This window comes from Gambusia affinis, linkage group LG14, assembly GCF_019740435.1.
Source record: "Gambusia affinis linkage group LG14, SWU_Gaff_1.0, whole genome shotgun sequence".
Lineage (NCBI taxonomy): Eukaryota > Metazoa > Chordata > Actinopteri > Cyprinodontiformes > Poeciliidae > Gambusia > Gambusia affinis.
The window spans coordinates 17,154,439-17,298,617 of NC_057881.1; the positions used below are offsets into that span (position 1 = coordinate 17,154,439).

The 144,179-nt window shown below is 39.5% G+C and overlaps 2 protein-coding genes across 4 annotated transcripts; both read right to left on the reverse strand.

Moving 5' to 3' along the window:
* Window positions 1-16,597: 16,597 nt before the first annotated feature.
* On the reverse strand, window positions 16,598-42,579 carry ptp4a2b (protein tyrosine phosphatase 4A2b). Of its 2 annotated transcripts, XM_044138738.1 has the most exons (7): window positions 42,432-42,579; window positions 22,074-22,380; window positions 21,605-21,713; window positions 21,428-21,520; window positions 21,213-21,343; window positions 19,268-19,342; window positions 16,598-17,957 (listed from the first exon to the last, which is right to left on the reverse strand). In XM_044138738.1, exons 2-7 carry the CDS (start codon window positions 22,076-22,078, stop codon window positions 17,849-17,851), a joined length of 522 nt encoding a protein of 173 aa, XP_043994673.1. In that variant the 5' UTR covers window positions 22,079-22,380; window positions 42,432-42,579; the 3' UTR covers window positions 16,598-17,848. The 2 variants fall into 2 exon arrangements, with proteins under 2 accessions (XP_043994673.1, XP_043994672.1); XM_044138737.1 differs by lacking the exons at window positions 22,074-22,380; window positions 42,432-42,579 and having other exon boundaries at window positions 21,605-22,001.
* A 3,603-nt stretch (window positions 42,580-46,182) lies between these two features.
* col8a2 (collagen, type VIII, alpha 2) lies at window positions 46,183-93,318 on the reverse strand. 2 transcript variants are annotated; one of them, XM_044138733.1, is made up of 3 exons: window positions 92,515-93,318; window positions 54,132-54,320; window positions 46,183-52,315 (listed from the first exon to the last, which is right to left on the reverse strand). In XM_044138733.1, the coding sequence occupies exons 2-3, from the start codon at window positions 54,292-54,294 to the stop codon at window positions 50,421-50,423; spliced, it is 2,058 nt and encodes a 685-aa protein (XP_043994668.1). In that variant the 5' UTR covers window positions 54,295-54,320; window positions 92,515-93,318; the 3' UTR covers window positions 46,183-50,420. The 2 variants fall into 2 exon arrangements, with proteins under 2 accessions (XP_043994668.1, XP_043994667.1); XM_044138732.1 differs by having other exon boundaries at window positions 92,510-93,318.
* Window positions 93,319-144,179: the final 50,861 nt, after the last annotated feature.

Genomic DNA, 144,179 nt, shown 5'->3' on the forward strand with positions numbered 1-144,179 from the left:
CGCAATGAAATATAGAAGAAACCATGCAAACTGGTTGGCTGTGTTGCAACTGAGCTTTGTGTATGTATGTGTGGCTGTGTAGTGGAGACAATGTGAAGGCTGGGATCAGATAGCAGGGAATGCATCCCAGACTGGATTTAGAGTGTCACCGATAAATGGATGGAAAGGGAAGATGGCCTTAGATATTTATTGACTGTAATGCTTTTGCAAGCTTGGATGGTGCTGAAAGAAGCAAAGGAAGCATATGTGCTATTTGTCTTATGCAGTTGTGCTAGACTGGACTTCTTGCTCAACACAGTTTGATGAAATTAAGATAATACAAATGGGATGGCCGGCAATAGGTTTCTTCAACGGAGCGGACCCTAAAGTGAAGGATTTACAACTTTTAATCAGATTAGGCAACTTTTTAAAAAAAATTTTACCGCTTTGCTCTAAGTGATATGAAAGATAGAAATAAATGTAGCATTTATTTAGCAGTCATAGAGCACATTCGTCATCTATCACTCTCATCAGGAGTATACAAAGAAATTTACTGTTGCCTTCCTGTCTTGACTGAGTCCTATGTACCCAGGCCTGCTTGTCAAAGAGTAACAAAATTGTTTATTTCAAGGAGTTTATGTTCCTAGAAAGTATTTGTCTGTAGTAAGACTGAATCATTCTGGGAGAGAATCTGATTAGCTACAAGGGGGCAAGCCCTGAAGAGACCTTTCCCAAGACCTTCTCCTGTCTTCCTTCTCTCACTGCTGAAAGCAGGACAAGGGAGTCTTATGCTGTTGTTTTGAATGTGGAAATCAGCATAAGCATCAGCACTACAAGGTTGGGAAAAACACACGACTTTTTAATATATTATTATAAGTAAAATTTTCCAAGTTTTTCTACCAATTTTTGAGTACAGAGTAACATAAGACTGCTAAAATATTAAAATATTAGTCAGGAGGGATGGAACAGTTTTGTCCTGGGCTGCTGTGAAATCATCATGGTTTATACAGGTAGCGAGTTCAAACAGGTGCAGTTAATACAGGTAATGAGTGGAGAACAGGAGGGCTTCTTAAAGAAGAACTAACATGTCTGTGAGAGCCAAAATTCTTACTGGTTGGTAGATGATCAAATACTTATTCCACACAATAAAATGGAAATTAATTATTTAAAAATCATACATTGTATTTTTCTGGATTTTTGTTTTAGATTCCATCACTCACAGTTGAAGAGTACCTATGATAAAAATTACAGTCTTCTTCAAGCTTTGCAAGTGGGAAAACCTGAAAAATCAACAGTGTATCAAATACTTGTTCTCCCCACTGTAAGTATTTGGGCACTAAAGTGTTGTTTTTCTAAGTCAAGGACAGTTTGGGTTTTTTAATAATTTACCAGGCTTAAAGACATGGGAGGTGTGTTTAGAAGGTTTTAGAAACCATTTAAAAAATGTAATGCTTGCATTTTATTTTTGAAAGTATTTCTAACGATTCGAGAAGCACAAGGAAAGTTCACAAGAAAAAAATTTCGATTATTAGGGTTTGAGGTTATAAGAAAACACTGCTTAGATTCTACACTTTAATAATGGATTTGTAGTCTTCGGTAAATCTTAGACTAGTGAAACTACCACAAATGCACTTTATCCAGTGTAAGAGCATTTATGAAAACAGTAAAGCACTATTAAAGGAAGAACCTTTCTGAGACTTTGGCCTCTGTTATCATGTTCTATTTTCATAAACATATTTGATCCCACATTGTCATGTAGCACAGAAATGTTCTGATGCAAACATTTGTTCTGTAACAAACAGTTAAACTCTTAAAGCAACAAACAAAAGGATCTCAGTCAAATCCTCGTCTTGTGGCTCCTTCCCACTTAACCCTGTAGATCTTGGCTAAATCCTTTGACCAGGCTCTGAAACATTTGACAGATTATCTAAAACTCTCGTTAGACAGCAGGAGGAATTCTTAGCAGGAAGCGCTAACTGCTAGAGCACGCTTATATATAAAACTCACAAGGCAGTGGACTGCAAAAACATTCAGGGAAGCACACAAACTCTAATGGACTTGTGCATTTGCATGAAGATAAGTTCATCCCTTCCTCAACCTCTTGTCAGCTGCTGATTTCCCCCACAGCTACTCCTATTACTGCCCCAACCAGGAAACCTGTTATACATCTTGACATCCTGGGCGTCTGCAGCTATGCCGTGCAGTAAGTGGACGGAATACTAAACAGGCTTATACAAAGCCTCTATATAAGCTGCGGCTCAGAAACAGAGTTGAGTTATACATGCATTTAGAGATCACTGCGAATGTTTGTGGTGGGAGATTCACTGTTTAGACTCGGCTATCATTCACGCCTCCTCTTCACCCCCCACATCCTCCTTCCCTCTCTCTGTATCTGGTTCCCAATGTCAACTGCACTTGTTCAGGTTTGGATGTATTATTATTTGCTCCCTCCCTTTGCCGTCTTCGCACAGTCATCCTGATTGCAATCGGAAGTTTCAGCCTTCCGGCATTAAGTATGCAAGCCTTACTGCATGCAGTGCTTTGACTATAGGCAATCAACAAATGCCACCGACTCGTACCTTCCTCCTACACACACAAAAAAAGGTTTAAGAGAAAAACAAAAGGACTAAAACTGCCTGACCAAAACAAAACAAAAAGTCAGAACAACTTGATAAATATTAGTTTAATCAACCTGCGGCTCTGGAGCTGTGAGTGGCTCTCTGGACCTTCCATAATGGTTCTCAGTAACTAAAATGAACCAGTTTATGTTTTTAAATATGTTTCTAATAAGAAGCTCTGGTTTTTAACCATTTTTGAATTTTTTCCGATATTTAAAATAAACTGCCCCAAAGAAGTACCAGCAATATGCCTTTAAAGATGTTTTCCATGTCACTGTGTTGGAATCCATATGGTTTTTAAATAAAATATCCATCATCTTTTATGTTTATCTTTATTTTAAATCCTAAAAATAGAAATAAATTACTGGCTTTTTAAAAATGATAAAAAATTTCCTGAGATTTTTATTTTTTTTTTACAAGGTTGTCTCTCTTATTTTATTTTATTTTTTTCAAAATGTCATGTAACATTTGTAGCTCTAAATGAGTTGTCCTGTCCTGAGAGCAAAAGGGCCCTTTATGTTTGTAAAGGTTGCAGACCTCTGGCTTAAATATATCTAACTGGATGCCCTTTTAGAGTGTTTAGGGAAGATTGTACTAAATATTTATTTTTTTTGTATGCATGTGTGTGTGTGCGTGGCCGTGCGTGTGGATGTGTTTGCAGAGTTGTGGTTTGAAATAGTTAGTCATTTTCACTGAAATCCAGAAAGGCATAAAAAAATAAATAAATAAATTCAAGAAACAACAAACACAAGGCAACAAGCACATGGCAGACAGGATAGACAAACGACGTTAAAGAGTGATGTTGGGTTTGTAATGCCAACACCAAAGACAAAGAAGTGCAACATTGCTACCTTTTAAGTTCGTAAAGAGAAGATTTAAATTCAGATGTTGACAGGAAATAGTTGGAAGTTGGAGACTTAACAAACCGGTACTCCAAGACAGTATTTACAAGCCCTTTGACACAAGATTAGCCTGCCTGTTATTTAGCATGATGGCAAATGTCAGCTTGTAATCTGAAACGCAAAACATTTGGACAGAAAAATGCTCCAGTACTGACCAGCCTTGCTAGTCTGATGTGCTCATTTTCTGGAAGCTTAGAGGGGAGTTTAGTTTGCACTCGCCAGCTTCTAAATGAGGTAAATGTTTTAAATGAGTTGCACTGATTAATTATTGACGTTTAAAAAGTTTTCAGACATTTTGTAAACACAGAAGACATATTTGTGGAGATTTAAGTTGCTTCAAATAACATACAGATGAATTGATACGATTTGTGCGGTAATCACTCCTTCATTTAACACACATTAATAGAGGTTCTGTCTGCTCAATGACTATCATTAAGTGTGTTTTATTAGAAAGCAGGATACATAAAAAATGATATTCTGGATGTGACATAAAACACATATATCTTGTATATCTGAAGTTGCACAGCAATTTGTTAACATGGTGTACACAACATATTCAAGAAGGATTACCTTTTTTTGTTGCATCTGCATTCTATAATAATACATATGACCTAATTTTTTTAAGGTGTTGCTGTCAAAACTCTGTAGTAACTTACAGAAATGTTTGCACCTGTGCACACTTTTCTGCAGGCAAAAAAAGGAACCTTGTCGCAAACCTCTGGTGTCAGGCCGTGATGAAGTGGGCACATCTAGTGTTTCATAGTTTAGTAATACATTTTGTAACAATATAATCCCTCAGAAACATGACTTTTCTTGCACATATATGCCCACCTTTCACTCTGACAAGACTTTGCAGAAAGCCTCCATAGTGAGACTGAACTAAACCAACACTTTACTCCTCAGAATTTGTCCCTGGGCATTACAACCCTGCAGTGTTTATGACCCCGAAGCCCGTATAAAAACACTTTATTTAGACGGATGTCAATAAATTTCAAATAGGCCTCTTAAAAGTCAATCATCTTATTCGGCTAGTTCAGAGCCCACTACGCTTTTGAAAAGTGCTCTAATTAAATCACGACCAATTAAACTTTGAATTGGGAGTTGTTGAGGGAACTCTATAAAACTTTTTTTTATTTTTTTCTTCTTTTTAAGATGATAAGGCAAGGTCTTGAATCATTTGATAAAAGTCTGAATTTGGATGGAAAGTATTGGCTTTAAAAGTCCCAAATTCTTAGCTAAAAAAAGAAGAAGTTTGGGCTTAAAAATATTAGCAGTTACTTATAATTTTAATCTTTAACTAAGCAAAGATTATGCAGAGAATTGTACAGAATGGTAAAGAATAGGTGCAACTTAAAACCCTAATGAGACCCGATGAAACCTATGAAATGCAGCGATTCTTACCAGAGTTCTTTAAATGACACATTCCAGCTAACAAAATAACATCAGACTGGTTTAAGCTTGCCTCAACTTTGCAGAGAAGATTTGTCCATCCACCATCTTTTCCTAATCAGAAATCAAGTTGCAGATATTATTGATCTAGGCCCTTCAGTAAACAGTGTCTGCTTCCAGCTCTAGTGTTAGTGGGATGCACCAGGAACCACCTGAAAGAAAGGAGCAACTTGTGAGCGATTCGTTAAAGATAAACCCAGCCACCTGATGGAGGAAGCTTGTTTAAACTCAATTTAAATAGCGTCAGGAATCTCATGTTTTTCGGACATGGAAAGTGTCGGAACACATATGGACAAGTAAATTAGGAGATTTTCAGTTTTGGTTTTTGCACTCGTTTTTTTTTTTTCTCCATTTTGATAGGACTGAAACACCACCGCCATTACAGCTTACCAGACCCAATCTGTCTATCCAATTCTCAGTACAGCCTACTACCATTTGTAAAAATTGACACCAAGACTCTTAAAACACTTATGCAATTAATGTGTGAACATCCACTTGAGGAAGAAAGTGGAAAGGGTTTTGCTTCCAGGGGCATCAAATTTAAGGTTTTACAGATAATTGTCTTTAATAAAATGATCACCTCAGAACTGACCACCATCAGTCATACTAAACTGAATTGTTTTTATATCACAGAGACAAATGACCCCCTCAGTGTAGCATTTGGTTGTTTTAAGCATGCAGATTTTATTACGAGTAAAAAAAGAATAATAATTAAATACACAACTGCAAGTAATTTTTTTTCTAATTTGGGTATTAGCATTGACCTATCTTTAAACTATTAGATTACAAATTTGCACTTCTTTGAACTTGAGAAATAATTTCACTTCTAATTCTCAACACTGGATTAAGCAGAGACAATAATGCCCACATCTCCTTAACTCCATGCACACAACAAAGAAAATAATTATATGGCAGCCCTTTACTCTTCACTCAAAATGTCAAACCCTCTTCTATAAAAATAGAAAAAGGTTTGTGTATGTTGCTGGACCTCCGCTGTAATAACATGGCTCTAAATTGCTTGGGGCCTGATTAGCCCTTTTAAACTTCAGTCTGACGATTTGGGCCTGCCACCTTTCATCTGTTAATGGATATCATTTCATTTTGCATTTGAGCATCCTTTCTACAGCAACATGGTATGCACACATCCAGCAGCCCGGCTAAAGTACTCCTTTGATCTGCCTACAATAGAGGATTAGCTTAGGGATAATAGTCTGATCACCTCTCCCCCCCCTCATCCGCTCCCTGTAATATCAATGGCAATAGTCAATGAGCAAAGCATCATATCCGGAGTAATGGTGGGGAAGGGCAGCTCTGAAACAGAAACCCTTTCCGGGGCAATGACTTCACCATTATTGCGTGTTAGCATTACTGGATCTAATGTATGTGGCTCAACGCTGGGTGTAAACAAATAAGCATCCCAGAGATGCCGGGATTCAGTGTTGTAGGTCGGTTTATGCTACGAGAGAATAGCTGATGCCTTTGTTCTGATAAGCAGCCAGACCGCAGAGATGGACCCGGCCCGGTTATTGTCAGTGGGAGACAACAGAGGAGTGTTGCCATTCAAGCCTGATTCCTTGGCAGTGTTTGTATTCTGCAGAGATCAACTGTCTGCCAAGGCAGATTACACCAGGGAGGATAACACTGTTGGAGTTTTAACAGTCCATCTCCAAAAGGTGGTCTATTGTGGATACTCACAGAGGAGGATATTTGCTACATATTTGTTTTATTGGTGCCTTTTTTTTTGGAGTGTCAATGCAAAACGGAGCATAGAGCTCAGACACCCATCAAAATAATGAGCTACGACATTTGATTTCTCTTTGGGATAAAGTATTTTAAAATTTGAATTTCAATTGAAGAATAAACTGTTTTCTTTCATAGAGCCTCTAGCAACTTTAATTGCATTCCTTACATAACAATCAAACGAGAACCGTTTTATGTGAATACAAAAATGCTTCAACTTGGGTTCCCGTGAAAAAGTATGTTTTAGAAACACCAAAATTATGTTGCTTTTTTCAGATACATACTGGTATTTTTTGTACCTTAATGAATGTGAAGACATTTTGTGACAAAGTCTACCATATTCTATAGACAATATGATTCAGCATTTCAATCAACTTTTTTAGCATGCCGGTTTACAACGCATCATCTCGAGACACTTTACAAAAACAAGACAATTCAATCATGCATACAGTTTACCCTAACCCCAACAATGCCCTGATGATTATATTGGAAACTCTAGTGCAAGCAGCAATAGCAAAGTTTATTCCAAAGTGAATGCGCTGAAAAGACTGCAATACAGAGAGTCCAGTTTGGGTTGAATTTGACAGCATGCTGAACAGAATCTTCACAACAGTAAACAAAGTAGATGGGTCTTACTGTTCCGGTTAATGGTGAAGATCAGAGATGGACGCAACTGTATCCACAAGGGTTCAGTTTGGCTGGGAGGGGCAGTGAGCAATCCTGTTGACGAGCCACCCTGGATGGAGGTGAGCATTGGAGAGTGGACAGGCAAGCAAGGATTCAATGGAGGATCCAGGCAAACAGCTAGGTGTGGCATAAGAAACATATCTGGAGGTTGAGGAGTGGGTATTAAATAGGGCAGTGGCTCCAAAAGAACAGAAAATGGAGAAGAGTTAAGTACCAGAGGCTATAAGCAAAATCTTAATGAACAGAGCAACTAGTTGACCGGTTACCAAAGAATGTAGGTTAACGGTCTAGCTGAGAAATCACTCTTCAGAATACCGTACCCTTGATTGCAGCTGATGAGCACAAGCTGGAGGCTTTACCTGTCGGTCACATCCTGAGGAAGAGGAAAGTAGGAAAAACAAACACTCACACAACCACCATCCATCGCACAACCCGGTGGATACAACAAACAATGCAGTGAAGTCCAGTTTATAAACCCATATAGCAACAGTAGAGAGGGAAACTCTTTTTTTAACAGGAAGAAATCTCCTGCAGGACCTGGCTCAGTGTGAACAGTCATCTGCCATGACCGACTGGTGGTTTGAGAATACAGAGCCTATATAGGCCTACGCGAAAAAAAGAAAAACAGAAGCCCTCATCCAGGACTATTTTCTATGTTAGAGGAAAAATAAGTTAATGGCAATGGCAGCTCTTTCAGTGGCTTCATCTAGGAGAGAAACACATCTTAGCAGATCCCTTCTGAGTGGGTCTTAAAGGCTGTAAAGTGAAAGAGAGCACATTCAGTTAGTAGCAGCAAAAGCTCAGCCAATAACTTTGCCTAGAAGAGAGACACATAATGTTGGTCTCTGTGTTGTGATGGACAGGGAACCTGACCAGGACCCACTTCCCAACTAATGAGTGCCGGCGTAGGCTTCCACCCTCCCGTGAATCTGGTGAAGACAGCTTTTGCTGCAATTAAAGGTTCAGGTTTTTTGCGGTACAACTCATCCAGCATTGCAGTGCTGAGTGTTCAAAGATTTTGGCTGAAGCAAGGTGAACTAAATGCAGGTGTGTAGCAGAAATGTCACTTTGTTAGATGCTCATTGTAACATTTATGACAAAATGTGAAGCGGAGGGACGTTACCTATTAATATGATTATGAAGCTCTTGATCTTCCTTTGTATTTTTAACACATTAGGTAATTTTAAAATTATTTAACACATTAATATAGTAACTGATGGTTGTATGATTGTGAGTGCATGCATAATTCAAGAGGTCAGAACTAATTTGCCTACATCTTACATCTTCAAAGGTGGGCGAGGACTGAAGAATTGTTGCTAATTAGGTAGCACACGTTGTGTATTTGTGTGTGTGGAGGCACAACACTTTTCTCCGCACATTGGCTTCCATGGCAAATCGGATCCGTGCTAAAGTGGAGGATATGCTCAAATGACTCACGGAGTGGGTTGAAGTAAAATTTATGTAAGAAAAAAAAAGGTCAGGGCGAAAGAAACAGCAAAAAATCAAAATCAAGGAAATTGTCATACCTGTGTGATGGAATGGTTTGGCACCAACTTGCTAATGAATGGAAAACTCAAACACAGCCAATTAGACGCAGTGCTTGTTAAAGCAGCCAAGTAACACTAGCTGTGTTGGGATGGATTGGCCTTTCATGGCAGTTTTGGGCCCACTGATATGGCTGCTGACAAGTGTGTTAAAAAATAGGGAAAAATGCTTCCGGCCAAACTAGTCTGCTCTGTTTGCTGTGGCATTCTCATCATAGTGGGCAAAGAAATGAGGGCCAGCTGGCTAAATGGCACCACAAATAAAAACAAGCAAATAAAACACATCTGCTGGCTGCCTGCCGGGCTTCACAACAATATTCAAGCTCCTTTAACTTTATCACGTTTTGGGAACTCATAACAGCTACGTATTTAAAAAAAAAACATATATACTTAATGTGACAGACCAAAATAAAGTTATGTATAATAAAGCATGGAAGGAAAATTATACTTTTTTTTCATTTTTTTTTTTTTCTTTAGCCTTTTTTACAGTTTTAAGTTGGTATATTTGCACATGAACAGTAAACCTTTTCACTTTTCCATTTCTAACACACACAACATCCCCTACAGTCACCAAAAGTGTGATGTATGTAGACAACCTCCGGTTTTTCATTAGAAAAAAAAAAGTCCAAACTGTCTATTTAGAAACAAACCTGGTCTTCAACAACAAAACTCAATGGCAGGAAACAGAGGCAACATTTTTGTCATTTAGTGTCAGATTTCTCCACAACGGGAAAATGCGAGGGGGAAGGTATTTAAAAACAGAGATTTTTGGCCAGGTCAGTGGTTAGACTGTTCCTTTTGGTGTTCGTCAAGTAGCATTTTCCAGGAAATAAAATGTAATCGAGACAAAGGCATGAACTAATTTTTCAGAATCTTGTGGGTACACGAGTCCCCACAAGATTTTAGCAATATTTTTTAGATGGTAGTATGACATCACTCAAAATAAGTATGACATGAACGTTTGTTCATGTCATACTTATTTTGAGTGATTTTGAGTTTTTATTTACACAAAAAGCCACTTTGTTGGGGGGTTTTTTTTAATCAGTTTTATTAGTTAGTTTTATATTTACGTCTGTAAATATAAAACTACATTTCAAGTCGTAGGCCTTGAAATGCAAAGTTGCATTTCAAGGCCTACGACAACCTTTGCAAAAAACTGTATGTGCTGCTTCATTTTATTTTTCTCCTTTGCTAGCTTCATGAGAAAGGGAATCGAGGGAATAGGGGAGTCTAGATTAAAACAGTGATGCACTGCCGGGCTGCAAATTCCCCCCACACCCCACAGAAAAGGGGGAGGTGGGGAGTGGTGGCTGACGGTGAAGATGAAAGCAGGGCCGATAAGCAAACAGGTGTATAAAGACAGAGAGAAGGAGTTCAAAAATAGAACATTGTAGAGCTAAGCCAGCAGGGATGAATAATGGAGACGGAAGGAAAATGCAAACGTATAGTAAGGAGGGGAGGAGTGGTGTGACTCCACATGGGACGATGACACATGTCTTCTTCTCCTTGGAGGGTAAAAGTAGAATTGGGGGCGGGGCTGATTGACTGGCACCATCTTCGCCTGTCATTCAACATCTACTCATCCTCATCAAAGCTGGCCGGGCGCCCTGCGATGAAGCCAAGGGCAGAAAACGAGCAAGGCACAATAAGATTCATCAATCTGAAGCTGTTCCCTTCCAAACAAGCTCACCACATAAAAGGTTTTTTTTTTCCTTTCTCTCTCTACAGATATCAGTGAAGCCTCACCTTTTATTTCCCTATTATTCTGGCAAGCCATCAAAGACTCGTGTCAACTGTTTCTGGTTGAAAACAAGCAGCGTTAAAGTCAACATCATCTCTTTGAAGGAGTATTAAAGAAAATTATAAAGAAAAAAAAAGAAGCCAAACATAATTTGCTGTCAGCCGCTGCTGCTGCTGCAGTCAGAAAAATATTTTTCCTCCCATCGGTCTCTGCTCTCTGAGTCAGGTAGGTTGAGTCACAGAGAAGTCAAACATGCTCCTTTTCTCGCACCCCCACCCCTCTCTCTTTCACTGTGCTTGTTTTACCAACACCAATATGTGGTTATTAATTACTGCGTGGCCTCAGCTGCTGAGTCCAAACATCCTGAATACAGTGGCAGAATGACTCACCAGACTGGAGCTGTCCGAGGAGGCTGCCAGCGACGAAATACATCACACACATCAACACTGCGGTCCACCACTGGTACCTGAGAAGACGGTGTCTTAGCACTGCACCCTGCTGTTTAGCGCTGGTACTGCAACACTACAAAGCTAGATCTTCACCACCATCTGGTGGTGAGGGAAGAGAATGCATTTATTCGAAATTTAATTTTATGTTGCTATGTAGCAAAGAATTTAAGCGTCGCCCACACGGTAAGGGGACAAAATTATGTCAGAGAATGAGCCATACACTGATTTTGATTGAGAGGAGACACATTTTCCTTCGTGAATATCACTGTAGCATCTTGTAATCATACTGGCATTCTTTTAATAATTGTCCCTCCCCAAACAACCTGCTCCTAAGTGGCTATAATTGTACATCATTTAGGGAGAACTTGGGTCATTCAAACGTTTAGATGTTTTTGTCTTGAAATTAGTTGCTATGGTTTCATATTATTTACGTCCTAGAAATCTGATATTATATGAAAGATATCCAAAGTATGAATTAGACTCATAGCAGCAAGATAACTTCATAAAAATACACATTACAATTTTTTCTCTCACTGCTTGACATTAAATCTAACAAAAGTGTTCCTGTTTTTAGTCAGCAAAGATTACCACAGCTTTTTCTAGATGGTAGGTAACAGAATATTAAGAATATTAATTGTACACCATGAATCTAGAGGTGTTTAAGCATGTCTGTATGTATTTCACTGAGCTGCCTGGAGAGTTCTTTTAATAAAGTGAAGGCAAACTCTCAATCGCTAACACACTGCAGCTAATTCTTCTCCGTTGGGATTCGGCGTCCTCTTCAGTCTGACTTAAACGTGGCTGGGAATCAAAACTAGGAATCAAAACTGAAAAATGTAAACAAATCCAGGAGAATTAAAAAGTTAGTTCTAGTAGAAAATGTTTGGGATCCACTAAGGTAAGGGAACTAAGCTTCGACTATCTTAAAAGAACAAAATTTGAATTATCTGTCTTATACTTCAAGAGGCTCCGACTGAAGAGACTTAAATGTTGATTAAATCTTTAGATGGATGGATGGGTGGATGAATGGATGTATTGATGGATCGGGACCTTAGTGTAATCATCAAAGTGTGCAGCTAAACACTAAGATGTGCAAAAGTAATTTCACCTAAATTATTTGTAAACTGTCCCATTTATAGCTCCATCTCATTTTAGAGATAAAGTTGTACCTCACTGTTCTCAACAACAACTAAGACCTGCATGGCAAACACAATCATCCTTCAGAGCCTACAAAGTCAAATCAGTAGCCTAGCTGAAACTTCAATGCTAGGCTTCCTTTTTCCTTATTTATTACAGTATTCAAAATGCAAACACTGTAATGTGACACTCATTTCATAAATCAGCCCCACTGCTGAGTGAGCACATAATTTCTTTGAGTTTTTACAAACATACATAAAACAAAAAGCCCAGCTAAATCTTTGAAAATTAAATGGTTCTTTTGTTCCGAAGCAACAGGGAAAGATTTGCCGCAGCATCGCCTGTGGGGAGTAACTGAGCGGAAACACACGCTCCACGTTTTGACAGAGACAATTGATCAAAACAGACTAATTAATGTATGTGTTTTACATATATTCATTTCCGTATCAAATATTAATGGAAATAAACGTATTTGTTTTTCAAATGAGTGCGAGGCCTATCAAATATTTCAGACACGCCTCATTAAAGATACAGAGCCGAGAGCGAGCATGCATTTTTAAAGGGCCACAATTCACAATGGAATCTCGCAGAGTCGGCTGCTTACTGGTGCTGGCCTAGATCGGCTCTGCAGAAAGTGGGAGAGCTGCCAAAGATCAAGCTCTTCTTGTAGGGGAGTCAAAACCCCTTTGGCCTTCATCTCCTGTAGTATATGTAAAGCAAATAGAAAAGTAAAAAAACAAAAGTGCCCTTGGGCTCTCTAGATCCACCCACGCACAAATATTTCAAGTAGAGTTTTTAGATATTTTATTCTAACAGTATGCTGCCGTGTTCAAAATAAAATCAAACTGATATCACTGGCCAGACCGAACAATGTTTTCTACATGTATCGTATTGTGGAGGAGTAGAAAGCAACCGGCCTAACAGGCATGGCTTGCTGCTGTTTTTGTGCAACCGAATGATTAATTGAAAATGGAGTGTGTTCAAAATAATAGCAACATCGAGTTTGATCAATGAGGTGATTCGTTCGGTGTCAAATCAATCATCGTTCAGGGGAACTGTCTACTTTGATTCGAAACCCGACTGGATGAAGGAAAACACATGAAGGACCGCAGGAATAGATGTCCTGGTCTGCTGAAATGTTCTAGAATGTTAGGAACCAAAGCTAGAAAGCTGTGGAAGAAAGCTGACAACTAAGCTGACAACCAAAAAGGGCAAAGACTTAGCTAATGATCAGCTGCACGGTGTTCAAATTACCAGCTATTTGAACTACCTGCAGAAAGCTTTGGCAAAGTGCCACTCCTTCCCTCGTAATGTAGCATCAGTTTCTAGGTACAACCACGGATCATAGATCAGTTTGACAGCATCAAAATACCTGACGAGCTCATGTTGCCTTATGCTGTAGATGAAATGCCCTTGAAGCCAAAACAATGACACCAAAACACACCCAGCAAGAACATTCATCTTGTTAGCTCCTGACCAAGAAGATTAATGCTACGAAATGGCAAGCTCAATTCACAAACCTTAGTCATTTAATCTCAACAATTTTTCCTCGTGTTTTTGGTTTGGAATTGAAGTTGCAGCATTCCCAATGCGTTGGCATAAAGGCACAGACCTATGCTATTTAGAAGACTGTATCAGAGTATGGTAATGTCTCAACAGTTGAAGAACCCATCATCTCTTCCAAAAGTCCCTTTTTGCTTGACTAGGGTTCTGCTGGGTACTCATTGCTTTGGCACAAAGAGCTCAAAGTGAGCCATTGCTTTGATAAATTCACTGAACTATTCCGCTCTATGGCTTTGTACTGTAGTGCCTTAGAAAACACTAACAATCATAAACGATACATCCAGGTTTAGGGGGCACCAAGTCGTGCTGTATCTCAGCTTCACAGTGCCAAACTAGATTTACTGCATATTAGATGGCTTTATAATAATGTGATCTGGCCTGTAGTCCAGAGCTGCCACCTCCAGAATTGTTGCGTAAGAGAGAATGCGACCAAGAGCAACAATTTCTTCCACTGTACAGCATTTCAGTGAGCTGTTTGAAATGTACTTTATAAATAAAGCTGAGAACAAACTGTACAATTTGAAGCAGGCATGATTAACCATAACGGTATATACGCTGTCATTTTTATTTTATTTTTTTAAATGAGCATCCGAGTTCATCTGGCGAAAAAACACGATTTCAAGAGGTAATTAAAAGAAAACTTTTAAAATGAGAAATAAGTGCTATTGACATGTCTTTTTTCAAATTCTTTAAGATGAGAATTCAATGTCTCCCTTGCTCTCCTTGCCTCACTCTGCGGTTAATTGAATCTTAAAAATTTAGATATCATTCAAAGCCAATGTCACAGACAGGATGAGAATAATCAGGAAATGTAATTGTGCTTTAGGCATTTAAAGAGGTGATCCTACACTTAGATTACCATCACTGAAGTTTCTCTCTTTTATTTATTTTTTTCTCATCCATCCATCCATCCATTTTCTATACACCATTTGCCCCTAATGGGGTCAGGAGGGTTGCTGGTGCCTATCCCCAGCTAAAGTTCCGGGCGAGAGGCGGGGTTCACCCTGGACAGGTCGCCAGTCTGTCGCAGGGCAACACAGAGACATACAGGACACACAACCATTCACACACACACTCACACCTAAGGAGAATTTAGAGAGACCAATTAACTTGACAGTCATGCTTTTGGACTGTGGGAGGAAGCCGGAGAACCCAGAGAGAACCCACGCATGCACAGGGAGAACATGCAAACTCCATGCAGAAAGACGCCCGGCCGGGAATTGAACCCAGGACTTTCTTGCTGCAAGGCAACAGCTCTACCAACTGCGCCACTGTGCAGCCTTATTTTTTTCTCATTTATTTTCATATTTTCGTTGCCTGGGCCTGAACAATAAATTGATGACCGACCTAAAAACACTGGAGGTGTCCAGTGCCTTGCAAATGTTTTCATGCCTCTTGACTTGTGACCTGAAAATTGATAGAAGCAATCTCCACTGCACATGTGCTTCAGTTGAATTTTCAGTCTTTATATATGTACGTATATTAGACACCTACCTGAGAAGGTAAAATACACTGAGGTTTGTGGTGGTAATGTGATAAAGAGGTATGAAGACTTTTGGCAGCAGCTGTGGCGATGAGTTTGAATCAGAAGTAACTGTTGATTTTACACCGAGCTGTTAAATCTCTGGAAAAAGATTGTTTGCAGCGGTCAAACAGCAAAATGAGCCCAAACGTGACCCTGATTCACGTGGCACATCGGACACTGTAAAGAGAAAAGAAAACACACAATGTTGACCTGTTGAGAAACACAAAGCCACCCTGACGTCGCTGCAACAGGTTTGGGGCTTTGATCTTTATCTTTGCAAGCATGACTCAGTATGAGATCATGCTGACTCACAGCTACTGCAATACAAAGATCTTTTTAGCTCTTTGTGACACCCACAGATGGAAAACACAAAGCCCATTGGAAAAAAAACAACAAACTATCTTAATCAACCTGTGAAGAGGTTCTCTCTCCTCATTTACCTCTGACACTAATTGTATTCAGTACTTAGAAATATGCCTTCTGTACAACTCAAGTGCATCAAAGTGGAGTATTTATTTATTTTTTGCCTTGTAGAAGGTCACCGAGGACAAGACAAACTCCTTCCTGACCCCTTCTACCATCAGTTCTATTCCTATTGGACTGTAACGTAATCTGCTACTCAACAAAGGCGCCACACATCAACGGGAGAGATGAGTAACAAACTGCATGCAAATTTTGTTTCACTTGGCAAAGATTTCATTGTAGATGGCATTCACTGTATTCAAAGCAGGCTCTGCAACAAATGCCTTGCTGAAAGCACAGACCGTGACTGAGGTGCTGTCAGTGCTCTCACAGTCGACACATTCCCACTTCACTGATCATTCTCATATCAAGCAGGTCATTAAATTGTGCATAATTAAAGCTAACGTCGTTACACTTGTAACAGCAGTCAGGGCAAAAAACACGAGTTTTGGGGGGTTTCTGAGTGCAATTACCCGACTTCAACAACAGAGGGGGCGCTTTGATCGGGCTCCTGCGTTGCAAGGAGTCGTGATCCATTTGAGATCTAGTGAGTCATTTCTCAGTACCACGGTGTCCTGTGCCTTCCACGTGGTGGTGAGTCACCCTCCAGTGGGGAAAGAACATGTAGGACAGCTTCTGACTTGACTTACTTGATGAGCAGATATCATTTAAGAAATACTTGGCTATAAAGAGCAGAGCAATTTAAAAAAATGTTGCTGCTAATTTTGATCTCACAAAACAAGCTCATAAATCACAGCCTTCTGGTATGTACTGCAATAGAAAGAATGAGACCCACCAGAATGCTTTTTATTTCAATTTATTTATCTTTAAAGAACCAATACGAATCAAGGGGGAGGGGGTGTCTTCAAAATGGGTACAATGATAAAAAAAAAACAAAAAAAAAAACTGACCATTTTCCATTCTCCTCCACCCCGTCTGTCAGACCAGATCCTGGGCTCAGTGTGTGAGCTGAAATCTGCATATCTGTTTGGGAAATCCTGCAGCCCCCCCACCTCATCACAACCCTCTCCTCCCCATTTGGTAAAATGAATGACAGCTGGAGGAGTACCAGCTGGAGCAGCTCTGATTTCCTGTCTGAAATGTCTGCGTACATGTAAAATGTGTGTGAGGAATGCTCAGCAGGGTCTGATGGGCTTATCTGAGGTGGACTGATTATTGCACTCCAAGAAGACTTACAAGAAAAAAATAAAAAATAAAAAAGTCATGGCTCTTACATATTTACTTAAAAAAAAAAAAAAGAAAAATTGGATAACAAAGTGTCCTTGCCCCTGCCAAACTCAACACTGCCACAATTCTCTTGCGAATAAATATGATATATTCAGACTCAGTGAGGCCCTAAACTGAAAGTGACTTGAAGCAAGTGAGGAGCAACAAAAAAATAAAAATAAAATAAAATCTAAAAATCCAAATTCACAAAAAAAAAATAACAAACAGAACATTACTGCATTTTCAGGGTGAACCTTTTGAGTTTTGTGCAAAAACAAAAAACACAATCGAAATGTGTTCAAGGTTTAAAAATTTTCTTTTTTTCTTTCTTTCTTGAAATAGAGGCCAAATAGCAATGGAAGGAAATAAGAACAGAATCAAAACATCATCACCATGTATGTGTAAAAATAAAAATTCACATAATGAAAGGTAAAATATCCCATGATTACAACTTAAAGTGAGAAGAAGAAAAAAAAAAAAGAAAAAAAGGATAAGTACAGGATGGACTCGAGTGGAGAGAAAAAAAAATAGAGTAAAATAAAATAGAATAAAATTCTGGCCCGTGGTTTGGTTGAGCTGTAGAACCGGGAGGCGGGCCCATCTGTGTGCTTTGACCTTCCATTCATTGGTTCGGCTGGTGGACTTCCCCAGATTTTGTTTGATCATTCGATTTCTCTCAGATCAATTAACCATGACTCAGTGTTTACAAATCATCACAACAATTACTGATAGCATTCTTTTTTTTTCTTTTTTTTTTGTCATCTTCTCTGTGTTGGAAGATTCCGAACTAGATGTGCATTGAAAGCGGATGCACAGACGGACGGCCTACTGCACGCAGCAGTTGTGGCCGTTATCTTTGAACCGCAGACGCATTTTGGGTCTGTATTTCTCGAGGTAAAGAAGCTGTTTGGAGTTGAAGGCTCCACGTCTCTTCCTACAGGAAACAAACAAACAAAAACAAAAAAAAAAACCAGGAAAGAAGTTTTAGTTCTAAACTGGGAAAGCACACACTCAAACTCAGAGGAATTATTAACCTTTTAGAGTAATCGTCTTCTTTGCTTATTGACCATTTCTCACTGACTACAAGCACAGAGGAGCAAAACCAACAATGTGCCTACAACTCATTAACTCATCTCTACCAGTTCAACCACATGAAAAAAGGTTCATATTGCAACCACGCAGGGTTCTTTAAAGAGACAGTGGAGAATTTCTGGAATTAGGTTATTTAAAATAAGCCAGTTTTGTCTTATCTGCAACAGATAACGTGGCATCTTTAAAAGAATGAATTTCAACTGGTTAAACTTGGCTAGACTGAAAGAAGCCTATCGTGCAGCATGTTTAAATTGTCAAAAATCAAAAACGTCAAAGCAGTTTATGCCAATGCTATTGTATAACTTGAAACCACTGTCATGTTTGCGTCAGATAGTAATTTACATGTAAGCTAAACATTGTTTTTACACAGAAAATGGATCCAGGAGGCTGTGCTCTCCCAATAAATTGTCCCATGAAACAAAGTGTAAAAAGCAACAAAATGTTAACTTAAAATGCTACAAAAAATATTTAACAGATTTTTGTGGATGATTTGACTCTTTGGCTACACTTGGAGCATATAAGTGTCATACATGTCATTAAAAAAAATATATGCTGAAATCCGTGTTTACAAGAATGTTGTGGAAGAGACAGTGAAAGAGCAGGTAGGATACCAAAACAAGATGGCTTACGCTTTAGCAGAAGAATGCTTTTGCAGGTTTGAAGAGAAACTTGAGAACTTTGGGTTAATGCCTTTTGCCATTTTACATTATTAAATTCTAAATATTTAGCAAGCATTTAATACTCTTTAAACTCACTTTACATGGACATTGATTGGAAAATGATATAGTTTGTGTCCAAGAACACATTTCATGTAGGGAGATTGCTGGTGGCACACCACCTGCCTTGATTTCCTGTGTACATAATCAGTGGTTTCTTTGAAAAAATAGCCTACTGATGTCGTAAAAAAAAAAAAATAGTGTTGGTGTAAACTGCTATGAAGTTCTTAAGGATTCAGTCATTTTACAACTACAGAAGTCTTCTTTATTTCCAAAAACTGTTACACAAGCCATTAGCTTTAGCCTCCTCAACCAGGGCAGCTGGATTTATATTAATAAAGATGTAAATATACTCATCCACTGCTTATTACCTAATCTCAGTCCATAACGAAATAATCATGTTGTGAGTCTGTAAAGCTCTAAGACTAGTACTCACTGCCTTATGAACTGCACGGCATCTTCATACTTCATTCCTCCCTCAAGGAGGGCTAAGGCCACCAAGACTGGAGCTCTGAAAGGTAAAGGAATCCATTAGACTGGTTAAAGCAAGAACGGGGAGAACAGGAGATGAAATGCCAAGGTTCACAGGGCTCCTTGGTAATAAAACAGGGGGAGGAAGGTAAACCTGGGAAACAGGCCTGGGAAATCTACAGGGGTGTACAAGTTCACAGGCGCCCTACTGAGCCGCTGTACTAGTACTTTGTGATAAGTTACAGTAAAACGGCCAACTCCTCGCTCACCAGAGAGAAGACGGGATGAGAAAAAGTAAATAAATATAGCAGTTCCTTGGACGAGGTCAGATTTCAGCTCTAGCGGAGCATTTCCTTCAGCTCATTGAGCTACCTCAGAAATTCTGAGGGGCAGCGAATCAGAAAATTGAAAAGAAAAATGAAAATATCTCTCTCAACACGTTCTCTGTGCCAAACTCACGCAGATGAGTTCAGCAAGTAAACTTCTACGAAAAAGACTCGTGGTGGTTTCAGAAAATACCAGTCTAACCAATACTTGGAAAAACGAAACCTCTGGAATGTCACAGCAATGCAAAAGAAAGAAGAAGGAAAAAAGGCATAGAAGCTAGAGGAGCTGCTGGCTGTGCTGAGTACTTGTGGTCTGAGAAGACACTTTCGCACCAGTTCGCCCACATCATGTGCTTCTGCCTGCATCGTTTTCACACTTGCGCTATTCGACACGACTAACTGTAATTCCCCATCACACTAAGGTGCGATTACAACGCGGCATAACTTCACATTACCCGTGCGACCTCGCTTTATGGCAAGGGAAAAATCGGATTGCCGAATTTTGCAGTCACAGACAGAAAGTGTTGTAACTAATGACGGATTATCTCATCTGTTGACTTTATTTACAGAGCCCTCAGGGAACAGGAGGAGAACACGACAGTTCAAGTTACAAAGATGAAACTCAGGACTGGGACAAAAGACAATCGGCTCAAGCTGTGTCATGTCTAGGGAAGAAGGAACAGGTGGTGAAGGGAAGAACAGAGGGTGAGAGGATGGCAAAGAAAGATTAGAAAAAATAAAAATAAAGAGTTGACTTCTCAGACACTTAACAATTCAGTGTGTGAACTCTGTGACCTCATCTAGCAGTCAGTGTGTTACAGGGGGATGAAACGGAGCCTTGTCTGACCAATAAAAGCCCCACGACTGGACAACAAACCCTAACAGTGCAGGCAGGGCAACATCCAACAGGATCACATTAAATTATACCTCTGCATCAGAATGGCCCAGTCGAAGCACAATTCTAAAATCAATTGGAATTCTAAGGCAGGATATAAAAACTAATGATCACAGATACACTTTTCCAATAACATTCAAGCACTTTCATTGTGAAGTTTCAAACTTTTTCAGCATCACACTTTGGACATAAAAGATTTAATTTCAACACTGCTGCTTAACATGCAGAATATAAGACAACCTTTATTTCTAATATTATGCATAAAAAAAAATCTCTAAAAAAAACTATTTTTGCCAAGTTTTCTGGCATTTAGCAAATAGAAGTTTTTTTTCCTAATTTAATTAATAATTTCAAATATAGGATTATAATCTACAGAAGAGGATTAGGGCCACTGAAAAAAAAAATTCTGACTTTGAAGTCAGAATCCTGACTTTTTTTTTTTCGGTGGCCCTAATCCTCTTCCATAATAATCAGACGTCACATTGCACCTTGATTTTCAAACTGCACAGTTTTGTTATCAATTCTTTCAAAGACTTTATCCAGGAATCAAGGAAATCCCAAGCCTTGAAAACACCTAACTGAAATTGTGTGAATTGAATGTGTAGCAAAGAGCAATTTCTGCAGGATTTAGTTGAAGTTTTTGTTTGGAAAAAAAAAACAAAAAAAACGACAAACTGAGACATTCGTACCTGCCCAGCCCTGCCACACAGTGCACAGCGACGCAGCAGCCGGGTTGCTCTCGAAACTTGGTGTTAAGCAGCTTCAGCCAGTCGTCCACAATCTGCGTGGGAGGAGGGGCACCATCATCGAAGGGCCAGTCCTGGAGTCGGAAAGAGCAAATTGAAAACTAATCAGCACAAATGACTTCGGAAGGCAGACACAAACCCGGAAAAGCGGTGCTCACCAAGACTTTTATGCCCTCCTTCTCCACTGGAGCCTTATCGTAGGTGGCATCACAAACTCTCACCAACGTGTCTACCTCGAACTTTTTCAGCTCCTGACAGACGACAAATAACAAGCTTTTAGTCGGAGACATTCATAACAAATATGAATGCACTCGATGACCAATAAAGCCTCTCACCTCGGTAAACTTGTTGAGTGTAGCGTTGGTGGGATTGTGGGTGATAAGGAACCTCATGGCCTCATGTTTAATCTCGACTGCAGCAGGGCGGTTCATGTTGGCGAGACGGCTTGAAAAAACAATTACAATACTCATAAAATAAAAAGCGACTTTTGGCTCAGATGTACAGATTGCTATGAGGTGTGTGTGATCGGGGAAGGGTGGAATAAATAAAAATGAATACGTCAATAAGAATGGGTCAGGAGAACGACAGGTCTTCACTGAGGGATGATGCACACAGAGAGAGAAAAAAAAAAAAAAAACCCAAACAAAACTAGTCCACAATTTTCTGGGATGAGAAAAATGTAAATTGAAAGGAAATTGAAACAAAAATATAGGAGGGGAGGAGAGGAGAAAAAAAAAAAAAGAAAAAAAGAAAAAAAAAAAAAAAAAAGGATGAGACTATCCAAAAGTCATCCAATGAGTTTACCCCATTCAGGAGAGCTGGTTGTGATTGGCTGTTCAAGGAGAAAGCGGAAAGCAAATATTTTTTTGTATTGGTTGGGATAGGGCAGGGCAGTCGGGCCAAGGACTACGCGATATCCCAGAGAGGAAGGGAGGCCTTTTGGAAAAAATGTCAGCAGTTCCTAATGTGCTGGCAGTCAGGGAGGTTTCTGGGTAGCGTAGTCCCTCGGGGGGCGGCCGATTCACTTCTCCACTGAGGTGAGGTGCTGTGCCTGGCAGAATTCTCCGGTCACACACGCCATATAGGTACGGCTGAAGTCGACACAGAAAGCCTGTGAGAAGAGGGGAAAGAGGATTCGTAAATTAAAAATAATAATAATAATATCACACTTTTAAAACAGATCAATTTAAATTAAAAGGCAAGTGCACATTTCTCATACTACAAAATATTAAAAGTTGTTCTGCAGAGGATGTCCACACGATCATCTGGTTGAAACCCGCAAATGCAGAAATGCTATTCTCAGAATGTAATTACTGCTTGCTTATTAGTCTGTGCGACCCGCCGTTGATATTTCACTTGTGACTCTGATGAAGACACAGATTGTGTCGAAATGTTTGCACAATAAAGCTAAAAACGGATCATTGGGCTTCAATCCTGTCCGCAAGTTTTGTGCTGCGCAGCAGCATCGCTGTCCGTCAGAAGACGTGCAGAGTGTCAATCTTTTAATCAATATTTCCTGTGCTCAAAATATGAGAGGTAAACAGGCATTCATGTCCTCCAAACTGAGTCAGAACCTTATCTCTGTCAATAAAAGTCTAAAAATGATCTACTCCGGTTTACTAAACACAAACAGACTCAGAACAAAAACAACTCAATGTTTCTTACCTTTCATGCCTCAGACTATGTCCTTAAGCAAATAATTTGTAATACAAATACAAAAAAAAACAACCAGAAAATAAAAATCCCCAAGCACTGGTTTCCATTTTTCACCCTTTCTGATACATAAAGCTTGCTTTAGATCTTAGAGTGCTCATGTCATCTTTAAACTCGGTATACATCCAAAAACCAAACTAAGTGATTTCTTTCCCTCGGCCAGCAGTAAATGCTTAAGGTCCCGCAAAGTGCCTTAAATTAGAACAAGTCCATGAGCTGAAATAAAATATTCTGTAAGCTGTATTCAGATGAACAAATATTGTCTAAAGTTTTGGATGGGCATGACTGGGCCAAATACTTTGCGCATTTCAGGGACTTTTTTTTATTTTTTTTTTTAGCTCTCCATAGAAAATGGCTTTCCATTCAGCAGTGTAATAAAGGGCTATTAAAATTAATACAGAAGTCTTGACTGGACTATGCAAGCAGCAGTTGAGATTTATTCAAATTTCTTTTAAATCACACAAGCATCCCATCCTAATCAAATTCAATAATAATGGATTCAATTTTAAAAGTAATTTAAAAGTTTCGAATTATTATTTTTCAATTGGTGTGTGTTTGTAGCTCTAAAGCTCAAATATTACAGTTCGAGAAATATGGAAATTTAGAGGTCAACGATGAACAATGTGTGCATCCTTCATCATAAGCAATATAGTCAAGTCCTAATATCTCATATTATTCCATTAGCTCCACAATAAATAGTAACATTCAAGGACAACGCAATGGCGATGTGGCCAAAAGTCTCCACTGTCACTGTCCGCACTAAAATACAATAATGATAGCACTTCTAGAGCACATCCATCCGTTTCTAATCATCGTAAATATAAACTTGAGTGACTAAAACCCTCAATAAAAAAAAAAAAGGACACACCTAGCTAAATGCAGTGCACGCGGCGTCTCATTGTTTGAAGGACACCACACACCCATCATATCAGAGATGTCTAAACATGCAACAAGTCACTTCCTCTTCAGTGACTAAGACTGATCTAATTACATGATGTTTAATCAACAAAAACCTAGAACAAAAGGTACACCGGGTATCTGTGGGTTTCAGGAAGTCAAATTTAATTTCTAATATCACTGTGAGTTGCATTCAAAGCCAAAAAGACTACAAATATAATATAAGGCGTACTTCAGGCATATCTGCAGTCTTGAAGACCAGAACATTTGGGGTTGGCAGCACAAGTGGTGGAAACAATCTTCCAGGGAGCAAGAGATGCAAGTAACATATTCAGGCTGACTTAAATTTTTATCCCATTGAATTTAAGACATTTTAAGGCCATAATCTTACATTTTAAAAAAAGTGTAAGACATTTAAGAATGTGTAAACAACCTGTTATACGCAGAAGAATAATCAGATTTTCTGGCCTTGGAATAAAGACCAGAAAGTTGTATTGTAGGTTCATTTTGATTAAAAAAATAATAATAATCCTGCAACCTGCAGCACATTTTTGAGTCTGTAACACTGCTTTATTTAGCTGTGAAATTACAACACCTTTGGATTACAACACTTTGTAAATTCACCACCTGTCACCCAAATGGAAACTAATAATATGCACAGCAGGGCTGGCGCACACACAGGCTTCAGAAGGCTCCGTCCCAGAACAGGTAATGTCTGGTCTGTAACTAGCTAGGGAGTTGCCACTCAAACCGCTGCCAAATCCTCGACAGCCTAAAGCCAGCTGCCACAAACTGGCTGGAACCGTCTCAGAGCGACATCACACAGAGATGTGTGTGTGTGTGTGTGAGGGTCTGCGCGGAAGGACGTGTTGCGGGGAGCTGGCTATCACGACTAAGTACACACACGAGTGGGTGGTAGAAGGCTCAGACTTTATCGCTGCACAGGCCATAGTCACAAGGTGAGGATTAAAGGGTGGGCAAAGATTCAACAAGAGCCAGAACTTCAGTCCCACGCTCCCTTTTTAGCTCTTCAAAAATGACCAGACTTTGTTCTGAATCACCGTTTCTCTCGCTTGCGAGAGCAAAAGCAAATTTCAATGCGTCTCAACTGAATCTGCTTCCCTGGCAGTAGGTTTTATAAAGAAAACTAGCTCAAGGGATCCAGGAATATGATGCCATTCTTAGAAACCACAACAACTTTCTCATCTTTCCTCAACTCCCACCAATCTAGACTGCTGCCGCTTATCTGCAGTAAACTACCAACCAGAGTCAAAGGTACGAATCTACCCACTGTAAATTCTACTATTCTGTTCTTCTCTCCCTCTTCTGTACTTGGCAACAGCTATAAGGGCACTCTCAAAAACAGACTCGACTTTTTTCTTTCCCCCACTCCTTTCATTCTGTGACGGCCGAGATCCTCCGTGACGCCTTTAATTACCACCCTCAAGCTGCCAAAAACAGAACAGGAGGGTTGCATGCAGACAGCTGAAGAATGGGGACTTGAAGGACTTGACGAACTTTTGATTCTTGGAAAGGAGTGTCAAAGAAAGGTGGCTGCTGGTTGTTTTTGACATTAGCAATGACTCACAAAGATACGAGGAGATGAATAAACAGAAACAGAGTAAAACATTAACAGAAGGACCAGACAGGACTTCCACAATGACAGGTTAGGTCAAAAGATTTAGGGAGGGTTGACCAGATGCAAAGATGTCATATTGTTTGGTTTGAAGACTCAGCAAACAGCAGGGTTTAAAGAGGCAGAAAGACAACAAATTGTCATTTGAATTGAACTATTTGAATGTCACCATGTGTATAAATAAATAAAAAGGAAAGTAGGGCTTTATTTTGGGGCGGGATTTGCATTATGCCTAATGAGGTCTGAGCAGGCCTAAGCATCTGCACTTCCCTTTTAGCTTGCCATCCACTTAACATGATGATAAGCAAACAAAATTCATGGCGTTGACGAAAAATTTGCAACGATTCCGAAAACTGTTTATGCAACAACTTCTTAAAAAACACATAAATAAATAAAAAAGTAACCAACACTATTTATAGACATTGGTTGCTCCAACATTTTCATGTTTATTTCCTTGATAAATATGGACAAAGGATCAAGATATACACTTTGAGTTAACCACCATGCCTTTATTTGCGTTCTACAAAGTTTCTTTAGATTGCATTTAATCCTGAAACGATACCACCCACTGAATTTTTCAAGTTTGTTTACGTTACAAATTTTTGGATTTTCACCTGACTTGTTCTAGAAGAGTGAATAAACGCAGAAGAGGATAGGGAAAAAAAAATAGAAGTAAAACAAGGAAGTTATTGGGCCCCTCAAAGTAGATAAACAAATTGGGGTGGCGGTAATTTCAAAAAGGAAGTAGGTAAAACTTGGCAACATCAGACCAAAGCAGCTGCCTGTAGGGCTGTCATCACTATATTGTCGGGAAGGCATGCAAACTACAGTTGAAATTTGCAAACTTGTTCTGCGATCATGAACCGCTTCAATGTAGTGAGAACGAGACACACTTGGTTTGTAGATGATAGAACATGTTTAACCACACAGGAAACAAGCCGTGATGCATAAATTAGCAGTCAGAGCTGCTAAGTGACAAGTCAGCCATCTTTGGTTGAGTTTATAGTGAATGAGTGGTAGAGTTATTTTATGTTCATCAGTTTAAACCTGTTTTTTTTTGTTTTTGTTTTTAATCAATACCTCAGAAAGTGCCTTGTAATATTTGTCTTTGTTACAGAAAATCAGCATGTTTCTACATTATCCTGCACATAGACAGAGGTCGTTGAATTCCACTATCTCCAAAAGCCATGAAAAAACTGAAACTTGCTTTTACTTTTTTACGCAATCGACTCCTGATAAATCCCAGAGAAAAAAAAAAGAAAAAAGAAAGTCTTGGAATTTAAGGGAGTGCAAAAAATTTTAAATAAATAAAAAGAAATCTACTTGTGGGAAATCTGAATTGATTCAAAATGAAAAAAAAAAAAACAATTTAAAGAAGTCTTCAACTTGAACGTTTTTGCGAGTATACTGCAAGTCGCATTATGCGTCCACTCGGCTACCGTAGACTGCCATCTTTGCACACCTTATGCATTTTAAATAATTCTCTGACACATTTTTATTTAAGAAAAATCCAGACAGCTCAGCTAAACTGATGCTGGTAATTTAAGTTACATAATTTTATGCACACACCTACTTTTCTTTTTTAAATAAACTGATGGAATTTGATGCACTATAGAACCTTAGACTGTTTTAAATTAATGTTCTGTTTGTTTACACTGCATTTTCCTCTTCTCAGTCATAATTTAGACAGAATCTCTGTGTTTTTACTAGAAGAATTTGTTTCTGAATTTAATCACTAAATACTGAAAGATCCACATCTCTATTGGAATTCATCCCCTTGTTACAGTGCATGTATAAAAAATAAAAAAAAAGTGTTCAGCTCAAAAGTCTTTGCATTGTAACTCCCTGCCATGCACACACACAGCTATATAAAAAAAGAAAATACACAGCAGTTGCTATTTTGTGCATGCCTGGCTGTGTACAAATATATATTCTAAATTGGGTAAAAGGTCACTATGTACATGCAGAGGCCCACAGTGGGCTACTTTGTGCCCCATTCCCACATCAGATATGCTGTGGATGAAGCACTGCTAAAACTGAAAAGGAAAGGAAAGAGAAAAGCCAACAGTATATAGTGTGGAGTTTAAAAAAAAAAGCTAACTACTTGCACACGTCTTCTTAAGTGACAAAGGAGAAAGAACAGAAGGAGGTGGAATAAAATGGTATTGAGCAGGGAGCTGCGGTACCACCTGATAAGAACAGCCGTATCTAAGGACAGAGAGGGACATGCAAACCAAAACATGCGATAAAAGAAGCAGAATAATGGGAATCAGGGCATGGGTATCAAACAGGTGCTGACTCATTGCTTTAGAGGGCCTCAGCTGTAGAGAAATCTGAAAACAAAAAGTAGCATCTCACCAGGGTTAAAAATGCATGTTATCCTTTATGATGGACATCGTTACAGCGTTAATGTTTCAACAAATTCGAGGGCTTGGAGACAGAATTGATAGCAGCTGATTTAATTCAAAACCTTTCACTTTGTTAAGCACTTCAATGCAACATGACTCTGTAACTAACAAGGACAACGGGAGCTTCTGTTGACACTCGATAGCACTCAGGTGGTCAATCGCCATGATTCTTGAAAGCACAACATATACAGAAGTAAGTAGTGTAAACACACAGAAGCCGGCTCGGGGAATACGTTTGCTACATGGACGAAAGGGTGTTTTACTAAAATTAGATCGCACAAACACACACGTGAGGTTACGTGTCTGGTTAGACATACACAGAAACTAGTAGGACCGTGATGGCAAAACAGACTTTTAGTAAACAGGAATGTCTGAGGGCATTTCTTCCCCAGCCGTCTTGTGAGAGATGTTATATGCATCTCCGTCTGGTGGTTTGAGGTTGTGTGCCTCCTCGCTGATATTTTGTCTGGAGTCAGACCGGGCACGGCCAGATTATGCCGCCTTGAAGCAGCCGGCGGCCTAATTTTCCGTGTCCGATCCTTGTCCATTGGCAGGAGGGGAGCTGAGCGACATACATCACAGACGTGACATTTGGTGGCTCCCATAAACATGAAAGTATCAGGATATCTTCTGCGCCCAATTAATTTTTATTCTTAACTTTCGTAAAAAAAAACAACAAAAAACAAAGTACCAATATCAATTGTGATGAAACAAAAAAATTTTAAAATAAAAAAATTGGAGAAAACAGAGATGGGTGGTGGCTGACAGTTTTAACACTAAGCAGACACCATCTGCAGGAGTAAAAAGAGGAACAAAGTGTCACAGACATAAACATCCCTTTGACCTCTCCAAGTACTAAATAAAACACCTGATATCTCTGGAAATGACAAGGAGTTCAAGAAAGTACAGTTACAGGAACAAAGCCGATAAATCTTTGACATCCAAGAGAGCAGGGACACAACATTAAGTTTGCAACATTAAACCAGACAAAATGGGGAACAAAAGCAAAATAAAAAAAATTGAAAAACAAAAAAAAAAAAAAACAGTCGACTGGACAGGATGGTTCGGCAGCTCTCTCCTCTAACTGGGGCCAAAAATAAATGTTTTAAACCACACAACCTTAGGTTATGCAGTTTGAATCTTATATATAATGGCTGATTTATAGTTAAAGTTATTCATATACGTAAATATCACTGTTAAACAGTTGATGCACAGCGAGGAACACGTCTGACTGCTGCTCCTAAACTTGCATTCAAGAATATCCAAAATATATTAATGAAGGTAGATATACAATGTTCCCTAGAAGACAAAGAAAACAAACACAAAAAGAACCCAAAGTGTGGATATGCTTAATTTTGATAGTCGATGGTCATCTGTTCTTCCTAAACTTGCCATTACATAAAGACCAGGTATGATATTTTATTTCTTTGATAGTCTTTAGGCAACACTGATCTAGATAAGTCTCAAAATCATTAACTAGCAATAATCAGCCAAGATAGCAGTAACTAATAATGAGAGAAATTTTGTGTACCTTGCTTGTAAATGATGAAACAGACAAGTTTATTGATCACAAAATACCCAAGATTCAAGTTTTCCCCGTCGCTTGTTTCTACGATTTCATATCGACAGCGCATGACTTCTGGGAACTTTCTGAGGTGACACACACATACACACTACATGACAGTTGTTTACTGATAGAGTAATAAAGTATTCTTGAAACACATATTATAAATCTAATTTCTTTAGATCGATGTTCACACTCATGCTATGAACTTTCTCAAGAGGGGTCAAGCTGCAGACCCAGAGGAAAATCTCTGCTGGAGTTTAGAAAGTTTTCCCTCTTCTATTTGTGCAAATAACATACAGCATGGAAATAACCACCTTCTTTTTAATATGTAATGTGCAAGAGCCGACTATGGTTTTATATTTGGTAAGAACTCATGATAGACAGTTTCAGATTTTCAGGAGTCTTCAAAAAGCAAACACTTCACATCTAAGGTCATCCATGTCTAAATGAATGGTGTCTCATTTACTTCTTCTTCTACTTAGGAAATATTATATTTGGGTGGAGCTTATGCGATTAGCACATCGCTCATTACAGTAACCGACTTTGTTCCGTCAAAGTAAAATGCAGAACAATGATGCAGCTCAAAATTTCTTTCCACCGGTCTACAGCTGCTGCTGCTTGTTTTAAACAGCTGAATAAGTAATGTGTTGCAGCTCTCTCTTAAACTCACTGAAAAAACTAACTTTTTAAAAAACACCATTACAAAAAAATGCCTAATGTTCTGTGGACATTTGGTCTTTTGTGAGGATCACACCAGCCTTTTGATACCAGGGGTGCTCAATACGTCGACCGGTTGATCGCGGGAAGGCTTTGAGTCGATCTCGGCAGTAAGGTGACAAACTGAACGCCGCCAGGAAGCTTAGACCAGAACTTCCTCATCTGACAGGCTGATCAAAAATATTCACCAAGATCCAAAACGTTTGTAGCTTCATTAAAGATTTTTTTTTTTAAATCAACAAAATGTGTTAAAATTAATATTCTCAATAATTCTTGTTTCAACAAGGTGTTGCGCAATTCAGTGTATTACAGTTCCATTAACACAAAAAAAGGGCGACTCAAAGACCGACTGACTAGCAGAGCAGGAGTTTATATTAGCTAATCAACCAGCGCTGTGTTCAGGGGAGTGCTTATTAATAATCGAGAAATAGATATCAAGCCTGTAAACCCGATATTGACTGAATGTTATGTTTTTAACGTAATCTTTGCTCGGCTTGCGGGGCTCAGGCGGTTGCCCCGACAACAGGTGTACTTACAAGACCGAGAGAGAGAGTAAAAAGGCACGAGTGGTTATTTTACTTCTGTTTACCTTCGTTGTGGCGCATTACAGCCACTGTAGTTTCTAAACATTCAATAAACGACAAACTTGGACTAATTACCTCGTTCGTTTGTGAGCATACGTCACTCACAACAAACATTAAATATATTTGATAAATTTTTAACAAACAGATGGCTTCTACCGCAATAATTATGTGAAATTAAATTAATTATATTCCAACTTTAAAAGATTTGCCTTTACCTTTACAGAGCTCTTTGGTTCCCTCCTATCAGTCTGTAGCTTCTCATATGGAGGTTATCAAACCAAAGTTCAGATCCACCATAACTGACTGACACCTGCTGGCCTCAGGTTTGCAACCAGCTTGTGACTGAGAAACCAGTAACCTCCTCCCAGTGTCAGAATCTCACTGAGGAAGTAACTGCATTAAGTTTTCTATCATTTTATAATTTCTGCTGTAACTGATGTATGTTCACATATAAAATAAGTCAATAGAGTTTAATTTACAATTTTTATGTCTTCGTGTCATGAGGTAGATCTCAGCCGGCTGGTGAAAGAAAAAGTAGATCTTGGTCTCAAAAAGTTTGGGCTCCCCTCCTCTATACCTTGAAACTAAGTACTTGAGCTCCTTTCAGGAATATTCCTGCTATTCGGCCAGATCTTCTAAGCAGTGACAGCTGGTGTTCAGGAGGGGGATTGCAGTGATAGTACAACATCTCCAGGAAAAGTTGAAATAATATTGTTTTTAGACAAATCTTGGTAAAGTTTTACTCACCATGTGAATAAACAGAATTTAAACTGATTCCCAGGACCACTAGTGTCAGGCTTAAAGACAACTGCAAAGACTATAAGTGTGACATATTTTGAAAAAGTTATGGTTTATAAAAAAAAAAAAAGAAAATACAAATGAAAGAAAATACCCCAAGAATATGGAGTCAAATACTGCATGCGGTTGAAAACCAGTTATGTCGGAATTCAGAAAGTGACAAACACCCTGCTATTCATCATGCTTGAAGGAATACCAAAAGTCAAACGTGAAAACCAAAAAGGAAAAGACAAGAGTACAATAAGCAACTCTAGTTAAACCTCTCCTTTTTTAGCTTCACCAGTTTATCTAGTGTAACAAGCACAACACTCAAATCCCCAGGCATGCCTAGACAGGCCAGCATTGAAAGATTGAGGCGTATATGCAAAATTCAGCTCCGGCAATCCCAGACTGTTGCTGCGCCTCTCACGACCTGTCCTCTCATGGGGATTTGCAAACAGCAGGCTTGGCAGAAAGTGATACGTCAAGGCAGTGGATGCTGCGTGACTACGTGTTTTGTTGACGGAATTCTGCCACTTTTCCAGGAACGGATGTGGGAAGCACTAGAACATGTCCTTTCAGAATGTTTCCAAGAACAGAATCTTTGTTCGCCTTAAAAGATAATTAAAGAGAGAGAGAGAAATTGCACAATGTTCCACTTCAATAGTCCTTTTTGTTGTTGTTTAGAAAAACTTAGCACACCCCTACCGTTTAGATGAGAGTGCTTGAACTGTTTCCTAAAGGATGGTTTTCAGGCAGTGCCATGCCAAGGGTCTAGTCAAACACTCTTCACCCTCTTTCCAAACTTTTGTCGCAGTATGTCATGCTTTATTAATGATGAGTTTCACTACTTAATGAGCTTGCTATTTAATTTGAATGTCGCAATCTAAAGTGCGGTTGAATTGTTTCAACACTCTTTTTTTCAAAGTCACAGAAATGTGTCCCAATCTTCCATTAACCATGATCAAGAAGATCAAGCGAGAAAAAATAAAAATAAATCTTTAACACACAAAAAAAGAAAGGAAACCAGGAGGTAGTCACAACATGCATAAGTGGCGTAGAATAATCCTCAGTGCAACCAGCCGGACAAGAAATATCAAAACTAAAAGAATGAATGTGGTTGTGAAAGTATATAGTTCAAAAACATGACTCACATTGCAATATGACAATAGAGGCCAACAAGAAATGTGAGGAAGAAACTTTCACAATTGACTCTACCAAAAATATGCTTCTTTTACAGTCACTTTGCGGGTGGGTAGTGTTTAATAAAAGTCTAAAATTAGATTGATATGCAGAATGATGCAACACTCCTACAAAAAAGATACAAAACTAGTCACAAATGTTGCTTTCTGTGACAGCAGAATTTTTTTTTTACAATATTTATTCATCAGTGCAACAAGAAATGAAATTCCCTCCAAGAGCAGGTAATAAAGAAAGTCTAAGTAAGTAATTAACCCCAAGCTAACTTGGTATTGTAAATGTAGTTGATTGCTGTACTACAATACAGAAATAGAGGACTATTGTAAGAAAAGATGTTCATATTAAAGGGTTAAGCGTAACATGGGTGAGCCACGGTAGCAATCCTTTCAGAGCTCAAGCAAGGTTTGCTTGGGACTCCCATGGGTCAAGATGTCAAGACCTACAGCCCAATAATTACCCTCTGGCCAAATAAGTTCAGCTCTACTATAAGGAGGCATCACCTCTGGTAAATAATGGAGTTTCCCAATGAACTGAGGCAGGCAGGCAAAGACAAGCTAAAAGAAATTACAGAAATGGCAAGAGTTTCACTCGTCCTGCGACATTCTTGATCTGTTTAGTATCTGGAATCAAAGTGACCAGGTCCGCAAGACCTAAGAAAAATCTAATAGCAATAATAATAAACACCTTCATGATGTTAGTGGCGATACGTTTCTTTTCTCATCAAGATCTCTGTGACCCTTAACATTGTAGGTAATATTTTTGTCCCATGTCTACCTGTCTAATTATTACATAAGCATTTACAATGCAAGTTCATAAGACTTGTAATATATTAGCCAATAATAATTGCACTCGAGTCCTTTGCGATATGGATAATGCACAAACTGATACTGCGCTGGCGATATAGTTGCACCAGATTCAACACAGCAGAATGTGGAAGGTCCAGAAAGAAAGTCTACATAGGCAACCTTTTGGGGAACTAAAAGCAAAATGTCAAATAGTAAAAACTGCAGTTTTGTGAGCAAACTGAGCTTTCTAACCAATAACAGAAGAGGATACGTGCCATTTCAGTAGATGTAATCAAAATGTGGGCAGCCCTATACGGAAAAGATTACACATTCAACCAATGGTTTGCAAAAGCAGTACATTTTGATTAAATTTAAAGTGCTACAGTTTGGCTTTTGAAAATAGTCTGTTCCTGTTTTGCTTGCAGTTTCTACAGACAGACATCAGCATGTCTATTTTCAAATGCACAATATTTAGCAGGATTTTGTTTTCAGCTGTTGTTTATTAGATCCCCTATTTACTGGTAGCTTAGTATAAATTTAGTGGGTGCAAACCTCAAAATTCCATAAAGAAAAATCAACTTAATGTCACATATTCACTTAAATCTAGGTTGTTGGATTTTTTTTTTTTTTTTTATCATTGGCACTTAAAATCTAAGGATTTATACAATATCTTGCAAAGTCAAGTTAGCTGACAAGCTAAATAATTGGGGTTTAAACAAAGACTTTTTGCTGTGTTTATGTTATGATAAACTGGGCATACTGTACTGACTATCCCCTGTTCAGCACAACAGGTTGCCTTGCTATATCCCCAGAGGACAGAAGCTAATCTTCAGTTGGAGTGCTTGTTGTTCTGGCTCTGTGTGTCCCTGTAAGCTAGAAACAGGAGGTGGGGGAATTGTAGGTGGTAGGAGGAATATGGAAATCCCCTCCCTACTCCTATGAAAAGAAACACCCAGCACACATGTACTTTGCATGGTTAGGGCCACTTATCACATCGCTTTACAGCCTCTGAGTGAGCACAGATAAACAATGCAACGATCAAAGCCTTATGATAGTTCGTAGAGGGTGGGCAAGGGCAGAGAAAAGGGCTAAAGAGCTTACAGTAGGGAACAGAAATGTAGTGTCAGAACAAGCAATCAAAGCAGTCCTTTTTGTCTTAGTTTTTTCATTAAATTAAAACATATCTACCTACAGAATTAAATGACCAGTGGGACAAAATAATAAAACTCAAAATTATTTCTAAATACACTAGGAAAATTTAACAAGTAGCACAAAAGTAGGGGTAGTAGCACTGCTGTTCCAGTCAAAAATGTGCTTTGGCAATCTAGCCAAGGCACAAAAAGGGACACTTTTATGAATGATAAATTATTTCAATTTATAAAAAAGAAGCACATTTGTTGCTTTTGCTGCATATGGCTGCCACCATTTTGAATCCATGTTGGAAACTCTTCTGCTGATGCAAGAAAGAAAATAGTTCTCGAGTTGCCCCAGCTGACTAATAAAGACGCCGTTTTCCGCCTGCTTGTCAGCTGGCGGAAAACAACCAAAAAGTCTCCATTTAACTTTTGCAACTTTGTGTGACATCATTTGGGGAACCAGATAGGAAAAAGGCAATTTGCAAGTACAATAAGATAAGGTTGTACGATGTGGTGGACTAAAGCCGAAGCTGGCATCCCGACTCATGGCTTACCATCAGCACTAAACTAAAGGACCATCTTGATTATCTCAATTTATGCAATAAAGTATTTCTCCGATTTATATCTGTTTTTTTTTTTTTTTCCTCCCCTCCAGGAGGTCTTTTATAGGCTCTAGTGTCCCTTATTTGAAAGTAGGCTGACAGGAAAGGAGAGGGGGGAAGACATGCGGTAAATGTCGAGGGGTCCAGGAATTGAACCCACAAAAGCCGGATCGAGAACTCAAGGCCTCCAAACATGGTTCACGCTATCCCCTACGCCACCACAGCACGCCCCCTATATCTGTTTTTATTCAACTAAAAACAAGTGCAAACAGTTTGTTCAGGAATCCTTCAGACCACAAAAGTGTATTTTTAGTTTTGAAACCAAGTATAAAGTTTAATTTTTCTTCAGACACTTATATTGTCAACCACACTGACCCAGAATTATGATCAAGCTAAAAAAAAAAAATACTAATAAAAAAAATAAATTAAAAAAAACAAACATTGTTCCAATTCCATTTTGTGCTTCTAGTTTTAGTGGTGGAAAAGGTTTATGTGCTGCTTTTAGTTCCAGAAGAATATTTACAAAATTAAAATCATTGAAATTTTAGGATGGAATAAAAGCATTAGGCTAAAACTAACAAAATGAGTGACTTTTAGAACAACAACTAGAGTAACCCCTACTAGTTTTACTGCAAAGTGCATTTTAAAAAGTTTCATGTAAACCAGGAAAAAGTTGATTATTTGTTCTTGGTATTTTGTTGGCATATACACCCTCTCCTATTGCTCAAGTGTTACATTGGGTATTTTTCCTCTAGATGTGGACATTTGGAATGGGCAGATATTACATAATGACTTCCACCCAAACTGCAGTGAACAGGTTAGTTGGAGCATCCATAACCAATGCTCAAAGTCCAAACTGCTGCATGAAGTTGTCTGTACAAACCAATAACTTGAGTTTATTGTTTGAGAGTTAAAAAGATGGATGTTTTTCAATTGTCTGGACTGTGGATTAGTCTAAATACTATTGATATGCATGTGATGAAACCAGAGAGATGTACTACAGCAGGATATAAAGGTGAGCCACTAAAATAAAGATCTACTTTACAAAAGAATGCCAACACTGACAGAAACAAGAGAGCGCCTGCACAAATATTTACCAAGAGGTTTGGTCCCACTGCAACATCAATTCTGCTGACATTTGGAAGCAAACGCTGTGTTCGGAGAGCTGCATCAGGACTCGCCTGTTGCTATATCAACAATTATCTCTGTGGTAGCAACAAGTGCGTCTACAGGGAATTCTGATGTTATTTGTGAAGAGATCTGAACAAAGGCAACATCTTTAAACATTCACATATTTGAGACTAGCAAGAGACTGGACATGCAGCGTTGAACTTAAATGTTTGGAAAATGGACAGCAAGGTCCATCTGCTAGAATGGCAACTTTCTTAATAGGAAAAAATACACTTAATTATACAATCACAGCTACTGGGTACAAATCCCTTTTGTTCCGAGATTATGTTCGTGAAGACCATGCAAGTTTAGAGTCATTCGGAGAGAAGCTGTCAGTCAGTGTAAGTGTTTGATAAGCTTCTTAAGAGGGAGAACAAAAAGCAGCTGCAGCATGAGGGAAATTAATGCCTAGGTAATAAGAAAAACACAGCAAGATTGATGTTTGCATGTCCACCAGCACGTTAGACCAAAACAGATTTTGAATCAATGCATCAGCTTCATATAAAAAAAAGAAGAAAAAACCCAAAGCAAGGGTCAAGTCCTACCTGTTGCTATAGTTTCAGCAGGCAACACCACAGCAGCAGCATCTACATGAGGTGTTAGTCTGAGAGACAGTCCCAACGAGTATGTGTCTTTGCTTTCACTGAACGCTGCGGCAACAACTGTAAACGAATACAGTGCCTAACACAGCATGACTCAACTGATACGTTACGCAGGAAAACAAAAAAAAAAAAGCATACACAGAGTGATGCACTATTATATAAAAGTTGGAGCATCCAAATGGTCAAAGAAAGAAAAAAAACAGTGGAGATTGACTCCCTGCTGCTCGCACGGTGAGAAGTGATCACAACTTCAATGCACAAGAATAACCCTTAACGAAGCCAAAGATTGTATTACGTCAGGGCTTCATTTTTTTAAAGAACAAAAATGAAAAGAAAATAAATACAATTTCAGACAACTATGTAAAGCCAGTCAACATTGAGCAGGCCTTCTCCACCCTACCTTTCAACACTCACAGGATCCCCGTGGCTAGATGGGCTTAAAGCCAGCAGGCAACAACACAGGTGGTGTTCTCCCCCAGTAACCCGCTTTGATAAGTTGGCATCGTGTTTCAGTACATGGGGTTCGCCTTTCACAGTTACGGTAACCAAGGCTGAGAACTTCCCCTCCTGCCACAGTGCATTTCTACACGGATAAAACACTACCCTTTTATTCCTGTAACATAGTACGCATGAAACATGACAGTTTTTTTTCTTTGTATAACTTGAGCAGCTTAAAGATTGATTATATAAAAATTGCTCTTAAGTTAAAAGCATGGTTATTTTTTTGTTTGTTTGTTTGAAAGCAAGTCTCCCCTTGGGGCTGGCTGGGCAATAAGATAAGACCACTGCACATTTATTCTTCCCAGGTACCTGAATTAACTTTAGAAGTTCAGGTTAAGCAACCTGGTACTCTGATAAGGGGGGAGGGGGGGGGGGGCAATAAAAATATACTCATACCAATGATTTAGCCTCAGTGGTTAGCTCGGTTAACTTTAGTAAAGTTATGAACTAAGAAGAAATGGAATTTAATCAAACCAAATTATGCTAAATCAGCCTTTCCGTTTGCTTTGGAGACTGTACTGTGGTCAGGAATACAGCCCGTTATTGTAAAGTGATAACATATTTATATCACAGAGGTTACACTCTGAAACATTTAAAATCTCTCTAAAAAGTCAGGAAATGTACAGAGCTTTAGGAGCTTAATCTTGCACTCTGTACCAGATAAATTAACCAAATAAGCATTGCAGTGCGCCTCACTTCTTTCCGCCTAAAGTTGGTTAATAAAACTCAATGCTGAGGAACGGAGTTAGATTTGACATTGGCAGGAGGAGTGCTCACTTAGTCAGCCACTATTTATTAATCCATTTAAATCCAAGCAAAAATAAAACTGTTTTCATTTTGAGTTTTAATATTATGGTTGAAAAACAGCAGTTCTATCTGAATTTCAAGTAAAATATGAGTCTTCAACTGAGGTAAAGTGGGAGATGACAGAAACAAAATGCAAAAAAAATGTTTGACATCCATTCTCAAATAAAGCAAACCTTGACATTTGTGTCGAGGTACATCCACAAAGTCCCAACACCTTACCGGGAAAAATTTATTTGGTCCACGTCCTGCAGTGGAAACAGCGAGGATTTAAAACAGAAAAAAAAGAAAAAGAAAAAAAAAAGTTGCTGCTGTGAAAACACGCAAAGAGGCATCAACGGCTAAGGAAATCTCATCTAAAGGTTTGCAAACTGAGACATTCAAGTTTGACTAGGTCTCAACCTACAACACTTAAAAGAAAAGTTGAAAATTCAAGTTCAGTGTGTGTGTTTGTGTGTGGGGGAGTGACTTGGTTTCTCATGACAAGCCGCATGACATGGGATTCCCTCTAGCTCAAAGTCTCACTCACCACATCCATTTATAAGCATATACCTTGCAGTGTGAGACCATATGACTGCAAGGTGTGATCTCGGAGAGTGAATTCAAGAAATGCTCCGTCTAGACTGGCCAGTGCATCATGCACAAATTAGATTCAAAATGACAGCCAGCTCACCAGCAGGAATGACCTGCGTATGTGTTGAAGCATGAGTCACAGGCCTGTTGCGATAAACAATAAATCAATTAATCGCACGATAAATTAAAATTATCGACTTTATTTTAATTATCAGCTTTATCGTCTCTTCCGGCCTTTTTCTTCTGTTGACGACACTGAATAAAAAAGGCTCAACTCCGGTGCTCTCCACTGACCTCTCGCTTCCTCAGATCCTTAGTGTGATGATCAGCACACACTACACGATCTTAGAGCTGTCAGCCGATTGTCGGCCCATTTTCAAAACTTGAGAGACCACACATTAGCCAACAGAAATCCTAGGTATAACGGTTCGATCGGGTTCCATCGTGCCGTGTGGTGTCCAACAATGGGCACAAAATAATGGCTACAAGTTCAGTTAACCAATTTTAAAACCAGTCATTAATCAATGACTAATTAATGATTAATTAGTCATTAATCAATGACTGGTAGATTTACTACAATCTACCTGCGAAGCATGTGGCTCTAGTGTCAGTCCTGACCGAATGAAAATCATTATAACCTATTTATGTCACGTAAACGAAGAACAGCTGAAAAATTACAGGTTTATCAAATGTAGAGCAATTTCGCTCCAACTCCTTCCCATGTCATTTCTATATTCTCTGCATGAAATGTTGAATAAACATTAATGTTGTTTCCACATATCATCTCCAATGTTCGCTGGACTTCCTTGTCAGCTGTTTGGGATTCCCCTCTGTAATTTCCCCTCAGAAAGAATCTGCGCTTTCTGATTGGACACCTGTCACATTCAACAGGCTGGTTAACGCTCCCAGCTGGGGAAAACCCCTGATTTAGATCAGCGGGCCTCTAGATCTACCGTAACACACCACACACTGCAGGATGATCGGTTACGAAATCGCAAGCGACGATCTTAGAACGGCCAACATCCTAAGATTGTCATAAGGGGAAAATCTGGGCAAGAAATCATGTAGTGTGAACTATTACGATGTGCCCATCGTCTCTATTTAAATCTAATGATTACCGAAGGGCAATAAAATATACAGACAACATAATCTGCACTCTTTTGGTAGAATACAGTATTTCCACTTTGGCTTCATGTTGTTTAGTTCCCCCCGCCCCAGTACATTTTTTGTTAATGGAGACTGAGAATCCATTTTATTTTTGTTTATCAGTTCCAGTGTAAAGTGTTCTTTTGAAAATGAAGTGTATCTATCTTTGGCAGGAAATTACATGCATTATTATGCAATTTCCATTAAATCAGTGTAAAAAGGTCTTCAAACAATATTATCGTTTATTGCAATAATTTCTGAGACAATTAACCGCACCGCAAACTTTGCTATCGTGACAGGCCCAATGAGTCATATAAAAAGAGTTGAGGTGGCATTACTCAGATTGTCAGGTATTCTGGTCCTTCATTAACAGATTAATTAGACACCTACAATTAGACACCATGAGGATAATCTTTGTGTCAACAAAAAAGGGGGGTGGGGAGCTCTTTATATCCCAGGTTTTTATACCTCACCCTCTATTGCCACTGCAAGCTAAGTGGGTCACCTTGCTGTGGCTCACTCATAAGCAGGAATGTATAATTAGCTTACCTGTTACTCATTCACTTATCCACCCATGTTGGCAGGAGCATCAATATCGTATCACCCGCTTGTTGAAAGTTACTACCAGCACCGAAACCGGAATCACTGAGCAGCCATAAATCAAAAACCAGTGAGGCATGGGAATTTGCAGTGGCCTTTAGTGTCACAGCTGCTCAAGTCAACTTCCTCCCTCAACTGCATTTCCTCATTTCACTTCAGCCCACAAAAGCTAAAATGCAGGGGTGTTTTCTGTTTCAAGAAACACCAGAAAGGATAAATTACAGACCCGTCCAACCTCGATTGTAGCAGCAATTTCTGCATCAAAGTAAATTACTGGTGGAACTACTATGGCTGTGTGTAAACTGTTAGACAAGGTGTCAGTTTGGTTGATTTGTGAGAGGAACAGGTATGTTTCTATCAGCGAGTCTGTTTTGTTAAAGTTGTTGGATTTTCCTTTTAGAGGACTCTGCTATCTCTGTCAAACCTGCTTATTTGGTTTTGTGGAATTTTAGCTTCCAAAATCCACATTAATAGAACACGTAAATTTAGAATTCAGTGCATTGTCTATTCCGTTCATGTTGGGATACAGCAAAGTACAGTCAGAACTTTTGGTATGAAAAAAAATCAAAACAAATAAAGTTTGTCCTGAAGTGATCTTTATCCTTAAACTATTGCAGAGAGTGCAAGCAATAGTCATGTATAAGTAAATGCATAGATGATTACTTTATTAAGTTTTACTGAAAAGTACATATAATAAAACCAAGTGTCAATTAAAAATCTATACAGGATCATTTATTAGCTCCTCCCCTCCCAAATATTTGAGTGTGAATTGATAGACATACAATTGACCAGAATTTCTGATTTTCAACTGTTTAAAATATACATTATTTTAATATTATTTGAAAAGTTTAAACTAACAGAGCAAGTTTAAATGGTGGCCTGGATCACGGCTTCGAACAAATAGGTCAACCATACAATTGAGTCAACATTTGTCACTCAGGGTGGAACCGGCTAACTCAGTCGCCTTAAACTATTACCAGTCTTGGCCATCTGGGAGCCAAGACTGTTATACCAAACTACTGACGTTACTCTGTAAAAGAACTAAATCCCAGAACGTAAGATGACCACCACTTGCTACAAATTAAGATGTCATAATAGTACGTCTGCGATCAATGTTACACTTGAAGCAACTGCAAAAAACGTTAACCACTGGTTAAAGGCAAACTAGATCGTACAACACAATCTGCTAAGCTTGAGCTGTTTCGCAAGCTCAATGTACAATTAAAGGTATTATTAACCGCCAATGTGACACAGCTAGTAATATTTAGCTTTGGCAAAAACATATTTGAAACGTTCATGGCGAACTTTCTTGTCGACATTTCAATAAAACCCGTTCGAAATGTTCCGTTTTCCTCTAGGAAATGGCAGTGGTCACAATAGCACGCTAATACCGCTACATTTGCTAGCAGGTTAGCTGAACTCCGCATTTTGCCGTCACCACTAGCAACGTTCAATCTGAGAAAGTCTCAATAACTTAGACTTTTCCCAGATGTATACTCCATAACACTGAGATAATAAACAAACTGGTAACATTTCATTGCCTCAAAATACATCTTACTGTGTAAAAGCGGCGAGAGTCGTGGCTGTCTCAGCTATGAAGCTAGGCTAACATAGCGGTTCGCCTTATCAGGCAAGCCTTCATGCATGTATCGTAGAAACCTTCTTATCATGTAACATCCCACTTCTAATTAGTCATACAAAAAATGGAAAGCCAATGTTCGCAAATTCTTCAGTGAATACTTACAAGGATCAGGCTGAACATTGAAATCCCGTAACTACCCCGGAGAAAGTGGAGGGAGTGAAAACACCGCTGTCAGGTCGCCTTTTTGTTCCTCTTCAATGTAGCACCCTCAATTCTCGTTGGAAGTCGGGCTATGATGGAGGGGAGGAGCCTCCCGATGCCTTTGCGGACAGTCGGAAATTGTATCACGAATGATACGAACTAGAAGGTCCAACAAATCAATTTCAGAGCCATATACACATTCCTACGGGGCACATACGAATTGCGTGAAGCATGGGAAACCATTAAATACTTTTTATTGGATGTTGTTTTGACAGGTATTTGAAATTCATCATTTGTAAACACAAAAAATGGAGAAAATTAAGGGAGAAAAATGTAGAATGTATAGCTTCCTTTAGACGAATTAACACCTTTTAAATTAATAATAACAGAAAAACAGGCACAGAATAATGCAACTATTAAAAAAGTAGTAAGATTTGCCATTTACCATAAAAACGTAGTCAAATGAAAAAAGTACATTCTTAATTTTGTAATGTTGTAAAATATGAAATGTCAAATGATCACTTATTAAGGACACACTGTATTTTTACACACCCAAATTAAGACCCAGTATTAATACTTACCATTTCATTTATGTGCTACAAGAGAAAAAATATCTATTACTATAATCTAATATAAAATATAATAATCTGTTGAACACTGGCATTTATTGAAAATTCAGTCTTTCTTTTCTCTAAATCCGTTCTTCATAATGAAACTTTTTCTCTTGAACTAACTTTAATATTTTATATGTATCTTTAAAATTGATGTGACGGTTTTAAATTTGAACCTGTAACAAAATAGGTAACTAACCGAATACAACTTTTGAAAAATGCTTTTTATCTCCCCCTCTACTGAAACAAAACAAAGATAAAAACCGATTGTTACATCAGTTTACCAGAATCATCCAAACGCAACACGGAGAGTTGCGTCAGTAAGACGTAAGAGGAATCCGGGTGAATAATGACAGCTCACCATGGTGACGACAGTTCCAGAAAGTTAGAACAACAAATCATCCCTATGCTCATGGGCTATATTATATATATACGATGTCCGTAGAATCAAATTCCAAAACAAATGAAGGACCAAATTCTCAGCAAATACAAGCGTGCTTATTTAAGATTATTTAATCCTTCATCTTCCATCTATGAAATTTGAGAATACTGAAAAAATTATCGTCAGTTAATTCTTAAATCATATTCAAATATCTTTTATCTCTCCATATTTACAATGCTATGTCAGACCTTGTATTTATTTGATACTTTTATTATCTAACAGCAAGATACTCTTGGTAAGGTGCTTATTTTTGGATCTACTGTACATTATTGGATCTTAACTGGCTCAAAGGTTTACTGGGACCTGAAGTAATCCCTCACATGAGGCTGGCTGTATCTTTGCTAGAGTTCTGTGGCTCCCTCTAGCGACAATTTAGTTACTTGCAACATCGTCCCACAACCAACTATGCAGCAATTACATACAAAATAAATACTATTCTTTAAATTCTGCTCCGTAACAAGCTGGGCCGGATTTTAGCAGGGGCCTTAAAAAAGCCAGAAGGATGTTTTATATTTTTGTGAATGGATAGTGTCAGAATTTAATCAATGACTACCATGATTTTGACAGCACCGATGAAAAATGTTCCAATTTGTTCTGGCAAACGTCCATCTTGAATGCTTGCTTGTTATTGGTCCACTTTTGACGCATCTTACGCATTGGGGAGGAGGAGCGTCAAGGGAATATTATTTTACAATGGCGGATAACAGGAAATATGACAGCGGAGCGCAGAAAAGAAGGAAGAGAAAAGAAAAAGAGCATCGCGCCAAAGAGGCGACAAACAAAATGCCTAAATTGACAGGCTTTTTTAAACCTGTTAGCGGAGATGGAGCAGAAACATCATTATCCCCGCTCCTCAAACCCTTAGCTATGCTAACACCGGCACTAAGATCCCGCCAGAACCTTTAACCGTGACTGAGTCGGTGGCTGGACTGGCGTCTGTGGAGTCAGAGTTGGTGGAAGCGGATCTTCTTCCGCAGATGGAAAGACGACTGTGGATCCGCAGTACCGATCCGGCGCATTGGGGGGAAATTGACGAGTCCGTGCGAGCTTACTGGGCAGAGCGAGGACCGGAGAGCTGTCAAAATATGAATGTTGGCTTTCAAGCATCAGAAGGGGTGTACAAGCATCAAAAGCGTCACTTCTCCAAATCTCACTTTAAACGCAAGATGTTAAATGGTGAGTACATCGAAGACCGTGGCTGCTCTACTCTCCATCCACGGAGCTGCATTTTGTTTTGCATGCCGCATTTTCAGCAATGCTAATACTCAGTCAAACTTTGAAACTGGTTTCAGTGACTGGAAGCACGCAACTGAACGCAAATGCCTAAACTTTAAAAATCCTTCAGAGGGCAGCACTTTGGACTTACCTGGGTCAGGATATTTTCTGAAAACTACAGTATGCCTGATCTCTTTTTTCCAGAAGATATTGTTATTATCCATGTTCTGTCTGACTGGCAGAGAAGCACTTTTTTGACATTTATTTCCTCCACTATTTACCAAGAACTTTAAAACCAAAGAAAAAGTTTGAGTTTTGATATATTCCACTTGTACTTATATGGACTTGTAAATGCTGGGGATATTTGTATAAATATTGTTTTACTCGCTTTGCTTTGTAAAAGTAGATTTGAGCATTGCATTTCTTGCACTCAATCTGTTTTATAGTTTGTGTTGAAGTCCAGGCAACAATAACTATTCAGTGATTTTATTTTGTGATGCAAGCATCATATTCTAGTTTCAACCCCAACATGTGGTTTAGTCTTTCTAGAAAAGAGTTCAGAGTTGTTTGTAGTTTGTGACAACTGGCTTATTAAAGTTGTAAGTTGTCAAAACTTACTGTTCGGTCATTTTCTGTTCATCCTCTAAAACAAAACAAACACATACAAATATATATATATCTATATATATATATAGATATATATATCTATATATATGTATATATCTATATATATCTATATATATAGATATATATATATTGACTCTAGCCCAGGGGCCCCCATCCTGACTCCAGCCCAGGGGCCCCCATCCTCCTAAATCCGGCCCTGGTAACAAGTATTGTTCATTCACACAAGTTAATCTCAATGTACTAGAATATCACTAAAAAGTTAACTTATTTCAGTAATTCAAATTATAAACTTAAATACTCCTATATTATATAAAATGATTACGCACAAAGAGATGTAGTTCAAGACATGAGACAAAAGTACAAAAGGGTTTTTTTCTCTATTTTTATTGATGTGTTATCAATACAATCAAGTACTGTAGATTTTGTATAAGCAGACAAACATTTTCAATCAAAAGAAGTGCATTTTATACCCATATTCTATTGCAGAGTGCAAGCAATAGTCATGTATAACAACAACAAAAACATATGCTACTACATTGTACGTGACACGTAAGAAAATAAACGTTCACAAATAATCCTTCACAAACAACTCTAGAATGCTAACTACATGTTACAAAGGCTATTAACTAGTCAATGCTATTAAATACCATTTGTATGTTCTAGGCTTCGGTGGTCAGTTTTGGCATCTCTATTAAATTATCAGTAATGTATAAATACATCTCCATTAATTTCATGTGCAAATGGGAACGGCCGTTTGTGTTTACTGAAAATAAAAACAAACAAATATCCCTTCAAGAACCGAAGCAAAACTGTTGGGATTCTTTATTTTTTTCTTTTTCGATTGTCGTTTTTTTTTTTTTTTTTTTCTTTTTTTGTTGTTTAATATAGACAAAAAGGAAACAGTTCAAATATATAGTTTCCGTTTTAGGATCTCACTGACACTTGTTAAACGATTTGCACACAATGCAAACTCAGCAAGCAAGTGACATTGTCTGTAAAAACTTAAGGAAAGAGAGCAATAAGCACGTGTGACTCTCATCAGCGCTTCTTTTGTTCAAAACTAAAAGATGAGTTCGAAAGAACAAAACACACACACACACACACGCACACCCACGCATACACACGAAGAAAAAACATACAGCACAAAACAAGTCTTAGAATGTGTTACAGAACCATACTGAATGATACACAAGCAGTTATTGGTGTGCTCATGCTATGTGAAGGAGAGGGTAAGTGCATTATGTTGGTATAAAATACTGATTAGGCACCATCCTCGCAGTGCTATTCTAGAGCAACTTAAAGGGTTACTGTTTAGTGACAGCATTCTGGATCAATTATGGGGGGAGAAAATCTGTCTAACAGCATACATTCCTTTTAATTGCAGATCTCAATGTTTGGAACAAAGATCATCTCCATTACCTAAAGTGTAAAGTTGTTCTCTTTCAGTGTAACAAGTGTTTGGGCATCGTAAGCAGATTCTGTTGGATTTCAGAGAAATAAAAGAACAGACTTAGGCTTTTCTCTTTAACTCAGTGTTCTGCAAAAGTATCACTTGAACCTTTTCACGTTTCATGCTGGATCCACAAAAATACAATGTATTGAAGGTGGAATTCAATGTGTAAAATCATCAGAGAGTATGCGACAGCTGCAGAGTCGACAACGGCCCACCTAAAGTGACAGGTTGCAAACATAGAGAGGATTAGTCAAAGAAACAGCCAGGAAGTCCATGGTAACTCTGGAGGAGCTGCAGAGATCCACAGATCAGGTGCAAGAATCCTTTTGACAGGACACGTACTGGCCTTGCAGTCCACAAAAAAGGTATTTGAAAAAGAAAGCCATGAGAAGTATTAGTACAGACTGCAACAAGCTGAGCAGGGAGGAGACGGCAGTATAACGCTTTGGAGATGCTTTCTTTAAGACCCATTTTTTGATGTAAAAGCCGAAACAGTTGAAAGTCGACGTTCACAGATACCGAGCTTTAATTTCTTGATGTGCAAAAAGCTGGTAGAGGATCCCTAGAGTGAATGAAATAGTTGCAGTCAAAGGTGGTTTTGCAAAGTATTTCATCTGGAGCGGTGAACATAAATCTCTACTATAAAATACACTGCAGGTTTTGGTGACGGTACCAAATGTGTAAAAGTTCAAGGCGTGAATACTTTTGCAAGTCACTGTAAATATGACAAATTTTGCCCCGGCTGTGCACTGTGTTTTCGCTTGCTAACAGCTACTGAAATCGGCACATTTCAAAAACTGTTTACTTTTCTTGTTTGACTGGCTTCAGCTCAGAGTTACAGCAAGCCACGATTCCTTTTGCATGAGTCAAAACGTAGAAAACCAAATAATTCAGTGTTAATCATGAACACTCCTCGATGTTATCATCAGCATCTCGTTTCAGCTTTGGCTGTTTTCCAGGTCACATGAATCATCTATTTCAGTAGCTATTTCTCTTTCTCTTCTCAGCAGAGGCTCGTGATGTAAAAACTCCTGTGGAATTCCTGCCTAAACCCAGAGGGAGCTGAAGCATTCTGATGTTCCGATTCTCAAGCGTTCTTGAGGAGCATTAACGAAATCATAGCTTTTCCAAAGACTTCGTAAGCTTGTTCAAGTTTATTATTATGTTCGTTGAAATATTCATGTCCTGACTTTGAAGGGGACAGCATGACACAGCCAAAAAAAAAAAACAAAACAACCACACACGTACACCCATGCATTTATTGACAGGGAGATCTTCAATGTTTCATCCAGCAGTAACGAGTAAACACAGAGCTCTTACCTCTGACCTGCTGCCTCTTCTAGAAATAAACTGGGGGTTTGTTAAATGTTACACAACCTGTATTTCACAACTGGTGAACTTCTGTTGGTCCCTTTTCTTATTCGCTTAGAAAATCCTTATTTATTCAAACTTTTGGACATACAGTATCCATCACAAGTTGTTGGCACGGCTGGTAAACGTACATAATAATAAATGCTCCTTTACGGATGAAATAATTTGGAAAAAATCCAACCTCCAACTTGACTGGATTTTGTTCAGAGGGTTAAGAAAAACCCTGTACATAAATAATTGTTTGTAATCTCACCAATGCCAAACTATACAGGGACAATATTGTCATAGTTTGCAATTTTAAGTCGATCAGACTCTGTAGAAGCTTATTTTTTGAGAACTCCACAACTTCCCGTTTACATGTGGTGCAGATTTGATGGGACAAAGGGGGCAGTCATAAAAATTTTAAAGACAACAGAAGAAGCCATTAAATCGAGACAGATGCATCTTAATCTTTATAACATAGGAAATGGAAACAGAATCTCCAAGGTTAGCAAGGCTCCAAAACAGCGGTGTCCAAAGTGCGGCCCGGGGGCCATTTGAAGCCCTTGGAAAAGAGTTGTGCAAATTTAGAAAGGCAGGACAGGTGGTAGATGCAGATGGAGATGTTTCTTTTATTTTCAATCTGGGAAAAATTTTTTCTGACAAATTAAAATCTTGGACTCAATCTTGGAACAATGGAAAACAGTAGGTCTTTTGTTAGCCACAACTTTTGCCTCCTTATTAATTGCCTAGTAAATAGAACTGCATTTATCCAATGACGCTCAAATATGACATTAAATAGCTTATTACACTCGGCTAAGTGTATTTTCAAGAAACGATTGGGACAAATCCAATTCTTATTGTTGATAATAGCCAATTGGGTTCTCCATTTTTTCAGCAAAGCTCAGAAGAATCGACAAATTGGATACCCTTTCTTTTAATTAGTCAACTGTGCCTCAATATGATTCATTTATTGTTGAAGAGATTAAAAAAAATGTACAACATAGTTTTTCTTATTTTAGATTTTAAGGAATTTCTTTACTAAAAGGTGGCCTTTTTCCTTCTAGCAAATAAGCATGATCAATCTAAAGAACAATTTTTTCTTTTCTAAAAATCCCAGTTTACAGTGTTAAGCCTCTGTACATATGTTTACTAGAAGTGCCAAAAATCATGGATGGTATAGTCACAGGCACTTTGTTTGAAATTTATCAGCATCTCCAGTTCTGGAGTCCACTCAAGCTTTTACCATTTTCACATATTTTTTCTCTAATAAGAAGAAAGGGACGTTTCTGCCATTGTGTTTTGAGCTGGTAAGTGATGTAGAATTATTAGTTTATAGGATATCCTTTTGAATCAGATGAAAGATTGCGTATAGGGGAAAACGAAATCTCTGGTCCAATAAGACAGTGCAAATGAAAAAAAAGAAAAAAAAAATCAATCCAAGCTAATCTAACAGTAGACAGTCTTTACTGTCCATTTGTAGATGCTTTTGTTATACATTTTTTACTGCATGTAAATACAGACTCTTTTCACATCCTAATTTGTCTCATACTACAAAAAATAGAGAAACAAAATAGCCCTCAATGGGTTCATATACCAACAAATAATAAAGTATAAATTTCTCTTTAGAAATTTAGAAGTTGGGCAAAATAAAAGTGTTGGAGGACCAAATGCCTTGATTTCTTTTCACAGAACAAACTGTAATCTTGTTTTGAAGTGTTTTTTTTTTTTCTTCAAATAATTATTTAAATTACACACACAGAAGCGACTGCTGCTGGGAAACGTGTCTCCCTCCTGCCCCATGTTTTGGTGACCACATTGTCTGACAGTATGTGCAGTCACACGGGAAGGTCTGTTACTCAGTCATTACGTGTAAGGCACTTACAAGTCTAAATCCAACAGACAAAAGTGATACTGATGACAAGTTTCAAATAATAACAACAAAATATGACAATATAATAATTAAAATAATATAGGCTAAAAACATCACAAAATATAACCCAGAACATACATTTGAAGGACATTAAGAGAACACAGTATAACAATCCTTCCCCTGCCTTTTTACATTTCATATAGAATTCACAATTTATTTTTTCAAACTGAGACTGTTGGAGGTGAGAAAGATAATGTGATTGTAATATTATTTTAACATGTTATGGTTTTTTTTTGTTTCTATAATGGCTGCAGGTGTCTTGGGTATAGGGCTGGTCTGAGTCACAAATATAGGAACTTTTTTGAAGAAGAAGAAAAGGTTATGTGGGACAGAGCAGGAATCCTGAAAAGGAGGAGTGGATGTACTCAGTAGAGTAAAGGCCGTTTGCTTGATCTGAGGGCATTTGAACCCATACCTCATCACCTTCTTTAAGCTCTAGGACTGCACTGCCAGATGCTTGGTCCATGTAGCCTTTCTTGTATTCATCGTAGGTGTAAGTGGCTGGCACATTGTTCTTGTACAAAGCCACCCACAGGCTAGTTCCCTTCACGTGCATGTGGTACGCAAAGTAGTAGACGCCAGATAAAGGAGCGGTGAAGATGCCAGTAGAAGTGCTGTAAGCATTTTGTCCATTATACAGGGTCCTATCAAATTTGATTGGCATGGCGGAAGGTGGGAATGGTGTGGTGAGAATAGCGGTGAATGCTGGTGCTAGTGAGGCAGAGAAAACTTGTGTGTATGCAGGACCCTTCCTGTCCCCAGGTACTTCTTCCCCACCCAGTCCTGCATCAGTGTTCCCTGCAGCAAAAGTTTGGCCATTTCCTGGAGGGCCAGGAGGTCCAGGAGGACCAGGTGGGCCAGGTATACCATTAAGCCCTGAAGGCCCTGGTTTTCCTGGTGGACCTTGTGGACCCATTGCTCCCTTGTCACCCAGTTTGCCTAACCCTGGAGGCCCTGGAAGTCCAGCTTCTCCCCGTTGCCCAGGGGCACCCTGTGGGCCCATAGGACCCATAGGCCCTTGGAGACCGGGAATTCCTGACTGGCCTCTGGGGCCCGGAGTCCCTATAAAGCCTACCTCACCTTTAGGCCCTGGAGAACCTGTCAACCCTGGATTCCCCGGTTGGCCAATTTGCCCTGGCTCACCTTTAGGGCCTGGTTTACCAATAGGACCATTAGGTCCAGAGATGCCCTTTTCCCCAGGGAAACCAGGTCGCCCAGGGATACCATTGGGGCCTTGGTCACCTTTGAGTCCAGGCAGTCCTGGGGGTCCCTTGGGTCCTAGCTCTCCCTTCTGCCCTGGTATTCCATGTTTTCCTGGAAGTCCCATTGGACCTTGAATGCCTTGTGGTCCTGGTTGTCCATCAAGACCTGGCACCCCAATTGGACCAATGATTCCTTGTTCTCCCTTGTCCCCAGGGACACCTGGAAATCCACCATGACCCTTTTCTCCTTTTGGCCCATTTAGACCAGGTTTTCCATAGCCAGGTGCGCCAGGAGTTCCAGGATTTCCTCGAGTCCCTTGTTCACCTTTGGGACCCACAGGACCTGGTGTTCCTGGAAGTCCATCTAGACCAGGCTTCCCCAACCCAGCTGGCCCAGGAAGACCTTGTAGGCCTGGTGGCCCAGGCTGTCCTGGTTCTCCTACTTTTCCTGGCAGTCCTTCATCACCTTTAAGTCCAGGCGGTCCTGGTAAACCTTTCTGTCCTGGTTTGCCAATACCTGGAAAACCAGGGGGTCCTGTACTGCCTTTTAGACCTGGTGGCCCCCTAATACCTGGAATTCCTGGTTTCCCATTACCATTCTCACCCTTAAGTCCACGTTCACCTGGTGGGCCAGAAATGCCTTTTAATCCTGGCTCACCCCGAGTTCCAGGTGGACCTCTGATACCTGGGAGTCCAGGTTTTCCATTCAGTGATAAACCAGCAGGGCCTGGGACACCAGGGGGCCCAGGAAGTCCACGGGGTCCTGGCTCACCACGAGGTCCAACCTCGCCATTTACTCCTGGCATTCCATTTGGCCCAATCTTTCCTGGGAGACCTGGGAGTCCAGGCTTGCCAATTCCTGTAAACCCTGGAGGTCCCTGAAGCCCTGGCTGTCCATTGAGACCTGGTTTTCCCAGTCCAGGCTTTCCTGGTAGTCCTGGTGGCCCAGCAGGGCCTCTTGGTCCAGGTTTCCCTTGAGGACCTGGTTCCCCTTTCATCATAGGTGGCATATCTAGAAAACAAAAATCAAGTAGTTAGAGTAATCATTGTTTTCCCTCTTTTTATTTTGCAAAGAATTAAAGCCATTTAGGTTATTCCACAGTGTAATCGTGTTTGCAGCTCTCTTTTACAGTACTTTTATAATACTAATATTGTTCTTACAATAACTGTTTTAGGTGTCACACATCTGCTGACACCATGTCACCTTGTTAACATTAAATTAAGTATTTTAAACAATCTTTTTATTGTTTTCTTTTTTTATACATATACAAAAACTGACAAGATATAGGTTTGTTAATATAATATGAATAAATTAATTACAAACAAATTATGGAATAATATTTGGGATAAATGAGCACAATTCATAGAAAGAAGCTGGAGCTTTAATTGGAACATTAAAAATACTAATGAATTTCAGATATAATATCAGAGAGGACCTTTATGTTTGAGAATTTGACTTTAGATTGTTGAAGTGCCTTTCAGTCTAACAACCTCTAAAACTTTAGCTCTGATATTCAACAAGTAACTTAGAGCTTTTACTCCCCTCTGCTGGTACTGCATAAGTCTTGCAGCCATTTGTACTTTTGAAATAAGAAACATGAAATCAAACACATTTTACTAGAAAGTATATCAAAAAACATACTGATAGTAAATTACCAAAGGCTGTTAAACAAAAGCTTGGGCCATTCAGAAATTGCTTTCTATATGCACTCAGTGTTTATGGTGACAACGTTTTGTTCAGTCATTCTATTTCTTTATTGACAAATTAAAAATGAAATTCTAATTTGCAATGTTTATTTGACTAATTAATCTATTTTTTAAAATACTTTTAAAAAAATAATTTGCATAATGTCGGACTTTAAGATCCGACCTAATTTCTAAGTCTTACCTTTCGTTGTGTCACATGACACAGAAGATGATTCTTGTTTTTATTTGCTTTCTTTAGAATTTAATGAGCTTTTTTTAAGACACTTTAATTCAAGAAATGTCTTTATCTCTTTCTGCACGTTTATTTCTGTTTTGAAAGTCTGCGTGTTTGTCAGATGATAATGTAGGGATGTAGTGAAGACTCTTGACCACTGAGTGGCAGTAAAATCATACATCCTACTTGAACCATTCATCAAAGAGCAGTGTTTAGTTCTCAGGTCTGAGCTCCCTTTTCACAGAAAAAAGGAATCCCTACGGTCTTTTTAACGCTCCTGACAGATCTTTGAAGTTATAACAGGAGAGTTAGGTGCTAAACGTCACCATCAAACAGTCTCCCCATATCACTCATCTTTTCTTTTTTTTTTTTTTTAAATACCCTTTTATGTAATTACATTTGCTTTGAAATTTGCTTTGAAAACTGGGCTTCTGATTACACTCGCCACCTCTCACATGATCCAGAACTGGTCAGGCACACTTTAAGTCCAATTTGATGATCAAGGGGGCTGATAATATGCATTTGTTATACAGTGATGGTTATCCCCCAGCTCCCCCATCTCTATTCTCCTTCTCCTGAGTGTTTTTTTTAGTAATTTATTTTCTTTCCTGGAAAATATGCGATTACAAACATTGAAGTAAAAGCATCCAGATGGTGTGAGAAACAACTAGCCTCACTAACACACTTCAACTAACATTTGGCAATCGGACCTTTAATAGGCCCCTACTAAGCAATGCCAGATTCCAGAGGAGGGATATTTGTGTACGTTGAACATAGGTTTCAAATATTAGGTCTATTTACAGAAAGAGAATAGACCTATTAGGCTGCAGAATGGCTGTGCGGTCTGTTCCACCGTGTGGTTTGCAGAACGTGAAAACAAATTATAGTGGAAAGAGGGATTACTTACCAACATAATGTCCCTTGCCCTCTCGAAATGGAGGCCCAACAGGTCCTTTCATCATGGGCTGCATGTACTTCACGTGAGGGATGGGGGGGTAACCTCCAGCAAAAGCACGACCCCCAAGCATCAGCAGCACGCAGACAGGAGCCAACAGCATGGTCACCGGCATCCCAAGCTTCTCATACACACGAAGATCTGTAGGTGAGAGAGGAAGACAAGTTGAAAAATCGTTCTGGTATAAAGGCTTTCATCTATGAGCTTCGATGAACCTTTTTCAACTCTCTCGCATTGATAAATATTCAGAATTTTTTTTATTTGTATTTTTCAGTATTACAAATTTCTAAAGTACACCATACTGCCAAAAGTATTTGCTCACTCATTCAAGTCATTGAATTTGTTTGTCCAATCACGTCCATACTCCCCAATGTGAAAAATCAGACTGCTTCTGCAAACATTTATGAAAGAATGATGTGCTCTTGGGAGCTAATGTGAATTACAGTTTGTTTAGGTAACAGGGTGCCACCTGGCAACAAGCCAAGTTCTAACAATGTACAGTTTTACATAGAATCTGAGTCAGAAGAAATATCTAGTGAATTATTGTTTTATGGATAGAAAGGCCTGGTAGATGACATTTTAATGAGGTCTTAGAAGGGTGGGCAGACCTTTAAGATGATAATAAACAACTACTACTAGTCACTATAGTTAAGTTATGCGTGATATTGTTTCTGATCAAGAGTAGAATTCTGACTGGCCCTTCAAAACTGGTCATTTACGCTATGTTTACACAAGACGTCTGTCTGGAATCTTTTCGGATGTTGATTGGTGAAAAGTTCCATGTTTAGACAGCATCACTAAGACATTTAATCTGTTGTTGTTAATGCCTAAGGCACTAAATGGCACTGTGATTTCAGCATCTTGTCGAAGCAAGCATGTGCTTTTGCTACCTTAGCTTCCACCTCACTAACTTCTACCTCATAGAAAACGGTAACCCATCTCCAAAGAACCAAGTGCTCATGCAACACACACAAATGTTATGTTAGACTGAAATGGTTAAGTAGCATATGCAACACAATGCAATCAGCCATTTTTTTACTTGAGTTTGTTCTTGCATACATAGAACTGCAGCCATGTGTTTTGCGCACATGGGCTTTCACATCGGCGGAGTTCTTCACACCTCCGTGGGGGTGTTCCCAAAAACTCCCAATCAGAGTGGGCTTCAGAAAGTGCCCGTGTCAGAGAGTCCAATCACTGGAGATCTGTAAATGAGTGGCTGGATCTCAACAAAAATGTTTTGGTTTCACTGAAAACCAGCTCCGTGTAAACGTGGCTTTGGATACTAGTAATAACATGCCTGGAAACCCAATGCAAAAAAACTGGATAACCAGGTCAATAAGAGGTCAGAAAATAAGAAGGTTTGATAAACTACTACTAAAAACCACTTCAAAAGATCGTAATATAATCTGAGTCATTGGAAAATAGATGCCGTAAAATGAGTGGTGGCTGTGGAGCTTTATATCATAACTGCCATGTTTCTAATTCCCTAAGTTTCAAACTCAAATATATTTACACAGACTTCTTTCCATTCAGTATGTTAACAGCAGCATGCTTTTATGTTTATTTTTCTAACTGAACCGGCAACAGGGACAACTTTTGATCTGAATGATCTTAGGCATCTAGAGAATGCATTTCTGTCAACTCAAATTAACCTCAGGTGAAGACGGCCACATTTCCTTTGGCCAAATATTTTTACAGCCATGGCTATGTTAACAGGAAAACCACCTGAGGACACTTGGCATGTTTTTTGTTCTTAAAAAACATGCAATGTTAAGTGTGTGAAACCTGCAAAACCAAGATGCATTCCCAATCCAACTCTACCCCCAAGCTTTAAAGCCCTATTTGGGCCAAAGAGTTAGGTTTTTAATGATTTGGAATGCAAAAAGTATTTTGAGGCTTTGACTAACTGCTTATAAATGCCAACCGTATCACCACTTTATTAGGCAAGGAAATTCTGTAAATGTGGTTAATTTTTTATTGCACAGCAAACATTTTTACATAGAGGTTTATTGAGGCAATTAGCATGCAGCTGTGCTGTACTTTTACAGCACTGTATAACAAGTTTGCAAAAGACAGGTGATGAATATTTAAGTGGAAAAGACAAAACAAAGCAGAAACACAGAGCGTTATAACGTGTTTTAGTCAAGGTAAGCAACAAATACAATAAACCGATCTAATAATCGCCTTGCATAAAAGGTTCATTAAGTACTGCTGGAAATGACACAAAGAAAAATAATGCTAACAGGAAGTCATCCATCCATCCATCCATCCATTTTCTAAAACCCTTGTCCCTAGTGGGGACAGGAAGGTGCTGGTGCCTATTTCCAGCTAACGTTCCGGGCGAGAGGCGGGGTCACCCTGGACAGCTCACAGGAAGTCGTGACAGACAAAAATTAAAGTTTGAGATCATATTTAAAGATCATATTAGACCAAAATGAAATTCTCCAGTCAATATGCAAAATGCTGTGCGTACAAGAAAACTAACAACGAACATCTCACTCAATGCATCATCCCCAATTTGAAACAGGGAGGTGGCAGCATCATGATCTGAGGAATTCTAAACCTGCTGCCAGTGTTGTAGCTCAACACTCTGTCAGAGCTACAACAAAATGATTTAGATCAAAGTGTACTCACGACTTACAATGACCCAGTCAAAGAGTATCCTTTAAGAGTTTTCTTTGCAAAAATAATGAAGAAAGCATATTTTTAAAGATGATGCTCTACCTTTGTTGTTCTTCTGCATAAAGTCCCAATCAAAACACAGTGAGGTTTACAGCTGTAATGTGACAAAATGTGAAAAAGTTCCACTCATACAAACACATTTTTCACACCACTCTATATTTGTCACCGCATTCCTCTACAGTATACATGTATGTCAGTACGTGTGTGTGCAGTAGCAGCATCAGGTTTCTCTTTCTATGAAATTGGGTAATTTATAGGGGAAAGAAGGATCTTTCTCTCCTCAAGTAATTGTGAGACAGTTACTTCCACAGCGATTGTGGTTGTCACTTATTTGTTTTCCTCTCAGCGCGAGAGAGAAAAGTTAGCGCAATGAAAGTCTGCTCCGAGGCGCAGCATTCGTATGAACATAAGTTGACATCTTCTAATTTGACAATTACATCTCATTACACAAAATGGTTAATTGGCAACAGGATTGGAAGTAATTTGGGAATTCATAGCACACTTTAAATCCCAAGCACCTAGAAAAAGAGACGTGCTCATTGGCACCACATGTGCTGAGATTAGCCTGAAGTCTGCGATTTCTTTTGGGAACTAAAGCTAGATAGCCCAAATTCTTGATTTACGGCCATTTACCAAAGAATTCCTTTAGCTGTTTATTTGAGATTCATCATAAATATCTGTAACTCGTGTTTGTTTATGCATTTTGGAGACTACAGATCTTCACTTGAAAAGAAACACGAGGAATGCAAAGAAAGAGATGTTAAGAAAAATAAATAGGAGAAGGCAGACAGTATTAGTGAGACAGTGTTTGGTGGCTGGCCGACTTTCTGGCTGGCTGGCAAGGAAGCTTGTCTGGTGTGGAGGTCTGTGGTTTCAGCGCAAATGCACAGTAATTTAAGAGGCAGGTCTGAATGCCCGCTGTTTTGCAAGCAAAAGAGTTGAAATCTAGAGGAATACAGCATCCTCAAACCTTATAGACAAAGAAAAATTTCGACACATTAAAATGTTTTTGAAAAAAAAAAAAAACTGTCAAAAAATCATTGTGTCCTTTTTCTGTACCAGACCACTTGTGTTACAATATTGGCATCGTTTTTTTTTTTTTTTTTTTTTTTTGGATAATTCATTGTTTTCATTCATTTTGTTCATCTGAGGCGTAGGGACTTCCTGTTTCCCTGGGTTAGAAATATGACTCTAACTCATGAAAATGCCTTGATAAGAGCCATTGATTTATATTTTTGCCCACTGGCGGTTCTTACATAAACAGTGCAATGGGCGAGACCCACCTTCAGCCAATCTCTAAACAATCAAAATTGCAGGAGGCCATTTCTAATGCTGTTCTGGGCAACTGCCTATATGACCTATAGCCAAAAGCACAACTGGCAATTGACTGCAAACCTTCACCTCAGCCCAAAGTGTATTTTTTAAAATCCTTCCTCCCACCATCCCTGACCAGTAACAGCCTGCTGAAGATAAACATCCCTACAGCATGGTATTAAAACATTTTCTTGTGTTCAGGGTGACGTCCAATGTTGTTCTATGCTGTTTAAAATGTTTCATATATTGGTTGTAGAGATCAGCAGTCTGTTAATAGGTTGTACTGGATTTTGTTCTGTATTAGAGTGAAGGGGACTAAATAGAAATGGTCACCTAACTTTTTTAGCTTACAACTCTGTAGGTTTGTCACATAAAATCCAAATAAAATACATTGGGGCTTGTCACTGTAACATGAGAAAGTATGAATAAGTTCACATATTTACTACAATATGTGAGAAACAAAACTTCCACAGTGAAGTCCAAAACATTGAAGTAGACCATAAAAGGTTGAAGATAAACTTCTACTTGTTCAGTACACCTCACAGACCTATATCTAGAAACCATCTGACATTGATGTGATGCTTGCACTTATCACCTTTCATGAACATGAGTTATATGGCTCTGGTGCAATCTCCTAAAAAGCACAGGAAGGCTGCAACGACTACCAAAGCATGAGCGGCAGCTTCCAAACCATAATTTAGCAGCACCTCAAGAGGCTTGAGCTGACATGCCAGAGAGACACAGACAACCCCGACGACTGAAGCCAAGCTCTCGCTGCGCCGTCAACCCACTAATGAAATGAACAGGGGCGGAGAGGCTTGACCCAATGAGCAGGGCCTACGTTTACCCCCTAAGCTGTACATGTACCGGTCCAGACTGCCAGACGTTTCCCAAACCACGTGCCACAGAGAGATTACAGATAAACCTGAGCGTGAGGACTTGCCGTCACGGTCAGGAAGAGGAGGTGCTTGTTTTGCAGTGAAAATACGAGCCTGCAGGAGCGGAGGGATCGGCACCTCGACGTTGCACATTGCGTGAGGTCAATTTTTACAAAACGACAGAATACAACAATCGGGTCGAGCGGTGTTAGAATAGTTTTGGTTCCAACCACAGACCTAGAACCAAACTTTAATTCTGACAAAACTTTCAGCTGATTCATCCATTTCTGATAAACCTCAGCCACAGCAGAGACCATAATGAATTCTAACTCAACCATGAACCCACACGGCTGGCAGGCGGCTTCTCAACCACAGCCACCTTCTTTCACCAAACTTTCCCTCTCTTTGCAAATATCTAATGCAAACCAAGAGAGGTGGAGGGAGCCATTTTCACACGCATAAAGAGCCCTGGCTCAGTCTAGACATAACAGCATTTACAGGTTCTAAATATTTTCACTAAGAAGGCAAGCACACGTGCACGATGCCAAGAAAAGCCTTTAAACTTAAAAAGGGGCTCAAACGTCTGCACAACTGCTGGCAAGAAAACATGAAATCACCACTTCTGGAGGATGTTTACTCAGCTGTTTTATCTTGTAGAAAAGAAAATCCCAGACATGACACAAACGTTTTTTGTTTTTTTTGTGCTTTTTTTTATCTTGTAGCAGCCGAACCTTCTGTCTTTTAAAAAACATGTCTTAAAAAGATCTTTGAGCTTTAAATTAATTGCTTTTTTTAGGCTCGAGTGTAAAAACTTGAAAAATAACACAACTAGTAATTTGACACATATCTTTTGGCTTTTGTGGCAGCTTAAATGCTATGAGATATGGCCTTTACCATTAAAAAAAAAACAAGCATATTCAATCTGCAGTGTATCATATGAACAGCTCACACAAAAGATACAATAATGTATTAACACCACATAAACATTTTTCATATCTGTAAATTACAACTTCAAAGTATTTCATTGGTATGAAGCAGTACTCTGCAACTTGCAGCTATGAATGAATGAATGAATGAATGAATGAATGAATTAGACCCTGCAAAATGTCTCTTAACACCATAGGCCAAAAGGTAAACATAAAGGTAACAAAAAATACATGAAATAACCTGTTATTAACATTTTTCATGCGATATCTGCATAGCATTTCCACAACAGAATGAAATCAATAGTTTACATCATAACAAAAGTGCACAATTGTGTTAACTATTTTGGCAAATCACGCAATTAGTAAATAGAGTTGATAAATGCAGTTCTTCTGTGAAGATGTAAAATTCCTATGCGGAGACACTGTCCAATCTGACCAGGGCTACGGAAGAACAGGAAAAAATTCAGCCTGTATGTACAAAGCTTGTCGAGACTTAAGCCGAAACACGTTCAGCTGTTCAGCAGTGACAGGTGGTTCTGTTCTGCATACAAATGCAACGTTTTTAGAATTTCATTTGAAAAGGATTTGAAAAGCAAAGTTTGATTTTCCTTCTCTTTCACCAAGATGTTGGACTCGTGTTGGCCGATCACGTCATATCTTAGTAAAATGCATACATTTTTGTGATTGTGACGTGACAAAATGAGAAAGAAGTTAAATACTTGCAAAGCACTGTAAATTTTGCAGAAAAGCATCTTGTTCTAGATCATTTCCATTCTGAATCCCAACCATAAAATTGCAACTGGTTTAAAACCCCCCAGACTGCTTGCTGGCCATACCATCAAGTTGACGTGTCTCAATTACACTTTTGCAACATTATGGTCTGCGGTGGGATGCATTTTTCATTCCTTAAAAAACAAAAAATAACTTTGTCATCACCAAACCTAGTTTTGAATGATGGTTAATTGCATTTTGTAGAAATAATGAATGTCATCTCTCAGTGTTTACTGCTTTTGGACTGAATTTCATTCCCGTCGAACAATCTTTGGAATGAATTGAAATTTGTAATTTAGAACCAATTTTTCTTATTGATCATCTGTCACACATGTGATTTTCATTTCTTCAAAGTAGCTGCTAATTATGAGACAGGTTTATTTTTGCTTTTTATGGAAATCATCCTTCAGTACAATTTTTTTTTCTAACCTGGTTTTCTTTTCCTTTCAACATCCTTCAGGTAGACAGGATGTTGAAGGATGTTCAACATCCACTGAACACATCTGATGTGTTTATGATGTGTTCATGAACACATCAGAGAAGGCCTTTTGTCTACACAAACTGCATCCTTCGCCAATGATTTCAAGAGATCTTCAATTGTGAATACTTTCATGATCTCAACAAATTCGACGCACACGAGAAGTGCTGCGTGAACACCTGTTAGCACTTGAAGAAATATAAATTATCTTACTTTGCAACCCTAGAAATTCAGATGTGAAACACTCAGCCACTTTCAAATACTGATCACCACAACCTGAAATGCGAAACTGTCTTTTCTATTTAATAGAATGATTACATATTCGAAAGCTTTAATATTAAAACTGCTCAATATCAGAGGTCATATTTTGTCTGTAATAATAGTTTGTTGACATTTTTGGTAGCTTCACAGGAGTAATTTATTCTAAACTGTGCAGCATGCATTGCTACTTCTTTCCTGAGATCCATCACCGATTGATCGATGAGCGCTTCATGATAACTCCTCCCCTGAATATAATTTTTTTTAAGTGCCTCGAAATTAGTTTTTGTATCAGGTCATTTGTCTCAGTAATGAAAGATTTTTGATCATTTATGGAAATAAGTAGCCATAGCAACTAAATGTCTGCAATAAGTTAAATGAACAGTGTATGATTTTTGTTTTTCAGATGTTATGTCCTCTCCTCTTTTAATCACTTATATGGGACATGACAGAATATGAGACGAGTCAAACGAAAATATATCTCAGCTACCTAGTGCAAGTCGATATAATTTTTTCTAGTCAATATCACATAAGCACATTTCTTTACATTACGTTATGAGTAGATTAAATATCCATTATATTAAGTCATTAGCTGCAGCACAAAATGTTTATCGTAGTAGGTACAAATTAAAGGTGAATTAATCTTGTGGCAGTCAGTTCTGCTTTTACCTGAAAGACTTAAGTATTTTAAAAAAGCAATAGTATAATAAACAAAAATGAGAAAGGTCTAGAACCTGAAAACTGAGTATTTTGAGGTTTTATTTGGAGTCTGCCTCGTTTCAATGAGGTAATTCTTCCCTCAGCCTGATGAGCACTTGGAGGTGTCAGATGGTGGCATATTATTTGAGCTGTGGTCACAAGTCCCTGTGTCTTTGAATCCACTGCATGTTTCTCCACATTATAAAATAATCACCAGAGAAACAGACTGACCATAATACGACCATGATTGCGTGCAAAAGGTGGCCAAAAATCTGCATGCATAATGAGAAATTAACATCTGTTATTTTAGGTGGCAGTGGTAAATTTCAGGTTTTGTTTGGTTGCTGTTCAGGAAAAATGGTCGTTTTTGTTTTTCTCTGCCAGCAAAAAAAAAAAAGAAAATCTCCTGCCTAAAGCGGTTTTGTTTCCCTTAAATCATTAGTTAAGTAAACTGGAGTAAAAGTAAGGCAAAAGCGAACTGAAGTAGGATATGTCATAGGGAACATTAAAAAGCTCCTTTTTGCTTTTCTCAGACTGTCCTCTGTTCCAAAAACAGTTCCATGGGAGGTTCATTCATTCCAAGATGACTTTAATGACTTGCAATAACATTCAAAGCATATGAAACCGCTTTGTTTTTTGTGCTTTTTTTCCTTACCTTTTTCAATTATTTTTGAAATATTAGGTTTTAATCCCATCCAAGTAGCTTTATTACCTAAATCTAACAAGAAGACATAAGTCTGTTCTCAGTTTGTGGGCGGGTGCAGGGGTGTGCGTGGGTGTCTGTGTGTGTATGCTGGGATGCCACCAAGGCAACCAACCAACCAGAACAATATCCAATGTCTGTTTCAAGATATGCCAAAACTAGCCTTGGATGTCAAATACTCTCAGAGCTCATGTTTATTTGCTCTGGAAGAATGTGTCTGTCAAAATTCATCATCCAATATTTTTTTTTTTTCTTTTACACTCTCGTTTTTAAGTCACATGCCGCGTTTAGTCTGATTGGATGAAGGTCGGTGTTCTGACATCCAGAGGGATCCATCCATCCATCCATCCATCCATTTTCTTACACCCTTCTTCCCTAAGGGGGTCGGGAGGGTTGCTGGTGCCTATCTCCAGCTGCGTTCCGGGCGAGAGGCGGGGTTCACCCTGGACAGGTCGCCAGTCTGTCGCAGGGCAACACAAAGACATACAAGACAAACAACCATGCGCACACACACTCACACCTAGGGAGAATTTAGAGAGACCAATTAACCTGACAGTCATGTTTTTGGACTGTGGGAGGAACCCGGAGAACCCGGAGAGAACCCACGCATGCACAGGGAGAACATGCAAACTCCATGCAGAAAGATCCCGGGCCGGGAATCAATCCCAGGACCTTCTTGCTGCAAGGCAACAGCTCTACCAACTGCGCCACTGTGCAGCCCATCCAGAGGGGTCTTGATAGGAAAATCCAAAGGGAAATAGGACGAGTTCAGAGCAACTCAGATTTGTCTGGGAATGTCAGGTTGTGCCAAAATAAGCACAAATTGCATGGAGGTTTTAACTTTAGCTAATCAGACCTTAAAAAAAAACTTTACTCTCAGGTGTAGAGTAAATGTGCGGTGTGTTAGGCTTTCTTATGCTGAACCTAAACACTACTTTTTGACATTCCTAGATGTCAACAGCAATTTTGACAAAATTGGTAATTTAAACCAAAGTTTTATTTAAGTCTTAAATTTTATATACTATATTTTATTTAAGTTATACATATGAAACTTATAATTGTATGTTTAACAAGATTTCCTTAACTTTTTCACATTCAAACCCATGTTGCCTAAACTCAAGTGTTACAACAGTTTTGCAACAGCAGCCTGCTAATGGCATTCGATTCCATGTACCTGCTTCTGCAACTCACAGTGATTCAGACTATAAACACCTAACACCCAGTAAAAAGAGCAAAACGAGTAGAACCACGTGACTTCAAAGAGATAGCACATGTGGACCATCCTCATGTTTTCCTGTTGTTTAGCAGGTGAGAAATAGACAAAGGTCAAGAGACATTCAAAGACGTATGAGCTCATGTCAATTGACTGAGTAGTAAAACTGTAAGACAATAAGAGGAGTAAAGTGTGTAAAAGGATGAAAGTTTGCAGAAATGAAAAGATGTGAGAAGGTCAAATTCAAGGTTGTTATTTTCTCGATGAGTTCATTAGATGGAACACGCTGTTAATACCACTGGGAGTAAATTTGAGTGCAGAACCAGACACGCTAAAAATTAAATAAGGGCTGATGCACTGTGCAGATGAAAGTGTTTGAGCACAGGATGAAAGGCGAAGCAATCAAAGTAAGGCAAATTACTGACACAATACCGGATTTCTGGGGTCTGACACGTTACATGTTACACAATTACATGTTTCAGGCCAGTAAAAAGGCATCCAGTTCGTGCTCTGTCATTTCATCTTTTCTACAGATTGAGTTTGCACCGCATGCAAAGTTACCCCTGGTCTAGGAGGTGGTGGATTTGCAATATGCACACGAAGAAGGAGGATTGTAACTGAAAAAAAAAAAAAAAAAAAAAGTTAGAGTCTCCAGGTAAACACAGACATCTGCAGATTTCCTCCTGCCCCATCAGTGCACCTCAGCTCTATACAAGCCCCTGATTAGGTAATCGAGAGAAAATAGTAGAAAAAATAATCTTATAAAGGCCTCTGTGCTTCCACCTTTCCAAGGCAATAAATATTCTGCCTTTCATTGACTCAAGACAGGACGCCACAGGCAAACTTCCACAGGCACAAAAACTGACATTAAGTGTTCTTTGTTGTTTTTTCTCGTCAAGTGAAAAATAAGAAGTTGATGCATTGATGCAGATTTATGTCTGGACGACTTTGTTATGAAGGGAGTTGTGTGTTAGAGGGCACTGAGGAGATGACCTCACCTCACCAGTGGGAAAACTTCAAGGGCATCCAGGAATCCGATCTCCTGTAAATCAGAATGATTGCCTTCTCGTCGGTGCCATACAGGTCTCCTCTGGCAAATCCAGGGCCTTTCCACCGCAAGTCCCCTCTCCAATTTCCTCCTCTCTCTTCTTTAAGCGTCCTGCTCTCCACACACAGCCCATTGCTGGTGTGAATGCTCCTATTGTGTGCTGCCAAAAAGGGCAACACTTGGCGATTCTGTTCCTGCAGTTAATTTAGATGTACCAGCAAAAAGGTGGAGAGGGACGAACTTAGAAAAGCAGAAAGGGAAAGAATGTGTGCATCATCTCATTTAAGTTCTTCAAAGTACGACATGGAAGTAAAAGGCAAGATTGTGTTTTCCAAATCAGTGCAGAACAGAGATTTTGCCCACTTATTTTGTAAAAGTATGAACCAATAAGTAACTAAATAACTCTCCTACAACTGGCCATGAAAGATTTTAAAATTTGCTAAATCACTTTGGTGTAGTTCACTTGAAACTCCCTGACATATTATGTCCAGAATTTTCTGGAAACACTTCATGAGCAAACTTTTAGTTCCAAAAATTAAACATTAGGTACAAATGACGTCGCCGAATAGACACGCCCCTATAATCCACACTATGCCCATCCATCAAAAGTAAATGTTAAATGAATCAGCACTGCTCTTACTCAATAAAAACTAAGAAAGTGTGCAATGCAATACTTAACAAACTCCCAACAGTGTTCCAGTCAGGAAAGAGAGGAAAAATATCAAAAAATTATGAGCTCTACTCCATAAAATGATGTAGCTGAATCAGTAAAATGCTGGTGCGTTATCATTTCTAGCATAATCCTGAACAGGCTGGTTGTGGCAGAAATGTAATAAGTCAGAAACACAGTTCTGATTGCTTTTTTCAGCATTTAATGTAAAAAAGGGGCAAAATGCGCACATGTTGCTGTCATGGCAATATAATATTTACCTGGATTCATAGCTCAGGCTATGAATGTCTTATACAGAACTGTTCTTGTTATCAACTGGCAGACAGCACAGACATCATGCTGTCTGATCCTGACCCAAGAAATCGGTTTTCCACAGAACAGACCAGAAAATATAACAAGCCAACATGTGACAGGGGCTCATACAACTTTTTATAGAGCGCACCATTTTAATCTGACTTTACCCAACAGTAGTGAATTCATTTATGAATCATGGACTTTTAGTCATGGTCACTAGTTGCGATGAACACATAAGTTTAAAACAGGCCGTCATGCAAACTGTCTACAGTTTTCACCAAATGGAGATTTGGAAAAACAGTTTTGCATTTTGTCTTAGATATTCAATAACGATGAAATGGTCAAAGTCCATGTGGGAGTTGAGCATGTGGGTGTAATTAAGATTGTCTGTGCAGAAGGTGAGCCATGTTCTAGAGGCCTAAAAAAGAGGGCTAACAATAACATGCTGTCAATTGTTCCACTCGCTCTTTTTTTTTGGTAGGACTGGGAACCAATTTTAAGCTGCACCAGAGCTGGGACAAATATCCAAGTAGGAAAAACAAAGTTAAAATCACTAGTAGTCTGCGTCTGTCCAAGTTTATTCTCCATGAGAACACTGAGCTGGGTGCCTGAAGTTTAAGTCTAAAACATTTAATGATGTTTAAAGGAAGACCTGAGCATTAGATGGAGTAGGGAGAATTATAAAGGAGACATGAAATCATTGCAAGACATTGAACAAACAAAAAAAAAAGAAACAGAGATGGAAAGAGGAGAATGAAAGCTTTAGATCTTCATCTCCTCGTCGACCCACTTAATATGCATCCTCTGTCAATCATTTCCCATGCTCCCTCGACTTGCTGCTGAAACAGCTTTCCACGCAGATGCACACATTGAACACATACAGAGACTGTTGGTTGGCAGCACAACACAGAGGAAGGACTATTTTTCTGTCCAAAATGGAGAAAAAGAGACATAGAAGAGAGATTAAAATTTAATAAGGAGCAGGAAATCTCGGTTAAATCCCCCACGAAAGAGTCGAAATGCCTCTGTGCTAAAGGCTACTGTGCTGCAGCCTGAACGCTTCAACATGGGCTCCTCTGGCACTGACACTACACTGAGTCATTCTGTTATATTACATCTCTAATTGGCAATTTTGAGAAGTCTAGGATGTGTGGTAGCAAAATATTTAATATAACAAAAATTATATAGTGTTACCTCTGGGTTGTCATTTAAGTAAGAAGCTTTAAAAAATGCCACTAAGGGAACAACTGACTTTATTTGACAGAAATGGTACATTAAACTGCCTCTTATTTTCAAAGGCTCACAAACATGATATGGACATATAATGGTAGCTTTTCAAAATACTTTGCTACACAAAAGCATGCAAGGTAGATTTTCTTGGGATTATGACTATGTAAATATTAAAAGAATCCAGCTGCCATGAAAGGCGTCCATAAATCTAGGAGATGAGTCAGAGAACTGGGCCGTATTAGAGACCTCTTAAGGCTATCCCTTGAGTTCTACGGTGCACTTTACAAATATTGCTTTGCATAAGTGCATTGAAATCAGCTTTGGCAGCACATCCATCTAAACATCAAGGTCAAAGCACAGACGTTCATCTGGAGTTGGGATAAGGGGTTCTTCAGTCCGTATCCTTGATTTGTGTCTGTGAGCTCTGGAGTGTTGGGGGAAGATCTGTTCGTTCAAGAAAACCCCTTGTGTCCTCATCCTCTTTAATTTCAACTGGATGTTCATTAGATAATTTGGATCCAACTTAAGGCCCATTAACAATTCACTGGCCCTTGTTTGATTGATCACTCACTTAAATCTCCTGCCGCTGCCAGCTGAAAAGAACACCCAAAGCACCTCATACCCTGACACGCATGCATGCCTTTCGCTCAGACCACCAGCGTGCAGCACATTGCTTCCTCCGACTGTGGTCTGTGCCCAGGCCCACCCCACCCATCGGGATCAATGCGGGCCTTTATTAGCTGCTGGCTGAGACGGCTCGCTGTGTAAGGAGACCCCGCCAGTTCTGGCCTCACGCCTCCCAGGATCCACTGCTGGGCTGTATAAACATAGCCCAGTGTCTGTGAGAGAACGATTGCATAGTTTTACAGAAGTTATGCCTGTATTGTGTTGTACATGTGATGTAAATGTAAAAAAATAAAAAAAATTTAAAAAGAGGCTTTATCTTGAGAAACAGGAATTTCCTGGTGTTTGACCTCGTTAATTTTAATGGCTGCAATGTCCTGGAAAAAAAAAAAAGAAAAAAAAAGAAAAAGAAAAAATAAAGCAATCCAGTGTTGGTGGCGCGATAAGTGAAGGTTTTACATCTTCCCAGTCATAACCATTCTGCTTTTTTAACATGAAACACATTTTTTAAAAAAAGGCTATTTGGCTGCTGCAATATACACACTGGGCCATGTAAGAGCTGTGAGAAAACCAGTTGATGTGTCCCTTGGGCGCTGTCTGCAGTGAGCGCAAGTCTGGTCCGATGAAGGCTGTAAAAGCCACCAAAGAGCACAAGAGGTCAGAGCAGGCAGCTTTGGGAGCTCTGGGTAGTGTCAGGCACTCACGACAAGTGAAGCAGAACTGGGACATTGCCCAGTTCTACTTCATATGAATATGTAAGACTCGTTGTCTGAATCAACTTGTGATTTTATGATGAGTTGTGCCCTTAACTCACTGTACACGTGTGCCTGCAAGCGCTACATTTACGCTTCACGTGGGTTTTTTAAAGGCGCAACTGTACAGAGCGCCCGTTAAAATTATTGGAACATCTGGAAAAGGTGTATAAAATACCTTAAATCCATTAGTTTTAATTATGAATATTATAAATAGTATTGTAATACCAACAAATTGATAGCCAAAAAGCTCTTAGCTACCATTCAATTGATCAGGGATGTCAAAGTCATTTTCATCTTCAAGATCCCAAATGTCCTCAAAGGTCCAGTTGGGGCTGAATGTATTCATAAAACTATACATTAGTAATTGTCAAAAACGTTAATAAATAACTCTCTCAGCGTTTGATGAGTACTTCTTAAAATGAAATAATATTGAACATTTTTTCATATTGATTTAATTTGGCAGCATACAGACAAAAAAGTGCTTTGATTTGATTGGTAAAATAATATTCAAGCTCACAACTTTATACTGAAAATTACATTTATGTGGCCCTAACCTTTGATAGACTTTGTCCTGGGAGCCTTGGATTTGAAAATGATCATTTTGGATGTGTCAGGTCCATGTGTCTGCTCACTGATAGATTTTTTTTTATTGTTCTTTAAGTAAGACTGGTGACCTGTCCTTGGTGTACCCCGCATCTCCCCAGAAATGTTCGCTGAAGATAGGCACCAGCACCCCTCCGGACCCCACTAAAGACAAGGGTGTTAGAAAATGAATGAATGAGTAGATGGATGTTTTTTTAAATAGTAAATATATTTGCTCATGTGACATTGAGATTTTGCTCTTGGCAATTCCTGTTTGGTCTTCTCGACGTCCGCCATGTTTTGACATGCTGAACACTGTTACAATGCTTAATTACAAGACCAAGACAAAATTAGGTGGAAACTGAGCCTAAGTCCACAGAAATCCTAAGACAGACCACCACAAAGCCTAGTCAGTTTCACTGTTTTATAAATCCTCTTGAAAGAATATATTGTGCAAGCCATTTGCAAAATGATTTATTTTTGGCTCAATCTGCAAGTTGGTTTAACATCAAGAATGCAATAATTTGTCAGTTTGATCAATATCAGGCTTCCAGGCCAATGCAACAGACAGGCTGTTCCTAATAAAACAACACTGAATAAATAAAGACGGGTTTCTCTCAAGTTAGACAAGCGCGGATGATCTCAATGAAAATCACAGTTTTTATTTCTTGTTTTTACTGCTGTTTGATAATCAGTTAACAATCAGTTAATCAGCGAGACTGTCATAGATGTCCAGTCTCACCAGGAGTTTTAAGGAGGAGAAGAAAAAGTGAGGTAGTTAAGATGGAGAAAACGAGTAAATCAACTCAGATTTGTAGGAGGACAAGATTAGGATGCCTTTGAGATACAGGGGTTAACTAAGCTTTGCCTCCTTCCTACCATCTGACGCTGTCGGCAAAAGAGAAAGATCTGTCTCTCTTAATCAGCCAATCTCAGATGACTCTACTGTTCAGTTTTCTTTTCCTGATGATTGCATTGAGCATGTACCAGATCTCCCCATTGTTCGTCTCTTATCTCCACAATCCAGTCATCAGGTGGTGATCAGACACACAACAGTGGAATGCCTCGCTTGCAGCGAGATGAGATGTGATGATGAAAGGCTTGTCAGCACGGGAAAGTTCACGGCGAGGGGAAAATTCCCAAAGATATATCATTCAAACATGACCTGTGGGGTCATCTGCACTATCTGAATGTTCGAGACAAACTATTAAAACGTAATAAAAGAAGAAATATTTCATTTGAAAAAAGCAAGATAAATTTACACTGGAAGATGGACAGGTTTGCTCTGCAGAATGATACAATTGAGAGAAGAGTTTATGATTACAACAAGAAAAAAAACAACTTATTTGTGGTAATCATTTAAATTATTGTTGAATGAGATCAACTTCCAGTCTCCTGCCAGTGATAAACAAAACAGCACATCCAGTCTGTGCGAGGACAGATTCATTAATAACCAAATCACTTTAATGATTTAAAGTCAACCGTTAAAAGAAGAAGCGAGCCGCAGGTTTCTGCGCTGTGGGATCTGAAAGCACTGCGGCTTAATTGAGCTGACATCTGTCTGTCTAACATAATGGAGCCCGATTCGAGAGGTTATGATAAGAGACGCCATCAGTCCGCACGCATCTCATGGTTCATTAAAAGGTGATTCGCAAGATCAGATGTGTTTATCTCAGGCCTGGCAGCTAGACGGAGGGGACATTCTTCAGAGTCTGCAGTCAGTTTAGATTCACGGGCCCTCGCTTAGATAATCACCATACCAAAGGGGGGATGAAGTAGCGCCTTTGTCTCTCTGCTTGGCATGCGGAGGATGATGGGAGGGCTTGGTGGGAGGAATATGAGAGTTACAGAGGAATAAAACTTACACAACAGACAGGGGAACGAGACACATCCTTGGATACCGAAGCTTCTCTGGGGGTGGATGACGAGCTGCTGAGACAAAGCCCATCCAGGACGACTAAATGAAAACAGACATTGGTGCTGCAGTCTTCGCAGGCAGTGCAAGGTGCACATGTTGTCTAAATGTAGGACATTGTCTCTGAGACATCTGGATTACGTGGCGTGCTGTTCTTTCCGAACTTTACAAGTTCTTTCCGAAAAACGAAGATCCCCCAAAAGTATATATTTTTTGTGATTGTTTTTAAATAAATTCCTTAATCCTGTGGAAGAAAAATTAAATGACGCTCACACTGCACTGCTAAAATCATCAGTCACAGTTCAAAAAAGAAGACCTATTGCACAACTTTCCTATGAACCGTGTAACGTATGACTGTAACGATACATCAACCTCATGAGATCCAATAACGCTTCATAAGAATGAGACAAAATCTTAACATTATTTGTAAAAAACTAAAGATACATTTTTATCTATATAAACCCAGTAAAAGCTTAACTCTTCATTATAATCAAGGTGTGACAAGATCATGTAATTCAGTTTTATGCTAGTCTAATCCTTTGCTAATTCTGACAGATTTTAAAAATGCTAAAGGTTTTTACAAATCTCAAACTGACTTTTAAAGAATGTATGTTCCTTGTTCCATAATCATGTTTGAGAGTGAAATAGCTTACCTTTTAACAATTGGTGTACAAGTCCAGAAAGATTAAGAACTGTGAAACAGCCTCCTAGCTCGGTGCCAATAGGAAGTCCATGCTAACTTTACTGTCATTAGCAACTTTGCCAGCCTTGGTATGTTGACAAAGCTTCCTAATCGTTTACATTTCAAAATGCAGCCAAATAAATAGATTCATGGTGTTGAGTTTAAAGCAGTGAACTTTGTGTTCAGCTCACAATTATTAGACTTACAAAACTTTCAAGAGACAAAGTTTAAGTTTGTCTTTTAAAGACAAACTTTACCTTCCTGAGCCTGAGGTGTTTTGATACTAAACAACATAAATTGTGGTCGCTACTAACATTTAGCATGAAACAAAATAAAGTGCCATGAGTTTAAGATAGTTATATATTTGGAAGTTTGCTCACGCAGAATCACCAAGGATTGTTATGGATTCCTGTCGGGGCGCACATAAGGATCCATCATAGTGAGTTTGGTGTGGCTCGGCTTGAAACTGTGGAATTCAGAGCCAAACGTATGGCAACGGCGTTACAGGTCACTTCGCCACACCGTCACACCCACCCGCTCCATCGAAACTGGTTAGGCTTGGAGACCACATCACACCAACTTGTCTTCTGTCTCTGGACACAGTTTCTTGTTGAGTGGGTCAAACCGGTCAGATAGCAACCGTTCACAGTAAAACATAACACTTCCTGTTCTCTGGGGGTGTGGCTTAAGTGATGTAATAATTTGACTGTTGAGTGTTGTAGGACTCCCGATGATGATCAATCACTGAAAGTTTGGTGCCTCTTTGAGTTTTTGTGTAGGATATATAACAGTTTCATATTTCATGGCAAGTAGGTGAACTTTGATCCCTGGTTATGCGCCTTCAGCATGCACAAAAACTCACCATTTTGATAACTTTTAATTGGCCATGCCGTATGAACAATCTAACCAAGTTTGAAGCCGATTGATTGAAATCCCTAGGAGTTTGAAGTGTAACAAATTTTTTGTCTCTATCATAAGCTAAGAAAGAGGGGTTTTTTAAAGTTGCCAGGTGGCTGCTGAGCCGTTTCTTTTGCAATTTTTGCGTTGACCTTAAAATATGTAAATGTTTCAGTCTTGACCCCTCTGCCAAGTTTAGTGACTTTTTGAATATGATTAGGCCCCCAAAAGGCCAATTAATTTGTGCCAAGAAAAATAATAATCAACACTATGATTAAAATAGGCCTTCGCAGCGCTTTTGCATAAATAAACATGAAAAAAACCTCGACAAACGTTTCATCTCCAACTTGAATTCCATCTCCAAGCTTAATAAGAAAAGATGCAGCTTTTGGAAGCCGTACTTCCTCAATTATTTCCCCATTTCGACCCCAACCTCCACATTTTCAGTTCTTTCCCTTCCTTCTTTCTTTCAGTCCTCCCACATTAGCAATTCTGTCTGTGATATCAAAGTTGAATAAAGATGAAAGTCAAAGTGAGGGAATGATTTGTGTGATATAGGGTTGCCCAGCACACAGCCAAAGCTTTAGAAGGAGCTTGATCTACAAAGTTAAAGAAGTCTGCCCACTGGTAGCTCTGGTGACCACGGTTTACAGGGAAATAAAGACCAGGCTTTGTTTCCAGTCAGCTGACTGCGCACGAACTGACATTTCTGCTTGGAGATGTATCTGTGAGACCAAAAACTCTGCTGCTTTTCTGTGCATGACTCGTTCACCTAGATCTCTGGGAAAATTTAGAATTTTTCCCCTTTAGAAGGAATCTGACCTAGCACAGTTAATGTCTCCTGGAACTTTTTTTTTTAAAGGTGGCATTTAGCCACCAGCTAACCATCCGTCAGTCAAAAGCCACCAGACCATCACTGCCTCCTGACTTCCAGCTGTGCGCTCACCGTGACCGATTGTGACCTCGGAAGTGTACCCAATTACAAAGTGCTTGGAAGGTTCGAAGGGTCACGTCTGGTGTCAGCCGCTGTTAGTTGTTGCTGTTTTTAACACTTATCACCCATCTACTCTGTCAAGCTTTCTTATCAGACTCAAAGTAAAATTTGTTTAGGATCTGCTTGCAAATAGAATTCAATATTTAATAACTTTTTCAGGAGTATGAACTCAGCTGTGCAATAAACCTTTTTATTGCAGGAAAAACTCAAAGTATATGGTAAATGAGCTGAACTTATTTAGCACTTTTCCAATCATACTGACCACTCTGCTGACTTTACGCACTCACAGAAACGCACGCACACCGATAGATTGGCAAACTGTCCAGTGGCAGAAGTGATTCATATGAATCTGAGAAGATCCAGGGATGTCTGCAGGAACATCTACAATAACCCTGCCAACTGATTATAAAATCCTGTACAAACCACAAAAACTAACTCAGCTTCACAATTTCTGCACCAAATCTTTTTGAAGCGGCTCAGAAAGGAAGGCTAGACACATCAGTGGCAAGTAGAACTAGAACTGCAAGCAGCAGTTAAACAATGTTGCCTCTTTTGCAGATGATAAGAAAGGGATGTAATAAGACACGTGTACACATGCACTGTAACAGATTCAGTTGTGGGCCTAACCGCTTCATGTTGCTCCACAGTTGCAAAAGGCCAAAGGAAAATCATCCCTGACTTCAAAGAAATACGCAGTGAGAAGCAGAGGGGAGTGTTTGCATCAGTGGAAAGCCTCAACCAATCCCCTAATGCTACCAGGACCATTTCCATACCACATTCTGGCTCCTCATCCTCGCTGCCCTCATAAAACCTTTGGCATAGCACTGTTGTCGGGTGAGAACAAAAAGAAGAAGAAGAAAAAAGTGTCTTAGCAAGAAAGCCATGCATTTTTGAAGCACTTCATCTGGCTCTAAAAAGGCTTCATGCACACCGAAGACACATGTTTCTAAATCCACAGCGCAGCTTGGTGCTCCTCATTTAGTTTAAAATATGGTCACTTTCCTAAGATTGCTGAGGTGTTTTGTTGAGGAGTGGGGAAAAAAACCCATGTTAAATCAGTTGGGTGCACTGTAAGGTTTTAATGATCGTGAGCAACGGCGGCATTTGCATACTTTATTCAATCTAGCTATGGTTCATCAAACAGAAACAATGAGTTGTTGTGAGGAAAACCTTTTCTCAAAGGCTTTCTTCACGTTCCCAAAATCTTCCGTTTAATGGTAGTCCAAGGACCTGGCCAAACAGCACGCCATTCCAAAAGTATGAACCTCCAAACAGAACCTTCTCCCACTCTTTCATTCCAACAAATATTTTCATAGTACATCTGACTTTATTGGCTGGCTATTATTGCTATTAGTTCCACAGGTGTAGTGAGACAAAATCCATTCAAAAAAACTATGGGGCATTCCATCGCTGTTCTTCCCATTGGTCCGGAACATGAGGTACTTTTCCTCTGTCTCTCATATCGCACAATGTCTTTTCATTCCAGGCTTCCCAAAAACACACTAGTCCCCATATTTCACACAATAATACCTTAAAAGCAGCTATGGCCTTGCATTTTTTCCATACGAGTCCGTGTGTCTGCGAGTAAGTTTCAGTGAGTATGTTTGTTGCTACAGTAGCTCGAAATATGCAACCAGTGTTCTCGACTGCGAGCTGATGTTTTCCCAAGCCCCTCCGAGGTTTCTGTATCACTCCCACTCAAACTGGCACAGGATTCAAACTACAACCAGATGGAGGACTTCTGCCATTGTTTTTCAGCAAAGGAATAAAAGGGGCTATTTGACAGAGGGGAGGGAAGTGATCATGTGGATCACTGAACGGACCCGAAGTCTCTGCTCAAAGAAGGAATTGTAATTGTGAGTCAGTTAAAGAGCATGTGAGAATGATGGCTATCAAACTGAGGTTTCCCTGATCCGTCAAGAGCAAGACGAACAATCTCTCGCAAGCCCTCAGTGTATGTGCAGTATTTACCCACAAACCTCGCTTTTCTTTTCAAATCACTCATCCACTGCTGAGGAAGCATAACTCCAGGACTTGTCTGACGCGACGCTCTAATGCGACTGTGTATGCTTTGGAAGCCTGCGTGTTTATTTAGGTTTTGAGCTGTACGGCTGAAAACCTCTAGTCCCTTTGTTTGTGTGTGTGTGTATTTGAAAGCGGAAAAAAAAATCATACTGGGCATTTACTTGTGTTTAAGTCATCAGAATAAGAACAGGGTTCTTGTGTTGGAGGTACCTGTAAGGAAATATGTTTATGATGAAGGGCTACAAAAGAAACAAGCTGTATTGAAAAAGATTCTTCAATAATCTATGAAAGTCTTTGAAACAACTTTGAAGGTGGATACACCCCCTAATGTCAGTATGTACTGATATTACTCTATAGACAAAAATATGCAACTCTGTTTAAAAATAGGAAAAAGAAAACAAAGTTGTGTTCAATTACCGTAGATTTAACTGGGTAGTCATGGTTACTGAAGGAGTCAGTTCACCTAAATTGCACAAAAACACCTGGTCCCTTTCATACCTATTTGTGCCTGTTGAACATTACAGGGATAAACAAACATTTATCAACATACTGACTGATAATATTTGCGGTAAGTTTAGAAAGTGACTTCTTTTGTTATTTGGTGAGATAGATAACACATTTTAAAAAGTACAGGACAAAACAAATCAAGACAGTTAAAAAAACTAAAGAGCAACATCTGCTTTGGCCTACACCATATTTGCACTTATTCAGCTCTGCTAATGTTGGCTCAGGATTGTATGGTATGAAATAGTTGCGTTTAGACGGTTTATCATAGCTCCTCAGTAGAGAGCAGTGCAAACAGACATAATGCCAGAATAACAGTCAGCGGAATGCATTGATGCATTTGTGGTTGTTGGCTTTGAGTGGACATTTTAAGGTCACAAGACAGACAGATAAACTCCCCCCCTTCTGTTCCTGTTGCACGATGGTCTGGCCTGAAAGGTTTTGACGGGAGATGGTTGTCGGAGTTCGGTGCTGGGTTTTGATAGTTTGTCTAAACGGTCGGTTGGTACGACGAGTCAGGTTTTATGAAGTAAAGCCACAAGCAAATGTAACGCTTCAAAACTCTCTCCAACATCTTCTGGGGAAAAAGGTACCAAAAAAGGTCCAGCATCAGAAGAGATGAGGCCAATACCACGGATTTACAGATTCCGCTAAAAGTTTAAGGGCCCAGTTAAGGGTTCAGTGTCGGACTGAAGTTGAACAGTCGGTCACGTGGTTTCGGGATGTTCGTTTTCGATTACGGCCTTCAAGGTACACAAGACACACAGAGTTGAGCCCCTGTGAAGGCCCTCCCACTGCAGTATACGCCATGATGCTTCATCATATGTGTGGTTTGCAATTGTATAGTAAACACAACAATCAAGGCAGAGAGGGGTGACTAATACTACGTCATAAGTTTAGAGGAGGAGGAAATAATGATTGACGAGCTTCAATGCCATATTTTATTTTCAATGTTATCAAAAAAAGAATGCTTAAAGTTTCGTATAAATGTCTTTGTATAGTTACTGGGACATTTGTGAGACTTTAAACAGCAAACGTCCTCTTTGATCTTGACCTCTCGTTGAGCTTCAGCGTTTAGGACCAACTAATTTGGGCTTGTGCTGAATACAAATGACAAGAAAATGGCAAGAAAATCAGACAAAATAACAACTGCATATAAATACTTTAAAGCATTTGGAAGCATCTCTTCAGGGTCTAAATTGATTACTGACTGGCATTCACACCTTCTTGTCACCCACCAATTACTTCCCCAGACAGAAGATCTCAGTTTGAAATGCAGAAAAATGAAAAAAGACACACACACACACACAAAAAAAGCAGAACTGAAAAACAAACACCGTCTGACTTATTTTTCTTGCATTTTCTTCCTCTTACTCCTGTTCTCCTAACCTGGCCTTGTCATAACTTTCTCTCTTCAACAAGGTCTAATAACGTCTGTGGTTTTTATAGGAATTCCTTGAAATGGCTATTGCAATGTCGCTTAAGTGGTGGGTGCCTTTGTCTGCTCCCTTCTTTGTGCGTGCGTGTGTGTTTATGTGTGAGCGAGAGCCGATTCCAGACCTCGTTTCCATCAGTGATGCCAAATTTCTCCCTCCTCAACCCCCACCCACCCATCCAACCATCCGCCCCCACTTCTTGATGTTCACCACATCTCCCACAGTGGCTGTACTCATTTTTGCTGGTGAATTCTAGTTCTTTCTTTCTTTCTTTCTTTCTCTCACTGCTTATTTATCTACTCTGCAGGGAAAAAACACAACTGGCCTCTCGCGCCCATAAGGTAATGGCAACAATTTGCTTATCGGGCAAGCACAGATGTGTAAATAAATGGAGTCTAGACTGATAGCGGAGACAAAAAACTTTACCATCTGGGTTCAGAATTTGATTTCCCAAATGATCATAAGTCAAGAGAACAAGTGTTTTAGCACTAATACGCTTATAACAACAGCCCAGGCAGTTTCCATTTCAATATCTTTTGATGCCATCAACCATCAAACAACCCAATCAATTATATTCCTTGTCTGTGCTGCCTTTTTGTACTACTAGAATTACTTTGTTTTGCTGAGTGAACTCCACTCTTACGGCAGAGAAAAAAATGATTACAGGCGCATTCCAGATCCGCTTTGTGGAGCAAGTGATGCACTGCTGGAGAAACACAGAAAAGAGGCAGGGGTCATAAAGGATGAGGTGCATCTGAGGTTGCAGACGAGGCAGGAGTCGGGCCTTTGCACTTTCTCTTCAGAATGTCTGAAGGGGTAAAGATTGAGTCTCAGCACTGGGAAAATGAACTTTTATGTATTTCACAGATGATGGACAAGGATCACTGTGCTGCCAAAAAGACAACCCAGCCATGACGTACCAAAAATGTTAGATGAACTTAGCAAAACGCAACATTCGGATGTGCCAAGCTGAACTAAATAAGCAGACAAGCAGAGACTTGGAGAGTGCTGTTGTGTCTCACTGGCCTGGGAACCATTTGGCCAATTTTAGGACCTCGGCAGCATTACAATAATCGTATTTTGAGCTGTGTAATACGTAGCGGTGAAGGCAAGCAGGAGGAGGGTCACATGGAGTAGATTAGCAGATTAATTGATGTGGACTCTGCCGACTACATTCCCATGCGTTGTTCTCCCAATGGTCCGACATGCACCAGTGATCATGGAAACATGGAAAACGGCAGTGAGGAGAAAAAAAAAAGCCTCAAGCTTCTGCCTGGTGGAGCTCTGGTCCTCTGTTATGTGGCACAGTAGCTCTTTTACAAGCAACATACACAGTAAATTTGCTTATGAGGTTAGTAACATGACTGAAGCTTTGGGTCAAACACAATCTTTGCAAGATCACTATGACAGCTGATGAAGTGTTTATACTGCTAAAGGCAACATCAATAAGCAAATGAAAAAAAAAAAAAATCATCCTCTCAATGGTGGCTGGAACGTTGATTTTATCCTGCTTTAAAACAAATATGCTAAACCGGTGTCCTGGTGTCTCCTTATTATAGCTCCTGAAAAGGCAGACCACTTTGCAGAAACGTTTGGCATCCTTGGACAAACAAGCCCCCTAACTTATGTTGGATCTTTGTTCTTTATGGAACACACAGTTCCAGACACAAGCCAAAAAGGCTTGAAAGAATGTCTCCAATAAATAAGACAAAAACTGCAGCTGCATTCTTCCTAAACACTTAGGATGGTCAGGTTCTGGACCAATGAGAATCTACACCAGCACAGCCTGGTGTGCGACTCTGGTTGTTTGAGACTCACATCAGCTAGATAGTTATATATCTATCTGATATGTAATGTGTAATATCTGGTAAGTTGAAGGTGAATAATATCAAAGCAGTCGTTCATCTTTACATCTATGTTATGTCACATGCCCGATGCAATGCGGCTGTGCTGTTAGCATAATCCTCAGTATAATGCTGGCACCACCATGCTTCATAATTGTTCTAGGGTTTTGAAATCTTATCTTGACTCCAACAAAATCCCTGCTTAGCTAATTCTGCTATGTATTTTTTATCTGGGTTAACTTCACTTCCAGGGTGAAGTTAAAGTAGAGAAAATCCACAATAAATTCATTCAGTTCTTTCTCACAGAAATCACAAAAAATATGTTTTTTTTTAATAATTCCACCCTGGATACTGGGTCAAATGCTTCATTAAAACATAAAATATACTGCGTTTACAATTTATTTGGGCTGCATTTTGGCACAATAGTCGAGACCGTTGACTTTCAGAAAGAAAGTGTTTGCTTAGTCATTCTGCGAGGAAATTACATGTTCTTCCCAAACATGAATGGGTTCTCTCTAAGTGCTTCCACTTTATCCAATAAAAGTATTTTATGTTAGTTGGTCTCTCTACATTGCTCTTAGGAGTGAGTGTGTGGGTTCATGGTTTTCTATTGTGGTGTTTCTGTGTTGCCCTGTGATTGACTGGTGACCTCTCCATGGTGTGCTCTGCCTCTTATAAATGGATATGACCAACAGGTTGATAAATGTGACCAAACCGGAGGTGTTTTTCATGCCAAATCTTGATGCAAGGGGAAAATTGTATAATCAGGGGAAACTGTATACATATTTATATAAGTATTATATGAATATACATTTTGAGAACTTCCCGAAAATCCAAAAGACCGTAACTGTTTGTGTGGGCAGTTTGCAAAAATACCTTCAACTGAAAGCTGGTCTGCAAGAGAAAAAAAATGAGAAAAATCTGACTATGTGCTCAGCTAGATTTAAAAAGTGGAAATCCAGGAACGGAAAATATGCGTTGTTTGTGACTTTTTGTTTAGGCGCAAACAGAGTCTGTGTTTGTCCCTTCTGGGCAACTTCACTTCCTGGATTGAGTCAGGAAGTCTCCTCTCTAGGAGAAAAGTTGCCTCCCACCCTTCAGTGCAGTTGGCTTATCTTATTGCTATTATAATATATAAGCATTCTGTTCCATGGTGTGACTGGATAGCCCCACAAAGACCCGCATGTAGCCCAAAGCCTCAAGCTCATCTTCTTCTTCACCGCATATAAATTTAACTCAAAGGACTCAGCACAGTTCTACTTATCTTTTTAATTGTATGAAGGACTCATTTAGTGCATATAGTGAACTTTTCTTCTGGGTTCACCATGAAAAATAGAATAAAACCCACCAAGTTCCGGCTGGGACTCGAACCCGTAATGACCGCGTCGAGGACATAGGCCTCTGCACCAGGGTCATGTGTTCTACACCTTGTTAACGTCTGTAGAGTTAATGCATTAAAATATGTATATATTTCCAAATGAAGCAGATATGCAGAGGGTTGTTCCAGTATTAAAGGATAGGAGGCACCCTGTCTCTTTGATAAGGATATTTAGCTGCAAATCAGAAACAGGCAATCAGAAGAGACGCGACTCAAACTGCTGGAAGTGAAGTTGCCCAAAAGGGACACAAACAGATGCTGTTGTAACAAAAAGGCACTAGCATAATATATTTTATGGTTTGTTGACGTCCTATTAGCACGTGTTTTGGTTACAATCTCAATTTAGATAGTACTCCCCTTTCAACCACCACAATCTTTAAATCACTGCTTCTGTTTGGCTTTGTAAACCCTTCCCCTTTTTCTGCATTGGCTCTTCTGAATTTATGCATAAACATCAACGAAGAGATTTCCTTTTATGTATGGATGTGGTATTGGAGTAAAAGCAATACATTCAGTTGCAATCTAAAACCACCCATATGATTATGGGAGAAGTAAGAAAAGACAAATAAGCACTTGTGATCAAGAGTATTAAGTGCGGGAACAAGAAAGGAAACAGAGAAAGATGCCAGAGAGCCTGTTTTTTTAAATTTTATTATTTATAAGATACACATATATACATCCTCCCCTTTGAAAAATCTCATTAGGAAATTGTTAAAGAATACTGTATTCACTTGGAGAGGGAATATGAACTCTTCCTACATTTGGCAAAGGAGTTTGGACTTGGTCCTGCCTCAGAAAAAAAAAAAGTCGGTGGATTTTTACTTTTCTACACCTGGCTTTTTCCACTCGGCATCCCTTTGGAAGAAACATCATGACTGATCCTTTGTCAGGAAAGTAATAAGCATACAGATCCAGGGTTTTCCAAGTGCTTCTAATATTTTACAAATTTCTTTAATTTACAGATGCCGGGTTTTATATGCTGCAAACAGAAAACATCTGTGCACTAAAGAATGGTTTGCAACTTTTATGTTCTTCTTATCTGCAAGCCAGTTGCTGAAGGGTTTCAAGTATTTGATGGATTGTGTTTTGTTACTTCAATATGTACCATATAAAAACCTTAAATAATTGCAATACAGAGGCAAAAATCATAGTAGGGGCTGCTTTTGTTGTCTCCCCAATTAAAATTTGCATGTGAGCCCCATTAGGATTTTACCCAGGCTTAAAGGATGAACTAGTAATGGCAACTAACTATGGACTATAATCCGATCTGGAGTCTCCATAATGAATGACATCCAGAAGGTGTCTCTCTTCAACTTTGCTCCTGAAGTGTTTTGTTAAATAGGGCTATTGAGTTGTGCACATTAGTGACATCTTGTGGCAAGGTTACAGATTGCAACCTAGTCTTTACCATTCCTGACATAAAAAGAAACTTCATCAGTTGCAAATATGCAGAAGGCCAACCCCACAGCCAATGTACAATTTGTAAATTCTGGGCCGCCCTAAAAATTAAGTCAAATTCAAGTTATCAAATTGCAAAACCAACACTTTTAAAGCCTTTGTAAACAACACAACCTCATACATGATGCCAGTTTATTCGCTCCATACATTCATCAGCCTATTATTTATTGCTTTTTTTTTTCTTTACTGCTTCTTTTTCAAAAACAGCAGTTGGATTTGACGTTGATAAAAGGGGTGAACGTGGAAGTCCAGCAGGCACAGGTTGTAAAAAACAGAAGGCTTGAAAGACTAAATACCTTCAAAGTGCCAGGTGGGGGTAGAAGTACTGAAGAAAGAGAAAATGTAAAGATTTCTCAATGCTACTGCGGCCCTCAGAACTTTCAACTCCTGCTTTCTCTTTAACGACTCTGCTTCAAGCATGAGGTTTAAATCAGGAGGCGGTCACAAGACAGGGACAAAGTATTCAAAACAAATCCTCTCAATACAACAATCTGGCCAACATCAGTGCATCCTCGTCTTACTCCTTATCATCCATTCCGCTTACCTTCTAGTCAGAAAATAACACAGACGAAGCCTAATCTTCTGGAAATAGCATTGACAACAGCAGATTGGATTGGATGCAACAAAATGAGTTATCACTTGACACGTCAAGAAAGGTTTCAACTTTTAAGTCGGCATTGAACGTTTCTCCTATTGCAGGATTTCAGGGGCATCACTGACCATTCCACTTGGCTTGACTAATATGTCACCCGGGTGATGAACACTGAGTCTGTGGCAAAGGGTAATTCATGACAAATATTCAGTGTCTAAACAAACACATGACCCCCTGAAAATTTCTGTTGACATTGGCTTAAACTACAAAGACGCCACATGGTTTCAAATCAAGTGGCAGTGATTTTTTATTTTCTCTCATTTACGCTTCCATCTGATTCACATCATTCCTGCTCTTTCACTCATCCTCGTCTGCTTTCTGCTATCACTTCGTCCCGTTCCAAATCCCATTTTCATCAGGTTCTACTTTCTATCCATCGCCAGCCCTCCTTTCTATCCCCGTTGCTCATGTTTTCCATACCTCTATCACACTTTCACCACATGTCAGGAAGACCAGGGTTTGTGCGGTTTCTGCCCAGTGTTGGGAGCGGTCCAGCTAAACATTTGCGAAGCTGTGACTGGTTTCGGGTTTGTCTTGGTGAAACAGTCCAGCCCTATTGTTAGGAAATGAACATTTTTCTGGTTCAAATTATCAATGAGGCAACGCTGCACTTAGTTTTTTTTTTTTTTTTTTTTTTTTCAGGCATCTTGCAGACAAAGGAGCAAGAAACGTGTGTGGTGAGCCAAAAGGAGCATTGCCATCTGCAAACCACATGAAAGTGAGTGGTAATTGATTCAAAACCCTCTGTAATTAAGGATTATGTTGGTTGGCCCGAAAACATCCTCCAGAGGTGGCTGTATTTCTGTAGCGCTCTCTCTCTCAGTTTTCAAACAATCACAGACATGCATGGTTATTATCAGCTAGAGGTGAAGTTTTTGTGTTCACTCGCTTTGCCATCTCTGGAGTGCATCATCTACCGGAAATCACCTAATCGGCTCTTGTATGTATTTGGACAAATTTCATGGGGTCTTTGCCTAATGAAAATGCTAATTCATTTTTAGATTAGCTTTTGTTTTATTAAAACCAATCCCGTTCAAGTGTTGACGATTATTTGTTTCAGGTCATTAACAAGCATGGCCTGAGTAAACGGAAATTCCAGGTTTCATCTGATGATTTCACCTATTTGTGGACAAAACCAGCCAAACCGACCCCTGCCGTCTGTGAAAAAGTAGTTTCCCACTAAAGCTAATACTTTTTCGACTATCAAGCATTTGCAGTAACTGGCAATTCTGCATTTTTTATTTCTGTGGAACAATTTTGGCCCACTCTAGAATTTAGCTTGGATTGTTTTCAAAATATCATAGATGGCCTGTTTAAGGTCATTATTACAGTATTGTAATCAAATTTTTACTTCAGACCAAAACCTTTGTTTCTTCGCAGCCATTCAGAGGCAGAATTTTGTTCTGCTGAATATCGTTAGTATTCCTGAGTCTCAGGTCAGGAGTTGATGGGTGGACATTCTCATTCCCTTCTTTTGAAAAAAAAATCAAATAAAAAATTCTAATTTTTTGTGGCATAGAGCAAAATGAATGACTCTGTCACTTACAACAAGTCACAGATGTCCAAAAGCAAGTAATCAGCTCCAGGTCATCACACTACAACCTTTGGTTGTAATACAAGCAAAGTCTTGGGGACTATCAAGATGTTTTTACAAATGCTCTTGTTTGTGTTCCCCTACGACAGTCGCTGTTTTCGTCTTAACGCCTAATGTTGAAACATGGTCAGACATATGAGGTCTGCAGAGCTTTAAATGTTTTATGGACGGTTGTTAGGGAGCTGCTAGATGAGTTGTCAATATACTCCTGGAGTAATTTTAGCAAGTCTGACACTCTAAGGAAGGTTCACAACGGTTTCATGCCTTTTCACAGCAATTTGTGACTTGCCTGTCACTTGAATACCGTACTTCTGTAACATAACTTTGCATTCACAGAGATATTTAAGTTAAAGGTTGACAATGAGCTAGAGAGCAGTCTTTTTAGTGCAACAATTTCTGGTCTTTCTCATTACGACATTTAAAAAAAGAATTCCTTTCAAACTCTGCTTAGCATGTTGGTTTCTTGAAACAGAACGGTAACCCCTCATGGGACTATTTGAGAAACTTTTCAGCTGCTTTATCAAGCAGCCAAACTGCATCATTTATGCTGTCTAACCCTGCAAAATATTCATAAACCGAAACAAGGGGACTTCAGTTGTAACTATGCAGACACACACATGCACACAGACTTACAGACCGAGGTTTAGTCAACAGCACAGTCCCTCAAGCAACGCTCAAAAAGAATTAACTCAAATGAGCTGAAATAAGTCCAAAGTTGCTTTTCCATTTTATCGCCTCACTACGTTGGTGATTACAGGAAATGATTAGGACAAAAGCCCCGAAGGAATGGCTGTGCCGTACTTTCATTAATGCCTTTGAGCACCGCGGTATGAAATACAAGTTGGTCAATCGGCTCATGGTCTGCATAGAAAAGATTTAGTTTCTGAGCCACAACATCCAAACATGAAGTCTGGGAGAAAAGGCATTCAGCTGTAATGAGATGAAAAGAATTCTGAAAACCAATGTTTTGGTTGCTTCTCAATTGATCAATTCCCTGTACCCAAGTTTTTGTCACACTCAATTGATCAAATTAAATACACTTCTGGGAGTTTGTTATTTCTTAATGAGGTGCTTAGTGCAGGGTAACGATGGAAAAATTAACAAAACTGCAACGGCTAGGGGTCTTTCCCTGCAGATTGTCTATTTTCTTCTACTTCAGAGATTAGGTAGGGTGAAAGTGACATGTCTAGGAAGGGACTCCTGATGCCTGCCTTTCCAGCATCACTCTGTGACTCCACCTGAGGGATTCCAAGGCATTCATAGGCATGAACAACTAGTTTGTATGAGCTGTCCCAGGGTTCCCATTAGTAGGAGGGGTCTGGAAAACGACTAGGAACTCTGCCAGTGCTGTGCAGATTCATGACTTAAAGATGCCAACAGAACCACGTCATCTGCACAAAGCCAATTTTGGGCACTGCGGTTCTGAACCACTCTCCCTTGTTTTCTATCATGACGAGATGTACTCCTGATTATAAACACAACAAAGAGGTTTGGTGAAGAAGGGGTAACCTTGGAGGAGTCCAACTAGTAGCTGGAACAACCAAGCATTGAATAGGCTGTAAAAGTGACCCCAGTGCTCTATACTGTTCACCAAACAATCCACCACTTCAGATACCCACAACTTCTAGGTCTTGAAAGCTAATGGAGGTCACAAATATGGTGTGTTTGAATTCGATTTCCCCAAACTCCAACAGTGTGTGTGAAAACCTGTGTAGAATTTTGGAAACACTGTGTGGAATGACAATCATTTATGGCATTTCAGACATCAGAAAAATGTGTGCCAATCTATGCCAAATTTCTGTGCTACATGTCTCTGAAGGCCCGCATTTCCACCAGTTTGTTTACTCCTTGTTTTGCTTTCCCATGCAAACTACCCCATGTTCATTAATTCTGTGTTTAGATCTGCCTTTACATAGAAATGTCTTCCTTGAAGCAACCACCCACGACTTTGGTTTTTACAGGGAAACTGCTTCAAACAAGTTTTGAATGCAACCGCAGTCGAAAAAATACTGAAATGTGGGAAGCCGGATGGTTTGTCATCCATGTGGTTTATTATTAAGCTTCTCAGAAGTGCTGCAGACCTCACAATTAACTTGTGATTTATTGTTACAGGTTAAGAAATCAACCTGTAATCAGGGTTAACCAGTCAGAGTGGAGCTGGACAGGAGGAAGTTGATCACATCTGTTCGTGTCTTTCAAATATTAAACTATGTTCACTTCTGGTATTTATAAATGTAAGCCAGATTTTAGTTCCAAGGTTTGCAACAATGTTAATTAGTTATCCCAATTCTGCTCTTTTTTTCACATTTTACTGTTCTTTCTCATTATTATGGTACATAAAGTGAGATTCCCCTCTTCTTTTGTGTGTGTTCAAGCTGCCAGTCAGTTGTGTACGATGGAGAGGAAATAAAAATGTCCCCGTCCTTAAAAAAAGAAAACCCCAATGTAGTAAGGTGTTTGGAATTTTCTGCTCCAGTAGAGAACCACACAATAATCCTGAGTATTATTTGAAGATGAAGAAACTACCATATTTAAGTGGATCTGACACAGGAACTTGTTGAATAAAATAAAAGGTACAAGTCAATTTTTGGACATGAGTGGTGGAACAAGCCTTGTTGATTAATCACATATTTTTCTGGAGCTGTTGCCTTCTACCGGAGAGTGGGGAGAATTCCTCCGCGTGTGATCATATGATGCATGTGTCACTTGCAAAGCATCCATTTCCTACTCCAGAGAGTCTGTCTTTGTGAAATAAAAAACTTTTTACGACCCTGATCCAAGGGGACCTTAACACCACAATAACCCCGGTCTCTTTTTCTCTCTCTCTCTCTTTTTTTTTTTTTTTTTTTTACGAACACCTACGCACACGTCTTATTCAAGTTCAGACTGAACAAAAACAGTCTTGAGCTTTTCTAACAGTCTCAGAGGACTTGTTCCCAACCTCTTATACGCTATTGACCCATCAGGGAGATATATATTCATAATGGATCAAAAGTGAAATAAGAAAAATAAATATTTGACTTCGGAGGGTTGTCTGCAACACGATGAAAAGAGGGATAATGAGAGTTTTTAACTGAGTAGTTGATGCTGTAAAGAGTTGGCCCCATGTCCTGCTCTTGAAACCCCCAAACAAAAATCTTGCCAGACAGTGAACAGAGGGGCAATGAGGTAGCATAGTAAAAAACAGGAGGGGCATACTAAGCCTCCCCACATGCACTTAATGCTTATAAGACACCCGTGCTTTTAATGCCATTACCGACCAGCACAGCACACTTCCAATGCTCTCTAAAATGGCCTGGGTAAAAACACACAACCAAGCTGAGTGCTTTGCTAATCTAGCCTTCGATCAAATATGGACTAATCCAGCACTAGGCTCATTAAATATGGAAAGGGTTAAGGGTTTTGAGTTTCACAAATTATATAAGGTAGGGTTGTGAACCCAAACAAATGGATTAAAATGACTAATGTCTAACATTAAGGCTTCTCACAGTGGGTTTCAAACTATGACTTAGAACATGTAAAGGGAAATAGTTAGGGTAAAATTATTTATTTATATTCTTCAGATGAAAAAATAAGGTCAAGCACCTCATAATGTCTAATAAGATATTTCTTGAAAAATAAAAATAAAAATAAATTATATATATATAAGGGCAAATTCAATACTTCACATAATAAAATATCAATACAGATGCACAACACCAGTGGTCTGGCTTAGAAATGTTTCTTTTCACTTTTTATGTGAGCCGGTTCTAAAAAAAGTCATGTATTGAGATCAGTGGGGTAAAATTCATGACGTTCTGCTCCATCATGGCAGGGTACTTTACTTTTCCATGAGTGTATGACACTAAATATATTGGCAGGAAACAGGAAACATTGACAAATAAAAATAAAAGTAACAATTTTCATATCTACTTTGACTGACTGGTCACTCACCTGACAAATCCCAGTTCTGATAAATATTGAGATTATTTTTGCATCCCTCAATGTAGGATGGACTCATTTGCTGTGATTGATAAATAATGAACCAAAGAGGTAAAAAAAAAACAAATTCAGTCAAATTTACTCCCGTACCCAATTTCTACTCGGTCATTTTTAGCTTGTGTTGTCGATTCCCCTCATTTTCTGGACTCAGCTCCTGCATGGCAGAAAGCCGCCACATATGTCAGAAATATCAAGGGAAACAGCATCAAATCAGCATGAGTGAAAACCAAAGAAAAGGAGGACTGAGCAGTAAAAATGAAGATATCACAGTCCATTAACTGAGAACAGCGGTTCTGTCTGACCAGCATAGCAGTTCTTTTTGTTTGTGCTGGGATCCCTTTGGAAACGCAAGATGCTGTTTCCAAAAAAAAAAAAAAAAAAAAAAAAAGACCATTGAAAGAATTTAAACAGCCTTGCTTTTAATGTATTCTGTTCCTTGTCTGCATTTCAGTGATGCCAATCAGCATCTGGCCTTAGAAAACAAATTTGCTTTGACAGTCGTAACAAGGCCAAAAAGATTCGGGGTGGGAAAATCGTGGTGATGTGGTGTTGACAACTTCTACCTTGACCACAGTTTTTGTTCTACCAGAGTTCCTGTGATAAGTCCTGACTGATAGACGCTGTTCTCAACCCATTCTGCTCTCATGGCCCCGTCTAAGACTGAACCAAGCGCTGACAGAGTCAATGGGAGGCGGAGGAAAAATAACAAGGGGTGTCTGCCAAGCCTCCCTACTGTTCGCTCCCTGTCTCTCTCTCTCTCTCTCTCTTTCTCTCTCTCTCTCTCCTCCTGTTGCTGCCAACCCAGTGGAAAAACGTCCTCTGCTCCAGACAGTTATGAGAGGCTGAAACCACGAGAGGTTTATTGATAAACGAAGATATGGAATAGCAGGCAAATAAATCACATAACAATAAGTGAAGCTTCCACTTGAGAGATAATTAGACTCTACTTTTCAATTTCCCTTTTGTTCATGTGCTTGTCCCTTGGCTCACTCAGAGTCAAAACAGTCTCTCTAGTAAGAAGCTGCCCCATCCGTTTTGAAGGGGAGGATATTTGTGTCGATTCACCATATCGGCTCAATGCAGACCAATGTCCATATATGTCATCTAGCTTTTCAGGCCAAGAGGGCTACTGGTTGAGCAAAACAAGCTTAGACTGAATAAACAAAGCAAATGAAGCAAAAGTGCAAACCTTTAAGCATCTGCACATAAAAAAAAAAGTGTTTATAGATTTTACTGAGTCTGTCTTTTCTTTCTCGCTCCCCTTTTTAGTTTGAAATACAAATCCAGCCTATTAGTCTTGAACGATTTGGTCCAAGCCTTGATTAAGACCAGAACCTGTATTCGGTTCCCACCACCCTTCACTGCAGTTCCTCACTCAGTGTTTCACCAGAACTGGTTAGCATTCCTTCTAATGTGCGCTGAAGACTCATTGAAGATTTGAGGTTGCAATTACAGATTCTAGCTAAGGAGGGGAGGGGGGGAAGCAGTGTATTTAATAAAAAACACTCTCAAAGCCTGATTTTAAACGATAGCAGTCGCCCATTTTCACTTTCTCTGCCCCGAGAGGCACAATGGAACAAAAGACTCTGATAAGAAAAGTGTGTGTGTGTGTGCGTGTGTGTGTATGCTTCTTTGTGTGTGTTCTTGCGCTCAGGAGGTGTTTTGGATTCCAGTACAGTAAAGGGCTAGGAGGGCGTTTGCTTCTGCTACAGAATGACTGGCATTCTCCTTCATTTCCTGTTAACGCTGAAAGTAGTGGAGGCACATGTGCTGGCCGAGTCTTGAACAAAAATGCACAAGTAAAAGCATTACGAATCTCAGCAGAGCACAAAAAAACAAAAACAAAAAAAATCTTCATGGGAGCAGAAAGGAAATAAACACTGAACAGCAAATTTGCATCCTTCAAACAGACTCCTTCGGGTGGCTGCTGCGCTCACAGAATGTGAGGGCGGACGGACGCAACTTTAAATATATTCACCGGTTCAACGTGAATCCTCCTTTTGTACACAACGCCATGTGTTTTGAGTGAGCGTTGGATGGGAAGCTGGAAGCTACACTGCCCCCTTGTGGTCACAAACTGCAGGGTGTTTTACAAGCCAGAAAGGATGAGCTTGAAAGGTCATCAGTGCAGAGACAGCTGAAACCAAAGATATCCCTTCTAAAGGGCATTCAGACAAACAGCAGACACAGAGGGAGAAAAACCGAGCTGGGGGAATGGGGTGTTACTCTGTTTAAAAAAAAAAAAAAAAAAAAGTTTTTAAAGTGAGTGTTAAACTCATGTAGTTGTTTGCACTGCACAATAGCTAAAGTACACCGCGTGTGCCCTCGACAATATCCAGTGTGACTGTTGTTTGTGCATGCTCGGTCGCGGTTTGGTACTTTGAGGCCTGAATAGGCAGCTGGTTGGATCCTGGCATGTGTGGTTTTAGAGAGAAATCGCTTGCATGAGCGCACACTTGAGCTGCTCGCAGCCTCCAGTCAGAACCATGGCTGGCCATCTTCCACCCGGTGGAGACTGTGAATCACCGAAAGCCAGGAGCAAAGGACTGCTTTATCAACAGCAGACAAGGCTGGCATCACCCACGTGCTTGTCTTTTGAAAGAAAAAGAAAGAAAAAAAAAACTACAGCAACCATTACAACAAATTGCACAAAGTAGTGTTCATTAACCTAGAATTAGTTCAGTTGAGGCTAAGAGAGTTTGGGACATCAGTTCTGTCATACCCCATGAAGCATGATATTCTTTGAGTTTGGTGTGTATTCTGTGTCACAGTAGAAATAAATACCTGCAGAAACACTTGCAATAGTTTGACTTACTTCTACACCTGTAGTCAATTTCTCTCCACACGACAGAAAATAGAGAGATGGCGCCAACTGTTTTTGGATGTTAAAAGTCGGGATCAACAGGCTCTTTCCTCAGAATGCTTCCCGATGCAGTGACCTACAAGTTGGCGCCCTAACCGTCATCGTAACAGGAGTTCTTGGCAACGGCGTGTTTTGTTCCTCTTTTTATTTTTCCTTTCTTCCTCTCAGAGACTTTTTGTGTTCCATATGGGACACCCAAAGACTTGGAGTCACAACTATCTGTCCTCTCTGAGTTTTTGGTGAAGGGATGTTGTTACCGAAGGAATGCAGCATCGCTTGCCAGAGGCGTCACAATGGATGGAATTAAGCAACAGTAGATGAGAAGTGAGAGGAGTAGAGAAAGGAGAGAAGCAAATAAGAGCAGTTGTTAATTCTGTCATCATGGGAGTATATATATATATATATATTTTACTATTACTTACATATTTGTGTGAGACTCATTCTATTAAACAGCATTTGCATCGCGTCTGTTCTTAAACATAACCTGCTGCCTCACTGTTCTTAGACATGCCACGCCTGCTTAACATCATTATTATTGACACCCCCAAAACATGTGGGGTGAAGGAAGACCATCTAAATCCAGGGCTGGAATTTGTAGCCACAAAGAAGAATTTAGAAAGCCATTACTTTCCAGATGACTGAGATATAAATAAATATATATAAACATATATATATAAACTCATACCATAAGGACATTCAAACAAAGGTTCTCAATGAGAGGTTTGGTGATCAAACTCCATCCACATTCTTTTTAATCTTCTAGTTTGTACTTAGTGCACTAGCTTAGGGGTGAGGAGATTTACTCAGCTCTTATGACTGAGTTGCTGAATCTGTTTTTTATGCATTTTTTTTCCCTTTCCTGCTCTCTCCTTCTGTTTCTCTTGGCCCGGCTCACCTCAGCCACATGTGATAAAATGGAATGATGACAGGACGTGAGGATGCAAGCGGAGCCAGAGGAAATGTGAGCACAGGTAGCGCTTACCTCACCCTCTGTGTGGGGGGGCAATGGGGGGAAGTAGGGCAGGTGGGTCGGGGCAGCTGTAGGTGTGCTCCTCAGGTGGGTCTCTCTCTTCTGCCGCCCTCCTTGGTTCAGCCACGCGTGTCTCCCATAGGATGTGGCAGTATCAGATAGTCAGGGAACATGCAGCCAAAAATAAGGAGAGGCGTCCTTCAGGGCAAAGAGCTGGCACTCCAAACTGGCCCAGTGCTGCTGCAAGTGCAGAGAGTCGAATAGACAAAAAGGATGAAAACAACCCAAAAAATAAATAAACAAAACTCAAAAATTGGATATTCTCTGCTGCAGACAGATGAAGCAAACTCTATTTTCAAACTTTTTTTGTTGTTGTTGTTTTTTCTTCTCTGAGTCTGGAGAGAAAAATCTAAAAGCAAAGTCCAACCACGTGCTTGGAAGAGACGGTGAAACCCAGGCAGAGGATGAAAGTGAAGGACAAGGGGAAAATCCTCTCTGTGCTGTCTTCAAGCGATCCAGGCGCAGGTCTGAGGAGCACCTTCCCAATCTGTGCACTCTCACTCTCCAGGGTGGAAAGTAGGAGGGAAGGAGCAGGACAGAAGAGGGAGAGGGAGTGGAGGGAAACTCAGCGTGTCAGTTGGTCAGGTCAGGCAGGCGAGCAGCAAGGCTGTGTGTTTGGAGCTGAAGGCTGTCGGGTCCCACTCCAGAGACTTATAACCAGAGGCTGCGCACCTCTCTGCTCCAATCTCTCTGGCTTACTCTCCACCGATCCCTCTCCCACTGGCTCATTTCGGGAAAAGACAGACTGGATTGTTTGTCGGGTTAACCCCCTTTCGTACAAAAAAGCAAGTGTCTGTGGGTAAAAGCAGAAAGGAAGGAGGGGAGTGTGCAGGACTGGGTGGGTCAGGAGCCGCAAAAAGAGGGGTGGGATAGGATGATGTGAAGGGGATAAAAAAAAAAAAAAAGACATGAAAAAGGAAATTTAGGAGAGTCTTTTGGCCATATTCTGCTCAACTCATGTCTAACAAATCACTCCATTTTTTATGCCATGACTTTCAAATCAGGTCAGGCATTAAACTGCCGTACTGTTAGAAAACATGTTACAGTGTGTGTATTGATCTGATATGACATTACACTAGTGTAACCAAAGCTATTTACTTTAACTTGGGGAGGGCAGTTTTAATTGTAAAACTATTAACTATTTCCTTTATTTTTTTAATATGATAATTGCATGAAATATAATTACAAATGCAACATTTTTGATTTGGAATTTGTTATCGATCTGTAAGTTGAACTTTCACCCCAGGCTCAAAATTTTTGTAGCCTCTAAAAGGTTTTCCTGAAGATTAGATTTGTATTTAGTTTTATCTCTCCAGTAACTCTGAACAACTTCCTGTGCCTGCTATAAAAACAAATATATCCTGAGCATGATAGTGCCACCACCATGTTTTACTGTGGGGATGGTGTGTTCAGGGTTCTGCACAATCTTAGTTTTTCCACCACTTGTATTATTTTGCATGTGGGCCAAAAACAATGTTTCATCTGCTTTCTTCATCTTATGTACATTCTGATTGGGTTCCGACGGAGGAAACGCTAATCTATAGTCTTTGAGTTAAAGATCAGATGCAAAGACTTCAAAAGGAGATCATAAAGTGCCGTCAAAACCATTTGAGGAACTCAGAATACCCCATTTTTGTCCAAAACTTTTATGGTTTTAATAATCATCCAGATGTTCCAGTCGGTACTGATTTAAAAATGGCTCCGTTATCTGAGCAACACCCACCGATTCACATCCCTCGATTCGCACACACGTCCCAGGCAGTTATCAAAAGCTGGCAGTCTCGCTGCTCTCCTCTCACTCATCGTCCACAGACTGTATAATCTGCCGATCGTTAGAGCCGAAGTTGAGCTGGACTCAACTTTTCCTCACATGAAAACTTTCAAGCCATTTCTCTTGCAGGGGGTGGGCAGGGGCATGTTTGGATCACGTCTATTACATTTAATGGGATCGGCCGCTTGAACAGCGCCATTACGGCAGCATTTATTTGCATTTGCAGCATTTCACGCGGCCTATTCTGCAGCGTCAAAGTGGGCTTTCATTCGCTTACAGACGTCCGCGCTGAACCGACCGAAGGTCACAGGCATTCCATTGTTCATTGTGCTGGCAAAAAATCTACAGAATCTCTTATGAAAACCTATTTTGTTCTGCGACGGAGCCAACAAAATTGAAACACCTTTAAAAAAAAAAAAAAAAAAAAACAACGCAGCAAGTCGTCACGTCTGTGAAAGGGCCTAGTGGCGCTAGTGAACACACAAAGGGTGGAGTGACCAGAAGTCCAGCGGTGACATCATCAATAGGACCCCTGTGCGGCGGTCTGGCCTGCCATTCATTCGGCTGCCAGGTGTGTGCTCCTGCGTGATCACACCCTATCAAATAAGCAGGCTCAGTGAGGCAAAAAATTGGTTGGTGGAGTCAACACGGAAAACACGAAGGAACGCCTCGGCCTCTCCAAGTCATGGCTACGCTACGGTTGCGATGAAGAATTCACCCTCTGGCTCCCCCAAAAAACCCTCAGCTCTAATGCTCTCGCACAAACACACAGATTAATGCTCACTCATACCCTTTGGTCAGAACACACCCCTTTGAAAAATCCCCAAACCATTCTCTAAGAGTTGGTTCAAAAAAAAAAACTGCCTCTCACTCGCATGCTTTTACAAGGTGAAACATTCCTGAGAAAAGGGAAAAAACACCTGGTTGTCATAAGTATTTGGATTTTTTTTCCCCTCCTCTCTCTTCTTCACTGCACTTTTCTCCTTCTCTCCGTTCCATTAGTAAGAGAGAAAAAAAAAAACACAGAGGCAAGTTTACTGACTGGAAAACCCTTCCCGGAGAGCCGCTTTGCCATTGATGTTTGACAAACACAGGCCAAAAATAAGTTGTGAAAGGCAGGTTGGCGTCACAGATACACTCCACCCTTCACCGCACCCGCTGTCAACGAACATAGGTCCACTGTGTTTCAACTTTTGGGGGTCTGTTCTGCTCGGAGGTGGTGTGTTCAGGGTGGAGCGGGTTTGTTTGGGGGGTTGCATGGAGTGTGTGTGTTCCCTAAGAGGGTTACTTGAATGGTTGGACTGTGCAGGGTGGGTGGGGCTGGTTGTGACTTTGATCAGAACTGGGTTGTTGGCTTTCACTTGACCTCGTCGTTCCAGTACACCCAGTGAGGAACTATATTAAGGCAATTACAATGTTAACGGTGTTACATTAAATGGTTACTGCTAGTAGTATTTTATGGTCTTCTTCTGTCATTTCCCTCACCAACAGAGACCTTAAATACGCCTTGCTAATTTATGTAAAGCCCTTGAATTACTTTTCTATTCTGTAACATTACATGCAACAACTCAAATCCATTTTCTTGAAATTTTACATGATAGACCAGCTCCAGGCAAATGATAATTGGTAAGTCGGTGTGTTGCGTGGTTTTCAAAGACTTAGTTAGTCCTCCGAATTCAATACTTGCAGATAAACAACAGTTCCAACTCTTTCAAAGTCTCTTGTGGCTTTGCACATCTGGAGAGGCAAACCTTCACGTAGATGTGCAAGTAGATTTTCCATTTCTTCTAAATCTAAACAGTGGCTCTCCCCGTCTTAAGTTTCAACCTCTACAATTTGTTCTTCCAAAATTCCTTTCCATTTTGGATCTTCTTATCAACATTAACTAGTTTTGTTGTCCCTGCTTAAGAAAATATAAATTAAACCTTTGTCCACCACAGCCTTTCACATGTACGTTGACAAGCAAAGCCGTATCGCCGTAGCTTCTCTAGAGTTTATAAGGTCTCATTTGCTATTTGTCTGATTCTTGCCTGTTCTGCCAGTTTGTGTGGAGGGACGTTGTGCCAAACTCTTTCCATTTTAGACAGTAGACTGAACAGTGAAAATCTCAAAGTTTGGGACATTGTTTTGCAACCCAGCCCCGTTTTAAAACTTCTCCACCAAAATAATAGTTTTAAAAAGTGTATGAAAATCATTTGCTAAACAAACCCAATAATGTTTGATCGTGATTGTTTTCTTTGATGAGATTGTCCACAGACACCAGGTGGAGATTTGTTTTAGAAGAACATAACAGAAAAGATTCTGCTGTTTTGATTTCAATGATGCTTCATGTACAAAAATGTGAAGCTGCTGTTGTTTTTATTAGTCAGTAATATAGTAAGTGGGACCTGAAACAAATGCATGCTACACTTTTCAGTAAAAAAAACCCCAAAACAAACCCGTCGATGACTTTGTGCATAAAATTTGGTTTGTGATTTTGATGCGGGAAAAAGGTGCAAGACGTCCTGAGAATTCAGCGAGGCGCGGCATTTAGTGCACTTTCCTTCATTCGAGCTATTTTCGACCCCACGAGCATCAAAATTTCTGGTAAGAAAGGTCGGGGTTAAAGGTTCAAGCAATGACAGGCAGAGAACAGCGGCTCTCACTCCTCGACATTTCAGTAGAGCAGCTTTCTTGCAGGTCTGTCTGCTCCGCCTTCCTGCATTCTAACCTTATACAGGAACCACTGCAGATGAAGATTGCACCGCCATCTACCTGCAGTAGCCTGGCGAGCGCCGGCAGGATTCCAAAAGAGAATAGGAAGAGAAATGAAGACAGAAAACATAACGAAGTACTTCAAACATGATTTCATGACATGTTGGTCATTCAGTCGGACTGATGCACATTTCAACAAAGACATTCTTCTGTGGTGGATTCGGTGCTCTGCCACTGACTGACAAAAGGGACGTGGAGTGTGACTAGGGTTGACGCAAGGGGCACATGACATGACGAGCACCGAGGACGTTGGGAAAGTGGACAGAGCAGGTAGAGGAAGAAAGAGACGGTTTTTGGCGAGGCTCCTCCTGGCGCACTTGATTCATACTCTTTGGTTTCCTCTCGGGTAATCGTTTGACGCTGACAAAAGAGAAAGGAGACGGGAACGGTGCAGACAAAAAAGGATGACAGTGTTTCCACCCTGGGAAAATGCTCTCAGATGAGATTAGAGGACAGCTGGGGTAATTCTTCTGTCTGTGGAGCTGAGAAAGGCCAGACAGAGGAAAACAGAGGAGAAGAAAATAAAGGGGGGTTGCACGGTCTCAAATGTGCGTATTTGAATGTATTTACATGCTGCACATTAAGAAAGGAGTCCTATATTAACAAAAAAATGGGGCTCACTCTTTCTTTCCGGCAGGTTATTGTCGTCCTGGGAGGTCTTTGCTTAAAGAGCTGAAGTGTTAATAATAAGCAAGCAGGAGTCAAATGTCAGGTGTTTGTGTATGAGAGGGAAGTATAAGCAAAAGAAAGGGGAAGGAGGATTTACTGTATTGTAATAAATGATAGACAGGGAAAAATGCAAATGTGTGTGTGCATGTTTGAGGTTAGCCTTGTGGATATACTAATCAGCTGAGCTGGTGGGGAGATGAAAGAATGTGAGGAATATTTACTGGTAATTGTTTCCAGAGTGCAACAGTGCTGACACCTTTCAAATAGAAAGATGTATAAGTGCACGTACGCTGTTTTGCAAAGGTATTACTAGTCCCAACACCCAAACTTTGTGGTATTTTATTGGGATTTTATGCGAGACTAACAAAGGGTATTGTGGAGAAAAGAAAAAGATAACAAAGATACACGCATTTCAAATTTTTCATTAAGGAGAATTAGTTGCAATAACGTCACACGCCTATTTGTTATGAGGTGGTGTTCAGAAGAATGAGAGTTGGACAAAAAGTCACAAAAAAATTCCAAATGCGTTGTGCTTCATTAGGGATTCAGCAAATGTGGTGGAAGTTGTTCTGGTTGGACGAGATCAAAACTGAATCTGTTGGCCACCATTTAAAACTCCTGCGGAAACTGAAAACTGTTACTGCGCGTCACGCTGAAGCGACTGGCTCAGGGGCTTAAAATGGCGGTGGCAGTAACATGATGTGGGAAGGCTTCACTTCAGATCTTTGGTCGTGGCAGAGATCAAAAGGTTGTTGTTTTTTAAAGTGGTGGAGGTTTCTTCCTTACACTCCTCTTTCTTTTTTGTCTTCTTAGAACCAAATGGAGTTAAAGCAGTACATGTTGGGTTCTTCTCCATAGTCGTGATTGATGATTTCATCCCACTGCTTCTCCGCCAAACATGGAGAAGCAACATTCAGCTTCTATGCACCACAAATCAGGACCAAGCTTCCAGAAAACTGCAAAACAACTGGAAACCTGAGTTCCTTTCATTCGTAGCTTAAAACTCAAATATTTAGAGTTGCTTTTGATTGGTAGTAAGTGGAACATTCATAAAGCACATTTTTACTGCCTTGTTACTGAAATAAAACATATGAATAAACTTGGCTTCACTCCACCTCACAAATATCTGGCGAGTTGACATGTGATGCGGATTGTGCAGGACTCTGTCTCCATCTAAAGAAAGACCATTACCAGACCTGCACTGCCTCTCCACATCCTTGGCAAAGCTTCAAGGTGCTTTGGTTCTAGAAACAGCTTGAGTTCGTCGGAGCACCCCTCTGCAAACAAACCAGGATGTCTGGGCACTGAGGCTGGTGCCGTCTCATGATGGAGAGACGGGACCAGAACGTAGATAAGGAAACTGGCCGTTGGAGGCGGTAAACGAATGACCGGCTGGTACGAGTGCTCATCCTGGAGGGCCGGCTTCTGCTTCCTCTTGGCATTTTCAGCTGCTGACTTGGTTTCACTGTTAGTGTGAGATAAGTGAGACGCCACTCCTGGGTTGTGTCTACTTTCCTAGGCACTATTTATATGCCACTTTACCATAGCAAAGCCAAGAACATGTAAGGTATGTGCAGAAGCAGAAAGGTCAGTCATAGGAAACAAGAATCTAATGAGATTGTTACTCAGGTTCTTATAAATCCGTGAAACCGACTGTTATTATTCCACATTTTCATATTTTTGCTTATCTGAAGGTTATTCTCCAAGACAGACATTTTGCAAATGTAATTTCCCCGTCTAGTAAATTAACTTTCAACTTGGCAGCCTTCCATCTGGACTTGCATGCTTTCATGTAAAAGCAACACACCCAGAAATCTTTGCCTGACTGATAAGCGCGTCACTCTGTAAGCTATTCAACAATTTCCTCGCTCCCTTTTTCGTGAAAAACTCTTCTCAGTTACCCGTTCCTGACAGGGCAACGAGAACATCAGTCTTTATCAAACAAAGAGAAAGACAGAGAAGCGCTGAAATCTGTGTTGTTATAGTTTTTTGGAGAAAAAGAAAACAAAAAACTTTTTCCATTTCAAAAGATTGGAGCCATGGGAGCAATTTCCCTCAGTCCAGCGGTAACACAATCCCTCAACCCAAACAATCAGATTGGAATAAATAAAGTTAACTGCTGGAGTTTAGATATCTCTTCAGAACATCCAAAATCTCCACCCCAGTCAGGTTTGGAGGACTGGCAATGTGGTACAAAGCTGTGCAAAGTTCACCTTTTCCCTGAAATTCTTCAGAAATCTGGAGTTTTTATCTTAATAATACATTTTGATCAATCACAGCTTTCCTTCTGATTGAGTCTCTTGACAAGCAAAGAGATGTACTTAGAAGCTGGGACGAAAGAATTGCTTGGGCATTTTTTAACACGGTGGCTCACCATGATTATTTTTATGCTAGGTGAAGGCACATGGCATACCAGAGCAAACATGCGCTCGATGCGTTGATTTGAAAATCAAAATGAGGAGCGTAACCTTGTGGAGATCTTCAGAGAGATGTCATAATTCCCATCGTGAAATTAAAGTGGATGTCAAAGAGACACTGGAAGAGATGTATTTTTAGCATTTTATTAAATATAGTGGTGATACAAATACACAATTAAGCCCATATAAGTCCATGTGCCTGCAAAATAGAGAACTCCTCTTTAAAATGGCACCGTAAATTAGGAGAAACTGGGAGAATTTTACTGGTGTGATTTCCCTGGTTACCAACAAATGATAAATCATCTATTTCACCAAAGCAATGTTTCACAAATACCTCATGACAATAATAACTATAAGCTGTAACACCTGCACACTGGAACTTTATGGCAAGCCAAAATAACACCGAGTTGGACGCCAAGTGTTCTCATCGCATTGAGTACACTTGGCAAAGGCTAAAAAGGAAATTCTTACAAACTCTAATTCTGTATGCAAGTTACCACAGCAAATTTAATTTGCCATTATACTCTTTTGCCATAAAATGTTCACCTAGATGCCCTGTTTGCCCCGTAACCTTCTTCTTCTTGAATCAAGACTGCTGACCGTAACCGAGCCGACGAGGCCTGCAGAGTTTTTATGTCAGGTTCAGAGAGGAATCCGGCATTCGGCTGCTGTTCGCCATTGTTCAAAGTCATCTCCATTTGTGGATAAATGCTCTCAATGTGTTTCAAAGCCATACAAATGAGCTCAGAGCCCGTTCCAGAAATGGATTTTAATGACTTATTTACTAACCTGTTCTCAAATTTCTTTCATTCAGGTCATAATGTTTTGCTTTGTGAGGTTGTTTGACACGTTTCATGTCGTCATGAAAACGACGATGCCTGCAACATGACTAGAGAAATTGAACAAGGTGGATAGTCAGTTTTGTTTCCATACATCAGTGGCATTATGGTTTGGAAATAGTTTCCTTGAGAAAATAAAATTGTTATTTGAGAACTGATGGTTAAACACTTTTATGAAATCAAATAAAGGAAAAGTTTAAAAAAAAACAGTTACTCTGTTTTGAGTAAACAGAGTAACTGTTTACTCAAAACAGTTACTCTGTTTTGAGTAACTCAAAACAGAGTAACTGTTTTGAGTTACTCTGAAACAGTAACTCAAAACCCCAAGACTTCCAAACATGTAAAATAATGAAAGAAAGGCAAATTAACAACTTGAGCTCAGAAATCAGGAATACTGAAGAATACTGGGCAGGTGGACTTCTTCACAGACACCTGAATTATTCCTGACTACCTAACAAATAGACCACAGCTCATGAAACAGCTGTGGTTGTGTTACAGGCAGAAAGGTCAGTCTGTCATCTACAGAACTCATATGACTCAGTTGATGACTCAATGTGGAAGCAATCACCTCATCTTTAAAGTAAACAACACAAAGAAGATGATTGTGGATCTTTTAGGGAGTTCACCAAGACATCAAACTGGACTGGAAATTCACTTTTTAAGGGTTGTATTAAGTGGAGTCAGCCACCGCCATCTATCAAACCAGCTCAACAGAAACATAAGTGAGACCTTTATACCTGCCCTCACTCAGCACATAAAGGTTTATTCAGTACTTAAGTGGCAGGAATAAAAAGTTATTCTGTATGAATTAAAAAAAAAATTAAAAAAAATTACATCACTGTATTTCAATTTGAAGAGATCATTTCTCATCAAAATTTCTTAAACGCTGGAGACAATATTCTTTAGGGTTCTGAGAGTTTTTTTGGTATTTCCAGCGCTAGTGGCTCGTATTTTTTGCAACAGCAGGCAAACAGGAAAGAGGTGGGAAGACATGCGGCAAAGGTCGCCGGGACCGGGAGTCAAACCCACGACATCCGCGTCGAGGATGATCTATCTTCTCAGAATGGATTAAAAAAAAACTAGACAAAATGGAGATGAATGAGATTTCTCATCAAGATTGTGTGTTACGTCACAGATAATAAATGACTCAAACTGAGGTAAAGTCAGATCTCCACAAACTTTATGTCTTAGAAATGAGCATTATTGTTGTTTTCCTCATCTACAGGCAGCCTGAGTTACAGTTTTTTTTGTTTGTTTGTTTGTTTGTTTGTTTGTTTGTTTTTTTATAACAAATGTGATTTCAGAATCAGCTTTTGATAATTTACACATTATATAAACTCGGATCACGTCCCGACCCCACTAGGGACAAGGGCGTAAAAAATGGATGGATGGATGGATGGATGGATGGATGGATGGATGGATGGATGGATGAACTCGGACCATGCAGGCCTCGTGGTGGAGGCGACTACAAAGGCAACTAAAACCATGATTCTTTTTTTCCTTTGTTTAATTAATGGCAAAACATACTTACAAAAAAGTTAAATGAAAAACGTCTGAAAAGTCAATTATCCATGATAATGAGCAAATGTATGTAAACTTCTAAATTAGAAAAAAAAAAGTAAAAAAAAAAAATAAAACTCCCTGCAGTTTCTGCCATTTAGTAAATATAAATTATTTTGGAAATTATAACTAATCTAAAACAAGACAAGATTTTTATGATTTAACTTCAGTTTGTGAGAAAAAAAAAAGATTATCCTTTTATTCAGTGTTTTGGTTTGGACTGTGTGTATGTGTATATATAGACATTAGCTTGCTTTGTGGAACAAAATGTACTAAACTGCGCACGGTAGAAAGAATAACATCTACAGTCAAAGCAAAGATAAATACTGTCATATATTCTCACTATTCTTTGTTGTCCTGGCGCTAACAGCATCTTCATGCTAACGAGGTCTCCTATAGACAGCAGTTTGACTTGCTGTGGTAAAAAGACAGCTTGAAATATTTTTCTCCTGTAATTCATAGTGCCTGGACAGTTCCAGAACGTGTGCTAATGAAGCCGGGGTCTGTCACCATTAATCACAGCGCGGATTTACTGAAGGAACTATCCTGATGCAGGTGCAGGCTGTGTAATATCAGTAATTCAGCTGCAACGATTGGAAAAGAAACAGATATTTTCCTAGGGCTTTTTATTTTTTTTCTATTCGCAGACGCGATTGTAAATCACCATGACATCCAAAACAGGTCGAAAGAGTCGTTTATTATGGCTTGATTAATGCATTGTAACTGCAGCAGGCTTTATCTTGACAGAATCAAACACACTTTCACCAGAGTTACACTGCCTGTGCTCATTCAGTAATTAGCGTTGGCCTTTCCCTTTCTTCAAGTCGTGTTTGTCAGACTCGTGGGTCAGTTCTTCAAAGCCTGCTCTACAGTTATTAATTGATTTTGAGGCACTTTTTGCCTCAAGTTGGATGTTTCACTTAACACAATACCTTTTTTTTTTTGCTTGTTTTTTTTTTTTTTTTTTTAGATATTTGGATGCTTATTTTTCCTAATCGTTACTTTAGTAGGTAAAATGAAATTATGAAATTAATGTTCTTATTAAAAACGTTTTGTGAAGTGTTTTTGGGGTGATGAACATACAGATATTAAACTCCTTTTGGTTACGTACTTTCCCCACAAGCAAATATCCTTTTTCATACCCTTCTTTTCTCAAATGAACACTTTAATGCAGAAATATACAGCTTAATAATAACGTGCCATCTTGCCCACTATCTTCTCAGAATGGATTAAAAAAAAAACTAGACAAAAGGGACATGAATGAGATTTCTCATCAAGATTGTGTTACGTCACAGATAATAAATGACCCAAATTGAGGTAAAGTCATATCTCCACAAACTTTATATCTTAGAAATTAGCATTATTGTTGTTTTCCTCATCTACAGGCAGCCTGAGTTACAGTTTTTTTTTGTTTGTTTGTTTGTTTATAACAAATGTGATTTCAGAATCAGCTTTTGATAATTTACACATTATATAAACTCGGATCACGTCCCCACCCCATTAGGGACAAGGGTGTAAAAAAAAAATGGATGGATGGATGGATGCATGGATGGATGGATGGATGGATGGATGCATGGATGGATGGATGGATGGATGGATGCATGGATGGATGGATGGATGGATGGATGGATGCATGGATGGATGGATGGATGGATGGATGCATGGATGGATGGATGGATGGATGGACTTGGATCATGCAGGCCTCGTGGTGGAGGCGACTACAAAGGCAACTAAAATCATGATTTTTTTTTTTTCCTTTTTTTAATTAATGGCAAAACATACAAAAAGTAAAATGAAAATTCTTTTTAAATGTTCACCAAAACACTGAATCATTCAATGAATCCATTTTACATTAGCTTACCCATACTTACCTGTTTGATTTATTCGCTAACAACACAATTAAAGAAATATTTCATAATTTTGTCACCAGTACATAAAATAACAACAAATTCAGCTAAATATGATTTAGCTAATCATATTCTGGATTACGCCGTCCACATCATTGCACTTCTCTGTTAGTCACACAAAGGTACACGCAAGGTGCAGCTATGTTTTTATATTAAAAGAATCAAGGTTATGACCTCCCAAGTAACTACAGTGTCTTTTTCTTTTTCTTTTTTTTTTTTTTACACTGAGTGGTTGCTCTGCAACATTTTGACTAGGAAGAGGTTTTCTTAAATTTCCCAATAAGGCAAAATGAAAATTAAGCCAAAACTGACATTTTAGTTTTATCTCTTTCTGGGCTAAAAGTTTTTTTGCAGTGGCCCCTCTCACCTGATGTCCTGTGTAACTGTGTGAATGTGTCCTGACCTTACAGCCGACAGGAACCTCCTCCCTAAACAGCTGTTTCCACCGATGCCATCATTCATCGTCTTCAATACACAAGGAAACAGAGGAACTGAACCCAAGTTAGTAAGTGACCAGGTCAGGTCTCACACAATCTGCGAACATTGATTCATAAATTTGAAATTCTGAAAGGGAGCTTGGGCCAATATTTCTTAGGAATAGTTTGAATAACTCTAAACTTGTTCTTGGAAAGGCATGAAGAAGGTTCCTACGTAGTCTGGAACGCTGGGAAAGTATGGAATTTGATTAAAGCGTTTTCCAGGTCACGATAAGCTTGGAAAAAGAGAATTGTATTTGTAATTTATGTTCTCTATCCCACTTTATTCTATCCTTTGTGTTCTTCTTTTCTTAAATCCTTACTGTTTCCTAATAGCCTCCGGTTTCATATAGCTGAAACAACGTTGAAATATTCGGTGAATTCAGGGTGAACTTGTCTATTTCCTATGTTAGAAAATTGTCTAAAGGACTGAGATCCAAAGTCAAGAAATGTGCAGAAATGACATGTAGAATTAATTCCCTATGAAGTAAATTTGTATTCAAATTTGGCCAAGCTAAGAGAATAAATAATGAACAAACTGACCTTCCTTAAAATAGAGAAGACGCCCGTTACTGTAAGTGCTGCTGACTGAGGTGTTGTTTGATCCAAAATGCGTCCTGTGAGGAGAAACTGGTTCTTCATGCAAAATTCTTTATGCTAACTTAGTCCTGAGAAACCAACAAGCTAGGGAGGAGCAGGGATGGAAGAATGTGAATGTATATTAAACAAAACAAGCTGTCAAAGAGGACTATAAATACTCAGGCTGTCAACGCATGTCTCAAGCTTGCGCCAACAAACCACAGTTTGTATCCAGGGAACATGGCTAACACCAACACCCTCCAAGCACCAACGGTGTAAAGTGGTAACTTGGCTTTGAAGAGGTAGAGTTTTGTGTGTTTTTTTGTCTTTTTCACTTCTCCGCCCTCTCTGCGTTCGCCTGCTTTTTATCCAGTTTCTCTTCAAGAGTCACCAGATGTGCAGATGTAAAAATGAAGCAGACAGCTGGCCCCCCAACTTTGGTTGGTGTGGATAGACATGCCAGAAAAACAAGGACATTTGTGCTGTACAAATACCAAAGTAAAGACTCTGAAGTCGGGAACACCCACAAAGGTTACAAGTGCACAACCAAGGTACAAAGGAGTATCTTAGTGAGACCAGTTATCAAAATAAATCCAAAAGAAATGTGTCGTGCTTAGCTATCTATTTTGCTGTCAATAATCAGATTTTGTGTACAGAACAACACCTTGTATGTAATATGACTCAAGTCATTGAGGACACAAAATCACTGTGATATTTTTAGACATACCATTTCAACCGAGAGACAGAAACATGTTCTTCCTTCAATCATTGTTCCTTTTTGCAAATGTTGTGTCAGGATGGAGTTTGCTGCCGTGATGTCTTAATTTTTCACTTATTACATTTTCGGGATCAATTGATGGTCTACAAAGGAAGTTTCGATGTTGTAAGTGATAGGTATTTTTCCTTGAACCTAAATAAAGAACCACAGACAACGTTTATGAATTTTATGACAAAGCTTTTGCAAAAGGAGAAGTCTCCGAAGCAGCTTCTTCAAGCCGTTCACAGAGAGTTCTGATTTCCTTTCACGCGAGCTCCTGTTTTATTGTCAAAGAAAAACAGTCAAAACAGTCAAGGGGGCAGAGGTCGTAAAAAGAACAGAGGTTGTACAACATGTAACCTAATCAACATGTAACCTAATCAACTAGAAAACTACTCAACTGCTCACATGAAGATAAACAGACAATCCTGACCTCCAGGTCAGAAAATAAACATACAAGGAAGAGAACACTTTAAACAGACTGAATTTCACCTAAAGTAATAACAAAATGATAATTCTGAAAATTCTCTAACAGTAAGGGTTTGCCCCCAAGTACCGGAATAAGCAAGAAAAAAGGTCATGCAGTCAGTTTCAAGCATCCTGCATGCTAAGTAAGTCTTCATCAATTAAAGACAGAATAGTGTAGCGCAAGGTTAAGTAATGTTATCATTATCTGATTTGCAGTTGTGTCAGTTATGAATAAGTGGTATAAATGTGTGGCATACCCAGCAAACAAAACCAGCAATAAATGGACTAGTCAAACTTAGACTAGTTTACTCTTTGTGTAAACCAGCAAACACAACATGTGTTCGCATGACAGTTTTTTTCCAAAAAAATCTAAACTAATCTCATCTCGTCTCCCAAAGCTAATATTGTGTACCGTTTTGTTTTGTGAGTCAGATACTGTACATCATTACACCACCAATACACTCGTTTGCAATATTGTTTGCTTTAGCAACCAAAAATAGGGAATTGTACTAGTTGTAACAAAAAGACTGACAAAGTAATATTAGAGTAATCCAACAGCACACCTTGATTTGCTCGACAGGTCCAAGCACGTCACCGAAACAGTTTCAGCTGCCATATGGGCCGCAGACTATCTGTTCTGCACTGACCTGTTTACAAAACTGAGGCAAAGATGGTGTTGGCCTGGATATGTTTGGGACATCTACCTTTTCTCACATACATTTCCTGCTTTGATTAGCTACAATTGACTAGTTTCTCTTCTTTCCCGAGAGAGACGAATAAACATAATTGTTTATTCTCCGCCCTCTCTGTGGACTAGCTGATTGCTAGTACAGGACAAGGTTGTCACTGGCGGGTGTTCTCAGCAAAGGCAGAGAGAGCAAATACCAAAATGAAGGAAACAGTAGCAAAAGAAAAAGCCTCCAATATCAGCATCTCTTCAGCTAAACCTCTAGTCATTGAATTGTTTGTAAGGACTCTTGCTTCTGCAAAACGCTGAAGACTACGTTGGTTTCTGACAATAGCATATTTGAAGCTCACAGGTTAAAATCGACAGAAAACCCTCAAAAATTCCCAAGCAAACTTTGCATCCAACACCATTCGACTACTGAACTGTGGAATGCAAAACAACTTGCAGCAGAGAACGAGATATTGGTTGGGGCCAACTTCTCATGGCTGAATGGGAATTGCAGAAAACGGCCATTTTAAAAGTGCAGTAATGATTTCCTTGATGGTGCAATTCTTCTAAAATTGCCCCAGATTGTCACAATTACGATTGGAGCTATTTATTTTAGCGTCATATTTAAATACAAACAGCATTCTGGGTCTTTATGATGTTAAATAATGTCTGGGTGCAACAGATTTCTGAACGATAGAAGGTCATGGAAGAAAAAAATCTAATGAAAACAAACCCCATATGTACTTAACAACCTTTAGGTTTGATTTATATAGCAAATCATGCACAGCCCATTTCGTTTTAATAGATCTATATAATAAAAAATACATCTGATGATGTCATCTAAAAGCCACAGGCAATCTTTACATAAATTTGATTTATGTCCTTGGTGGTGACTAATATGTCTTTCTTTTTGTCTTATAGCCTCATAAAGATTAGGTCACAATGTCCTGGAAAAGATATCAGCCTATGTTTGGAAGGAAATTTAACTTAATTTTACGTCTTCCCGTGAAAATCTGTGAATATCAATGTTCATGTCAGTCTAGTTACAAAGAATATTAAAATGCATATGAATTTAAGTGCAATTTGTGATGTGAGCAAAATAATAAATAGTTAAGTCGCCAAATATAAATTGAATCAGACCCTTCACATATTCAGAGCCTTGCGAAGGTATCTGAACCTTTTTTGTTTTGTTTTCGTTCTATTTGTCACAGCCATACCATTCAGTGTATTTTATTTGGGATTTCATGTGGTAGACCAACATAACGGAGGACATTTCTGTGTGGTGGAAAGAAAATCCTACGTGCTTTTAACTACTTGACTTTCTTCCTAGATTCTAATTCTATAAAAAATATTTCTGTTATTTGTGTTTTTGTGGTCAAGCAGATGGTAGAACTAATAGTTCATTTTAGCGTAGCAAGTACACGTTTCTCAAATTTATGTGTTTTGTTTTAAAAAAAAAAAAAAGACAGAATTTGACAGAATTTTGAACTTCCAGCAAAGGGATTTCAATACATCATTTACCTTACGGTGCAGTAACAGAACCAAGTACTGATTACAAGTATGCCCATTATTTGGTGCTATTCCTCAAAAAAAAAAAACATTAATAGAGTCTGCCTTTTTTCCCAAAATACTTCTCAAAATCAGTCCCACTGGGTGGGGAGAGTAAATGTTACTTTTCATGTACTGTAGTGCCACACAATGCTGCTCCACATCATCATCCCTGACCGGTTTTTGGGTTTGTACACTGACGTTCTCAAACAAAAACCTGAGGCCTTCAGAGAACGGCTGGATTCCAACAGCAATTAAATTGAACAGAGATATTTGCTACTTGGGTGATATTGATGTCTTTTATTTAGGGGTATCTGAGTAAATACAGGCTAAATACAGACATACCACTCTTTTGAGATTTCTAAAACATATCAGAAAACTATGTGAAATTACTCTTCTCTCTCACAGCTATGTGCTACTTTGTGTCGGCCTTTCACATAACAAACTAAAATTTAGGGCTGTGATGTGACAAAATGTGGAGAAATTTTCAGGGGCCTTATTAAAAAAATAAAACATAAAAACCTTTTTAAGGCCCTGAATCAGAGACACTCTGAGTTCCAGAACTTTCCTTTCTGCTGTAAGGTTCGTTCCTCTGCTATGTTTTCTTTACCCACTTCTCGAGCGTCTCGTTCTCCACTCTCTACACATTCCCCCCGCGATGGGTGTTTGGAAGACTGAGCCTTCAACCCGACCATAGGCTGTGGTTCCCTCCTAAACCATTCACATGGAACTGGTTAGGAAGACATTCCTTCCATGGAGGGAATGTCTGGAACCAAGCGCCTGTATTACAGAAATCATAAACATGAGGTCCAGGCTAATCGCATCTCATGGCACTCTCACCCTCTCTGAGTTTCCTCTTCCTCTTTTGTCTTCCTCTTCTTCATGTGTGACGAGATATTAACAGCGGGTTGGAAAAGTGCACGCAGTCGAATCTTTAGTTGGTGAATATTCAGTCTTTTAAAACTCTTCAGTAGGTTCTGACAGCCAAATAGATTGCCACCTATGACCAGTATGTCAGCAGAGATCTTCAGTGAAGGAAGACATGACACCAATAAACTGCTTCAGACTTACTAAGTGAAACTAAACTACAGCGCGTCGGGCAGAAACTGATGCAGTATTGCTCCGACATTATGAGAGTTTTGGCTTTTTTTTTGGTCACCGTACCTCAATATCTTCCAGGATTGTCATTGAGAACTGGCAAATGTTCTGATGCTTCACAAATCCTAAATTAGCTCCTGATTCAGAAAAAAATGTTTGCACTTTGTTCTCAGGTGTAGCAAGCGAATCTCTTAATGCAGTGCTTCATTATTATTGTTTTTACAGAAAACATGAGACTCTCGACCTCTTCTTACTGTCTTCTGTGCTTACAGCAGCAGGTATTTCCAAGGGCAGCAGAGGAATACGTTGAGTACTGAATGTGTTTTTCCAATAACACTCATTTTATTTTTTACAGGAAAGATGAATGAAAAGAGAAATTGTACACATTTTAGATAAACTCGCATCCCTTCTTTGCGATCAGGGCTAGAAAAAGATAGATTTGATTAAACTCGTTGATCTGCTGTCTAAATTTGTCAGTCTAACTACGGTGAAAGAAAATAGCAATGATTAACCTTGAGACACTGTTAATTTTCTTTGAATATCACTTTATATGCAGTACAATTCTTTTCCATGTCTGTCTGATTCCATGTCTTTTTCTATGTTAGAGCTCAGATGCTCTGTTGGTTTGGGTTTCTCAAAGGAAACACCCCATTATTGGACGCTCGAAAGACTTAGCGCGAGGAACAATGGCGCCCTTGAATTTCTGCTGCTCGTTTTGCATGTAATAATATCTAGATTAAGCCCAATATTATTGTTGGCCCGCACTTGCGCATCACAGTGTGGTGTTGTGTAGAAATAGTCCCTCCTCGTGGCCTTTTTGGGAAGAGGGCAATTACGGCGCAGAGAGGGAAAGATTACTGAACGGCGAGGGAACAAGTAGGCAATGACTGACGGCTGCACAGGGGAAGGGAAACAGCCTTCAACTAAAGCTGAGTCAAACTTAACGTACAGCTTTGAAGCTTTGGCATGAACAATAAGAACCGCACACACTACGGCAAAAATGCCAGAAATCTTCTAATAAATCGACGAAATTCTGCTCCGTGTCAAAAAATGCCTTGATTTTAAAACTAGAAGGCATTAATGCACCCTCGGAAGTACTCGATCAGCATAAATGATCTACTAAATTGATCATATATGATCAACAACCTAACACTTTGTAGAAGTGTGGTTTCTGCACACGCTCTTTCACCTTTACATGGATGCCAACCGCTAGTAGTTATACATCACGCCAGTTTCCTTCTGGGTTCGTTATGTATGTACGGAGCAATTGCAACATATTTTACAAGGACTCCGTGTGATATACTAACTAGTGCATAATCATGATGTGGTATGAAGAAGGTTTTAGCAAACACCTCTCTAAAAAGTGTGGTGTCCATTTATATTCAGCTCCATTAACTTTGTTTCCCTTGAATAGAATCCAGTCAAACCAATCTCCTAATTAGCTAAGAGTGTTTAATTTTATCTCCAGTTGTTCTTTTTGAAGGCTTCAGAAGTTTATTAGGAAACAAACAACGACCTGAAGACCAAGGAAGGCAGCAGTGTTAACTTCTAAAACATTATCCTAAGCGTTGGGTAGCTTTCAATGGTCATCCTTTAAACCAACTGCAAACTTACCAACACATGTAAGTTTGACACCGCCTTAATCAGGGGTGTCAAACTCCAGTCCTCAAGGGTCAGTGTCCTGCAGTTTCTAGATGTGCCACAGGTACAAAACGCTGGAATGAAATGGCTTAATCACCTCCTCCTTGTGTAGATGAGTTCTTCAGGCGTGGTGCAGCAGAGGCACATCTAAATGTTTTCAGGCCAATGGCCCTCCAGGACTGGAGTTTGACACCTGTGGCCTTAAATGAACATGCTTGGCAAGGAGAGCATTAGCACTATCACTCTTTTCTTGGAGCTCCATATCAAAACATTTCTGGTACAGAGCTACAGAGATTCACAGGTAAGTTACAAGAATCAGGAAACTGATTTGTGTTGTACTCCATAAATCTGACCTTCATGGGAAAGGTGTAATAAGACGGCTTTGTTTGAGAAAATACCAGTAAAACATATAGTTTGTCACAAAGCATGCCTTCACAAAAGCATCCCAAGAAAATCACATGTGGAAACATGTGATTTTGTACAGGACACAGTAAACATGTGGAAGATTATGCTTTGAACAGATGAAACCAATATTAAAGTTTTTAGCCCACATGGAAAACACAATTTGGGTAAAAAACTAACAGCACAGAACCACAAACATTACCCACTGAATCTTCCCCTAACCTAAAGGGTAAGGGGAAGGGTTGATTGGAAGACACAAGTGGCTAAATGCAAGGCCGTCCTGGAAAGACCTTGATAGAGGCTGGAAATCACCTAAGAATGGGGTTGAGGTTTACAAAAACAACCATAGGCAAACAGGCAGAACTGTAACAGAACAGTTTATTTTGAAACATGTCTATGTGTTAAAATTACAAAGTCAGGCCAAAATCCAAAATGAGAATCAGTGGCATGGTTTGAAAATGCATGTTTACAGATGCGCAATCTTTTCAATCTGACTAAGTTTGAGCTTTCTTTTTGAAGAATGGGTTATATTTTTAGTCTCTAGACCACGTGAACACGGCTTGGGATATCTAATAAAAATCAACGTCCCACTCTTAGACGTTTTATTGGGATTTTATGTGAAACAGCAAAACCCTAACTTTAACTTCACAAAATGTGTACAAATACTTTTTGAATAAAAAGTGATCAACTGTTGCAAACAGTGGCAGAAAAGCACTGCGATTTGTACTGTTGCTTGAGGGTCGTCACCAGCTGCGGCCTTTCTCTTTGCAGTTTCCATGTTCTGTCTGCAGGCTTGGTTGTTTCCATTAACTGTGTCAAACACTGCATGTTTACAGTCAATTTTAGACTTGCCACATAGGTGTAAATGCAAAAATATGAATGGTTTATATATATATATATATATATATATATAAAACTGTGATGTTTTGGCAACTGGTCCAGGATTTACTCCATCTCTCTTGTGTTGGCTGCTGGAATAGGCGTCAGCTCTCTCACGACCCTGATGGAGGAGGTACAGAGAATGCATGGATGGAATGTAATAATTATATGGGTTAAGGACTGTTATTCATATTACTTACATAGACATAAGTCTAGTTTCAACTTGAATAGCAATAGATAGTTGTAATTTATTTGCATAAAAGAGTATCTAGAGACGTACAAAACCCACTCTGACTCACTTACACACACTATGACTGTAGTAGGTTGTTGAATTGATGTTTATGAAAGAGATTTGTAGGGGTTTCTTTATGGCTAATTTGTTCTCTCCAAGTTCCTCCTCCCTAAGTTTGGCATTGAAAGATCTAACTGGAAAGAAAATTTGCTTTCTGTAAGATTTACAGATTCACTGGCCTCAGCCCATGGAGTAAAAAAAAACAAAAAAACAGTGATGCTATTGCATAAAGTTTATGAGTTCACGTTCATTCACAAAATGGAAAGAAATTACAGCACTTTCATTAAGAATCCTGTTAGGAAAGACTGATGTTGTGAGGTTTCTTGATTTCAATGTTTCAATGGTAAATTGAAATTTAACTGCTCCCCTCTGGTGACCAAGGATCAGTTTCTCAAACTCAGGTTTTGGGGGTTTCCAGTACATAGAGATGCATCAACTTTATTCCAATCAGTGTGACACTGAGAGGGCTGATCACTTAAGCCAAAATGTATTCAGAAAATTGGAAAATCTGGACCACTGGTGTTCAAGCTTTGTGCCACACAGGTCAAAACTAGAAAGATTACAGTACTATAGGGAAACAAACAAAAAACAGTAATCTTGAAGTGGAAGGATTTTGTAAAATCAACTTTTTGGAGCTTTAAATCATGTTATAATGTTAATCTTTCATTAAAACCATAGCTGGAGTGTTGCTCTGGTTCTCTCAAGTATGTTTGAGAAATCCTTGAATTTCCCGTGGCAACCAAGCAGCTGTGCCAAGTGCTTGGTGAGACCGAGTGCCGCCGTCGAGGCTAAAGCTGCCGAGTTTCTGACTGCGTGCCAGAGCACGCCCTCCCTCGGATCCACCCACATTCAGCTCCTGCAGGTTAGCCGGCAGCAATTAGCAAACAGCTGGTGGAACTGCGCATCTTCTCAGTGAAATGCTGGTAAAAATTTTGTTAAACGGTTAATAATAGAGGTCTGCTGGAGCTGAAGTTCCTTAAAGAAACAGAGGCCCAATTTCAAGGTGTTAAATTACAATGTCAATTTTCTTTTTCAAGTCATTTTTGATTTTTACAGCTTTTATATAAGCTGTAGGCAACATAGTTACTTGACTGTGCCATAAAATGTTTTCATGTGGCTGGAAGACATAAATTGAATTTAAAAAAGGAAACATTTTTAAACATTGGGATTTTTTTCTATTTGTGCAATAATATACAAAAGAAAAGAACAAAGGAGTCACATTTTCATAGACAAAAGGTTTGTAAATCTTTGCAGATCATTTGTCATTTGTTTTCGGTTTTGTTGACCAAATTTGTATAATTCCTGACTTGTAGTCAGGGACCACAATTCACTATTATTATAAGGCCACCAGTGGCCCCCATTCTGCACTTTGAACACCCTTGCCTTATGACCTAAAGTTACAATTCTTACTGAATCAACTACATCAGCAGCAGTTTTGATATGTGCCATGTGCACAGTGACTTAACTGACCAGATAAACTTTAAAAGCAACCAGAAAAAAAAAACAAAACAAAAAAAAAACATCTCCATCTTCTTCCTCTATCACTTCAGTCGCGTCTTCTGTCTTCACCGGTCAACCAACATTCTTCTCTTAATTTCCAGCCTCTCGTTTTTCTCCTCACCTGGGTCTCTTGAGTGATAGCGGTCCGCAGGAACATCGGGTAATCTGTCTGGGTCAACGCGCCGAGCTATGCAGAGGCTCACGCAGAGGCCAGACTAATCACCTTTCGGATCAACATTCACAGAGTGGGCTGCACCTTTTATCCCAGACCAAAGTCAACAAGGGCAGGATTCTTGGGAGGCATTGCTGAGATTCTTGAAAGCAAAAAAAAAAGCAAGTGATGAGAAGAGGAGCCTCCGACTCCTTCCTTTCAAAATCAAGAGATAAAAAGTTGACAGTTATGCTAAACTGCTATGTTTAAACGTTTCCTAAGTGACATATTTGAATAAAAACTTTAGAAACTAGAAGCGGTGTTTGGAAGGACACCTCAAAACGGCATTGACTGCCTTTTTCTCGCTCTTCTTCTGTTTTTTTTTCTGTTTTTTTCCTTCCACCTCACACATAGATGACCCGGGGTAATTAATAATTCCTTTAAATAGATGCTGTTTGCACAGATGTACGGTACTTTCTTTCCGAGGACTGACATCTCGTTTTGCAGATGCTATTTTCTCTCCGCTGTCCGCCTGAGATACCTCGTGCTGTGTAAACACCGGCGCTCGCCGAACCTGCCAAACCCAGCGGCGCTTCTGAATGAGTCCGAATGTGTGTGACTGCGTTGCCTGCAAAAGGATTTTTTTATTTTTTTTTTTACACTGAGCGTTTTTTGTTGACAATATGCTCAGTTTAAGGGGAGACAATTCGATTATCGTATTTATACTTCTTTTTTTTCTCCATTTAAGAAACTGAACTGAAACCAAAGCAAAAACAACAAAACAAAACAAACAAAAAAAAATCAAAGATGAGGCTGAGCAGTGGAGAGAAAGTGGTGGCAGGAGGAGGGTGGGATTGGAGACGTTTTGGCCAGGGATGTCAGAAAGGAATCAGTGAATAACTTGGCTCGTTTCTTTGCGGTGAGAACAGCATGGGCTGGAGGCTGAAGCCAGAGCCCACAATGTCTAGCCTGGAAGGTTCTCTCATTAGTGAAGATGGAGTGCGCAACCTCCTGGGTACTGCAGAGCTCATGAGAGCGCTGGGAACACTCGGAGCATTTCCTCTCAGGTACAAATTAATGGTTAGTTTTCATAGAGCTCTCTCATCTTCAGTTTCCATTGCTGGCGTTAGTGGCAGCTGCCATCCAAACACCCCACGCCTCGTTGTTGTCCCGTTTCGAGAATGCGTCGGGAAACATCCATAGAGACACGGGGCCTGTGAGCTGTTGTTGATGCTGCCTCCAGTACAAGAAACGTCGCGCCTTTTGAAGAAGTGCAAAGGGGCATGCCAGTGTTTTTTGTTCAAACATCGGCTTTTGTAACTCCGGCAGAGCCGAGCAGAGCCGGTTGGCAGGAACATGACAGAGTACAGAGGCGGCAGGACCGGAGGAAAGGAAGAAGAAAAGGGATCGGGACCCAGAGCAACAGTGTGGGGGCCCGGCGAGCGTACGGCTCAACAAACTATCTGTGGCAAGGCTTCAGAGGCGGGCCTGAATATTGGAGGGAAAATATATATATATATTTGAACCTGTGTACTCAGCCGTAAACTATAAACCACCAGAAGCTTTAACAAGAGCCATGCACATGTAATTGTAACAATCAAAAAGTCATTTGGATATTCTCAGAAGGGGCGGTGGGGTTCCCCTAGAACTCCCCTGTCAAACAGCTCCAACTGCAGGCCATACAGCCCCTCTGTACCCCACTTTAAAGAGTTGTATGAAGCACTTTTTGAAGCAGTGCCCATTTATTCAAGAATAACGAGAAAATGCAAGATTTAGCGAGTGAATTAAAGGACAATGAAGACATCTAATGTCTTTGAGATGCCGTGCCTCACACAAGCATGTGTGAGAAGCGTCTGTGATTATGGTCAAAAATATCTCCAGAAATATTTTTGTGTTATTACTGCATGGCTATGACTGGGATTTGAGGGTTTTATTCACAGCAGAGATGCTACGTGATCTTTGTGATCAAGTTCAGATTGAAATCGTCAGGATGTTTCACCAGACAGATGTCGAGATGTATGAACATTTATTTTCCCCACATGGTATTTAAAGCAGCCAAAACCAACAAAGCCTTTAGAAAATATCACTTTGCAGGGAACTGCATAGCAAGAAACAGAAGAGAACTGATAAATTTGGATTTTTTTTTTCTTCTAAAGGAGCCAAGCAAAAACAACAAAATCTTGGGAGCTCCCATCACCAGAGTGTCTTTGTTTTGTCACAAAAGTTGAACCACTTCCCCTCGTGACTGCAGAAAGCAACCGATTGTGATTTAAAGACAGGAGTTACTTCCTGTAAGGCAATAATCAGAAAACACACACCATTACTGCTTGGACTCTATATCCAGACTCTTGAAACTTAAAATTGCCCAACTATGAAAAACGAAGAAGAAAATTCACACAGTAAAAAAGTAGTTAAACAATGAAAATAACATCAGAACATTGCTTAAAGGCTTTAAAACTTTCCAAGATCTATCGTAACGCAAAAAAAAAAAAAATGGCCTCGGAAGAACCGTATGTGACGTTTCTGGAGTGTTCGAGTCCAAAAGCCGACCACTATATATTTGGCTCTCCTGAAAAAGGGTCACTCCTAATTTTAAGTGCATTCAGTGGCTTGTGAGTGTTCCTATAACATCTGCTTGTGATTGAGCAGAGGGTGCATAGTTTGGATCCCACAGGTGAGCAGCAGAGTTGTACAAAGTCTGAGCCATTTCAATACCAGCATCCTTACACAGCTTTTAATTGTGGAGGTGGAAAAACAAGCTGTCAAAAATTGAAAACTTGCTGAGCTATCGAGCTTGACATCATTTTAAAAAAAAAAGAAAAAGAAAAAGAAAACACTTTCTTTATGGCTCAGCCACTCCACTAACACCTCACTGTTTGTGAAAATGCCATTTCCGTAAATCTCTCCGTTGCTACGGCTTTTCTCTTGCCTGTCAGTCCTGAAAGGTGGGAAGCTTGTTCATTCTCAACAAAATCCAGCCATAACCTTTCCTGTAGCATTTACATCATGGGCAGCATGAATAAAAGATGTTTTGTGTTGAAAAACTGGTGATTAATTTTGCCCTCAGAAGCACAAATGTGTTAATTGTGGTTGCCATTAAGGCGGGACACGGCGGCGTACAAGGCGGCAATTAGTCCATCCTTCTGGAAAAGTAGCTTTCTGACATCTTTTTCACAATCAAGAGTTTTTTAGTGGGAGTTATACATAAAAGAGAACAAGTAAGGCTTCATTTTTATTTGAAAAATAAATATTTTGATCTATTGTCCTTTATCTGTTTCACATTGCATGCATGTGGTATTAAACACCTTTCTCAGATAATTACAAGGCACATTCATTGAATTTCCTTTACATGAATTGCCATCATGTAAAGGAAAATATTGCCTTCATTTAATCTTTTATTAAGCATATCCAATATTTCACCCTGAATTGCAATAGAACACATCGGTAGAAGCTGCAGATAATAAAAAAAAACAAAAAAAACTAAGGGTCATATGCAGGGATGTCGAACTCCAGTCTTCAAGGGCCGCTGTCCTGCAACTTTTAGATGTACCTCTGCTGCACCACATCTAAATAGAATAATTAGGTCATTAAGGCTCTGGAGAACTGATCTACACAAGGAGGAGGTAATTAAGCCATTTCATTCCAGTGTTTTGTACCTGTGGCACATCTAAAAACTGCAGGACAGCGGCCCTCGAGGACTGGAGTTTGACACCCAAGTCATAGGAGAACCACAAAAGGAGTCTTTATTCAAAAGTAGCTTGAGTCAGAATGAAGGTATTGTATGTGTCACAACAATTATGGCATTTGACTCATAGGTTAGTACAGGGGTGGGCAACTCCTGGTCCTCGAGGGCCGGTCTCCTGCAACTTTTAGATGTTTCTCTGCTTCAACACAACAGAGTCAAATAATGAGGTCATTAGCAGGACTCTGGAGAATCTGATTGCACTGAGGAGGTGATTTAGCTGTTGGATTCAAGTGTGTTGGGACAGGGAAACATCCAAGAGTCGCAGGACACCGGCCCTCGAGGACCAGGATTGCCCACCCCTGGGTTAGAATATTGGAAAATAAACCTCTACCTATTTTTTTTAATCTGAAACACCAAGTTTTTTTTGTGCCATCTGTGTTTTGCCTGCATTTTCCAAGGGGTGAAAGTGTAATAAGGCACCCACAAATTAAACAACTGCTTACCTAATTCACAATTTGGGTTTTATCTTTAGAACTGCTGCCTCTTCACTGAACAGATCAAGTACTGGCTCGATCAAAATAAAATAATATAAATGTTATTCCTGGATGTAAAAGTTAACCGTTGACAGACGCATTTTAAACTGTCAAAAAAAAAAACAAGATGTATTGCAGATCTCAGTGGGGTTTTAAATGCAGGGAATGAAATGAAGATATAGGCTGCTTATGACAAGTCAAGAAAAAAAAAAAAAAGTTTAAAAATAATCAAAAACTAGTCCTTCAACATTCTGAGGGGATCTGTTCTTTCCGACAACTCAACAGGGATTAGTCACATGCTCACCGGATAACGACCTTAATGAGCGTGACACTTCCTGAATCAGTAGGCCAGCCTCTGGTTCACACGGGTTCACATCAGATGTGCTCATCCTAGTTCTGCTGTTCACACACGGGCCTTACGCATGGAACATCCTGATAAATCAAGGGCTCTGATCTCGTAGCCAGGAATTTCAGACTGCCTGAGCCACACCATTCAGATCCGTGAAATAGGAAAACAGCGGCTCCATGCACCAAGAATTCAAGGAACGGCATCGGAGCGCCTAAGTTTTTTTTTTTTTTTTGGTTTTTTTTCTGAGGTGAACAAAAGAGTGGAGTGGAGGGAGGGATACAGGAAATGAAGATATTTTATAATTCTAAAGAAGCAAAATAATTGACTTCTAACCACGGCCACATGTTGCACTGCCGGTAGACCACACATAAAAGACTTGCATGTGCTTTGCTACATGCAGAAATAGAAAAAAAACAACACAATACAAGCAGCTGCAAAGTTGAAAAAAAGGGATAAATGTTTCTTACAAAGACATACAGTCACAATACATTACGCTGTGAATGGAAGAGAAAGGTAGTAAATTTTATCGCAATGTCAGCGCTTCTTTGAGATCTTTGCTCCATGCAGTTGCTTCAGGAGCGCCGTCAAATGCAAGGTGTGTAGAAAAATGTGTCAAATTAAACTGTATATATCAGGAGAAAGAGTTCGAGGCATGAGCTTTATTTCATCTCAGCACAATTAGTTACCACCGTGCTCAGACATGTGGCGTTCCACCAGAGTTCTTAAAGCAATCAAAAAAAAAAAAAAACGGGAATGAGCTTTGAGCCAATGATTTCAAATTATTCCTGCTACTGTTGCGACTTTAAGCCAAGAATATGACCACTGCTGCCTGAGTAGTTTACCAGAGCCCGACTTGTGTTTTCTATCCATTTATTTTTTAGACTTACGACAATGGAGTTTGGCTCAATCAAAACAAACACACTCATGATCAGCACTGAAAAGTGATGTAAAAATGACGTTCGGAAATGAAGATGTAGGACGATTATGGTGATGTGCGTGACGATCGACAGAAAACGGTCGTGATGAGTTGCGAGGAGGCGGTGAGGCAGACGCTAGAATGAGTAGTGAAGGTTTTAATGTGGAATAATCCCAAAAACAGAGTACAACGATGATCAAACTAGTCCAAATCTCTAGCAGCACCGCTGGAAGCTGAGGCTCAACACAGGTAGCAACAGAGAACACGAATGGACTAACCCAACACAGAGCAGAACAGACGACAGCTAGACAAGGACCCAACGAGGAACGAAGGACACAGGTGGGGTTAAATACACAAAGGTTAATCACGGAAACGAGACACACCTGGGAAACAGTCAAGGGGCGACAGGACAACACAGAGACTCAGAAACCCAGAAAAACTCAAAATAAACACACAGAGAACTCAAAAACACAGAGAAAAACACAGATTACAACAAAAACTTAGCAAGAAACCCCCCCAAAAAAAACATCTCACACAACTACCTGTTGGATACCCTCACATCAGGTAAATAATGTACAATGTAAATAACTGTGCCTTCATGTGGTCACCTGAGGTGGAGGAAAAGTTTAACACTTGTGCCAAAGCATAAAACAATGACTTTGGCTCTTACACTGACAACAAGACGTGAGGAGAGTACCAAAACTCCTGTCAACCAAAACAGTTTACATGAGATTCAGTTCAACAATTATTAGTACGAATCAACTCAAAAATGAAAAAATAAACACAGTTCTTAAGTACACTTAGAATTCCTTGCTATCGCTAAGAATGAAAGAACCAATTACATGTCAGCAACTCACGGAAGTGTCTTGTTCATGTCAAAAGCCAAGCAGACTAACTGAAGTTCACCAAAACTCACATTTGTGATCAACTTTAAAGCATACCTCTGCTGCTTGCAAAGTTTCTTGGCCAAGTTAGAGTAGAATAAGTTTCATAAAGTTCATGAAGCTTCATCAAAGTAGAATGGATCCCAAAAAAAGGAAAAGTGTACCCTGGGCAGACTCAAACTTGTTTCTAAGGCTTCTGCAGATCTGCTAAGATGATGACAAAACCAAAGGTGTCCATATATAGGCTGACGTTTCCGGAGCAACCTCATTAAGCGTGTCTGCGTCTGTGTGCAGAAATATTAAATTAGACAACCAAGGCACAGTCACCCAAGTGGAATTTGCAAGGAGAAGAGGTAAAAGTATAATCTAGCATCCCAGCTCAAAAGCTATTAAAAGATCATTTGACATCATAATTCAAGAAAAGCCAACAGTTATATTATAGGCTCCATATTTTTTTTTTTTTTTTTTTTTTTGTGTTAGTGGTATGGGCTTAAATTTATGCCTTTTGTTTCAATGATTAAAAGAAAACACTTTAATTTGTCAAACTTCAAATCACCTTCTACTGCCAGGGTCTGTGAAGTGAAAACAAAAAACAAAAAGGTCTTATCGCTGATTTGAAATGAAATACAAACAGTTTAGGTGCCAAATGCACATTAATTTTCCTGAGTCCTGCGCGACTTCTCCTTTACAAAGGAAAATAATAACCATGTGAGAGACTCTAAAGGCTGACAGCTGAGCTTGTTCTTATCAGCCAGCAACTAATTTGAACTCCGCAGACTCAAAAGGACTCGGATTGTGTTGATTCTCTCGAAGCCAACAGAGTGAACCAGAACTGTCAAAGTAAGAAGTCCTTACCCTTCCTGCAGGTTTAATATTACAAAAGCTCGTTTAAAGGTTGAGGTCCAAAGTAACCCCACTCCCCCACCCTCTCATTTTCATGCTTGTCAGGTCACGGTAAAAGGCCAATAGCTGAAGGAAAAATGTTTGCCATTTGAGCAGATCCTTCCTTCACATCATGAGAGGGAGCTGGACGTTCATCAAACAGCAGCTCTTGGGAAAGCAGGAGAAAGCTTTTCCAAGCATGTCCGATTTCACCGACACACAAATCTCCACCTCGCGTTCAGGAACAGGTAGGGAGATGGAAAGTCGAAGGAGACAGGAAAAGAGCTGGTTGGATCTGAAGGACACAGAGAATTTATTTATTTTTTTTGAAAGGTTCATTGAGAGGACTCTTTGCTTGAGCTAAATTGAACTTCTTTGTGATAGAAAACAGAAGAGACCTTTCACTTTGCCCGATGATGCCGTGGCAGTCAATACTAGGCTTATTTTTGAACCCCATTTTTGTAGAATCATAATCCTGTATTACTGGAAACACTGAGTGTGTTACCTAAACCCAAACACAAAAACTAAGCAAATCTGTCTCAATTTAACAACAATCAAGAAAGTTGTTCCAAAAATGACAGCTGCGCTTTCTACCTTTGTAGAATGAATAATTATGTTACTTTATTATTCTGGATCATTTTTCGGTTAATCTAACGAAGGCATTTCTAGAAACATTTATTTGTTTTGGAGAACTTTCGAAACAGCAAAAAGAAAAATCTATTTGGAAAACAATCGCTTGGACGAGACGCAACACACGTACAAAAACAATGTGCCGTGTGTGATGAGCTCTTAAAAAATTTATTCGGCAAGCTTTTGCCGTGAGGCCTTTTCACTGAGGTGTGGCTCGAAACCGGATTTCGCCAAGAAGTGAACGGTGTAACTGTTGAAAAGTTCAAAAACAGAGAATGGACTGATACACTTCATAAATTACGGTAGGCAGAACAGCAGTAAGCCAGGCATGAAAAAACTGAAGCGAACAAAAATACACCAACTGTACTGTGCACACACACATACACACACACACATTGGTGTGGGCACATTCGATTGCCAAGCCAGGTGTACCCACTCAAGAGATAAATAGACCTTAAACCACATTTTATTGGCCCTGAAAGCAAATGAACCTTCATGTGGAAAATATGTCCCTGCTCAGAGGCAGAAAATAACATACTAAGTGTTAAATCATTGCTGAAACAATGTCCATTTTTTTAATTTGAGATCTGTGAATAATAAGTCTGAGTATGTGCATGAGGGGTCCCGTATAACCAGTATGTTTACATGCCATTACACGGCACAATCCAAAATCCCCGATAGCGTGAAAAAGCAGGCTTTTGATTTCAGGACTTTGGATATCCACTCTGTGGCTTTTCCCCGCAGCAGTCTGAGTCACAGAGGCAACTTAGAGAATGCCAACGTGGGCAAAGAATGCCGAAAATGTGAAGGAGTCGCAAAGATCGCATGAGTGCTTGTAAGCGGTCTGGCACGGTGGAGGACCAGGCAAAGTGTAATTCGGACACTAAGAGCAGCTGCAGCAAATGCATGAAACACTCCACCTAAGATGAAGAGACATTTTATTGGTTTGGAAGCACGCTCTTCTCTATTTTTACAACCTGATTCTGATCGCAGCACCTTGCAAAATACCTTTTTCCCCACTTTATTTCACTCCAAAGTTAAACTTCAACGTATTTTGTTGACCCTCTATATGAAAAAACAACAATTCAAAGTGTGTAGGAAATAAAACGTAGCTTGAAAAAATCTATAGTATGTCTATGTACTAAGTCCTCTTTAATCTAAATGACAGTGAGTACAATAAAATATCGTCAGGCATTACTAATTGGTAAATAAGGGACATGTGTGTGCAATCAAATCAGCAAAAAGCCAAATGTTCTGTGAAAGCCACAGAGGTTTGTTGGAGAACACAAGGAACTCAGCACAGTTGTTGCCAAGAAAGTTAAAATTTTGCCCAACCTACCAAACGCTGAAGGAAAACCAACATTGAGGATCACCCTGACTACAGTGCTGCTGCTGTCAAACACAGGGGTGGTAGCGTCATGCTGTGGGGACTCCATTTTTGAGTGATGGCAGGGAGACTGGAGAGTTTTTGGAAAGTTGAAATATCCATTATAGGTTACAAAACAGTAACAATCAGAGTGGAATTGGAATTATTTGCAAAGAATATCCATGTGTTAGAATGGCCCAGTCAAAGTTCAGTCTTAAAGTCAGCTGAGAAGCCATTATCACAGATGCTCTAAATGTAACCTGGTTGGGTTTAGCAATTTTACTAAAACAAAGTGTGGGCAAATATTCAGGCTCTTTAACAGGAGCCCTTTTCTTTTCTTTTTTTTCTTCTTTTTTTGTTTGTGGTTTTGAAGAGACAAAATGGGAATAGAGTAAAATGGAATTATTGCATTGCAAGGCTTTACTGTATGTGTTTCATTGAAGAGCAATTGTCAAATATTTTTGTCGCACTGACAATTTTTTTTTTTTACATCTCGAAAGCACTAAAATACTTAAAACAAATACTCTGGGAGCCTCCTTTTTCTTTCACCTTGACCTTCCTCAATAACTTTGTATCATTTTTGTTCTTAAGGTTTCAGTAATCCACATGAACAGTCGGCTGAGTGAATGACTCTTAACTAATCACAGCATGAGCGATTTTTACTTTTTTTCCCCCCCACAAACCAGAAGCAGACAGAGAAGGAGTGAGAATTATTGTGCACTCAATGTCAGTCCAACCAGCTGCCTTACTTACTTTCTTTCATAACTGGCCGTATCGTAGGCAACCAGTAGTGTTTCTTCCCAGTTCATCCTGTTCTGCATTTTGACAACTCTCTCAGAACAGAAGCCTAGACATGCACCTCACCACGGCAGATTCTTTTTGTGAAGAAAAGGTGATGGAAACAGAGTGGCGGGAGCCTTCTGTCCCACTCCTAAAAAGGGAATAAGAAGGTACAGACACATTTCTGACATATTTCAGGAAAGGGCAAGGAGAGCTGAAAGTCTGTGATGGATACCGAGATCAGAGAGGCAAGAATATATATGACGATTAGTGAATAAATATTAAAAAGGGGCTGACTGTGGCGTCTGCTTTTTAAAAGGAACAGACTTTGGACAGGTTTGGGACAAATTGTGGTCAGGCAGAACAGTTAACGGTGTTTTTCTCTGATAATGTCTAATAGGAGAGACATTTTAATTTCACAGTGACTCTTTAAGTTACAGTTACAGGTTGTTGTCGATCTTTCGTCCCTTGTGACGCTCCTCAACGTCTTGAGGAGAAACAGAAAACTCTGACCAAATTCAGATATCTGCTTTGTGTTTTATCTTGATCAGAATCTGAAGCCGTTGAAGAAGTCTCAGTGAGCTGATGTTGAAATGCAGCTAAAAAAATTGCTCAACATCAAAGATGGCGCAGCCATGATTTAACTCGGTTAGCCTAAACACATTCAAGGACAACTCTATTGTAATTCCCAAAACAACATACTTCTTTGGGGTGTGGAAAAGAATGCTTGTCTGGAAAGGTGGAAAGTAAAATGAATGCAGAAGAAGAATATGGGGAAATCCTGGGGGACAATTTGTTTTCATCTGAAGGGGAAATGCAGCTAGATTTCCAGCAAGACAATGACCTGAAGCATCCGGATAAAGCTACACAGAAATAGTTTATTGACAACAAGGTGGATGTTCTGGAGTGGCCCGGTCCAAACCCAGACCTCAGTCATGGAGAATTTATGACTGGACTTGAAAAGCGTTGTCAGCTGATCCACAGGCTGCAGCGTCCAGATATACAAAGCTGATTGAGGCCCATCCACAGAAACGCCATGATTGAAGCCAAAGGTGCATCTACTAAATACCGACTTGAAGGGGTTGAATATTTGTACAATTACTTATATATGTTACATACTTTTACTTAATTATGATTATTTTGTAGAAATCAGTTTTCACTTTGATGTTAACTGGGGGTTTTTTTTCCTCAAAAAAGCCAAATCATGTTGATCATAATTCATTTCATTAGAAGCAATAAAAAACGGTAAAACATCCAAGAAAGTGAGTGAGTGCGTTTAAAGGCACTATCTCTTTTTCTTTTTCTAATATTGAAATTTGTTTGAAGCACTTAAACCCGGAAGTGTGACAAAAAATAATAAGAAATATTTAAGTGGTTATTTTTTTTCACAGCCCTGCGTTTGTTTGTCCTTTTTTCTTTTTACTTTTTTTTTTTTTTTTTTTTTGGACGAGAAAGTAAAGAGACGTTTCCAGAATCGAGCTAGAAATAATCCGGGATCAAGTTTCCATGTAGCCGTGGAGGCAATTACGGCAAACATGTAAAATAACAATGTAATGTAAGTTAGGTGTGTTTTGGTTGGCAGGGGAAAATGAAAGGAAAATGGAATATGGCTACACCAGGAAACACTTTGCTAAAGATGGGGAATTGTTATTTATTCAGGAAACGTGTTTGCATTGTGGTTTAATAAGCCTTTTTTTCTCTCAAAGACAAACATTGTAGTATCTCAATATTATTTACTCAGCTTTCCCAGGGAATAATATTTCTATCATAAGATACTCTGTTGGGGTTTTTGTGATCCTTTGTGTATGTCTTCAGAAAAAGAGCTATTAAAATCCAATATCCGAACAAAAGAAATGAAATACTCTCATAAAATGATCAAGTTAATATTATACACCCATTGCACGCTTGCATTTACTTTCAGACTTTCCATCCATGTGCAATGTGCAGGTTGGCAGAACATAAATTACTTTAAAATCAGCACTAGGACCAAATAAATACTGCAACTATTTTGATAAATGAACTACAATGTGCTGCCAAATACATATAGTGCTGGGAACATGCACTGAGCAAATAAACAAGTTCTGTATCATGTTGTTATTTTATCCACAAACCACACGGTTTTTACATGAGGCTTTAAAAGCCGACATGTTGGAAGTTGCATTTACTTTCAAGATGGTTCGACATACATGCTGTGTTAGCATGTATCTTGCTAGCATAGATAGATTTGACTGCACATAGGAGAAAATCTCCATCAGTCGGCCTGCAGTAACAAAGTTTGCATTGTTGATGCCTTTCATGACAAATTGAGCTTTAATATTGCTGCAGCTTTTAACTATGGCTACGTGAAGAAGATGTAGCTACAGCTAGCTAGAGCTATTCAGTGGATCCCAGGAATTCATGATGGTTAGAGACAACAGTCTTTCTACAGAATACAGTCAAATACAGAATCAAATCAGTTTACTCTGAAATCTAGTTTATCTGGCCACCACAAAATACAGTGAGATTGAGTAGAACTATAGTTTAAAGTTAGCGAAAATTGATTTAAATGATTGGAGCACATGCAAAACTGGTAGGATACTGATGTAAGAAATCAAAGGACATTCTAGAGAGTCATCCTATTTCCTGAAATCATTTGTCTTCAGCAAGTGCTAACAATGACAGTGGAGAGAAAATGCTCATTTTAAAAGCAAGAATAAGCTGCAATACTGAGACAAAATGAGTTAGTTGTTTGTAAATTTGGCAACATTGTGAACGTTAAAGAAAATGGTCCTTGACGTGCAGGACGTTCAGGTCAAAGACAACACAAAGCAACAGTTCTGCTTCTAAAAGACAATGTTTTTCTTGTCTCATGTCATGAATTTAACACTGAATTTAAAATTAAAATTTTAGTTTTATGGGAGTTTCCAGGCCAAGAATTTGTATCTGAAAAGATGGAAAGGGAAACACAAAGCTTGTGCGTGCGTAACACCTTTCAAGAACCAACTGCAAGTCAAAACACTTGGACAGTAAAAAAAAAAAAAAAAACACACACACACACACACACACACACACACAAAAAACACATTCAAGACTTTATCATAAGAGCGTCTTACAGTCAGTTAATCAAGACGGAGAAAAAGTTGTGAGGGCTGTGCCAGTAGAGATTCACCCATGGGCCTACAACACTGCTGCTTGAGAAGGTCATCGTGTTTCCACCTGGCTGCTCTGTAAATCCTTGACTCATATGTCTGCATATGTACGTCTCCTCTCGGCCTCCGTTGTGTACATAAAACTTTTAACACGCCGTATGCCTGTTCTCGTACTGCCCTGGGTATTATTGGAAAGTATGAGGGTGACTTTATAGCCCTGCTGGCCTGCAGTGAAGGATATATATGTCCAGTTACAAAGCCTCACGCTGTGTAACTGGACAGTGATTGATGACAAGGCTGATGGAGTCGTGGCAGCACCCTGAGACCTCCAGGGGCTCTCAGGTCTGGGGCCCTACAAGTCCAGAGTCTACTCCTCTGCATGTGGTGGTCTTAAATCTCTCCCAAAACCTGCAGCCCTACAAACACATGAAATAGTACAAGTGTATGTGTGTGTTGCAAAGACAAACCGAACAGTAGCGCACAAAGGAAGCAGGTAATCCAGCAGCAGTAAATATATTCACTTCCTTTCGATTTTAAATGTTGTCCTGTTGCAAACATAGGATTTTATGTGCTAGAGCAACATAAAGAAGTGATGAAAAAAAACATGTTTATACATAATAATAAACATTTGAAAAGTGTGATGTGCATCAGTGTTCACTGGCCCAAAGTCCCTCTAACTGGTTGTCAAAACATTTTGTGCTGCTGTTTCGTCAACTGCAGCTCTTTTGGGCTTAGTTACTTTTTTTGAAAGTTTCAGTCTAGTGATGTGCAATCTGGTTTAGAATAAAATGGAAATAGCACATCCTACGGCTTTCTTCTTGACAAATTTCAAGTTGCTTTAATCAGTACACCAGTCCTCCCTTCAATCCTTCATTTCTAGAAAGAACATGAATCTTACATGAGAGAATTTTATCGGTGTTCTGGAGGGGTGCGTGTTGAGTCAAAAGTGAATTTTCGGAGAGTTTCTTGACTCAGCTGTGCTCAAATTCTCCCCGCCTTTCCTCGCCGACTCGGCCCGTCGGTAGCGGGGAGAAACAGTGGGCCAGCTAATCATTTGCGGAATGTGGCGTGGATATAAGATAGGGCCAGATTGGGAATGCTTGGAGCCAGAGGAATGGTAATTACTGTGGAAATCAAACACCATCAATTGTGAGGTTTTTCAACATTTCACAGTGTCCCTCTCCCCACTTCCCTTCCCAAATCCCCTTCTCCGCTCGCTCCAACTCAAATGGTCCTCGCTGCCACTCCCCAAGGCCCTCAACCCTCAGAATGTTTTTTTTCCACTCCTTCCCAACCCTATTTCATTTTTGCTACTTCTGCTCTCCTCTCTGCCCTCCCATTTATTTTCCTTTAATTTTCTCCACCCTCTTGCTTTATCTATTTGCACTTTGTTTGTCCTGTCTCTCGTGGTACACCCATTTATACCCAATCCCCCGTGCCAAGTTCACTTCGATTCCCATCTCATGCGCTCCTCCCGCGCTCATTTGTTTAGACTCGCACACATTTAAACACAAAGACGTGCACCCACACAAATGACCACATAAGACAAATGACCCTCATCACTGTACGTCTGGAATGTGAAAACACTTTGACCAAAACATTTGTTTTACATTCCAAATCCTTTCAGAGACGCCCACTTACTGCACAATCCACAATCTAAGGAAACGGCGTGCTTGACGCTAATCCTCCTCATCCATTTTTCTTCAAGCTAATTTGGGATTATTCGGTTTGAACGCTGCCTTCTTGACGAGCGTCGGCTTGCTTTTATATGACAAGGAAAGCTCAGAGGGAGTGAGATGATTGTCGCTCTGCATTAGCCAGCCTTGGTGTGATTAAAGGTACTTCTTGACAGTGTGGGAGTTTTTATGTGCTCACGTCTCTGCGAAGAAGAGCGCATGGCATGCAGAAGTAGCGTAACTTTCATCGTGCTCCCCGTCATTACTGTTGCAATTTAGTCAAAGAGAAATGGGATTAGGACAAATGGGGCCTCCACCAGGGATGACTCTGACAGGAGAAAGCCCGAGATGAGGGTTGGGGCGGGGGGCACATCATCTATCTTTAGACAACTGTAACTCCCACCAGTAGCCTCCTCAGTTTAGCTCCAGCTGGATGTGTAATGCAGCAGAACACAAATCTCGCTTGGCAGTTGAGGCGAGGCACAAATCCTTACTACTGACTTGGCATGAGCGATCACGCTTCTCCAAGCCAGCGATGTGATAAATTTTACTATCTCCTACCATTTGCCCGACAGTTATCAGCTTTTTATTAACAACGGCAAAGATGCTGGGTGATCTAGAAGGTTTTAGAGGGGGTTTAGAAAACGTCAGAGTCGGTCAATTACAGGAGATGCTTTATGAGCTTTCCGCGACTTCTGAATTGGGTCCTCCCCGGCTCTAAAGCACACACATACACACCCAAGTCTGCAGCGTCAGCCGCCCGTCTGTGGGAAGACAAATAGAGAAAGGAAGCAGAGCATTAGTAAGGCACAAAAAAAAAAAAAAAAAAAAAAAAAAAACTTGCACTCGCTCTTACACACGTGTCTGAAAATTCGCTGGCCGGTCCAGAGTTCTCTTCCCTGTCAAGTGTCACCAGGCAGTATTTTTCAGAACATAACATTCACACTGCAGCATAGGAGTGAGTGCTTCCTGCCTCTTGTATCGCAGTGGGATGAGACAATATCTGGAAATGAAGTTTGCTGCTGTGGTGAAAAATAGACACCGTGAAAGAGCTGCAGTTGCATGAAGTATTGAGCCACGTGGAGCCTTGGGCAAAATAATTCATTTTGGAGTTTGTTTGTGTTTTTGTTTTTTTTCTTTTGTATTTTGTCATAATATATTGCTAATCAGTCGTCCCTCCTGCAACCCCTTTTTTAAAATAATATCGAAAAGGTAAATGGCCTGTACTTGTATAGTTCTTTATTAAGTCCAAATGACCTGAAAGTGCTTTTCACCACATTTAGTCATTCACCCATTCACACAAACATCCACACACTGATAGGAGTAAGCTACTATATTGTAGCTACAGCTTCCCTGGCACAGTTTGACATTAGTAAGGCAGTCATGCACTGGCGCTAACGGGTCCTCTGACTACCACCGGCAGGCATGGCGGTTGAATTGTCCTCTTGATCAACACATTCTCACTCCCGACTCATCATATATTGACGAGTTTGGCCGCCTTCTGCCCAATAGGACCTGATCATGACTCTGAACCTTGAGGGGTTTTGGTCATGAAGGTCTACACCTCTCATGTGTTCATTGATCTATTTGACATCAGTCTCTGTATAGTTCTTTCTCATCTTTGTTTCTACCGTGAAAATATTGTTGTCTTTCTAGTGGACCAGCGGTTTCTCATCTTGTGTCAAAACCTCATTTGGGTCCTCTTTTAAAGGGTACATCAAAAAGATCGTTTTCCCGTCATCATAAACTTTCCAGGTGCTAACAGAGTGCCACATGACTGGTGAAGGGGCAGATCATTCTCTCTTCCCATGAACTGATCATATGCATTCAAAATCAGGCATGGAAAATGGTCTATAGTCCATGTCTAAGCCAGCACTACCAAAATCAGTAAGGATTCCATCTTTCTCATAACTACATTGTTGTATTCTTTGTCTGGCCATCACTAAGTCCAACAGATCAAGAACCACACTCACAATTACAGTAATATTAAAAAGGAAGAAATTTGGAACTGGAAGAATATGGAAAGTATTTCAATAAGCACACCTAGGTCAAATGTATTCAACATGTTCATACATCCTGCTCACACACCAAATCAATTTTTTGTAAATGTAAAGGTGACTATCATAACTAGACACTTTATAGATGATGTGCACCAAAAATCTTTGTCATATGTTTATTTAAACACACATTACTAACCATCTTCTTTGGGATGTTTGTGGCAGTCTTCCTCTCGCCAAGGTGCAACCAAGATGTAAACAGCTCTGGTCATGTGATGATTTACTCTAAATAAGTGATACTGCATCAGTATTATCCAAACACTCTAAACTTTCATTATTTCCTGAACATTAACTGAACATTCAGTCAGTAAGCTTTTTGGAGTCCTTGAAAGTTAAATACATTTCTTGGTCACTATTGTGACCTGTGGGCTTAAATGGGTTAGTGTACACTAGACTTCAGATTTTTATATGTAAAACAATTTAAAACAGCGATGCTCAATTTGCAATTATGCACTACTTTGATTTGGTTTACCACATAAAATCACAATAAAACAGTGTGAAGGTTTTGCTTGTCACATCAAATACTGTGAAGAATTTCAGAGGACATGAATCCTTAGTCAAGGCACTGTATATAAATTGTAGCAGCTGTGATACCAACAAAGGACAAAAGTAAGACTGTGCGAAAACAATGAGTTTTGCAACAACAACAAAAAAAAAAACTTCACTGCTGTTGACAGCTTATTTTGAAAAATGCAGTTTACCATAAAACTCCAAACCATGTCACAAGATAAAAAAAAAAAAGCTCCACAGAGGTTGGTCCCAATTAGCAGAACAATGAAGTCTTAACATTCAAAACCAGCAACAAACACCCAGATAATGTTTGATAAAGGTGTTTGAAAAATTGGTTTCAACACATGAAATTGTTTCCAGAAACCGTGTTTCATCACTCGGAGAAGAAAGCAAGGGTGTCAAGATAATTCCTGCATTTACATACAATACTTTTGGGCTGAGGTCTAAACAAACTCCTGTCAAAATAAACTCTACAGTCGCTTGGCCTAGAGAGCTTCCTGTTTTTGAAAGTGTGGTTATCATAATATCCTGCTGGGGAACAGGCGCAAACAGCAAATTGGCCGTTTAATCATACTAACATCATCTAAGAGGGAAAAAGGCTCTTGGGTGAGAAATGGTGAGCAAAATGTATTTGTCAGTGAGGGCTGAGATAAGGTGTGATTGCAAAACAAGAATTAAGAAAAATAAACCTAATGTAGTAATGAAGATAAATCATAGGAATTCATTTAATTTGCTGGACAGTTTACCACATTTATGCGAAGAACTTTTGTTTGTTTGTTTTTTAAAGACACTGAATAGTGCAACTTCAGAAACAAATATGGTTTGCTTTTATCATACCAGCAAAATGATTGCTGAAAACATAAAAAAGCAAGAAGGTAATACAGTTGAGATACTGCTTTTGCATGCAGTCCATCATCCGGTTCATACCCAGCAGCCAACAAAACTTGTTGCCTAGATATTCAAGAGTTGCTTCACTCTTCACAGCTGAAATGAGATTATTTTTAGGGAATGTTGTATTGAATTTATGTCAAATATAACCTCCGTTCTGAAAATAACAATTGTTTTCAATCATCTGTCCAAAAAACATTATTCCTTAAGTGCAGGGCCTCGAGTGGAAATCGTTCACGTGCACAAAATTGTGTCTTAAACTATTTTTGACATAACAGTTCAGATGTACGGATTGACTGTGAAAAAGTGTGCAGCCGCACAGACATTTAAGTACACAAGTTACCAGTTATACGCTCACTGAGGACGCTTAGTGCAAATCCTGAAAAACTGCTAATGAAGTGAATTTTCTGCCTCAAGACAAAACTTATCAGCAGCCTCTTTGGGTTCCTTCTGGAAAGGTGCATGGACATCTGGAGGTTGGAACAAGACACGTTGGGAAGCCGTATTCCCCATCCGTTCAGCTGTAATGTTTTGTCTCTCACAATTGAGATGTGCTCGATGATGACGATTCCAGACCTCTCCAGCCTCTGTAAGTGGGGAAACTAGAATAGTCGGCAGTGTACCAATGTTTACCTACAACCTATAAGTGATGTACTATAAACTTTAACACAAATTTTGGTTAAATCCTTGGTCTGGCTCCTTGCAGAGGTGAACACTGAAATAAAAGGCAAAGCTGGTCACCCTACAACAAAATCTAATATCAACCATTTTGATCCCCAAATGTTGTCAAGGTTAAATTACAAGCCCACTCACAGCTAAGGACTAGCAAGTAGGAATGCATGAAGTGAAGGCGGACTCGAACAAGCCAAAAAAGGTAATTAATAGAGATGCAAATGAAAGAAACTCAATTCTGTACTCTAACAACCTTAAAACAATTGAGATGTTTTGAATTTCAACTGAGCTTTTGACTGAAAGCAGAAAGTTTGCAGAGGGAAAACCAGCAACACGCGCAACAACCTTAACAACATTCTCACACGTGCTTGGACTTTTTGTTAAATTTATCATCAAGAGCAGCAAGTGCCCCTGAAGGGAATCGACCCTGACAGCGTGCGTACACAAACGCAAAAAGACCAAAAACGTAAGGAAGCTAATAAAGGTAATCAAAGCAGAGAGCCTCGCTTGGTGATGACAGGTTGCCCTGGGACGTTGTCATACAACCCCTGAATGGTCCGTCTGCTTCCATGGTAACCCACTCGCTCTGATCTCATCGCGCTGGAAAACAGCATCCGATACCTCGGTAAATACAAACATGACAGCCTGCATCTGTCATCCAGTGGTCAGAGTACAGTCTTGATTTACAGTTTACTGCTTTGTGCGCGTATTTTCCTTGTTGTTCCCAGAGTTTTCCCAGTTCACTTGGGTTTCGCATTCCTGTGCCGTGACCCCTCGCTGTGCTGAAAGTTTTGTGTGCGCTTGCGAGACAGTTCGTGACACTCATTGTGATGAATGCCCCAGCACCTGGGAGGGAGCGACATAATGAAATGTAAAATTCACTGAGCTGAAAATGCTGGTCTGACCTGTGATGGAGCTTAATGGTGAGTGTTTTTGAGGCCAGAAGTATGTTAACAACTACAAGGCAGACCGAATGCAAACTTTTACTTCATCAATCTTCAGATTAATTTAATTTTTAGACATTAAACAAATACACAAAATTGTTTGCATTGAGGAAAAGAAAACTCAAGCATGGACCATTTAGAAAATATGTGTAATTTTAGGTTAGAGATTAGAGATTAAAAGTAATCAGAAGAATGAATCAAGGGGATTAAAACAACTCGAGTACAGTACAATATTCATATGAGTTGAACTTTTTACAAGTTTTGTTACATTAAATTAAAACACATATTTGTTTGTTATATGATATACCGACGATTCTTTATGATTCTCTGCTTTTATCAAATTGTGCTATTGTCGTTCTTATACAGCACTTTGGTGCAGTTTTACACCTGTTTTTAAAGTGCTATATAAGTAAATTTGACATTGACATTTGACAAGAAAATGGATGGACGAATGGACATTTATGAACTAACCCTGCTTTAAATTTTTCCAGAGCTGTCCGGTGTCTTCCTTGGTCTGACCAAGGGCTTCACAGAACATCTGGATTTATGATATTATTTATAAATGAGTTGACCTATTCAGGGATACCAAAGTAATTGTGAGGGAGGGAAATAATAGAACGTCGTGCCATAGTTTTTAGATTTTTCTTTGAAACATAAAAATAAACATTTGAACCTTATTGTATTTTTTAGACTTTAAAACTATATAATTGTGCTGGTCAATCACATAGCAGCTATATAAAATGACCTGGAGATTGCTGTGGTAACATGACGAAATGTGAGAAAGTTCCAGATGGAGAAATATGTTTTGAAGGAATTGCAAATGTATTAAAAAATAAATTAAATTGGCAACTTTGAAAGAACCGCCACAGTTTAAGGGCTTTCTCATTGACTCGTGAGAATCAGTGTGATGAACAGGGAAACTGAGCCAAGTGTGTTTCTCAAGATACAGTATTTACAATTACTTTGTTCAGACTCTTGGCTCAAGGTCCCTTCCTCTCTTTAAGGTTTTCCAGGACACTGTCTGAAATTCTCACCATTATATGCTGCAAGGGTGTAGAATACTCATTCCTGCCATCTTAAAAGCTGCACATCGCTCTGCTCCCCAAACATTAATCACCAGTTTCTTTGGCATAAAACAGAAGGGATAATTTCATGGAATTCACAGTGTTGTTTCCGCTGACCTTTGTCTGCTTCCTTCATATCCTTTGCCCGATTGTTTGTTTAACCAAAAAGAGCAAGAAATGCTAGATCCTGAAATAACAGGCAACCTGACACGTTAGAAACAAGACAGATCTCCCAGAAACACAGCTGCAAACATAAACTTTGTGAGTACTTGGTATTATATGTTCTCCTAAGTAGAAAACCTCTGACTGGAATATTTGCTTTCATTTCTGCTTAGTTTGGTGCATTCTATCCTAATTAATCCCAATGGTAACTGCATTTTTTTCCTCCAATTTAAGAAAAGTCTGAGTATGAATTCAAAAATGTGATGGAACAATATGGCTTTGCAGCCATGTTCAATTTTAAATTCAAAATTCAATTACGTTTCTCTCTGAAATCAGATAAGCATTTCTCAAAAAATCACAAAAGGATATAAAAGCAGTAGCTTTCAACTTCACTTTCATTTAAAAAAACAAATCTAACATGTTTTTATATCCTTCAAAATAATCAGAGGAAAAATATTATTTTCATTACAGAAAACACTTCTTATAATTGTTGACGAGCTTCATGCATGTTTCTACTGGTATTTTCATAATTTATATTCGGTGATGATCTCCGGGTCCTTAATCTTAGAAGCCCTCTTTGCCATTGCCCTAATCTTCAGGTCGCAGCACAGATTTAAGTTGGGGCATTTCAAAAAAACATGTCTTAGAGAAGAAACATGTTCATAAAATCAAAATATTACCATAAATCTAAATCTTTAAAAATTTTTCTGGGTCCGGAATATATTCCCAGGCAGCCATATCAGTCTCACAGACACAAATAAAGACAGGAATATAGCCCCATTTTGATTGGATGACAAAAAACCAAAAAGGATTTAGAGAAGTCAGACGCAAGTTGAAGTACATCGGAAATACTCCTTCCCAACTTTCCCACAAGCTGAAAACATTCCCACATGGACGTTTACTAGTATAAACCTGCTGCAGCTTTGTTTTTGTTCCCCATTTGTGCTTTCAGCGCTAGAGGGCTGAGCAGGAGGCTGAGAAATGCATTCAAAGGCAAACATCGAAGTGGGAAAGTTAGGACAAATCACATCAAATCACGCACCGGTTGTGCAAAACATGTCACTAATTCAGCCAGGAAGTTTAAACATCTAAAATCAACCCTAGCAACCAAGCTATTTGTGTACGCACACAGATGAAATAGCCAATATTTTTAACTAAACACCAAATCAGGCCCCCCGAGTTTAAATTTTTGGGAAATAGACAATCACTTTATGCATATTGTGCTACCGCAATTTTAAAGTTATGTCAACAAATCTGGATGATCATGAATAACACATGAACAAAGCAAATCATCTGGGTTCTGAGAGAGCAAACTCTTTTCTTGTGTCTCTCCGCTCAATAAATATTTATACCAGCACACAGGCAAAAAGTCAATCACCTGGCTCAGCTCTTACAGGTCTTCACGACTGCCAAAGACTCAAAGCTCGCATGAAAGGCTTAAGGTTGTAATCAGCACAAGGTCTGGTTCTTGTGCTAAAAATAAAAAAGAGAAGACGGTGTTTAAAATGCACCCATTGTGCTGGATATGGTCGATTGCTCGGTAAAATTTCAGCCTGGCCTTTGCACAGAAGTATAAAAGCATGCACCTGTTCTGCATGCAAGATATACACGCTGACATTTTGCAAAGCTGAAAGTGCAGATGAAGGGAGATGAAAGGCATCCAACGATTCATTTCTAAATGGTTTATCCTGTTCAGGGTTATCTTATCTCCTATAGGACCCACACACACACATACACACATGCAAAATGCTGAAAACTAAACAGTGCAGACGTCGCCTGAAGGATTGCTCAGCTGGAGCGCAGATGTGTTGACTAGAGAGACTAGACAAAGTACAACTTACACACGTGAAAATATTCACACACACGTTTTTGACCGCAGAGATGAACCGGGAGGCTTCAGACAATAGATAAGCATCGTGCAGAAATTTTAGAGCTAGGCGGTCGGTGTGGAGGGAATGTTAAAGTCCAGGGAGATTCTTCCTGAAGAAAAATAATAATACTCTTGGGTCAAGACGAGACCGAAACGGGGAAGTTAGAATGAAAGCAGAACGCCGGCATACGAAAAGAAGCACACTGAATTCAGACAGTGATGCACAACAATGAAAATCTTAAAAGCAACCAGTTATCGCTTCAAGAAAGCTGGCAAAATGTGGCGCTCTGCTTTTATTTTCAGTCTCCTGATATTCCAAAGAGGTTATGACTCTCATGAAGTTCCCAGTCACTTTATAAGAGAAGGAATCCCTCAGCTTCATGACTCCTCCACCATGCTTACCATGTGCTTTTCCATATATCTAGTTTATTCTTTTGCTTTCTTTTACGTAATACTATCCCCACCAAAAATTATTTTTTCAACTGAAAAACTCAATCCGACCAAACGGCATGGTATTTAAATTCTGGGAACCATTTAGAAAACAACACATTTACATTTGAAATAGCAAAACACAAATAGCTTTTGCCTACCATGCATCCCCAACAATCGGCCGGTAAATAGTAAGCTGTCATCTGAATGTTGTTATGGAGACATTTGTGACTCTTAGACGATGAATCCTCCTCGGTGGAATTTGCTACCAGTGAGTTTACAAGATTTTCTTCACTGCCCTTAGTGTTGCTCTCTCTGTGCGGTGGCTGCCCTAGTGGGGCTTTAGTGTCTTGTGGTTGAAATAAATTGTCTTCTGTGTCATATTTAAACCCCAGTAGAATGGGGGTTAATGTAGAACTTCATTTAATTTCAAGCAACCTAAAAAAAAAAGCACTGATGTTTTGTTTTTGTTTGTTTGGTTTTTTTTACAGGTTCAGTTACATTTAACTGAAAGGGATTTTTAGTGGTAACAATAATCAGGTGATGTTGTTAAAAACATCTTTTAATATGCCATACAGCTTTAGACACTAAAGTTAAAAGTTGAATTAAAAGCAGGTTTTTGCTGCTGCAAAAAAATTCATCCTGACGGAGGAGTTTTTGTTTGTTTGTTTTGTTTTTTAACAAATCTTTACCAGTGATGTCAATGACTGAGCCACTGTAATCAGGTCATTGGATTTTTTTACTTTATCTCCTCATGTTGCCTCAGTTCTGTTCAGAATCGAGTTACTTCTCAACGCATTATTCGTTTCTCTTTGATTGTGTTGCGTGAGGAAAGCATGGATGTGACTTAAGGGAAACTGCAATTGCTGGCTGTCATTAGAAAACGCAGTAAGCAAATCAGTCTGAAATTATTTGTAGTTTCAACATCCTAATCATCATCAATCAAGTGGGGTGCTGAGGGGTTCTGTGAGGGTTTTTTTTGTTGTTGTTGTTTTCATATTCAGCTTAGGCCCACATCTTTTTGAACAAATAATTCAAGTTTTTATGTCTGCATTCCTTTTACGCCACGGATGATAAACAGGTAACAGAAATTAGGGCACAGCTCTCATCTTGAACCAATTCAAAGGGAAGCGGCTTTTGAATGTTTGCTTAATAGGGACCGGGGTGCGTCAAGGCTACTAAAGAGTCTGTTTCTGATTTCGACGTAAACAAAACAAAAAGAACAGAGAATGTCAAACGAACAGGAGGAATCATCCGCCTATCCCTCACGATGAACTCTCTTTCTATTTACACTAAAGCAAGACATAATTCACAATATTAACCACACTGCGGCATCTTTTGATAAAATAGCCTCTCCTCTCCTCATCATCATGCTGTGGGTACTCTTTCTGTCAGCAGCAACAGAAAAGTTGATGGTGGATGATGGTAAGATGGGTAGAGCTGAAAAATCCTGGCAGAAATCCTTTCAGTTGCTCCAAAGACTTGAGAATGGAGATACATAAGGGTCTTCTTTATGTTAGAATGGCTCAATTAAAAGTTTACATTCAAATTGGGAGTTAGTGGGAAGACTTGATATTGATATGTTCATGTGACTAGAAAGAAAAATCAGTAAGAGTTTTTGGCTCTAGGTGGGCATAGCCCAAAACTCGTGGTAGAGGTGGTGCAATTTATTATTACCTCAGAGGAAGTGAATGCAACTCAGCAAAATACTTTGAAAACCGTGTATACTTCCCCTATATAACACATCAATGTATGTTCCTGAATACTTTTCCACGGCAGTGCAGTTTCCCTCTGGAGTTCAGATAAGCCTCTAAAAGTCCACCCCTCCAGTCTGCAGCTTGCATCCACACCTGAAGAGTATTATGGACTCAGACAAATACTGCACACACATTAGGATGGACCCCACTATCCCACAGATATAATCATCCCAGCATGAAGACTCTCCTCTGGTCTGGTTCCAATTTCAAACCTCACAGAATCCCATCCCTTAAAAGCACACAGGCGCTCACACACCGTGGCCTCCGGAGAGGGTTAGGGCATGCTTGCCGCGTGTGTCAACTCAGTGGAAAATTTCAGAGCCACGGAAATGAAGCCATTTGGACGAGTTGTGAACAGGACTTTTGGGTTGTAAGTAATTTGTATTTGAACAAATAATTCTCATGCAGAGGTATTTTGGTGTCCTGAAGAAGGAAAGAGCTGACTTTAGAACAGTTTTCTTGTTTTGGACTCCATAATAAAGTGTCTTGAGTCACATTGAGTGACTTTTCCACTCAATGTTTTTTGATGCAAATATAAATTACTAGAAAAGTCCAGTGACTTAATCTGAGGCAACATGTTATGTTAAAAATAAATAAATATATATATATATAAAAATAAGAAATCAATTTGTTGCAGTACAGACAAAAATAAACTGAACCAAAAATTTGCAGCGGTTGGGTTTGTGCTCTGCGCACATTTGAAGAGAGCCAATGGGCACATCCAGATATCCTCTGATCTTTCCTTTTCCATTTCGCAAATGACAAAAAAAAAAAAAAAAAAAGGAAACTGTGTTTGCAGGATGTAACATTCAGTCATATGTGCTTGTTTCAAAAGAAGTCTTGGCCGGAGCCGTGTGTTTCCAATGTTGGTTCCGAGGTTGAAAATGGAAACACATTGATAGGCCTGTACCGATCCAGCTCTCCTTCAGCTGTGTACATTCTTCGCCGGCCCTGACTGGTGCTGCTGAATCAGAAGAAGTTACGTAACACAGAGTTGCGAAACCAGAATTTTAAAGGCATCAAAATACTCCTTGTTGTCCCATTTCGGTTACAGCGTCACCTTGAAGACTAGAAACGTCTGGATATTCTGTTTCTTTCAGCTGTGAGAAAATCTTCAAATAATTTAAACACTGAAATGATGTTGTCCTCTGCAAAACTTTATTTTGGTGATTGCATGATATCATGTCGATCTGGAGAAGGCCAGATCGACATGTCTCACACAGTTTGGCTCTGTGTGAGACTGGTCGGAATGACGATCATTAATGTAATCTGCCGTTACAATCTGATCCAATTTCCAATCACAAGGTAAGGAGGTCAAATTGACCAGAAACCCCTGTGGACCACAAAATAGTGCTGCAAAATAGTTGATACTGATTGTGCCTAAATTCAAAACATCCACCATTTTTTATTTCTGTCTTTATTTTCATGCATGTCACACTATTTATTTCTGTTTCTGTTATAACCGGGTAATATGGATTATTTTACTCTCTGCATCTTTCCTTTCAGAATTTAGGCTTTTCATGTTAAATTGGTAGAAGTGGTGTTCTAGTCTCTCCACCAGCCATCTAATCTTTACTATCTCTGTAGTAACTAACTGAGTTGTGCAATGTACATGACTAATTATTTCCCAGGCTTTCTCCCTGATAATCTCATGACCTTTCATGGAGATTCATCGCTGCCAGGACCCTGAAACGCTTCTCAATTATCTCCCCCAGTGCCATACAGAGACATTTGTGATCAAATATTTACTTGAAAAATATCGGAACACCGGCTTGCAAATAACTTTGGTGCAGATAATTTCCTCAGAATCAACCACAATAATTTTGGCAAAAGTTCATGTCATTATTCAAATAATATGTTACGAATGCATTGATCCTGACTTGGTTGTAATGGTTTTGCTTATCATTTTGTTTGATCAGTCTAGCTACATCATGTTTAGATATAATTCAAGAATGTGCCTAAAAGTACAATGAGCATTAACTTTAATGTGGTGCAAATTTGCTTTCGTGCCAGTTTTCATCCACCTGTGAGCGATTAATGAGAAATTTCACAAAAACCCTTTGTTATTAGTCATGTGCATGCGTTTCGTCACTGTAACTTGCCAGGAAACCGTCTTGGAAGAATGTATCTTTAAAAGAAAAGTCTTCATCAAAACAAAACAGTGAATTAATATCTACATAATGTATTTGACAGGTTTGACAGCCAGAACCTATAAAATACATCAGCAATTAGGGGAAAATATGTGAATAGTTTCAAACTAGATCTGCTCAGATAGCAAAATCTGAGCAGATCTAGTTTGCTTATGAGACAAATCTGGTGAACACGTCTTTAAAAAATGTTTTCGTCAATAGAAGCTTACACCCCAGCCGTGCTACACATACAATGTACAGTGTGCGCTTACACACGCATGTTGTACCTCTTTAAGATGCTGTGGTCAGCACCAGCTCAGCTTTGCCGTGGAGTTCAGCAGGTAGTGAGGATTGCCTTTAAGGCCCTGCCAATAAAATCTCCAGGGCTTTGCAGCACCTCATTGGCCATATGCTTCAAAACACTGCCCGAATCCTGGAGATCAGACTGAGAGGGAACATCTGCTGGCCGGAGCAAGATGTGTGTGTACCTGTCTGCCTGCACTCTGCGTGTACAAGCATGTGCTTGGTTAACTACCCTATTTAGAACAATTTGTGGTATATTTACTAAACTTCTGAATACTGGTGGGTCAAAGCCCAGTTCTAATGTAGTGTAACCCCTTGTTTAGAGGTTTGGTTTAGAGGGTTTCGGTTAAGGTTAAGGTAAGGAATCCACGAGTAATGGTTAGGGTTAAAGAAAATGTCAGCGTTAGGCATGATTGCAGTTTTTAGAATGAATGGAAGTCAATACAAAGTCTTAATATGGGTAGAAATACAAACTTGTGTGTTTGTTTAGAGATACTAAGGACTAAAACAAGCTTGTCACGGTATGATAGCGTTAACAAAAACTACTACAGTTTTAACATGTTTAGGTATCAACACAGCTCACCAACTCTAGTTTTTGAAGTAGCACTACCTTAAAATGAGTGGCAGGCGACTCCACACTTTGACTGGTGGTTTGTTCTTTTTCGTGAAAATATGAGAAAAACTTTTTCAGCAAACTGAACAGTGGTGTTCAGCGACAGACAGAGGAAGGGTAGCACTGTGCTGCTGAGTGCTGCATACAGCTGGGGGAAAAAATCAAGACATTTCGCCACTTTAAACAGTAGGAGCAGTATGATGGAAAACCATAACTCTGTAAAATATTGTTCACTTTAAAATGCTTTCTCTCCTGATAAATTGAATAGGGATATTTTATCCATCAAATATTGCTCTCATTTGGGGTGCTATTTTCCTCATATAGATTTGATGCAATCTTTGCAACTTTTTCATGCTTTAATCCAGTAAGAAGAGGGTATGCACCAGGTCTTACTTCAACATTACATTCAGCCTTTGCTGACTATGTGCCCATTTATTGTCCGAAACACAGTGAATAAAGTTTGTTATGCTGCAGGCTTTCTAATATGTTTTAATTCCACCTAAGCGCTGTTTCTTCTCCGAATAAAGAATATTCTAGACAGATTTCCAGTTTTAAAATGCTCTCATTAGCATGCTTGTCAGCTCCTATTTTGTGAAAAGTGCCAAGTGTGCTTGAAAACACACTCTGCGCTTGGACTGCAAGTTTGCACTACATTGTACACAAAGAAAACCCCATATGGTCAAATTAAACACATTTTGACACACTGTAGATTCATTGCACATACTCACCTCCCACGCGAGTTGCACTTGCAGCCAAGAATAACTCTGACTGACAGCTTTAGCAGATTCAGTCAGTCTATCTGTTCCCATCAGGTGTGCTGACGGCAGGGCTGAGAGGCTAAATCCGAAACTTCACTGTAAACACGAAAGGGGCGTACATTTAAGCCCGTCTCAGTCCACAGGCCAAGGAAAGCAGGACGCTGTAGCCACCTCAGCAAGCAGCACAATTAAAAAGATTTACCATTGATATCTCAGCTAAAGTTACAGGGGAAATATTTGGACGATAGCTGCT

Coding starts and splice junctions, on each gene's coding strand:
- ptp4a2b (XM_044138737.1), bottom strand. CDS start 21,739: ATGAGTATTGTAATTGTTTTTTCAAGCCGTCTCGCCAACATGAACCGC. Junction 21,521..21,604: donor CACTCAACAAGTTTACCGAG/GTGAGAGGCTTT, acceptor GTCGTCTGTCAG/GAGCTGAAAAAGTTCGAGGT. Junction 17,958..19,267: donor GCCGTGCAGTTCATAAGGCA/GTGAGTACTAGT, acceptor TGTTTCCTGTAG/GAAGAGACGTGGAGCCTTCA.
- col8a2 (XM_044138733.1), bottom strand. CDS start 54,294: ATGCCGGTGACCATGCTGTTGGCTCCTGTCTGCGTGCTGCTGATGCTT. Junction 52,316..54,131: donor GGGCAAGGGACATTATGTTG/GTAAGTAATCCC, acceptor TTTGTTTTCTAG/ATATGCCACCTATGATGAAA.